Raw genomic sequence first — 144,179 nt, 5'->3', positions numbered from 1 at the left:
AACTCCTGGGTTCAAAGGATTCTCCTGCCTCAGGCTCCCAAAGTGCTGGGATTACAGGCATGAGCCACCATGCCGGGCTAAGATACATTTCTTTTTTTTTTTTTTTTTTGAGACGGAGTCTGGCTCTGTCGCCCAGGCTGGAGTGCAGTGGCGTGATCTTGGCTCACTGCAAGCTCCTCCTCCCGGGTTCACGCCATTCTCCTGCCTCAGCCTCCCAAATAGCTGGGACTACAGACACCTGCCACCACGCCCGGCTAATTTTTTGTATTTTTTAGTAGACACGGGATTTCACTGTGTTAGCCAGGATGGTCTTGATCTCCTGACCTTGTGATCCACCCACCTTGGCCTCCCAAAGTGCTGGTATTACAGGCATGAGCCACCATACCTGGCCAAGATACACTTCTTAGAAGGTATTGTCATCTTTATTTAAGGCTCAGAGAGATCGTCACTTGCCCAAGGTTACATAGAACCAAGATTCACAGTTTTGTTGGACTTCTTCAACATGGAAACATGTTTTGAGCTCCAGCCAACAACCAATGGTTAGAACCCACCTCATTGCATAATTTGCGACTACCCTAATCTTAAACCTCATTGACAATGATTGGCTTCTTTTGACTCTAGAAATGACTCTCCTGTGTCTCCTGAGTCCTATTTGCCTATCCAGTGGTTAAGATCTGCTTTGGTCTAAATAGAGTTAAGGCCAGGCGTGGTGGTTTCTGCCTATAATACAGGGCTTTTGGAAGCCAAGATGGAAGGATCGTTTGAGCCCAGGAGTTCAAGACCAGCCTGGGCAGCATTGCCAAATCTGGCCTCTATAAAGGAAAAAAAAAAAAAATAGCTGGGCATGAGGAGTACCTGTAGTTCAAGCTACTCGGGAGGCTGAGGCAGGAGGAGCCCTTGAATTCACGAGTCGGAGGCTGCAGTGAGGTTTGACTGAATTACTGCACTCCAGCCTGGAAAACACAGTAAGACCCTGTCTCTAAATAAAATAAAATAAAACAAAATAAAATAAAATAAAATAAAAAATAGCCAGGCGCAGTGGCTTACGTCTGTAATCCCAGCACTTTGGGAGGCCAAGGTAGGCGGATCATAAGGTCAGGAGTTTGAGACCAGCCTGGCCAATATGGTGAAACCCTGTCTCTACTAAAAATACAAAAAATTAGCCAGGTGTCGTGGCACATGCCTGTAATCCCAGCTACTTGAGAGGCTGAGGCAGAATTGCTTGAACCAAGGAGGCAGAGGTTGCAGTGAGCTGAGATCGTGCCACTGTACTCCTACCTGGGAGACAGAGTGAGACTCTGTCTCAAACAACAGCAACAACAACAACAACAACAACAATAAGAGTTAGCTATGATATGATGCATTCTTATCCCCTACCCCTCATGATCTCCTGAATCTTTCCCGCTCTTTCCTCCCATCCGTCTGTCCTTCTCTTTCTTTCATTTGTTACAAGACTGGTGTGGTCTTGTCTTCTCTCATGATATAACATCTTCATCTTCTGCCCACCTGGGCATCAAACAAATGATTTTATGAAAGAAATCAAGACGAGACTGGGCTTGGTGGCTCAAGCCTGTAATCCCAGCAGTTTGGGAGGCTGAGGTGGGTGGATCACCTGAGATCAAGAGTTCAAGACCAGCCTGGCCAACATGGGAAAAGCCTGGCTCTACTAAAAATAAAAAAATTAGCTGAGCATGGTGGCGCACGCCTGTAACCCAGCTACTTGAGAGGCTGAGGCACAAGAATTGCTTGAACCCAGGAGGCAGAAGTTGCAAGATGGGAGGCAAAGTCGGTGATTCTCAGTGATTTTCCCTGCAGCCCACTTCGCCCACTTCTGCCCTCATTCATCTCATACCCCAATCTTTCCTACCTCTTCCTTCACCTTCTTACTTCCTGCCTCTCCGCAGCTAGGGAGGTTTTCCCATAGCTGGAGATTTTCCCTAAAGGGACGAAGCCTGGGGAAGGACGATAAAGGCATAGAATAGACCCAGTGTGGAAGAGGCATGAGGGTGAGAGACACTTGGGCAAGGTGCATGGATGGAAATGAAGGAGAGGAAAGGTCTTCCCATCTACACAGGGCTGAGGACACACAGCTCCAGGGTGACCACGAGGAAGCCGAGGAAAGAGCATCGGGGAGGGAAGGAGACAGACATGAAAGGCAGGAGGGGGCCTGCAGAGAGGCAGAGCCACGGAGCGCACAACACAAGGCTGAGGCAGGTGACAACACAGACATTCTGGAGAACAGAAGGGCATTCAGGGAGGAGAGCCAAGGCCACATAGGGTTGACTTTTTTTTTTTTTAAGGATTAAGAATGAATCACTGTTTTCATAAGCATCAGTGCACATGCCATATGTTAGGTGTTGCTGGAGTAGAAAACCCCAGGACACGACATAGAACAGGCCCAGCAGCCTCACGCTCTGCCCTGACGGGGCCCTGTGGGAGAGCTCCTGGGCTTAGCTCTCCCCAGAGATGAGGTAATGCTCCTCAGGCATCTCTGGGGACGTGATCCTCACCCCCCTCCCCCGCCCAAAGTGAGCTCCAAACCAATATAAACCCTGTAAACCTTCCTTGACGGCTCCAAGGTTAGAAGAGAAGTGGAAGTTAGCCATATCACTAATGACAGATCCCCTGGTGAATCCTCAGTAAACACTCGCTAATTAATAACAGAGAAAAGAGGAACAGGATAGTAATTTGGATCATAGACTCCTTTGAAAATCTGATGAAATCTATGGACTCTCTCCCCAGAAAAAAGCACATGTACATATACACACCAGATTCAATAAAATAGTGTCTGGATGTTTGTTAAAATCCTGAGGCCAAGGCCAAGGCGGGGTCATGGAGCCCTGAATAAGAAGCCCTGACTTAGAGTATATAAAACAGTTTTGTATCTGTGATCTGTTTTATCCGACCAAGTCCCTGGAGATAAGGCAGATGCTGCCTGCACGGGACAAGCGAAGAGACCTGGGCACAGAGGAGGACTGACTTGCCCCTGCCTGTGCGAGGAGGTAGCATGGAGCTAAATTTAGAACTCCTACCTCCCTGGCCAGTCTTGTCTTATCACCTACTGTAAATTTGGAACCTGCTGTTAGAAAGACAAACTTTTCATTTTTTCTTACATTTTTAAGTAGTTAATTGGGGTTTTTAGAAAAGGAGAGAAATTAAAGGCCAGGCGTGATGGCTCACACATGTAATCTCAGCACTTAGGGAGGCTGAGGAGGAAGGATCGCTCAAGCCCAGGAGTTTGAGAACAGCCTGGGCAACATAGTGAGACCCAGTCTCTACCAAAAAAAATAAATAAATAATAATAATAATAAATAGCCAGGCATGGTGGTGCGTGCCTGTAGTCCCAGCTACTTGGGAGGCTGAGATGGGAGGATAGCTTGAGCCCAGGAGTTGGAGGATAGCTTGAGCCCAGGAGTTCAAGGCTGCAGTGAGCTGTGATGGTGCCACTGCACTCCCGTCTGGGCAACAGAGCAAGACCCTGTCTCAAAAACAAAACAAAACAAAAAAACAAAAAAAAGAGGAGAAAAGACTATATTTTCAGGGTTTCAGGGATCATTTCTACAGTTGCTTACTAGACAAGTTTTTCTGAACACATAAAGCACCAAAATCAGGCCAGGTGCGATGGCTCACGCCTGTAATCCCAGCACTTTGGGAGGCCTAGGTAGGAGAATCACTTGAGGCCAGGAGTGTCAGACCAGCCTGGGCAACATGGTGAAACCCTGTCTCTACTAAGAATACAAGAATTCGCTGGGCATGATGTCGCTCGCCTGTAATCCCAGTTACTTGAGAGGCTGAGGCAGAAGAATCACTTGAACCCAGGAGGCAGAGGTTGCAGTGAGCCGAGATCGAGCCATTGCACTACAGCCTGGGCGACAACAGCGAAAATCCGTCTCACACACACACACACAAAAAAAGAACTCCATCCAGTCATCACTGGAAGTGAGCTGACTGGAGCTAAACCTCAGAACTGTGTGAGCTGAGCAGTTACAAGACACTAGGCAGCTAAAAAAAAAAACTGGTGGATGAAGGTATTAAGAGTATGAAACCCCAAATCAACAGCCACCACGTTTTCAAAGCAGATTTGTAAAAATTGTATTTGTTACACTCTACAGAAACTTTTTTTTTTTTTTGAGATGGAGTTTCACTCTTGTTGCCTAGGCTGGAGTGCAGTGGTGCGATCTCAGCTCACTGCAATCTCTACCTCCTGGGTTCAAGTGATACTCCTGCCTCAACCTCATGAGTAGCTGGGACTACAAGTGCCCACCACCACACCGGCTATTTTTTTTTTTTTTTTTTGAGATGGAGTTTTGCTCTTGTTACCCAGGCTGGAGTGCAATGGCACCATCTCGGCTCACTGCAACGTCTGCCTCCCGGGTCCAAGCGATTCTCCTGCCTCAGCTCCCAAGTAGCTGGGATTACAGGCATGCGCCACCACACCTGGCTAATTTTGTATTTTAGTAGAGGTGGGGTTTTACCATGTTGATCAGGCTGGTCTCGAACTCCTGACCTCAGGTGATCTGCCCACCTCTGCCTCCCAAAGTGCTGGGATTACAGGTGTGAGTCCCTGCGCCTGACCAGAGATTCATTATACTAAATAAATATCAAACTACATTCTTAAAAAGGAAAAGAGTGGGGGAGAAATTAGATTGTGCTTCTTCTTTACCCTTTTGTGACATCAACACACATTCTCACAGCTTATTCTTCCTTCTACACTCAGAATAGAGGATGAGGGGAAATCTACTGGGTTTGAGACCCAGTAAGAAAGAAAGTGCCTCCTAATAGAAGGCAATAGGAATAACAGCCATCCATATTACAACCGCTGCCTCTTTCCCACTGTCAGAAAAATGGGGTCCATTTATGACTGGATGACAAATCCTACAGGGCGCAGAGTTAATAGAAACCCTGCAATGCAGTCAGGATGTGCTGACTTCTTGTGCAGTCTTTTAACAGGCGCAGGGATCAGGCAACCTTCCAGCCACTTGACAGTCTGAAAACTCTTCTTGCCTAGTAAGCCCTCTGTTTTGTTTAGTGTTTAATAATGGAATAATGTGTGCTTGTAACAGGTAAGTCATGGAAAATGAGCGTGATACTGCATGAGGGGATGAACTGGTGTGAGCTTATGTTTTGTTTTGTTGGGATTTTATTTTGTTGCCATTTTAATAGTTTCTTTCTTTTTATTTTTTTGTCTTTGGAATATCCCCTACTATAATAATTTGTACAACTCTGAATGCTCAATGTGCATGAAAACCATCCAGGGTGCTTGTCCAAAACTCCCAAGCCCCAAATGCTAGACTAAAAACATGATTCCAGAGGTCTAGCACAGGGCTGGGAGTCTGCAGTTTACAAAGTTCCAGGAGTGACTTTGAAAAAATTCTAAAATGAAGGAGTTTTGATTGTGTTTATTTTAATGCTTATGGTAATACACTGCTTCCTACTCTCATCTTACTTTCTGGGTATCCCCCTTCTTGAAGTAAGACATTTTTTGCTGTTTTGGACAACAGCAACAGTATGTAAACACATACTTTGAATATGCTAAGTGCTGAGACAGATCAAAGAATAAAGGATTTGGTTCCTGCCCTCCAAGAGATTAGGATAGAAATAGGATGTGCACAACCCATGGATATCTACAAAAGAAGGCATGAGAAGGCCAGTGCTGGGAAGGGGAAGGGGACTTGGTATCCAGGTTGCCTGTTGGTAGAACGGGCTAGAAAAGGATGTTCTAGGTTTGTGTAAAAGCAGGATTGTGAGTTTGTAAACAGTTGTTCATTTTTTGCCATAAGATTGTTTTTCCTTTTAGTGGTAACAGCACCTCATTTCCTCCTTGGAGAACTTCCCACCTTTGCCACATGTTGTCTAAGTGGTATTGGCCTCTTTTGCGCCAAGGACTGGGCATCCACTTAGACAAAGCAGACTCAGTTTCCCTGGAATTTGGAATTTGAACTCTGACCTTCCTTCCTTCCTTCCTTCCTTCCTTCCTTCCTTCCTCTCTCTCTCTGTCTCTCCCTCTCTCCCTCTCTCTCTTTCTTTTTTTTTTTTGGAGAAAGGGTTTCATTCTTTCCTCCAGGTTGGAGTGGAATGGTGTGATCATACTTCACTGAGGCTTCGAACTCGGGGCTCAAGCAATGCTGCTGTCTTAGCCTCCCTAGTAGCTGGGACTACAGGCACATGCCACCATGCCCAGCTAATTAAAAAAAAAAAAAAATTTGTAGGGACCAAGTCTGGTATCAAACTCCAGAGCTCAAGCGATCCTCCTGCGTCAGCCTCCCAAAGTGCTGGGATTACTGCTGTGAGCCACTGCACCTGGCCTGAACTCTGAGTTTCTTTTCTTTTCTTTTTGTTTTTGAGATGGGTTTTACTTTGTCACCCCGGCTGGAGTGTATTGGTGTGCTGATTTCAGCTTGCTGCAACCTCTACCTCCCAGATTCAAGGGATCTTGAATCCCTTGATCACCTCACCCCTCAAGTAGCTGGGACTACAGTTGTGCACCACCACGCCTGCCTAATTTTTATATTTTTTGTGCAGACAGGGTTTCACCATGTTGCTCAGGCTGGTCTCGAACTCCTCAGCTAAAGCCATCAACCCACCTCGGTCTCCCAAAATGTTGAGATTACAGGCATGAGCTATGGTGCCCGGCCTGAACGCCTTCCTGCCTGCCTGCCTTCCTTCCTTCCTTCCTTCCTTCCTTCCTCTCTCTCTCTCTCTCTCTTTCTCTCTCTTTCTTTCTTCTTTTTTTTTGAGGTGGTGTCTTGCTCTGTCACCAGGTTGGAGTGCAGTGGCATGATCTCGGCTCACTGCAACCTCTGTCTTCCAGGTTCAAGTGATTCTTCTGCCTCAGCCTCCTGAGTAGCTGGGATTACAGACACCTGCCACCCTTCCCAGCTAATTTTTATATTTTTTAGTAGAGAAGGGGGTTTCAGCATGTTGGCCAGGTGGGTCTCACACTCCTGACTGCAAGCGATCCACTTGTCTTGGGCTCCCAAAGTGCTGGAGTTACAGGTGTGAGCCACTGCACCCCGCCAAAGTCGAAGTTTCTAAGAGAGAATCACTAGATCCGATTTATCCTGATGGCAGGGGTCTAAATACACTGTTCTTTTTCTCCTGCAGTCTGCATCCAGTACTTACTTTTCCTAGGACCTGACTCTTCACCTTTTCTTTCAGTTCTTCCCAGTAAATTTCTCCTCACTCTCTCTTTTTTTTTTTTGCCCCTAGTAAATTTCTTAATTGTTTTAGGTAACCACAGTTGAAATCTGTTGGTTGAAGCCAATCCCCCCACTTTGTTTTTAAATTTAAATTTTGTTTCTAAGAAACAGGGTCATGCTATATTGGCCAGGCTTGTCTTGAACTCCTGGATTCAAGTGATCCTCCAGCCTTGGCTTCCCAAAATGCTGGGTTTACAGGTGAGCCACGTTGCCCGACCACCAAAAACCTCAACAGATATAGTGAACGAGGAAGCATGAGTTTTATTCAAGATACACCAGGAACCTGTGTTTGGTTGAAGAGCAATGTTCTGGTACAAAAAAGATGGAGATGAGATGAGACATCAGGAACTTAAGTGCTTTGGGAGGTAATTAGTTACTAGAAAGGTTCTTGTCTTGATTGCATGACCACTTGGTAGGATGTTAAAAGGATGAAATGACCTCAAAGTTCGTTTCAACCTAAGATTCTAAAACTCTTGTCAAGGCATTTGTGGTCAGTGTCTGAGCCCAGTAAAGTATTCCTCGGCAACTCGAGACAATCACAGCTCAGAGTGGCGAAGAATACACAGAGTTGAGTTGTCACAGGATCGGCTGTAGTTCCTTTCCCAGGCACCTCAGCTGTTACAGAATCTCAACTCTAAACGTGTAAACCAGCCCAGAGGATTTGGGCAAGCCTGCATTCTACTTGGAGAAAGATAATTTGTTTTTCCTGCAAGGGGCAATCATTTGTAAGCCATCTGAGTTATGCTTGACTCTTAAAGCAGCAGTTACTTTAATAAAAAATTCAACTTATGGGAAATTTCAACTACCTCTCTGCATAGTTCTTTCATTCCCAGTGGGATTTAGCTTGGGCCTTAAAAAAGGAGAAAATTTTCGTAGTGCTACTCATTTCAAACCACGCTGCTAAAGTATAGTTGTGAATGATGCTGGGGTGAGAAGCTGAAAAAAAAAGATGAATTTATGATTTATTTCAGTCCTCTAAATCCTCAAAGTGTTTTTACATTTTTTTTTTTTCCTGGGGATCGAGCTACCTACTCACAAAGCTTGTATGCTCCGGGACTGGGAAAGAAAAGCATTATGAGGGTTTGTTTTGAACCATCTTGCCTCCTAAGGATGGGTTACAAATCAGCCTTCACATTGAGCCCCTGCTATTTACAAGCAGCTGCCAAAGATCAGGAGCAGGCCATTTTTTCGTTTCAGCACATCTCTGAGGGTATCCTTAATAATATAATGTCTTATGTTTCTGTGGCAAGATGGCCTTTTTTTTTTTTTTTTTTTTTTGAGGGAGTTTCGCTCTTGTAGCCCAGGCTGGAGTGCAATGGTGCGATCTCGGCTCACCGCAACCTCCGCCTCCTGCGTTCAAGTGATTCTCCTGCCTCAGCCTCATGAGTAGCTAGGATTACAGGCATGCGCCACCATGCCTGGCTAATTTTTTATTTTTAATATAGATGGTGTTTCTCCATGTTGGTTACGCTGCTCTTGAACTCCCGACCTCAGGTGATCTGCCCGCCTCGGCCGCCCAAAGTGCTGGGATTACAGGCATGAGCCACCGCGCCCGTTCTTTTTTTTTTTTAGACGGAGTCTCACTCTGTGGCCCAGGCTGGAGTGCAATGGGGCCATCTCGGCTCACTGCAAGCTCCACCTCCCGCCTCCATTCTCCTGCCTCAGCCTCCAGGCATCCGCCGCCCACCACCGCTACCACGCCACCACGCCTGGCTAATTATTTTATTTTATTTGTATTTTTAGTAGAGACGGGGTTTCACCATGTTAGCCAGGATGGTCTCGATCTCCTGACCTCGTGATCTGCCTGCCTCTGCCTCCCAAAGCGTTGGGATTACAGGCGTGAGCCACCGCGCCCAGCGGCAGGATGGCTTTTCATTCAGCAAGCACGTAGGTGTCATAGAAATGACAAAGAGCATACAGTGCCAGTATTCACTGAATGAGCATTTATTGAGCACATATTATGTTCTGGACAATGAAAAAACATAATCTTTTTCCACTGTTGAACAACTCAGTCCTACAGGAGAAATATATATATACAGTTTGCTTGTCTTGTTTTTTGACACAAGGCCTCACTCTGTTGCCCAAGCTGGAGTGCAGTGGCACAATCACGGCTCACTGTAACCTCCCGGGCTCAAGTGATCCTTCAACTTCAGGCTCCTGACTAGCTGGGACTGTCAGCATGCGCCACTATGCCTGGCTAATTTTCATAATTATTATTTTTTTGTAGAGACAGGGTCTTATAATGTTGCCCAGACTGGTCTCCAACTCCTGTGCTCAAGCAATCCTCTCTCCTCAGCGAGCCTGATGTGGAAGGATCATTTGAGCCTGGGAGGCTTCAGTGAGCCGTGATTGTGCCACTGCACTCCAGCTTGGACAACAGAGGAAGACCTTGTTGCTCAAAAATATATATTTTGAGACAGGGTCTCGCACTGCTGTCTAGGCTAGAGGTAGTGGTGTGACCACAGCTCATTGCAGCCTCCAACTCCAGGGCTCAATCTTTCTCTTTCTTTCTCTCTTTCTTTTTCTTTCTTTTCTTTTTTTTTTTTTTTTTGTTTTTTTTTTTTGAGACGGAGTCTCGCTCTGTGGCCCGGGCTGGAGTGCAGTGGCCGGATCTCAGCTCACTGCAAGCTCCGCCTCCCGGGTTCACGCCATTCTCCTGCCTCAGCCTCCCGAGTAGCTGGGACTACAGGCGCCCGCCTCCACGCCCGGCTAGTTTTTTGTATTTTTTTTTTAGTGGAGACGGGGTTTCACCATGTTAGCCAGGATGGTCTGGATCTCCTGACCTCGTGATCCGCCCGCCTCAGCCTCCCAAAGTGCTGGGATTACAGGCTTGAGCCACCTTGCCCGGCCTTCTTTCTCTTCTCTTCTCCTCTCTCCTCTCCCCTCCTCTCCCCTCCCCTCCCCTCCCCTCCCTTCCCCTCCCCTCCCCCCCTCCCCTCCCCTCCCCTCCCCTCCCCTCTCTTGACAGAGTCTCACATTGTTGCCAGGCTGCAGTGCACTGGCGTGATCTTGGCTCACTGTAACCTCATCTCCTGGGTTCAAGTGATTCTCTGCTTCAGCTTCCCGAGTAGCTGGGACTACAGGTGCCTGCCACCACACCCAGCTAATTTTTTGTATTTTTAGAAGAGACTGGGTTTCACCATGTTGGCCAGGATGGTCTCGATCTCCTGACCTCGTGATCTGTATGCCTCAGCCTTCCAAAGTGCTGGGATTACAAGTGTGAGCCATGGCGCCTGGCTCATACTGGCTAATTTTTAAAATTTTATGTAGAGATGGGGGCTCACTGTGTAGCCCAGGCTCCAGTCCATATTCATAACTACAGTAATTACAATTCGAGGTAATTAGGAATGCTTAGGTAAAGCCCAGGTAAGCAAGCTATTCTTTTCATTCAGTGCTAAAATGGGTGCTCTGATGATTTCCATGTAGGAACTGAAATAATGTAGAATTCATAGAGAGAAGATGGGGAAGGATATTGTAAGGAGAAGGAATAGCACGAGCCAAGCTTCGGAGATGTGACCATGTGTGACCTCTTTAGGTGATGATGGGTAATTTACAGTCTTGCTTCTCAAAGCATAGTCCCCAGACAAGCAGCAGTCTCATCACCTTGAGATTTTGTTAAGAGGCAGATCCTGATTTAGTAGGTCTGGGGAGGGGCCCAAGATTCTGCATTCCTCACAAGTTCCTGGATAAATGTTGATGCTGACAGTTCATGGACCACAGTCATTCCTGCCATTCTAGGAGCATGCAGCCAATCTGAGAGGCAATGTCTGTAGGGTAAGTCCACCCCGTCTGGTTTTACCTATGCAATTCTCTCACCTTATCCATAGACATACTTTCATAGGACTGTTAATTATCGCCACTCATCTTGAATTTCCTAGCTAATAAGTTATTATTGAATGGCTGTAAATATGCTGGGGCTTGGGAGGTTCAGGGGAGCAAGGAGAAATGACCAAAACAAACACTCCGTGGTGTGAAGATACAAAGCAGATGGCCTGTGTCTTAGCACACTTGACATAGTGCCTCAAAACCTGCTGGGACAATTGTTCATGCATTTATTCACTCAATCCTTCAACCCTATGCCTAGTTCTGTATGTTCAGAACTGGGGGCCTGGGGAAGGGGTTGATGTGGGATGGTGAAGAGGGAAAAGGGACTATTTTGACCTGGATTTGAACCCAAACTTGGAAAGCAGTTTTCCTTAGCTAGATAATTCTGAGGCAGAACGAAAGCAAAAGTGGGATCTGCGTTCTCTGTGGGATCTGAATAGCTGTGGGATAGGCGCCCAATATAGAGGACTGATGAGGTGTCACTAAATTGTGGAGAGATGACGTACACGCTTGTGGGATAAACCACAGTCTAAATGCGTACTTTCTGAGTATTTTTCCAAGCACTACAAGAGGTCATCTAGTTAAGATCCAATGTGATCAAGAGATGGCCCAGCACTCCATCGTAGAAGAATGACAGAATTTTATTGTGACTCGAACTTGGCCCAATTTACCATCTTAGAAGAATTAATGGTATCTAGGTGAGTAAGGTTTTTAAAAAATTATTATTATCATTTAGCTTTCAGCCTCACTAAAATGGAAAGGACCTGAAAGTTCGCCAGAAAATGTATTGCTAACTGATGGGAAGAGAAGTATAAAAGGGTTTGGGGGCCGGGCACGGTGGCTCACGCCTGTAATCCCAGCACTTTGGGAGGCCAAGGCGGGCGGATCACGAGGTCAGGAGATCGAGACCATCCTGGCTAACACGGTGAAACCCCATCTCTACTAAAAATACAAAAAACTAGCTGGGCGTGGTGGCGGGTGCCTGTAGTCCCAGCTACTCGAGAGGCTGAGGCGGGAGAATGGCGTGAACCCGGGAGGCGGAGCTTGCAGTGAGCCGAGATCGCGCCACTGCCCTCCAGCCTGGGCGACACAGCCAGAATCCGTCTCAAAAAAAAAAAAAAAAAAAAAAAGAGTTTGGGATTCCCTCTACTCATCACTCCACTCAGACAAAGTAAAACTGAGTGTGACAGGCAATAAAGACAAACTAGGCCGGGCGCGGTGGCTCAAGCCTGCAATCCCAGCACTTTGGGAGGCCGAGACGGGCAAATCACGAGGTCAGGAGATCGAGACCATCCTGGCTAATACGGTGAAACCCCGTCTCTACTTAAAAATACAAAAAACTAGCCGGGCGACGAGGCGGGCGCCTGTAGTCCCAGCTACTCGGGAGGCTGAGGCAGGAGAATGGCGTAAACCCGGGAGGCGGAGCTTGCAGTGAGCTGAGATCCGGCCACTGCACTCCAGCCTGGGCAACAGAGCGAGACTCCGTCTCAAAAAAAAAAAAAAGACAAACTAGGCTGGGCGTGGTGGCTCATGCCTGCAATCCCAGCACTTTGGGAGGCTGAGGCAAGAGCATCGGTTGAGCCCAGGAATTCGAGATCAGCCTGGGCAATATAGTAAGACCTTTTCTCTATGAAAAATTTTAAAAATTAGCCAGGCATGTGGTTGGCACTTGTCCCAGCTACTCGTGAGGCTGAGGTGGGAAGATCACTTGAGCCCAGGAGGTGCAGATTGTCGTCAGCCGAGATGACACCACAGTGCTCCAGCCTGGGTGACAGAGTGAGACCCTGTCTCAAAACGAAACAAAACAAAAAACACCAAAATCATTTACCTTGCAAGATATATCCTATGCATTTGTTTATTGAATAGCAACTTTAGGCCAGGTACATTTCATAGGATATTCCACTTAATCCTCTAGCAGTCTTACAGTCATCTATCATTACTAACATCTTACAGTTAAATTGAGACTTAGAAAAGTAAAGTAGCTTGTGGCCGGGCATGGTGGCTCAACCCTGTAATCCCAGAACTTTGGGAGGTCAAGGTAGGTGGATCACTTGAGGCCAGGGGTTCCAGACTAGCCTTGCCAACATAGTGAAACTCCGTCTCTACTAAAAATACAAAAATTAGGCCAGGTGTGGTGGCTCACATTTGTAATTCCAACACTTTGGGAGGCCAAGGAGGGTGGATCACTTGAGGTCAGGAGTTCAAGACCAGTCTGGCCAACGTGGTGAAACCCTGTCTCTACTAAAAATACAAAAATTAGCCGGTCATGGTGGCCTGTGCCTGTAGTCCAAGCTACTCTGGAGGTGAGGCAGGAGGATCACTTCAGCCTGGGAGGTGGAGGTTGCAGTGAGCCAAGATTCTGCCACTGTACTCTAGCCTGGACAATAGAGTGAGACTCTGTCTCAAAAAAATAAATAAACAAACTAAAGAAACAGTTAAAAAAATACAGTAAAGTGGCTTGCTTAAGGTATTACAGCTTGTAAGTTGCAGCCCAATATGAACAAGATTTTTCTGGCTACTTGTACTACCTGCCTTATGGTACAATGGCTGTCTGTGCCACAAACACTTCAATTTGTCATGAAAGACATATGACCCAAACCTAATTTAGGAGCAAGTCAAGGTCCCTCTGCTAGTGGACCTAATGAAGCCAACTGTCTCAGGAATGAAGTAAAGCCTTGGTGAATTTCCCAGAAAGTTTTATTTTTTGGATGGGATCTTGCTTTGTCTGTTGCCCAGGTTGGAGTGCAGTGGTGTGACCATAGCTCAATGTAGCCTTGACCTCCTGGGCTCAAGCGATCCTTCTGTCTCAGCCTCCAGAATAGCTGGGACTACAGGCACGTGCCATGACATCGAATAATTTTAAGACATTTTTTATAAAGTTGGGGTTTCACTTTGTTGCTCAGGCGGGTCTCAAACTCCTGGATTCAAGTGATCCTCCTGCCTTGGCATCCCAAAGTACTAGGATTACAGGTGTGAGCCACCATGCCCAGCCAAAAAGAGGTCTTTATCCCTCTACGAAAGAGTAAGGCTTTGCAGTGTCCACAACATCTTAAGCCCTGTCCCTGTCCCTCCAAAAGTTTACATGGTGGGAATTTAATGTTCAGTGCAACAAAGTCTGAAAGTGGGACCAAATAAGCAAGCAGCAACTGCCCTGTGAGCACTCTGCCCTCGTGAACAGAGTAATGTCATCGCAGGAGCTGGTTAGTTATGGCTAGAGTGACTTGTAAAGCAAGTCCAGTCCCTGGTGCCTTTCTCTTTCATCCTCTTCTGCCCTTCTGCCGTGGTATGACGCAGCAAGAAGGACTTCACCAGATGCCAGCCCTTCATAATGGACTTCCTAGCCTCCAGAACCATAAGTTAAACCCTAAATTTCTTATGAAGTTTATTTAACTTATGGTTCTGGAGGCTAAATTCATGTAAATTACAAGGTATGTGGTTTTCTGCTTTAGCAACAGAGAACAAAGTGAGGCAAATCCCAAGGAAGCTATATTCAGCCCTCCAGGAAATATTTGTTGGAGAAACTTTTCTTTCCTTTTTTTTTGAGATGGAGTCGCACTCTGTCACCCAGGCTGGAGTCCTATGGTGTGATCTTGGCTCACTGCAACCTCCGCCTCCTGGGTTCAAGCGATTGTCCTGCCTCACCCTCCCAACTAGCTGGGACTACAGGCATGTGCCGCCATGCCTGACTATTTTTTGTATTTTTAGTAGAGATGGGGTTTCACCATGTTGGCCAGGCTGGTCTCGAACTCCTGACCTCAAGTGATCCACCCACCTTGGCTTCCCAAAGTGCTGGGATTACAGGTGTGAGCCACTGTGCCCAGCCTTGGAGAAGCTTCTCCAGAAGAATTGGAGATGGCTCATAAACCGACCGTTAGAAATCTGCAAAGTTGGGCCAAGCACAGTGGCTTACAGCTATAATCCCAGCACTCTGGGAGGCTGAGGCAGGAGGACCACTTGAGCCTGGGAGTTTGAGACCAGCCTGGGCAAGATGGGGAGATCTTTTGTCTAAAAAAAAAAAAAAAAAATTTGTAAAATTAAGTTGTGTCAGGATGAGGCATATTCTTGAACTTAGAATACATTAGACTATGGTCTTCCCTATTTTGGAATGCTCCAAATGGATATTAAGGGAAGGATACATTAAGCCCCTGCTGCAGAGGATTCTATTGATGTTGAGAAAGGTATGATGGTTCACTGGGAAGTGGAACCTGAAGTAGGTGGATGAAGTGGGTTATCTGTGGACCTGAGAGAAGACTCAGAAATTTTCTGACCTGGTAGAGACAAACAAATGGTATAATAAAACCAGCCGCTATGGAGCGAATGAGCCTGAGTTGAATTTTCAGTTCAACCACTTTATACCAAGAGCTTGAAGAATTTGTTTAAATTCATTGAGAATTAATTTCCCCAGCTATAAAATAAGACTAATAATACCTGCCTTTCATGGGGAGTAAGTTAGGTGATGTACATGTGAGAAGCCAAGTATGATGTCTAATACATAGTGAATGCTCAGAACATGGTAGTACAGTCCAAGATTATCACACCTATAATCTCAGCACTTTGGGAGGCTGAGGCGGGCAGATCACGAGGTCAGGAGTTCGAGAACAGCCTGGCCAACATGATGAAACCCTGTCTCTACTAAAGATTCAAAAAGTTGGCCGGGCGCAGTGGCTCACGCCTGTAATCCCAGCACTTTGGGAGGCCGAGGCAGGTGGATCACGAGGTCAGGAGATCGAGACCATCCTGGCTAACCCAGTGAAATCCCATCTCTATTGAAAATACAAAAAAATAGCCAGGCGCAGTGGTGGGCGCTTGTAGTCCCAGCTACTCCAGAGGCTGAGGCAGGAGAATGGCATGAACCCGGGAGGCGGAGCTTGCAGTGAGCCGAGATCACGCCACTGCACTCCAGCCTGGGCTACAGAACGAGACTCGGTCTCAAAAAAAAAGAAAAGAAAAGAAAAGAAAAAAGATAAAAGGAAGCTTGGATCCAACTCAGACCTACTAAATTAGTATTTGCATTTTAACAAGAGACCCAGGTGATTCATGCACACATTATAGCTGGGAAGCACTGACGTGAGAGGCCTGGAAGCCTACGCACTCCTAAAAACTGACCTACTTCAGACCTTCACAGACTCTGCTGAAAGACTTACTGTCAAGTCTTTTGAAGTTGGTGAGAAGGCAGGCACTTTCACTTCCTGTGGGCTTGCACTGCTCTGTCAGAGGTCTTGCCACCACTGGGAACCTGGGTGGGCAGGTCTCTGCCATTCCTAAAGGACCAGTCAGTATCCATTTTCTGCCCCCTGAGACCCAGTCACATCCTGGAACCTTGGAACCAACACTTTCCTCCCCATCACTATTACTGTTCTTTTTCTTCTTCTTTTTTTTTTTTGTTTGAGACAGAGTCTTGCTCTGTCACCAGGCTGGAGTGCAGTGGTGTGATCTTGGCTCACTGCAACCTCCGCCTCCCGGGTTCAAGTGATTCTCCTACCTTAGCCTCCCAGAGTAGCTGGGACTACAGGCGTGCACCACCACGCCCAGCTAATTTTTGTATTTTTAGTAGAGACGGTGTTTCACTATGGCGGCCAGGATGGTCTTGACCTCTTGACCTCATGATCCACCACCCTCGGCCTCCCAAAGTGCTGGGATTACAGGCGTGAGCCACCGTACCTGGCCCACTATGACTGTTCTTAAGGAGGTAGGGAGGGAGGGCTAGGACAGGAGCTGCACAGGCTCATTCTCCAGCAATCTAGATGCAGGACACACTTTGTTTTCTGCCTAGTTCTCTGAAATGGGTATCAGGTCTGGCTAGCCAGTGACTCCTCTCAAGTGGAAAGACCCTAAGTTCCAGAAATGAAGCAGATGCAATGGCTGGCAGCTTCTTTACAACACGAGGAACTACGAGACGAAGGAAGTCCAGATTCAAGTTCAGGCTGGACCAGAGAGACTAGGGGCTTGACTGTGTTTTCATCTTGTGAAATAATCCAGGCATGAGTGGGCCACTATGACTCTTTCTCCAGACCTGAGCAGTGACTGCATTTCCTACACTAACATCGAGACGTGCAAATCTAACATGAGGTTTCAGGGACACTTAGATTTCACCTCCCAACCCCATGCCCTGGAAGAAACACAACTAACAATTTCCAGAATATTTCAATTATTTATTATAAAATGGCAACAGAAAATTTAAAATTAGGCCAGGTATGGTGGCTAGTGCCTACAATCCCAGAACTTTGGGAGGCAGATGTGGGTGGATCACTTGAGCCCAGGAATTCAAGACCAGCCTGGGCAACATGGGCAAAACTTCACTGATACAGGAAAAAAAAAAAAAAAAAAATATAGCCGGTTGTGGTGGCGCATGCCTGTAGTTCCAGCTCCTCAGGAGGCTGAGATGGGAGGATCACCTGAGGCCAGGGAGGTTGAGGCTGCAGTGAGCTGTGATCACGCCACTGCACTCCAGCCTAGGATTTTTTTTTCTGTCTCCGAAAAAGAAAAAAAAAATTTTTAAATAATTGCAATAAAGGCTGATTCAGGAAATTCAAAATCTGAGCCCATTTTATGGCAGGTAATTGATATTTTGGGAAAAATGATTTGATTAGAACCCCGATCCACTATAATTATAATAGAAAATAACAAAACAGATGCTGTCACTGTAGTGTTTAACTGATTAGACGTTTGAGGATTCATTTAACATTTTAACAGAAAATAAAAAATATTACTACAAAAAACTTACCGTGAAGTAAGTTTCATGATAAATATTCATTAGGTTCTAGGTTTTGTTTTTTGCAAGTAAATGGTGAGTTTTAAATATCAACTTGTGCCAAATCTCAGGTGAATTATGCCCGGATTGCCCTGGTCTAATCTCTACTGACCGTTTGTTCCTATAATCAGAATCACTACCCACATCACTGTAAGTTAAGGAGACCTAATATTTAGATAAATCTGTTTTAAAATTGCTATTAAATTGAGTGAAATTGAGTTCTCAGGTGAGCCCACAAGTCTTCAGACCCAAGGTGAAGGCTCTGTTTCTCATTTAAACATTGCCAAACTAAGAAGAATGATTTGATTGCTTGTGGATTTTGCATTTGTCAGCATAGCAGAAGCTTAGTCATGCAAATCTCTATTGCTTAGCATGGCCATAACCCAGAAACACAGAGCTGTTTCCATATTTTATCTGTGTTTGTAGTTGAAAGCATGCCTTCTATTGTGCTTTTTTTTTTTTTTTTTTTTTTTTGACAGATTCTCGCTCTGTTGCCCAGGCTGGAACACAGTGGTGCGATCTTGGCCCACTGCAACCTCTGCTTCCTGGGTTCAAGCGATTCTCCTGCCTCAGCCTCCTTGGTAGCTGGGACTACAGGCCCATGCCACCACACCCAGCTGATTTTTGTGTTTTTTTAGACGGGGTTTCAGCATGTTGGCCAGGCTGGTTTTGAACTCCTGACCTCAAATGATCCGCCCACCTCAGCCTCCCAAAGTGCGGGAATTACAGGGGTGAGCCACTGCTCCAGGCCTATTGTGCTTTTAAATAACAGATGTCAGGACAATGTTTAAAGCACATAACACAAATATTGAAAAATGTTTTTCTGCTTTTAAAAGAAAAAATAAACCCCCACAATAATGAATTCAGCCTGCCAGTTTGTATTTTCAAGGAATATTTTAACTCTCGAGGGATTTCCAGCACCTACCTTTTAAATATCCCCCTCCTACTGTGAATGAAGGTCAAAGCCATTTTGGAGTAACAGTTTCTAGTGTAGACGCACCAAGGCAGCAATATATAAGTCAGTTTTTCAAGGATTGAGACTCCCTTAGAACTGCAGGGCTCTGTGTTAGTTTTCATTTACTGAGCAAACAACACACAAGGGAGGTAACAGATACATTTAGTATCTGTTTAGGCCTAAGTGTTAGCTCAGGCCTAAGCTCTTGGTTTCAGCTCCAAACATGAGCTTACTGCCTCCATAATGTTCCTCCCAAACCTGACCCCCATTCACTAACCAGATAAATAGGAAAGCAAAGGATGAACCTCACAGAAGAGGATGAACCAGAGGCAAGTTAGTGCTTTGGAAACAATCAGATGTAGGGGCATAGGGGGTTGGAGGAGAGATGAAGGTGGAGGACGCAGCATCTCTCTGGGAGAAATGGCAGGTGAATAGGCAGAAACTGACGGAGTGATGGGAGGAGCAGATGGTCCAGGGTTAGGAACCAAGTGAGATTCTGGGAGGGTGGTGACCAAGGACACCCCACAAGAGACGTGGTGGAGGACTGCATGCGGCGGGAGTGGGGAGAGAAACCATGGGCGTCTTTGCCCATATCTGGCAACCATCTGCAGCGCTGATCTGAACCTAACTCATGGTAAGATTGGAACAGTGAGTCCCCAGCAAGTGGAGGTAGGTTCCTCCCCTTATTTCATAAGGCAGAGTTTATGGTGGGAATGAAGGTAACAGGCAAGGGAGCCACAGTGAAAAGAATGGAGCTGAAGTAGACTTTTGCAATTGACTAGAGCAGTTCCCTCTTTGGGAAGGGAGGCACTAAAGCCTAGTTTGAAAGGTAGGTTATTTAATATCTCAGGGTCTCAGGTTCTCTCACCTGTAAAGTAGAAGGGTTGCCTTAGAAGGTTGCGATACTTCTTAAATCATGATTATAGAATGCCACCTATTTATTTCTTTATCTTAGCTGACAAGTAAAACTTGTGTATATTTATAGCATTTAACATGATGCTTCTTTTGTTGTTGTTTTGTTTTTGTTTGTTTTATCGATAGGATTGTTTAAAACATAGGGTCCATGGGAGGAGGGTCAAATTCAAAGGGGCTCTCAGGGATTCATTACATGAAATAACCAGAATTTGTTATGTGGGGTAGTTGAAGGCATTAGAGACAAAATCCTGGTTTTCTAATTTGAGAAATTAAAAAATAAATATAGCTTGCAGACCACTACCTTTGTCACCTCCTGGGAATCAGGAAGCCCAGGTGAGGATCCATTGTATTAGGAGAGTGTCACATGATGCTTTGAGATGTGTTTACCTAGTGGAATGGATACTTTAGGCTATTTAATATATGTAAATTGTCATGTGTCTAATGCAGCATCAGGATCTGGAGTCACACCCAGCGCTCTCCACTATCTACCCCGCACTCCACCATGCCCAGATTTTATCACTCCTAGAACTGCTTTGCAAATTAGCACTCATCCATGATAGAGGCCTGGAAGACAGACAAGACATCTGATGATGCTGTGAAGAAGTAACGTGGACTGAGGGTGGTGGCTCACGTCTATAATCTCAGCATTTTGGGAGGCCGAGGCAGGAGGATCACTTGAGCCTAGGAATTTCAGACCAGCTTGGGCAATACAGGGAGACCCCATCTTTATAAAAAAACTTAAACAGGCCGGGCGCGGTGGCTCAAGCCTGTAATTCCAGCACTTTGGGAGGCCGAGACGGGTGGATCACGAGGTCAGGAGATCGAGACCATCCTGGCTAACACGGTGAAACCCCATCTCTACTAAAAATACAAAAAACTAGCCGGGCGTGGTGGTGGGCGCCTGTAGTCCCAGCTGCTCGGGAGGCTGAGGCAGGAGAATGGCGTGAATCCGGGAGGTGGAGCTTGCAGTGAGCTGAGATCCGGCCACTGCACTCCAGCCTGGGCGACAGAGCGAGACTCTGTCTCAAAAAAAAAAAAAAAAAAACGTAAACAAAACAAAACAAAACAAAAAACCAAAAAAAATTTAGCTGGGTGTGGTGGAACATGCGTGGGAGGCTGAGGCGGGGGCATTGCTTGAGCCCTGGAGGTCAAGGGTGCAGTGAGTGGAGATCGCACCAGTGCACTCCAGCCTGGGCAACGGAGTGAGATCCTGTCTTAAAACCCCCCACCAAACCAAAAAGCACACAAGCAACATGATGCTATGATGAAACAAGAGGTTAATAATTAAACAAACAAACAAATATACACAACACTTTGCTTTCCTATTTATCTGGTTAGTGAATGGGGGTCAAGTTTTGGAGGAACATTATGGAGGGAGTAAGCTCACGTTTGGAGCCGAAATCAAGAGCTTGGGCCTAAGCTCTTATTTTTTGACAAGCAACACTGTGGGATGCCCATGAGAATATGATTATGGCATCCTCTCCATAAAAACAAAGTGGCAAGATCTTCAGGCGCTTCTCACCCTTATTCATGAATAGCCCCTTTTTCTTTCTGTTGACATGGAGTCAAGCAAGTGATTTCAGGGACATCTCAATGAATCACTGACCGGGTAGAGACTTGTTTCAGGTTCAGGCTTCCTAGGGGCAGGATGTGTGCAGGGCGGGTAGGAAAGGAATGGGCAATGAGAACTGCATCTGATCAGTGGCACAACCATCTTTTTCTTCTGTTGCTTCTCTTTAGAGTGTTTGCTCACTCAGCAAGAAAGTAGAGAACAACTGCTACATCTTCAGTGCTTCCTGGCTATGCTGCAACGTGACTGGGGTCATTCAAAATGGGTCCCTGCCCTTAAGAAACTTATGCTCTACACCGAATCCCAGACATGTTTCAAGGATTTGAGAAATAATTACAAGGTAACTCACAATGTCTCTTCCTTTGAAGATAAGATCAAAAGGGCTGTAGTACAATGAATCATCATGTTGGTGCCTGTTTGGATTGCCTAAGTGCTCCAGGGAGGCATTTGGACTGGAGGTGAACAGGAGCCAGGACTGGATTTGAGAGGCTCTTGACTTTCCCACTCCCTGCCCTGGATCTGATTCCTCCCCAGGAGCCTGGGAATTACAGTGTTGGTTCTCTGACTCACCAGGATGTCATAAAGATGGTGAGACATTGTCTGTCCTGCTCCTTCCGCCCTTTGACAGAAAGGCACCTCTAGAGCTGAACACAGGGTGTTAATGCTGATGATAGCAGTTTCGATTTGCATTTCCATACACTAGACGACCTAATCCACTCTGTCTAAACATGGAAATCCCATAACTCTGCCCAACTCATCACTCCATTAATCCACTTAACCCCAGGCCAATACATAATCTAAATATTTAATCGTGTCTATTTGTTATCTGTGTTTATTCCATGTTCATTCATGGTCTGAGTCTCCTCTCTGTTTATCCATCTCAGTAGAATCTAGTCTAAACCAGGAGAATCCCAAGGAAAGGAGGGAGAGTGTCTTATTCATTTTATTCTTTTCTGGCACATAGTACTGAACTTGGCACATAGTAGGTGTTTGATGTTAACCGGTAACAATCTCTCAGAGTAATTTTTTTTTTTTTCATCTTCAGAGAGATATTTTATTATCACTCTCGGAGAATCTTACTGTTTCCAATGCCCACCACAAGGCCTGGCACATACTGTTTAATGAGAAGTTGGATAATTAATCTTGAGTCATACAATGGGAGCAGGAGAATGTGAAAAAGCAGAACTGGTCTGGAAGGGAGAAGACTTAGAATCTGTTTTTGGTTCTGCAATAAGCTAGCATATGAGGTTGGTCAAGTCTTTTGAAGCCTCTGGGCCCTGGCTTTCTTGTTTGTCGTATGGATAGACAGGATTAGAACTCCAATCTGCTTTGGTTCCAATATTTTGCCTAGATCTGAGGGCTATGGTATAGAAAAAGGCACAAGGAGGCGGGGGGTCATCAAATGTCAGAATAGCATTTCTTCCCACCATTACCACTGCCACTCAAGGACCAGGAAAATGGGCTGGAAACCAGGGCATCTGTTTCCTTCTACGCCTCTTCTTCACCCTCACTGGCTGTCCCTCACAGCCTGGGGTGGGGGGACTGCAGACATCTGCTCATTCCATCTGCATCAGCTAATATTTATGCAGTGCCCCTGGATGCACGGGCCTGGAGTCACCTGGGGGAGGGCGTGCATGTGTGCAGAGGGCGGGAGGTGGGTCCTGATCTCGCCAAAGCCTCCATATGGACTGTATTTTTCCCCATGCAAAACCCGAGTATGTGGGAGGTAGAAGGAGAGTGAAGGAGATCCTAATTTATTGCTCAGTCATGTTTATTTTCACTCTTGGCTGGTTTAGGGCATTTTTCTTAATGTATTAGGGTCACAATTTTATTGACTTCAAGGATGCCTGAAAGCTCCATGTGTGTGTGTGTGTGTGGTGTGTGTGTGTGTGTGTGTGTGTGGTGTGTGTGTGTGTGAGAGAGAGAGAGAGAGAGAGAGAGAGAGAGAGAAAGAGAGATAGAGACAGAGACAGAGACTGTGTTAAGATGACTTACGTTTCTCTTTTTTTGAAAAATTTTCCACTAAACACTGAATTTGAACCTAAAGCATTAGCCATCCCTTCAAAAATATGATTTCCTTCTCACAGACTACTCACTATATCTATCACCATCCTGTCATGATCACTTTAATTGGCTTAGATAAAAAAATCAAGATCGGACTCAGCTATTCTCTTTTTTTTTTTTTTTAAGAGATGATGATCTCACTATGTTGCCCTGGCTGGTCTCAAACTCCTGGGCTCAAGTGATCCTCCTACCTCAGCCTCCCAAAGTGCTGGGATTAGAGACATGAGCTATGAGCCATCACACCCAGCCATTTTTTTTTTTTTTCTTGAGATGGAGTCTTGCTCTGTCACCCAGGCTGGAGTGCAGTGGTGTGATCTCAGCTCACTGTAACCTTCGCCTCCTGGGTTCAAGCAATTGTCCTGCCTCAGCCTCCCGAGTAGCCGGGACTACAGGCACACACCAGTACGCTCGCCTAATTTTTGTATTTTTAGTAGAGATAGAGTTCCGCCATGTTGACCAGACTGGTCTTGAACTCCCGACCTCAGGTGATCTGCCTGCCTCGACCTCCCAAAGTGCTGGGATTACAGGCATTAGCGACTGCACCTGGCCTCCAGCCATTGTTTTTTACTGATGTTTAACAGATGTACATATTTGTGAGGTACATGTGATGTTTTGATACAGTTATATAATGTGTAATAATCAAATTAGAGTAATTGAACTACCTATCACCTCATACCTTTATCTTTTGTTTATACTGGGCACATGTGAAATATTCCCTGCTAGCTATTTAAAAATATACAATAGGGCCGGGCGCGGTGGCTCAAGCCTGTAATCCCAGCACTTTGGGAGGCCGAGACGGGCGGATCACAAGGTCAGGAGATCGAGACCATCCTGGCGAATACAGTGAAACCCCGTCTCTACTAAAAATACAAAAAACTAGCCGGGCGTCGAGGCGGGCGCCTGTAGTCCCAGCTACTCGGGAGGCTGAGGCAGGAGAATGGCGTAAAACCCGGGAGGCGGAGCTTGCAGTGAGCTGAGATCCGGCCACTGCACTCCAGCCTGGGCGGCAGAGCAAGACTCTGTCTCAGAAAAAAAAATAAAAATAAAAATAAAAAATAGCTAAGTCAGTAGATAGAAGAAATAAGATCTAGTGTTTGATAAATTAGTAGAGTGACTACAATAAATCTATTGTATATTTTTATTTTTATTTATTTATTTATTTTTTGAGGCGGAGTCTTGCTCTGTCGCCCAGGCTGGAGTGCAGTGGCCGGATCTCAGCTCACTGCAAGCTCCGCCTCCCGGGTTCCGCCATTCTCCTGCCTCAGCCTCCCAAGTAGTTGGGACTACAGGCGCCCGCCACCTCGCCCGGCTAGTTTTTTGTATTTTTAGTAGAGACGGGGTTTCACTGTGTTCGCCAGGATGGTCTCGATCTCCTGACCTTGTGATCTGCCCGTCTCGGCCTCCCAAAGTGCTGGGATTACAGGCTTGAGCCACCGCGCCTGGCCAGCTATTTATTTTTTTATTTTTATTTTTTTTGAGGAGTCTCACTCTGTTGTCCAGGCTGGAGTGTAGTGGTACCATTTCAGCTCACTGCAACCTCTGCCTCCTGGGTTCAAGAGATTCTCCTGCCACAGCCTCTTGAGTAGCTGGAATTACAAGCATTCATCACCACATGTGGCTACTTTTTGTATTTTTAGTAGAGATAGGGTTTTATCATGTTGGCCAGGGTGGTCTCAAACTCCTGACCTCAAGTGATCTGCCTGCCTCAGCCTCCCAAAGTGCTGGGATTACAGGCATGAGCCACCATGCTTGACCTGATTTAGCTATTTCTAAAAGAGGCTTCTTCGACTTCTCTTTTCCTTCATCCATCTGTATTGCTGGGATTCCTTTGTGGTCTTTAATTATAATAGTACTAGCTGCTACTTATTAAGTACTGTTAGGCCCTATGTCAAGTAGTTTACATAACTTGATGTTGGAAAGAAATATTACCCTCATTTTACAGATGAGGAAATTACGGTTCAGAGGGGTTAACTGAAATTGAAACACAAGTATCTGTTCCTTCCCTGCAAATGAAGTTCTGAGAAAACAGGATTTTGTTTTGGTGAGCAAACATCACAGTGCAGGCGGGCCTCAGTGGACTCTGGGCCCAATAAGGGGCCCAGGCAAAATTAGGGCTCTGCATTCTTAGAGGAAAAGCAGCAAAAACGAGGAGGTAGTGTTGAATGCAAAGAAAGGATTCGAATGTTCCAGTGTTTTTCCCAGGGCTAATCCTTACTGATCAACAGAGGCAAGTTCAGGTCTTGGGAAACAGCTGTGATGGCTATTGTTGTCCTGATAGATCTTTTAGCATTGGGGAAGCTCATCTTCCAGCAGGTAAAACTTTTGATGGTGCTTTAATTCATTCATCCAGTGTTAGGCCCTGTGTTAGGCACAGTGGTTGCAAGGATGGGTAAGATCTTGCTGTAGGGGCAAGCAGGGAACACTTCTTTGTCCTCTGAAGGGTTGCTGAAAACTCAACTCACAAAAGGCCAATTTATAGGAGAAAAGGCATACTAATTTATTTAATCATAGTTCTTCATGACACAGGAGCCTTCAGAATGAAGAACCAAAGACACAGGGGAAAGTGCCTTTTTTTTTTTTTTTTTTTTAGACGGAGTCTTGCAATTGCCTACACTGGAGTGCAGTGGCATGATCTCGGCTCACTGCAACCTTTGCTTCCCAAGTTCAAGTGATTCTCCTACCTCAGCCTCCTAAGTACCTGGGATTACAGGCACCCACCATCATGCCCGGCTAATTCACCATGTTGGCCAGGCTGATCTTGAACTCCTGACCTCAGGTGATCCACCCACCTCGACCTCTCAAACTGCTAGGATTACAGACATGAGTCACTGCGCCCCGCCGAAACTGTCTATTTTTATGCTTGGGCTCAACAAAGTAGGCACAGCCATGTCGAAATAATGATTGGCCAGAAATCAGTATAATTCATCTGCTGCTAATAGACTGAGTGGGGAAGCCCAGCAGGGCCTGTTTAGATTCTTCTTGGGTTCTCTGTGCAGCGTTCCTTCCTTGTGGGAATGGGGCCTGGCTGTCTCTGCAATGGGGGTCTTATGACCTACAGTCAAACAAGATAGGTCAGATAATTTCTTTTGTTTTCTGTCTTTCTTTTCTTTTTTCTGAGACAGAGTTTTGCTCTTGTTGCCCAGGCTGGAGTGCAATGGCACAATCTCAGCTCACTGCAACCTCCGCCTCCAGGGTTCAAGGGATTCTCCTGCCTCAGCCTCCCAAGTAGCTGGGATTACAGGCACGCACCACCACACCCCGCTAATTTTTTGTATTTTTAGTAGAGACAGGGTTTCACCATGTTGGCCAGGCTGGTCTCAAACTCCTGACCTCATGTGATCTGCCTGCCTTGGCCTCCCAAAGTGCTAGGATCACAGGCATGAACCACTGCGCCCAGCCCAGATAATTTCTTTATGACCAGTTTTTACACAGAAAGGCAGGGGAAAATTAGAGTAATATTTGTAGGTTTTATGGCTGGTTTGGGGAAAAAGGGGTTCTGGTGTCTATGACTCACTTTGAGGAAGAGAGATTCTAGTTTCTGTGGCTAGCTCAGGGGGATAATGAGCGGCTAGAGACAGGAAGGCAGGAGAAGCTAAGAGAAACTCTTTTGAGGCCTTCATTTGGGGTATTGCTTTCTGAGCCCCAATATTGCCCTCAAGGGGCTCATAGTTTAACTCAGGATTCCTCAGCACCCAGCTGGATTGGGAACATGGTATCTACTCAGGGGCTGTGTGGTCCCCACGGTCCTAAGACAACCTCAGTTTGCACAAAGCTATGACCCTAGTTCTCTTTCCAAGCACAGAGTTTTGCCATGGCAGCTAGCCTGTGATTTCAAATATACACAAATGTGAGCCCCCTCCATGGCCCTGTTCAGTGGCCACTCAGTATTAACTTGTTCTGACACCCTATGACAAAGTTTTTCTTTCTTTCTTCTTTTGTTTTTTGTTTTTTATTTTTTTATGTTTAAAAAAATTTTTTTTGCTTATATTTATTTTTTGAGACAGGGTCTTACTCTATTGCTCAGGCTGGAGTGTAGTGACATGATCTTGCCTCAGTGCAGACTCAACCTCCCCTGGCTCAAGTGATCTTACCACCTCAGCCTTCCAAGCAGTTGGGACTACAGGCACATGCCACCATGCCCGGCTAATTTTTTTTTTGTCTCCTTTTTTTATTTTTTGAGATGGAATTTTTGCCCTTATTGCCCAGGCTGGAGTACAATGGCGCAATCTCGGTTCACCACAACCTCTGCCTTCCAGGTTCAAGTGATTCTCCTGCCTCAGCCTCCGGAGTAGCTGGGATTACAGGCATGTGCCACCATGCCCAGCTAATTTTGTATTTTTAGTAGAGACAGGGTTTTTTCACGTTGGTCAGGCTGGTCTCGAACTCCCAACCTCAGGTCTTCTGCCCGCCTCGGCCTCCCAAAGTGCTGGGATTATAGCCATGAGCCACTACACCTGGCCTTTTTGTATTCTTTGTTAGAGATGGGGTTTTGCCATGTAGCCCAGGCTGGTCTCGAACTCCTGGGCTCAAGGGATCCTCCCAAGGCACCTCAGCCTACCAAAGTGCTGGGATTATAGACATGAGCCACCGTGCGCGGCCTGACAATGTTTTCTGTATTAAATTTATGCTCTTATGGGAAGGATAATATCTTCCAAATGATCAAGGTATTGCCAGGGTGGTACTTTTTTTTTTTTTTTTTTGAGACAGGGTCTCTGTGTTGTCCAGGCTGGAGTGCAGTGGTGTGATCTTGGTTCACTGCAACCTCCATCTTACGTGTTCAGGCAATTCTCATGCCTCAGCCTCCTGAGTAGCTTGGATTAAAGGTGCCCGCCACCATTTCTGGCTAATTTTTGTATTTTTAGTAGAGACAGGGTCTCACTATGTTGCCCAGGCTAGTCTCAAACTCCTGAGCTCAAGTGCTCAGCCTGCCTCGGCCTCCCAAAGTACTGGGATTACAGGCGTGAGTCACTGTGCCCAGCCCTGATACTTTTTTTTTTTTTGAGACACAGTCTCACTCTGTCACCCAGGCTGGAGTGCAGTGGCCAGATCTCAGCTCACTGCAAGCTCCGTCTCCCGGGTTTATGCCATTTTCCTGCCTCAGCCTCCCGAGTAGCCGGGACTACAGGTGCCCGCCACCTCGCCCGGCTAGTTTTTTTGTATTTTTTAGTAGAGACGGAGTTTCACCATGTTAGCCAGGATGGTCTCGATCTCCTGACCTCGTGATCTGCCCGTCTCGGCCTCCCAAAGTGCTGGGATTACAGGCTTGAGCCACCACGCCTGGCCGTCCAGCCCTGATACTTTTAAAAATCACTTTTTGGAGTGGGCGCAGTGGCTCACACCTGTAAATCCCAGCACTTTGGGAGGTCGAGGCGGGCAGATCACCTGAGGTCAGGAGTTTGAGACCAGCCTGGTCAGCATGTGGCCCAGGAATGCTTTGAACGGGCCTCAACACAAATTTGTAAACATGTTAAGATTATGGGGTTTTTTTGAGATTTTTTTTTAAAAGCTCTTAAGCTATTGTTAGTGTTAATGTATTAAAGTAAATTAAATTAAGTCATTAATTAATTTTTTTTTTTTGAGATGGAGCTCTGTTGCCTAGGCTGGAGTGCAGTGGCGTGATCTTGGTTCACTGCAACCTCCACCTCCTGGGTTCAAGCAATTCTCCGGCCTCAGCATCCCAAGTAGCTGCGATTACAGGTGCCCACCACCACACCGGCTAATTTTATATTTTTAGTAGAGATGGGAGTTGCATCATGTTGGCCAGGCTGGTCTCGAACTCCTGACCTTAAGTGATCCTCCCACCTCAGCCTCTGAAAGTGCTGGGATTATAGATGTGAGCCACTGCACCCAGCCATTAGTGTATTTTATGTGTGGCCCAAGATAATTATTCTTCCAGTGTGGCCCAAGGAAGTAAAAAGATTGGACACCCCTGAGTAGAGAATAAGTCCCTATGGATGATGTTAAAAACTAGTTCTAAGACATTGGATGGGACATTTATTGGGGCTATATTTAGAGGTTTATTTTAGTTTTTTGTATATGTAGATAGTTCTGAGGAAAACTTGGTCAGAGAAAACTGACTCATATTTCTTTTGGTATAGGACATGCTAAGAAACCATGCAGACACTCCTCCACTACAAGAGTGGGGCTTGGCCAGGCATAGTGGCAGGTGCCTGTAATCCCAGCTACTTGGGAGGCTGAGGCAGGAGAATGGCATGAACCCGGGAGGCGGAGCATGCAGTGAGCCGAGATCATGCCACTGTACTCCAGCCTGGGTGGCAGAGTGAGACTCCGTCTCAAAAATAAATAAATAAAATAAAGAAATTAATTAATTAATTAAAATAAAATAAAAAGGTTAAGCCAGGCATGGTCTCTCATGCCTGTAATCCCAGCACTTTGGGAGGCCAAAGTGGGCAGATCACTTGAGATTAGGAGGCAGAGGTTGCAGTGAGCTGAGATAGTGCCATTGTACTCCAGCCTGGGCAACAGAGCCAGACCTTGTCTCAAAAAAAAAATAAAACAAAAATCCAGAAAAGGTTAAATACACATATGCATATGATTGTATTGTTAAAGAATGCATATTCTTGGCCGGGCGCGGTGGCTCACGCCTGTAATCCCAGCACTTTGGGAGGCTGAAGGGGGCGGATCATAAGGTCAGGAGATGGAGACCATCCTGGCTAACACGGTGAAACCCCGTCTCTACTAAAAATACAAAAATTAGCCGGTGTTGTGGCGGGCACCTGTAGTCCCAGCTACTTGGGAGGCTGAGGCAGGAGAATGGCGTGAACCCGGGAGGCAGAGCTTGCAGTGAGCCAAGATCGCGTCACTGCACTCCAGCCTGGGCGACAAAGCGAGACTCCGTCTCAAAAAAAAAAAAAAAATGAAAGAAAGAATGCATATTCTTGCATAGGAAGAAAAAGACTGTAAGTATCTGTGGCAAAATACTAATGGCTATCTTTGGTTGGTGAGGTTATGAACAAAATTGTCTTGTTTTTGAATGCTTATAATGATTACATCTTTCTTTCTGAGGCTGAGGTGGGAGGATCACTGGAGCCCAAGAGTTAGAGGTTACAGTGAACTGTGATAGCACCAATGCACTCCAACGTGGGCAACAGAGTGAGACTCTGTCTCTTAAATAATGAATACAAAACCAAAAAACAAACAAACCAAAAAAACCACAAAACATTGCATAGAAAATCATCATATGAGAAGCTTCTTTTGGTTGGAAGCTGGATCTATAGCAACCTCCAGTAACCCAACTTGCTTTTAACTTGAATGGTAATAACATAAGTTGAGGGAAGATGTTTGACCTCAGGACCTCTATATGTTCTAAAATTCAGAGTTTTGTGTTAATATTTTAAAAATATATTACTTAGATACAGTTTTTTTTTGTGTGTTTGTTTGTTTGTTTGCTTCTGTACAACTCTGAGAAGCACCCAGGGATGAACTCTATTACAATGAGGCAGGCAAAGGGTCATGTCCATGACCTTGGTGGGCATAGCAAGTGCAAGCAGGGTGTAGGTAATAAGACAAATGGTAATGATGAGGGATACGAGGATGCTTTTGTTAGAACGAATGTGCTATTTTATTTCTTTTGTTTGCAAGATATGAGATGGCAACCCTGGTAAGAACTAAGCAGTGAGTTTTTTGAGTCTATCATACGATTCTGATGGTGGGTTTTTATGAAAAAATATTTGAGCACATGTTAACTGCTAAGCCAGCATTAAGGGATTTATGGTGAAGACCGATCTTTTGTACAAGCTCTTTTGTGGGGAGCGACTTTTTGTCTCTCTCAATGGGGCACCCTGATGATAAGAGGGGTACAGAGGCTGACAGACATTTCCAGTAGGATTGGGGGTATATCCCCTGCTGCCCACACCTCACCCTAGTTAAGGTTAGTTCTAGTTCTTGACTAGCTGGCTAGACTGTAATCCCAAAGTGCTGGGATTACAGGTGTGAGCCACCATGCTCACACATGGGCCAGCCCAGGCTTTCTTTTAAAATTTTCATAGTACAAGGTCTCACTATGTTGCCCAGGCTGCCCTTGAACTCCTGGCCTCAAGCAATCCTCCTGCCTCAGCCTTCTAATATTCTCTCTAATAGAGAATATTTCCACAGCATCTTTGCTTCTGCTTGCATTATTACATTCAATCCTCTTTGCAGGCTTGTGATTATTATTATTTAGAAATGAGGAAAACAAGTTAACCCAATATGGAGGTCTGTGAGTGACACAGCTGAGGTTTGAACCCACATCTCTGACATCAGATCTTATTCTTTTCTATAATTTTCTGCTGGTTGATGTCTCAGGGACAAAATACTATGTGCTATTTGGCCAGCAATTTTCTAGCTTAAGTTGACATGATTAGCTTTTATAGGTCGAAAAATAATAAAATATATCTTTTATATGGTATGTTTTAAATAAATATTTTAGTTCTTTTTCAAATGTTTATTTTACATCATCTACAAAATTTTACATTGTGATATAACATAAACCTGATAATATAAACATACTTTGTGTTTATAGCATCCCTAAAAAATTGCAAACATTCTCAATGGAGTGAATTTTTAATCCATTTTTGCATCTTGAGAATCTGATACTTGGCCTGGCGCGGTGGCTCAAGCCTGTAATCCCAGCACTTTGGGAGGCCGAGGTGGGTGGATCACGAGGTCAGGAGATCGAGACCATCCTGGCTAACACGGTGAAACCCCATCTCTACTAAAAATACAAAAGAATTAGCCGGCCTGGTGGCAGGCGCCTGTAGTCTCAGCTCCTCGGGAGGCTGAGGCAGGAGAATGGCTTGAACCTGGGAGGCGGAGCTTGCAGGCAGCCGAGATCGTGCCACTGCACTCCAGTCTGGGCGACAGAGCGAGACTCCACCTCAAAAAAAAAAAAAAAAAAAAAGAATCTGAGACTGAACAAGAAGATAAAATTCTGATGACAGACATGGAAATAGAAGACATAAATCTTGGCCAGGCGCAGTGGCTCACGCCTGTAATCCCAGCACTTTGGGAGGTCGAGGCAGGCGGATCACGTGAGGTCAGCAGTTCGAGACCAGCCTTGTCAACGTGGCAAAACTCCATCTCTACTAAAAATACAAAAATTAGCTGGATGTGGTGGCAGGGGCCTGTAATCCCAGCTACTCAGGAGGCTGAGGCAGGAGAATAGCTTGAACCTGGGAGGTGGAGGTTGTGGTGAGCCGAGATTGCACCATTGCACTCCAGCCTGGGCAACAAGAGCAAAACTTGGCCTCAAAAAAAAAAAAAAAAACAGAAAGACACCATAAATCTTGAGAACCTAATTCCATGTGAGAAATTATCCATTTAGTTGGCTTGCAATAGCTTTTCTGTGATTAGAAAATCAGTTTGGATACATATTTAGCAAGTGATGTGTTAATTGGAGTGGTGGGCTGTAATTGGAGCTCTTGAGAAAACTCAACATCATTAAGGTAACATTCTTTTTTGAAAGGAATGTCTCTAGGGAATGGGCACATATTATCCCACTGCTCCTAAAATGACCTTTGTGTACCCCTTACTGCCATCATTGGGACTGATGATGGTGTTAAGGGGAAACTGAGGCCTTGCATTGAGAAGTGAGGTGGACTGGGTCCAGTGCCTGTAATCCCAGCACTTTGGGAGGCTGAGATGGGAGGATGGCTTGAGCCTGGAAGTTTGAGACTAACCTGGGCAATATAGTGAGACCCCTGTCTCTATTTTTTGTAAAAAAAAAAAAATTAACCAAAAAACAAAAGAGAAGCGAGGTGTCTGAGGCACCCTGGAGAGTGAAGGCTCCTGATCACATACTCTGAGTGAGGATGTATAGGACCTAGATGGGAGATAACTTAAGCACTCAAGCCTTAAGAGTCAAAGACAGACTAGAGTAATGGCCTCAAACTTTACGAGGGTGAGGACCCCTTGTTAATATCAAAGAGTTTAATGAGCCTCATGTGATAGTCGTTATATTTTTAATTATCTTATTGCTATAGAAACTACTGAGTATGTATTTGCAACCTCATTGCAATTAACCCGTAGGGATCTGTGTCCTACAGGGTAGGAACCAATGGCAAGGAGCAAGGGGCCCTGGATTTTTGGTACCCAGCCTGAATACTAACATCTCCAATTCCTTTACTTTCAACTGCCTCTCCTTGGTTTTCCTATCCTATTTGCTTTGAGCATCTAAAATCAGGATTATGTGAGTGAGCTCTCTGGGGGAACCTTCCATTTTGTACATGTGGATATAACCTCCAGGAAAACTCCAGTGGAGTCCATCGCACTAGACACAATTGGTCTTAGTAAGTTCATAGGGAGATAGTTTGGGCTGATTAATTTTTGTTCTTTGTATGAATGAACTTTTTAGTAATCATCAAAAAGCTGGATCTTGTTAACTTATCTTTTGAAATAAAATTATGCAGAAATATATATTGGTTTCCTTACCTGGAAACATATTCGCCTCCATCTGTGTTTATTATTATTATTATTTGGAGAAAGGGTCTCTCTGTTGCCCAGGCTGGGGTGTGATGGCACCATTATAGCTCACTGTTACCTTGAATTCCTGGGCTCAAGTATCCTGTTGTCTCAGCCTCCCGAGCAGCTAGGACTATAGCAGATGCATGCCACAATGCCTGGCTAATTTTTTAAAAAATTTATTTATTTAGGCCAGGCGCGGTGGCTCAAGCCTGTAATCCCAGCACTTTGGGAGGCCGAGGCGGGTGGATCACGAGGTCAGGAGATCGAGACCCTCCTGGCTAACCCGGTGAAACCCCGTCTCTACTAAAAATACAAAAAACTAGCCGGGCGAGGTGGCAGGCGCCTGTAGTCCCAGCTACTCAGAGGCTGAGGCGGGAGAATGGCAGGAACCCGGGAGGTGGAGCTTGCAGTGAGCCGAGATTGCGCCACTGCACTCCAGCCTGGGCGACAGAGCGAGACTCTGTCTCAAAAAATAAAAGAAAAAAAAATGTATTTATTTATTTATTTATTTATTTGAGACAGGGTTTGGCTGTGTCACCCAGGCTGGAGTGCAGTGGTGTGATCTGTTCAGTGCAACTTCTGCCTCCCAAGCTCAACCCAACCTCCCACCTCAGCCTCCCTAGTAGCTGGGGCTACAGGTACACACCACATACCTAGCTAATTCTTATATTTTTTCTAGGGATGGGGTCTTACTATGTTGCTCAGGCTGGTCTCAAACTCCTGAGCTCAACTGATCTGCCCGCTTTGACCTCCCAAAGTGCTGGGATGACAGGCATGAGCTACCATGTTCGGCCCTGGCTAACTTTAAAATTTTTTTCTAGTACGAGGTCACACTATGTTGCACACACTGTTCTTGAACTCCTGGCCTCAAGCAATCCTCCTGCCTCAGCCTTCAGAAGTGTTGGGATTATAGGCATGCACCACTGTGTCTGCCTCCCATCTGGGTTTTCTAAATTTTCCATCATCATGTGTATTTATTTGAGTAATGCAATGAATTTAAAAGCATACCAGCTTTAATTTCTGTACTTGGGACTCTGTGGATTCGTTCTCCCCTGCCATTCTTCTTATTCTCTACTGACACTAATGGAAGCAAGCATACTACTAATCATGATGTTGGTCTAAGACCACAGTGGCCTGGTAAAGGACTGTGCACCCTCGGGGTATGCTTGGATCTCAGGGGGTAGGGCTAGAGACCATGTTCGTGGGTGGGTGGATGTTTTGGAAACTGTCTACTGAATGATCTGTATTGTGTATAAAAACAATAATTTTCCAGGCAGGGCTTTTTGTTGTTGTTATTGGTATTGTCTGTCAAGCTCAGTAGTGGCTCAGCGTGAGCTTGGCGATGACAGGAGCAGTTGACAATTGGGACGGAATAGGGAACCGCTCACCTCTGAAACGCCGGCTCGATGGGAGGCTGGGCGTTTGTGTAGCAGTGACATGATAATCAGAAGTGCAATGTCGCCCCAGCAATATAGATACTGTACCCAGGCCTGGCTGGGTCTTCTCTCTTTGAAGGATAAATTAAGCTGTTTACTCCTGTGCTGTTTATTAACTGCCTGACCTGATTTCCATTACCCAGCATCTGGAAACTTGGTGTCTTAAGTTCTCCGGCTGAGGCGTCACCATGTCCTGAAATAAACATGATCTCACACGAGTCTTTATTCTATAGGGAAATAACATGACACAGGGAGCTCCTTCTTCTTATTTTTTAATTCGTGGCACTTCAGAACAGAGCACAGAGGGAGATAGAAATACTTTTTAGGCCAAATTCCATCTATCCTGGTCTTTTCCAGACAAGTCTTGGATTTCATTGTCCAGGTGTTCAGTTTTCTAGGAGAAAAACTTTTAGTATCAAGAGAGGCAAGCACAGGCCAGGGGCGGTAGCTCACGCCTGTAATCCCAGCACTTTGGGAGGCTGAAGCAGGCAGATCACCTGAGGTTGGGAGTTTGAGACCAGCCTGGCCAATGTGGTGAAACCCCGTCTTTACTAAAAATACAAAAGTTAGCCAGATATGGTGGTGTGCGCTTGTAATCCCAGCTACTCGGGAGGCTGAGGCAGGAGAATCGCTTGAACCTGGGAGGTGGAGGTTGCAGTGAGCAGAGATCGCACCACTGCACTCCAGCCTGGGCAACAACAGTGAAGCTCCATCTAAAAAAAAAGAGAGAGAGACTAGCACCAAGTTTTCAACACTACGATCTAGCCTAAGCTGCAATTGGTGTCCGTTCACCTGACTAAACTGAGCATCTGTGACTCTCGCTGGCTGGTGGTAACAACAGTAAATTCTGCCAGTGCAGTCACTCTGCCTTGCCTCACGGCCATTCCTCTTGGATATTCTCTGTCCTTCTTTTCCTTGGTGAGTCCCTTGCCTGTAACCCCTGCTGGCACCTGTTCCTTGCCATCAGCATCTCTAGTGATACTGCCTTGTTTGCTTATTATCTTGCTTGCTGCTATTGCTTGGACCATGCTAGGGCCTGCGATGTGTTCCTGCCACGTTGGGCTGGTCTTCTAGGGCCACCAGCATTTCCTTGGTGGGCTGCCCTCAGGTGTCGTTATGGCACACCATTGCCCCGACCCCTTGACGCACTGTGTGTGCTGCTCCTGGTGCTGTTGTGTTGACGGATTCTCTCTCTCCTCATGCACCTCTGCTCCTTCTAAATGTTGACACTGTACCTGCCATGTGCCAGGAAGTGGTATTGTAATTGTAATAGGTTTGTTACCCAAAGCACACAGCAAGTCAACATGCTGAGACACCCAGCTGCAGCAGAGAAAGAAGGTTAATGGTAGGGCCGCCAAGTGGAAATAGAGGAAACCATCTACCCAAGGAGTCTGGGGCAAGGGTTTTGGAGTGGGCCAAAGTGTGGAGATGGTTGATTGATGGGAGTGTGCAGTGTAAAATCAAGGAATAGGGAGAGGAAGAAGCTGTATTCTCATGCTGATCCCATTCCTCTGTGGGGGTCTTCGAACTGGTTGCTGGAATTCTGGGTCTGAAAAACATCTTAAGTCATCCTTAAACAAAAGCCGTATGACCCTAATATCAGAGATCTGTCTCTAGGAGCAAGGGGGATGCAAATGGTCACTACCTAGTGCTACGTGAGTTTTAGCAGCAAGGAAGTGGGCCACAGTGCAGCCTGATGAATGCTTCATAATAACTCTACTTCTTTTTTTTTTTTTTTTTTTGAGACAGAGTCTCACTGCGACACCCAGGCTGGAATGCAGTGGTGCAACCTCGGCTCACTGCAACCTCTGCCTCCTGGGTTGAAGCGATTCTCCTGTCTCAGCCTCCCAAGTAGCTGGGACTACAGGCATGAACCACCATGCCCAGCTAATTTTTGTATTTTTATTAGAGACGGAGTTTCATCATATTGGCCATTCTGGTCTCAAACTCCTGACCTCAAGTGATCTGCCTGCATCGGTCTCCCAAAGGTCTAGGATTACAGGCGTGAGCCACCGTGCCCGGCCTATAACTCTATTATAGGTCTGTCCAGACCTGGCATGCAATTCTTCCCAACTCTGTGGGGACAGTTTCAGCACCCTGATGTTCCTTTGGGCCATCACCATCCCTCTTCCTCCTCAGCCTCGGGAGTATGTCTGGAGAATGTGGCACACTCAGGGCAAGACAATAGCAGGGTGGTTAGTGGTCAGGGCTCTGGAGCTACTGCCTGCCTGGGTTTTAATCTCAGCTCTGTCATATTTTATTTTATTTTATTTTGAGATGGAGTTTCGCTTTGTCACCCAGGCTGGAGTGCAGGGGTGCGACCTCAGCTCACTGCAACCTCTGCCTCCTGGAACCTCTGCCCCCTGGGACCAAGCAATTCTCCTGCCTCAGCCTCCTGGGTAGCTGGGATTACAGGTGCCACCACCATGCCTGGCTAATTTTTTGTATTTTTAGTAGAGATGGGATTTCATCACATTGGCCAGGCTGGTCTAGAACTCCTGACCTCAAGTGATCCGCCCACCTTGCCTCCCAAAATGCTGGGATTACAGGCGTGAGCCACTGTGAGACCCCAGCTCTGCCATTTACTATCTGTGTGTCTTTGTGCAGTTTACTCCCGCTCTCTGTGCTTGTCTCCTCATCTGTAAAATGAGGCTAGCACCAGCGAATCTCCTCCACAGGGCTGTGAGAAAGAATAGTACTTGGTACACGGTCAATTTTTTTTTTCTTTTCTGAGATAAGGTGTGGCTGGCTCTACCGCCCAGGCTGGAGTGCAGTGGCACAATCTTGGCTTACTGCAACCTCCACTTCCTGGGCTCAAGTGATCCTCCCACCTCAGCCTTCCTGGTAGCTGGGACTACAGGCATGCGCCACCATGCCCAGCTAATTATTGTATTTTTTGAAGAGATGGGGATTTTACCATGTTGCCCAGGCTGGTCTTCAACTCCTGAGCTCAAGAGATCTGCTTGCCTCGGCCTCCCAAGGTGCTGGGATTATAGGTGAGGCACTGTGCCCAACCATGGTAAATTTTTAAAACACAATTAACTATTGTTATTATCCTGCTCTTCACGTTATCGAACACGTTTTCCTGTAGTTCTAGGTTTCCAGTGATTCTTTTGGTCTCACAAATAGAAACATGACCTTCCCTTTCCTTTTGTTGTATTTTTTGAAAGGGCTCCCCCAGCAGACAGACCAGGGCTCCAATGATGCTGCAGTTTTCATTTTTTCTCCACAGATCATTTTTTCCTCTAGAGTAGCACTGTCCAGTTCAGTAGCCACATGTGACTGGTGGCTACTGAGCCCTTGCAATGTAGCTAGTCATATTTGAGATGTGCTGTTAGTGTAAAATACACACTGGAATTCGAAGACATAGTATGAGAAAAAGAATGTGTATATGTGTGTATATGTGGAGATATATATATGTATATATTTGAGACAGGGTCTTGCTGTGTTGCCCTGGCTGGAGTGCAGTGGCACAATCATAGCTCACTACAGCCTCAACCTCCTGGGCTCAAGCGATTCTCCCACCTTAGCCTCACAAGTAGCTGGGACCACAGGCGCGCATGACCATGCTTGGCTAATTTTTGTATTTTTTGTACATATGGGGTTTTGCAGTGTTGTCTAGGCTGGTCTTGAACTCCTGGGCTGAAGTGATCCACCTGCCTTGAACTCCCAAAGTGCTGGGATTATAGGTGTGATTCACTGCACCTGACCAAAATATATGTATTTAAAAATTTTTTATTTTAATAGAGACAGGGTCTGGCTATGTTGCCCAGTCTAGAGTGCAGTTGCTACTCCCACTACTAATCAGCATAGGAGTTTTGGCCTGCTCCACTTCTGACCTGGGCTGGTTCACCCCTCCTTAGGCAACCTGGAGGCTACTACAGTGATGCTGAACTTAGTGCAGACGCCCCATTGGCATTGTGTGTGACAGATCAGAACTCATAGGCTCAAGTGGTTCTCCCGCCTCAGCCTCCCAGGTAACTGGGACTACAGGCATGTGATTTTCAATAATAACAATATCAATAATAGTATTGATTGCATGTTCAAATGATGTTTTGAATATGTTGGGCCAAGGGAGATATATTATTAACATGAATTACCCCCATTTGTAATAGTTTTTTTTTCTTTTGAGACAGAGTCTTGCTCTGTCGCTTAGGCTGGAATGCAGTGGTGCAGCCTTGGCTCACTGCAATCTCCGCCTCCAGAGTTCAAGTGATTCTCCTACTTCAGCCTCTGAGTAGCTGAGATTACAGGTGTGCGCCATCATGCCCAGCTAATTTTTTTTTTCTTTGTATTTTTAGTAGAGACGGGTTTCACCATGTTGGTCAGGCTGGTCTGAAACTCCTGACCGCAAATGATCTGCCTACCTCGGCCTGCCAAAGTGCTGGGATTATAAGTGTGAGCCACCATGCCCAGCCCGTTTGTAATTATTCCTAATGTGGCCACTAAAACAATTTTTAAAATTATGGTAAAATATATATAATATAAAGTTTGCCATTTTAGTCCGTGTGTGGTGGCTCACGCCTGTAATCCCAGTACTTTGGGAGGCTGAGGCAGGGCGGATCACCTGAGGTCAGGAGTTCAAGACCAGCCTGGCCAATACGGTGAGACCCCCGCCTCTACTAACAATACAAAAAAATTAGTTGGGCATGGTGGCGCATGTCTGTAATCCCAGCTACTGGGGAGGCTGAGACGTGCGTATCACTTGAACCTGGAGGCAGTATTACTTTGGGCTAAGGTTCTTTGACTTCTGGAAATGTTTCATAGCCCACTTTGGTCACAATTAAACGTGGTCAGAACTACATGGGGAGCCCAATATTAGTTCTAATTGTTGTGTGAATGAGGGCTGAAATCATGGCCCAGCCTGACAAATCCTCTTTGGTTTCAGGGACTTTAACAAATCTTTATAGATAAATGTGTGTGGCGCGCTCTCTCTCTCTCTCTCTCTCTCTTTTTCTTTTTTCTTTTTTTCTTTTTTTTGGAGAGATGAAGATCTAGCAATGTGCCCAGGCTGGTCTCGAACTCCTGGCCTCAGGTGATCTGCCTGCCTCAGCCTCCCAAAGTGCTGAGATTATAGATATAAGCCACTATGCCTGGCCCTGGCTCAATAACATTTGTTCTTCCTTCCTTCCTTTCTCTCTCTCTCTTTCTGTCTGTCTGTCTTTCTTTCCTTTTTGAGACAGGGGCCTAGCTCTGTCACCAGGCTGGAGTATAGTGGTGTAATCATATCTCACTGTAGCCTCAACCTCATGGGCTGAAGCAGTCCTCCTACCTCAGCCTCTTGAGTAGCTGGGACTTACAGGTGCGCACTCTGCACTCAGCTAATTTTTGTATTTTTAGTAGACACGGGGTTTCATCATGTTGCCCAGGCTGGTCTCAAACTACTGACCTCAGGTGATCTACCTGCCTCGGCTGTCCAAAGTGCTGGGATTATAGACATGAACCACTGAGCCCAAAAACATTTCTAATATGAAGAAGTAGAGTCTAACCTAATACACACCTGTCTTTCACTATGAAAATATTTCTCATTTCGCCGGGCGCGGTGGCTCAAGCCTGTAATCCCAGCACTTTGGGAGGCCGAGACGGGCGGATCACGAGATCAGGAGTTCGAGACCATCCTGGCTAACACGGTGAAACCCCGTCTCTACTAAAAAATACAAAAAAGCTAGCCGGGCGAGGTGGCGGCGCCTGTAGTCCCAGCTACACGGGAGGCTGAGGCAGGAGAATGGCGTAAACCCGGGAGGCGGAGCTTGCAGTGAGATCCGGCCACTGCACTCCAGCCTGGGTGACAGCGAGACTCCGTCTCAAAAAAAAAAAAAAAAAAAAAAAGAAAAATTTTTTTTAACTCTTCAAATGTTTTTGCTTGCCCTGTATACTTACTAGTTTTACTCTCAAATTGTATAACACATTACTAAAATTAATGTAATTTTTTTTTACAGAATAAAATAGAATACAGTAAATAAAATAGAGGTCTAACTATGCCCTTTGTGGGTCTCCATGGGTCATCTTGCACAGTCTGGGGTTTAGGAATCCTAATTTGGAGACTACTGCATCATGCTTCTTCCATTGGAAAGATGCAAATTCCCCAGAATGGAATTTGTTCTTCTCTTATTAGTGGTAGGATAGAATTGTTATTACAGTCAAAACTGTCCATCTCCTTACGCCAAAACCTACAATAAAGTTTTGGCAATACTGTAATATTGTATGAGAATGATCTACAGCTGGGGCTTTTCATCCCAGATGAGCAGGACACTGGCACAGGGACAAGATGTTGACGACATAGAGTGTTTTCATTGTGTTTTTCTGTATAAACTTATTTACTATCATTAGTAATTATCACTGTATGAGAACTTCCAGGCTGGCAATGTTACAGACAGTAAGGCACGGAAGACTTTCTCTCAGGCTCTGTTTGATGGAAAACACACAAACCCTGGGCCAAAATGGCAGGATCTGCTGGGCACAGTGGCTCACGACTGTAATCCCAGCACTTTGGAAGGTCGGGTTGGGCAGATCGCTTGAGTTTAGGAGTTTGAGACCATCCTGGCTAACATGGTGAAACCCCGTCTCTACTAAAAATACAAAAATTAGCCAGGCATGGTGGCAGGTGCCTGTAATCCCAGCTACTCAGGAAGCTGAGGCATGAGAATCACTTGAACCCAGGAGGTGGAGGTTGCAGTGAGCCAAGATCACGCCATTGCACTCTGGCCCAGACAGCAGAGCAACACTCCATCTCAAAAAAACAAAACAAAAAAATCCGGGCTCAGTGGCTCACGCATGTAATGCCAGCTCTTTGGGAGGCCGAGGCGGGTGGATCATGAGGTCAGAAGTCGAGACCATCCTGTCTAACATGGTGAAACCTGTCTCTACTAAAAAACAAAAAAAAAAAAAAAAAAAAATTAGCTGAGCGTGGTGGCAGGAGCCTGTAGTCCCAGCTACTCGGGAGGCTGAGGCAGGAGAATGGCGTGAATCCAGGAGGCGGAGCTTGCAGTGAGCCTAGACTGCGCCACTGCACTCCAGCCTGGGCAAGAGAGCGAGACTCCGTCTCAACACAAAACGAAAATAAAAAAAACAAAATGGCAGGATCGAGGTATATGTGGTTACTAGCAAGACACTGAATACATAATCCCCACACAGAAGAATATACTGAAACCTCTGTGTATTATGCCTGACATTAATTACTTGTGCTTTAAAAATATGTGTGTGTATGTGTACATTATATATATGTGTGTGTGTGTGTGTATGTGTGTATATATGACTCACCTAGGAATGTCAGATTTTGGAAGTTTCTAGATGCAACCTTCAGCAGGGAGACCTCCCCAGACCAGGACAGGATGTGCTTAGATGGCGAGTTACACGACTGGAGGTGGCCTCTCTCTGCTGCTCCCTGTGTGTTGCAAGGATTAGTGTAATTAGAGCCTGTGCTTGTGCAGCATTTGACATTCTCAGACAAAAAGTGCTAGATGAGCGCAAAATTTTATAACTGTAATGGAATCCAAGCAAATAGCGTTGTAATAAATGGGTCTTGCTGCTGATACTGCATTTAAGAGTCCTCTCTTTATTACTGCATGTTTACTCTATGTGATGAACCGAGGTGATTAATAACAATGATAATAATTACTCCTACAGCATTTTATGCTTTCAAAGGGCTTTACAACTTGTTTATTATGTAATCTTTAATCTTCCCAGTTGCTGCTCTGCTAAGTCAGTGTTGTTTTTGTTTTTAAAATTTTCATAGAAATGGAGAAATCAGAGGACTAGAGAGCAGGGCTGAGGTTTTCAAGTTCCCACAGCAAGTCAGTGCGAGGAGCTGCTGGATTTTGATTTGGAAAAGAGAGATGTTGAATGGGCTGGAAGAGAGGCTGAGATGGGTTGGGGAGAAGACAGGTGGAGCTCACAGTGGTCACCTTGCAGCGTTCGGTGGCAGATTGCTATGATCTGGGTGTGAGGAACCAAAGCTAGGGTGCTTGGCGAGTCTAAAGCAAAGGCAACTTGATGCAGATGCATAGGTGGAGGTTCCTCAACACCCGCTCTGTTTAGGCCGGGATGCTCCAGTGGCATTTGTGCTATCGCCTGTGTTCATTCAGCTGGTACTTAACACCTGGTCAAGGTTGATCAAGGGGAGTAGGGCTTTGTGTCGCAGCTAATTGGGTGCTATAAGGAAAAGACCCCCAAACTGTAGTGTCAGCAACTGTGCATTGCATAATCAGCTGCTTCGAATACCCACTGGGGGATTAGACTAGGATAAGCAAGTGCTGTAGGGATCTGTGAGACAAGCAGTGTGTCAATTACAGTGTGGATGGCCAGATTTATGTGCTTTTTGGCAGTGCTGCTGAACTATTAATCATGTCTCATGAACAGGTCCCATGTAAACCAATAGCAAATGGTATATCTTAAGGAGCATCCCAGCAAAAAATGTCCCATTTCCCCTATATCTTCTGCTGATGTCTAAGGTGCTGAAAATGAGAATGGATACACAGAGCCATCAAGCAATAATCAAGAGCCAAGCTACCCCTTCCCCGTTTCCTTTCCTTCCTTCCTTTCCTTTCTTCCTTCCCTCCCTCCCTCCCTCTCTCCCTCTCTCCCTCCCTCCCTCCCTTCCTTCCTTCCCTCCCTCCCTCCCTTCCTTCCTTCCCTCCCTCCCTTCCTTCCTCCCTCCCTCTCTTCCTTCCTTCCCTCCTTCCCTCCTTCCTCCTTCCTTCCTCGCTTCCTTTCTTTTTAAACATAAAAACCTAATCATGTTTTCTGAGCCAGCAAGACCAGATTTCCAATCAGCATATGGAAATGGCATATTTCACATAAAAACGCACCCGTTAAACATTTTCTTTTAATGACAAAGTGAGGATTTCATGACTTTCCTCTATTTTTATTTCACGGTGGTTTAAATGGGCCATCTATATAGATTTCTTATTCCTTGCTGAGTTACATATCTCCTGAAGTGCGATACATCTAATATCATAATTAAATGTCGTCAAGCTAATGTGTATGAGTGTTTTGAGCGTTATCACTAATTGCTGTGTTAGCATGAATTAGACAGTAAAGTAATTAGAGGCCCAAATGCAGCTGTGTCCTATGTGGTGCAGTGGGTTGGGCTGTGTGTTTGTGTTCATGTGAGTGAGGGTGCATTTGTGTGAACCAGCTCTATACTCTTCCCCTTATACCTGGATTGTCTCAAGGTGCTTGCTAATCTCTCTTGTTTGTGTGCAAGTCTCTAAAATGATGTCCGGAATGGAAGGCATTGTCTGCAAGAGAGATTCCAGGTTTCTTTAAATAAGCAATTTTCTGTAATCAGTCAGCAGGGAAAGCTTCACTCTCCAAACCAGCATTAATGGAAGACAGGTTTTAGAGTTTAAAGAAAGCATGTTTATCTTCAAGACAGATTAGTTGGGGTGGGGGTGTGTAAGTGTGTGGGGCGAGAGGGGCTGGGAATTTTGTAAAGAAAATGGGAAGACATTTGTTTTTAGCCCGAGATCTTTTCTAATCTTCCCACATTTGTCAAACCCATAAGGACTCGTTCTGCTGATTGTGTGATGACTGCACTGGACTCTTTCTCCACCTCCTCTCCCCGGTTCCCCGCCCCAGCTCCTCCTCGCTTTAGTACTAAACAGGAGTCAGAAGAGAGGCCAGCAAAACTCATGTTGTGGCTTCTGGCTGTCACAGCCCTCCCCAGGAAGCTAAAGGCACATGACCAAGTCTTCATCACGGTGGCCTTGGGTCCAAGGGAGCCCCCATGACCCTCCCCTGGCCTCTCCCCACCCCAGGGTTCTCTGGGCATTCCCCTAGTCATCCACACCTCTTCTTTTTAGGGTGTAACTGTATCCACGATGCAGCTGAGATTAATCTCTACGGGTTTCTGCATTACGGAGCTGAGGAAGACAGCGTAACTGCCTCAGAAAAAAGTCTGTCCTCGGATAACTTATCTGACAGAGAGGCGATTACCACCTGCTTGATTTCTCAGGCAATTTTAATTCACTGCTGGTTGGTGATAGGGTTTTGAAAGAGAGAGAGAGAGAGGGAGAGTGAGAATCCTTCACTCTATTGAGTTAGACCATAAGCTGTTCCCACAGCTCCAAGATACACTGTGTGCCCGGCCTGTGTCTGTTTTATTCATCCAGATTTAAAAAATAGATGTGATGGATTTATGTGTGTGCCCTGCTAATGTCTGAGCAGCTTTCACGGTAGTTTTAGCTCTTGTCCTTGAAGGACTGGCATGGCCCCTGGAGTTGCTCCTCTCCTGTGGTAGAAATAGGAAAATGAGAAAGACTCTGCTTCTGTCTGGCGATTTTGACAAGCCTGGTCAAATTCCCATTCCCGGAGGTGCGTAGTGCCCATTAGGAAGCTGATTGCTTACGGGAGAGTCTCTTGGATTCCAACAGAGACAAGATCAAGGCCTAATGTACCACATGCACGTGGGTCTCCCTTTCCTTGACCAACAGATTTTGACAGAATGGCTTGTCAACAAATAGGCCTGGGGTAAGAAGATAAAGAGTTGTCATTTAGAAATAAACACCATCATTTTTCTTCACAATTTGCAACTGCTTTTTCAACTTTTTTCCTTCCATCCTCCCTCCTCCTCCTGAATCAGTACATTTTGCACACCAGCAAAATGCTTGCACAGCCTCATCTGGAAGCCTCATGCACTGGTTCCCGCTCTCGGCGGGAGCCTCTGGCTTTTTACCTTCCAAAACATCTCCCTCGTGCTTTTAAAAAAATCTGGTTGGGTGTGGTGGCTCACACCTGTAATCTCAGCACTTTGGGAGGCTGAGACGGGAGGATCACTTGAAGTCAGAAGTTCAAGACCAGTTTGGCCAATATGGTGAAACCCTGTCTCTACTAAAAATACAAAAATTAGGCCGGGTGCGGTGGCTCAAGCCTGTAATCCCAGCACTTTGGGAGGCCGAGACGGGCGGATCATGAGGTCAGGAGATCGAGACCATCCTGACTAACACGGTGAAACCCCGTCTCTACTAAAAATACAAAAAACTAGCCGGGCGAGGTGGCGGGCGCCTGTAGTCCCAGCTACTCCGGTGGCTGAGGCAGGAGAATGGCGTAAACCCGGGAGGCGGAGCTTGCAGTGAGCTGAGATCCGGCCACTGCACTCCAGCCCGGGCGACAGAGCAAGACTCTGTCTCAAAAAAACAAAACAAAACAAAACAAAACAAAAATTAGCTGGGTGTGGTGGCAGGTGCCTGAGTCCCAGCCACTTGGGAGGCTGAGGCAGGAGAATCACTTGAATCTGGGAGGCGGAGGTGCAATAAACCCAGATTGGGCCACTGCACTCCAGCCTGGGTGACAGAGCAAGACTCCATCTCAAAAAAAAAAAAAAAACAAACAAAAAACAAAAAAAATTCCTAAGCATGTCAGAGGCAAATCAAATGATGCGTATCTCTAGAATGGGTGAGAGTTACCTTTAATTCCTCCCTGTTTTTGCTTGACTGATTATGTTCACCATTCCTTGTATGTTTGGTAATTTTCCATTTAAATCAGTTATATTTAATACAATTTTATGAAGTCTTCACTTGGCTCTTCATCTTTCTTTTTTTTTGTTTTTGTTTGTTTTGAGACGGAGTCTCGCTCTGTCGCCCGGCTGGAGTGCAGTGGCCGGATCTCAGCTCACTGCAAGCTCCGCCTCCCGGGTTCACGCCATTCTCCTGCCTCAGCTCCCAAGTAGCTGGGACTACAGGCGCCCGCCACCTCGCCCGGCTAGTTTTTTGTATTTTTAGTAGAGACGGGGTTTCACCGTGTTAGCCAGGATGGTCTTGATCTCCTGACCTCGTGATCCGCCCGTCTTGGCCTCCCAAAGTGCTGGGATTACAGGCTTGAGCCACCGCGCCCGGCCTGGCTCTTCATCTTTCAGGTCTCAGCGTTGTTTCTATATGCTCTTATATTATTCTGTACTCCTCCAATTTGGGTACTTACCACTTTGTGCTGTTATTGACTGTTTTCTTATCTATATCCTTCATACTATTACAAGTTTCACAAGGGCAGGGATGTGCCTATCTTCTTCATCATTGCATGCCATTCTCTAGCATCAGCCTTGGTGCAAAAAAGATGCGCAATAAATATTTGTTGAATGAATGCATGAAGGAATGTATAGTTTGCTATGCATGTGATACTAGGCCAAGTTACTGCAAGACTGACTCTGGGCCAGGCGTAGTGGCTCACACCTGTAATCTCAGCACTTTGGGAGGCCGAGGCAGGTGGATCACAAGGTCAGGAGTTTGAGACCAACCTGGCCACCATGGTGAAACCCCATCTCTACTAAAGACACAACAAAAGCTGGGCGCGGTGGCTCAAGCCTGTAATCCCAGCACTTTGGGAGGCCGAGACGGGTGGATCACGAGGTCAGGAGATCGAGACCATCCTGGCTAACACGGTGAAACCCCGTCTCTACTAAAAATACAAAAAACTAGCCGGGCGAGATGGCGAGCGCCTGTAGTCCCAGCTACTCCGGAGGCTGAGGCAGGAGAATGGCGTAAACCCGGGAGGGGGAGCTTGCAGTGAGCTGAGATCCGGCCACTGCACTCCAGCCCGGGCGACAGAGCAAGACTCCGTCTCAAAAAAAAAAAAAAAAAAAAAGACACAACAAAAAAAGAAAAAAATTTAGCAGGGCATGGTGGTGCATACCTGTAATCCCAGCTACTTGAGAGGCTGAGGCAGGAGAATCACTTGAATGTGGGAGACGGAGGTTGCAGTGAGCTGAGATCACGTCATTGCACTCTAGCCTGGGCGACAGGACGAGACTCTGTCTCAAAAAAAAAAAAAAAAAAGGACTGACTCTGATCTTTAAAAAGTTATTATGTGGTAGGGTCATTGAGACCCAGAGTCACAAATCCTGAAAGTCAATCGCAGAGTGTACTGATTAATATTAGGTGTGTTATATTCATACTGGATTGAGGGATTCCTAGATGGCTGGTCACGTGTCATTCCTGCATGTGTCTGTGAGGGTGTTGCCAGAGGAGACCGATACTTAAGTCAGGGGACTGGGAGAGGAAGACCCACCCTCAATGTTGCAGACAGGGCACCATCTGATGGGCTGCCAGCACAGCTAGAACAAAGCAGGCAGAAGAAGGGGGATTAGCTTGCTTGTTGATTCTTCTAGCTCTTTCTCTCTTCCAGTGCCAGACACTTGCTTCTGCTCCTACTACCTGTGGACATCAGATTCCAGGCTTCTTGGTACTGACTCAGACTCTGAGAGCCTCCTGAGGGCTCTCAGGCTTTCAGGCTCAGACTGAGAGCTGCACTGGTGACTTTTCTAGTTTTGAGACTTTTGGACTTGGACTGAGCCACATTACCAGCTTCTCTCTTCCCCCAGCTTGCAGATGTCCTATTGTGGTGACTTTGCCTTGTAATCATGCGAGCCAATTCTCCCTAATATAAGCTCCCTTATATATACCTCCTATTGGTTCTGTCTCTCTGGAGAACCCTGACTAATACACAGAGTGAGAGAATTGCCATATGAGATAATACAACAAATTACTCTGGTGGTGGTGGTGAAGAGGAAGGAGGGGATTTGGACAAATTCTTTGGAAGAGGCCTGAGTTTAGATTTGGCCTTGAGAGGATGGGCGGAGTCTTGATAGATCAAGATGGAGCAGAATGGAGGCTTGGGAGAGAAAGAAAATGTGGTGGGCATTTATTACTTTGGGACATCCAGATCCATTCACCCCACTTTTAGTAAGAGCTCTCGATTTCTTTTGGAAGCCCACCCCAATGCTCACCTTGGGTCCAAAGGACCTGAAATGAAGACTTGGAGGTGGCCAGGGACCAGGGCTTGCCTATGGGACTCAGGACTAAATATTAAAGAAGAGTTGGACAGGCATTTCACAAAAGAAGGCGTAACAATGGGAAATAAGTACATAAAAATACGCTGGATTGATTACAGACTGGAAGCCAGGGCCTTAGCTCTCTCTCACATCTTGCAAGAAAAAGATGAGAAGCCCAATACTAAGGAGATGAAACCTGAAGGCAAGAAGGTTGATGCAGGGGGCAAGGTGAAAAAGGGTAACCTGACTCTAAGGCTGAAAAACTCAACCAGAGGAAGCCCCACCGCAGACGAAATCCTGTCCTCAGCAGAGGAATTGGCAGATATTCCTAATCTGCTGTGTATTCCAGAAAGACCATGTACAAGAGGAGGTACTCAACTGCTAAATCCAGGGTTGAAAAGCAAGAGGATTGTTCTTGTCACTGTTCATAAACCAGTTGCTGGTGACAAGAATGATGGTACCTGGGTGGTTAAGATTTGCAAAATGCCTAGGTACTGTCCTGTTGATGATAAGCCTGGGGAGGTGTTGAACCAGGGCACAAGCCCCTCCAGCCAGCACGTGAGAAAACCGGGCCAGCCATCTCTCCCAGGACCACTCTGCTCATCCTCACTGGGCACCGCAGAGGCAAGACAGTGGTTTTCCCGAAGCGACTGGGCACTGGCTTGTTACTTGTAACTGAACCTCTCATTCTCAATTGAGTTCCTCTGGGAAGAGCACACCAGAAATTTGTTGTTGCCACCTCCTCAAGAATTGATATCAGCAACGTGAAAATCCCAAAACAGCTCACTGATGCTTCAAAAAGAAGCAGCTGTGGAAGCCCAGACACCAGGAAGGTGCGATCTTCAACACAGAAAACGAGAAATGTGAGATTACAGAGCAGAGCAAGCCCTGGTACCTGGCCACTTCCAAGAAAGCTGTGGACTCAAACATTTTGGCCAGTCATGGTGGCTCACACCTGTAATTCCAGCACTTTAGGAGGCCAAGGGCAGGAGTTCAAGACCAATCTGGCCAACATACAGAAACATTGTCTCTACTTAAAAAAAAAAAAAATTCAGCCAGGCGTGGTGGCAGGTGCCTGTAGTCCCAGTTCCTTGGGAGGCTGAGGCGCAAGAATCTCTTGAACCTGGGAGGTGGAGGGTGCAGTGAGCCAAGATCATGCCACTGCACTCCAGCTGGGGTGACAGAAGGAAACTTCTGACCTCAAATAATCCACCTGCCTCGGCCTCCCAAAGTGTTGCAGTGAGCTGAGATTGCACCATTGTACTCCAGCCCGTGTGATAGAGATCTTGTCTCAAAAAAAAAAAAAAAAAAGAGCGAGGTGCTATGACACCCCCATTAGAACAGCAAAAATTTCAAAGGCAACAATACCAAATGCTGGAGAGTATGTGGAACAGCTGGAAGTCTCGTAGTCATACTTTGCTGATTGTGGTACAAAATGGTACAACCAGTTTGGAAAATTGTTGGCAGTTTCATTCATATATATTTGTAAAATAATCTAGGATTTCCCCTTTTATTTACTCAAAAGAAATATATAAATATATATATGTATATCTCTCTACAAGAATGTTCATTGCAGCTTTATTCCCATGGCAAAACATTGGAAGCAACCCAAATGAAATGATGGTTTTAATAAACAAAATGTGTGGTGTCCATACAATGCAATACTACTCAATAATAAAAAGAAATTCAACAACTTGGATGAATCATAAAAACATTCTGAGTGAAAGAAGCCACACACAAAAGATTACACACTTGATTCCATTTATATAAAGTTCAAGAACAGACAAAACTAACGTAAGGAGATAGAAATAAGAATAATGGTTGCCTGTGTGCTCAGAAGTGGATCAATAAGAAAGGGGCCTTAGAGAATTTGATTTGGGATATTGTTGTACATATTTGTTAAAAGTCATTGTACACTTAAGATCTGTGCACTTTTCTGTATATAAATAATACCTCAATTTTAAAAACCAGAAAATTTAGAAAAAGTTAAAAAGGCGTGATGGCGAACACCTGTAATTCCAGTACTTTGGGAGGCCGAGGCAGGTGGATTACCTGAGGTCAGGAGTTTGAGACCAGCCTGACCAGCATGGTGAAACGCCATCTCTACTAAAAATACAAAAATTAGCCAGACACGGTGGCAGATGCCTGTAATCCCAGCTACTCTGGAGGCTGAGACAGTAGAATCACTTGAACCTGGGAGGCGGAGGTTGCAGTGAGCTGAGATCGTGCCACTGCACTCCAGCCTGGGTGACAGAGCAAGACTTCACCTCAAAAAATAAAAAAGAAAGAAAGGAAGGAAGGAAGGAAAGAAAGGAAAGAAAGGAAAGAAAGAAAGAAAGAAGAAAGAAAGAAAGAAGAAAGAAAGAAAAAGAAAGAAAGAAAGAAAAAGAAAGAAAGAAAGAGAAAGAAGAAAAAGTTAAAAGAAGAAAAGCTCTCCCACTTAAAGAAAATCACTCTTGATGTTTTGGCATAGTTCCCTGTTGTATTTTTATTTTATGTTTGCTGATTTTAAAAAGTAGAGATGTAATCATCCTTATATTTAATGTTTTGTCCCTTTTCAGTTAATATTATATTATAGGCATTTCCCATGCTATAATGTGGATTATAGAAAACATTGTTTTTAATGGCTGTGTATTCATCTGAGTGGCTGTACCATGGCTCACTTTGTCACCATCTGCTCTTGCCTGTGGCAGTGTCCTGACAATAATGTCCAGGTTTCTAGCTTAAGCCACTGAATTATTGCCTTAGGAAAAATCTCCAGATATACAATGAATGGGGCTGGGCACGGTGGCTTATGCTGTAATCCCAGCACGTTGGGAAGCTGAGGCGGGTTGATCATGAGGTCAGGGGTTCGAGACCATTCTGGCCAAGGTGGTGAAACCCTGTCTCTGCTAAAAACACAAGAAAAATTAGCCAGGCGTGATGGCATATGCCTGTAACCCCAGCTACTTGGGAGGCTGAGGCAGGAGAATTGCTTGAACCCGGGAGGTGGAGGTTGCAGTGAGCTGAGATAACACCATTGCACTCCAGCCTGGGTGACAGAGTGAGACTCTGTCTTAAAAAAAAAAAAAAGAATGAATGGGTCAAATAAAATGAGCCCCTTTATGTTTCTTGATACATATGCAGTATAAACAGTATAAACATTGGTTTTAGTGACTTAGAAAGAGGCAGGCACATATGTATAAAGTGGTAACAGCAAATGCCAGCTCATTCTGTAGTTATAAAAGTGCGTACTGTATATTACCCATAAGCCCAAATTCAATTCTGGGGTCCCCGAGCTCTAGTTTGCTGTGTGTTTTCTACTGGAGTCAAAGGGACATACACCTCCAATGGAGCAAATTATTCATTGCCACCTGTGGGGACAACACGAATGTTCTCACAAATGGTGTCAATCTCCTTTTAATTTTTTTTCTTTTGAGAAAGGGTATTGCTTTGTTGTCCAGACTGGAGTACAGTGGTGTGATCATGGCTCACTGCAGACTCAAACTTCTGGGCTCAAGTGATCCTCCTATCTCAGCCTCCTGGGTAGCTGGGATTACAGGCATATGACACCACACCTGGTTAATTTTTTACTTTTTGTAAAGATGGGTCTTGCTATGTTGCCCAGGCTGGTCTTGACCTCCTGAGCTAAGCCATCCTCCCACCTCAGCCTCCCAAAGCACTGGGATTACAGGCATGAGCCACCACTCCTGGCCCTACTTTTAATTTGTGGAATTTAAAAAAAATTTTATATGTCAAAATTGTTAGATTTACATTCACAAGTCCACATTTGTCTAAGATCTGCAGGCTTAGTAGCTTATTGTTTAGCTCAGTTCTGCTCTTCCTGGAGTGTTTTACCTCCAGTTACCGACTCATTCCAGGAAAAGACTGTGACCTTGAAACGGACTCTTTCTTGTCTAGGATTCTTTTTTTTTTTTTTAATGTTCTTTTTTTATTAATTAATTTTCTAAATTTTTTTTAAAATTAATTAATTTTTTTTTTTTTTTTTTTTGAGACAGAGTCTTCCTCTGTTGCCCAGGCTGGAATGCAGTGGTGGCATCTCGGCTCACTGCAACCTCCACCTCCTGGGTCAAGCAATTCTCCTGCCTCTGCCTCCCAAGTAGCTGGGATTACAGGCACAGGCCACCATACCAGCTAAGTTTTGTATTTTTAGTAGAGATGGGGTTTCACCATGTTGGACAGGCTAGTCTCGAATTCCTGACCTCAAAAGATCCACCCATCTTGGCCTCCCAAAGTGCTGGGATTGCAGGCGTGAGCCATCTAGACCTTGTCTAGGTTTCTTTGCCTGCTTGTCCTCTCAGCACAGGTTTTTCCACCTCTTGGGACTCCTCACTCGGTATCATCTATGGAGAAGGCTATGAACAAGGCCAGGAAGGGAAGGAGGTGACTGGCCTGTGTCAAACACTTTACGTATATTTTCTCATTTAATTATCACAACTGTCCTCTGACGTGGATATTGTTATTCCTATCTCTTTTTTTTTTTTGGAGATGAAGTATTGGAGATGGAGATGGAGTATTGCTCTGTTGCCCAGGCTGAAGTGCAATGGTTCGATCTCGGCTCACTGCAACCTCCACCTCCTGGGTCAAGCGATTCTCCTGCCTCAGCCTCCCGAGTACTTGGGGTTACAGGCACATGCCGCCACACCTGGCTAATTTTTGTATTTTTAGTAGAGATGGAGTTTCACCATGTTGGCCAGGCTGGTCTTGAACTCCTGACCTCAGGTAATCCACCCACCTTGGCTTCCCAAAGGGCTGGGATTACAGGAGTGAGCCACTGTACCTGGCTGTTATTCCTGTCTTACAGAAGAGGAAACTGAGGCTTAGAGAGTTAGGGTAACCTGGTTATCATAGAAATGGTTGCTTAAATAATAGGTGTTTGTGGTCTGAAGACAAAATAGCAAGTTAGTTCTTGTGCTTACTCCCCAGAATAGCAGCCTCTCCCTGGAAAGTCCCTGGGGCTCCATGCAGATGGAGATAAGGATGCCACAGCTTCCAGGAAGGGGCTGAGGCATACTTGCATGCATCAGCAACAGCAATGTCAAATGCCGGTTGTCTAGTAGGTCAGTGCTGAAGAATAAAATATTGGTAGGGCGGCTGAGAATTAGGTCATGTCTACACGAGTCACTCCAGTGCACACATCGTTTTACCCTTCAGCCAAACTGTGGTTCCATCAGGATGGTTGGAGTCGAACTAAATGAAAATTCACTTTAAACGAAAAAATAAAATGACTGACTCTCATACTGCAAATGCTGCCATATTTCTTCCTTTGAGCTGCACCTTCATTTCTAAGTGATAGATATGTTTTTTTCTAACCAGGAATTTAGAATGGTAGAGGGCTTTAGAGAGTCGAGGCCCACTCTAGGAGGGGAAGGAACATACAGGGAGTTTAGTGACAGTTCCAGGTCTAGATTTTTGGACTCTTTTTTTTTTTTTTTTGAGATGGAGTCCCGCTCTGTTGCCCAGGCTGGAGTGCAATGGCATGATCTTGGCTCATTGCATCCTCTGCCTCCTGGGTTCAAGAGATTCCCCTGCTTCAGCCTCCTGAGTAGCTGGGATTACAGGCACACAACATCAGGCCCGGCTAATTTTTGTGTTTTAATAGAGATGGGGTTTCACCATATTGGCCTGGCTGGTCTTGAACTCCTGACCTCATGATTCGCCTGCCTCAGCCTCCCAAAGTGTGCCACTGTGCCCGGCCTGGACTCTTTTTTTTTTTTTTTTTTTTTAATTTTTCCATTTGAGACATAGTCTCGCTCTGTTGCCCAGGCTGGATTGCTATGGCACGATCTTGGCTCACTGCACCTCCGCCTCCAAGTTTCAAGCGATTCTTTTTTTTTTTTTTTTTTTTTTTGAGACGGAGTCTGCTCTGTCGCCCAGGCTGGAGTGCAGTGGCCGGATCTCAGCTCACTGCAGCTCCCGCCTCCCGGGTTTATGCCATTCTCTCGCCTCAGCCTCCCGAGTAGCTGGGACTACAGGCGCCCGCCACATCGCCCGGCTAATTTTTTGTATTTTTTTTTTAGTAGAGACGGGGTTTCACCGTGTTAGCCAGATGTCTCGATCTCCTGACCTCGTGATCCACCCGTCTCGGCCTCCCAAAGTGCTGGGATTGGCTGAGCCACCGCGCCCGGCCTCAAGCGATTCTTGTACCTCAGCCTCCCAAGTAGCTGGGATTACAGGCGTGTCCTACCACACCTGGCTAATTTTTTGTGTCCTGACTTCAAGTGATCTGCCCGCCTCAGCCTCCCAAAGTGCTGGGATTACAGGTGTGGGCCACCATGCCCGGCCAATTTTTGGACTCTTCTATGCCATATTTCTCCTAGAGGAGAAACGTATGTGAACACCTTGGGTCTTCTGGGGAGTGTTTCAAGGGATACCTCTGCCACATGGCTTTTCTGCCCAGCGTTTGCCTCCCAGCTGGAGACAGAGCTTCCTAATTGTTCTCCCAGGAAGGTCCATATAGGGGTGATAATATTGGTAAGGGCTGCTGTTGGCTGGAGGTGACAGACCAGGAACTGAGGTCACCCCAGCTCTGGCTGCCCTGATGTCTGAAGGGATCAGTGTCCTCACCAGGACCCATGATCTTGGCACACTGGTTTGGAAACTCTGGCTAAAGTACCAGCAGAGACATGAAAATACTACTTTAGCCTTAGAGTAAATGTTTTCAGTACAAATCTCAAGGGTAAATTCTTGAGGTTAAGGAATATGTCTTTGTAATTTCTCTCCCTCTTTCTCTTGGCCTCTCTCTTTACCTAGTACATTAAATAGAAAAAAAAAATCTTGGGTTTACAATCTCATCTTTACATTGATGAGGATACTATGAAGTCATGGCGGGGCTCACGGGGAAGGGATGGAGAAAGACAGAAACAGAAAGAGGAAGACAGATGGAGAGAGAAATTGCATTTCACTAGTAATATTCAGAATCACTCATCCATGGATCGTAAACCATTGAAAAATTTACCTGAAACTTAAATAATGTTAGCCTTAAATAATGTCCAGCCTTAAATAATGTTCTGGGTACTCTTAATACAATTCTAGTATCTAAATTCACTACGAAATTAGGTAACAACATGAAACAATATATAAAGCAGGGTTTTTGGAGTCAATGAGATGTGGATATGAATCCCAGCTTTGCCGATTGTTGGTTCTGTGACGTTGGGGGTTGTCGAAGCTTTCTGTACAATGGGAATAAAAATATCAACCTTATGATGCCATCCTATTAATTGAGTGAGATAAGGCTTGTGAAAGTATGAAGTGCACACATTTAATTGGCTGCTCAACCCATTTTAATTCTCTGCACGGTAGCTTTGTTCCAATATTGTCTCATGCTGTGGCACCAACTCACAGTGAATTTATCTGAGCACTTTGGTAATTGCCATAGTCCTTAAAATGGTGTCCAGAACAGATCCATCTCACCATGAATTTTATGGTTTAACAATCAGTGTTTAATAAAGTTCAATTTGATAGTGTAAGAGGCTAGGAGGTAAAGGTGTTTTATTGTAAATGTGGGCAAAACATGCATCTGTTCATTTAGTGTGTTCATACAGTAAGCCCTGAAAGGGCTCTCCAGGAGTTATTGACTCTCACGATAGTCCTGTGAAGTGGGTACCCTTAGTTCCATGTTACAGAAAGAGAAACTGAGGCTGGAGATTAAAGTGTCCAAAGTGACTCTGCTAGTAAGCTAGGATTACAGATCAGTTTTTTTTTTTTTTTTTTTTTTGAGATGTAGTTTCACTCTTGTTGTCCAGGCTAGAGTGCAATGGCGTGATCTCGGCTCACTGCAACCTCCACCTCCTGGGTTCAAGCGATTCTCCTGCCTCAGCCTCCCAAGTAATTGGGATTACAGGTGCCTGCCACCACGCCCGGCTAATTTTTTTTGTATCTTTAGTAGAGATGGGGTTTCATTATGTTGGCTGGGTTGGCCTTGAACTCCTGACCTCAGGTGTTCCCCCTTCTTGGCCTCTCAAAGTGTTGAGATTACAGGTGTGAGCCACTGTGCCCAGCCACAAATCAATTCTTTCTGACTCCAGCCCTCCCCATCCCCATTTCTCAGGTTTATGGACACACAGTTTGAATACAACGAAATAATGAGATGATCCTTGCATTTTATTGTAAATGTGAATGATAGTATCTGGGAGTCAGGCTATGTCTTACCCCACGCAGGCTCTTTGGATATGATCCATACTTAGCCTGAAAGTTGGGCATCCAACGCAATGTTTTGGTGTGAGTTAAAATGGAGCTCTAGTGCAATAAGGAAGGAGAATAAGGTTAACATCAGTCAGCCATCACCACGATTCATGTTTTGGTTCATACAGGTTTTTTTTTTTTTTAAAAAAAAAAAAGAATTAGGGGAGTTCTTACTATGTTGCTTAGGCTTGGCCCTCGAACTCCTGCGTTCAAACGATCCTCCCACTCCAGTCTCCTGCATATACGTTTTCATTTTTCAAAAATTTGTTTCCAGGCCGGGCACGGTGGATCATGCCCATAATCCCAGCACTTTGGGTGGCTGAGGCAGGCAGATTGCCTGAGCTCAGGAGTTTGAGACCAGCCTGGGCAACATGGCAAAACTCCATCTCTACAAAAAATACACAAAATTAGTTGTGCATGGTGGCTCACGCCTGTAGTCCCAGCTACCTGAGGGGCTGAGGCGGGAGGATAGCCTGAGCTGGGGAGGTCAAGGCTGCAGTGCAGTGAGTCGAGATTGTGCCACTGCACAGAGTGAGACCCCATCTCAAAAAAAAAAAAAGCCATTGTTTCATAGAGAGTAGAAATGATAGACACTAGAGGTGGGAAGGTATAAAGGGGATGGGGAATATGAGAGAATTTGGTTGGTTAATGAGTACATACGGTTAGAAGGAATAAGATCTAATGTTTGATAGCAGAATGGTGCGACTATCAATAACAACAACTATTTTATATTTCTTTTTTTTTTTTTTTTTTGAGACGGAGTCTCGCTCTGTCACCCAGGCTGGAGTGCAGTGGCCAGATCTCGGCTCACTGCAAGCTCCGCCTCCCGGTTCACGCCATTCTCCTGCCTCAGCCTCCCGGGTAGCTGGGACTACAGGCGCCGCCACGTCGCCGGCTAGTTTTTTGTAGTTTTTAGTAGAGACGGGGTTCACCGTGTTATCCAGGATGGTCTCGATCTCCTGACCTCGTGATCCGCCCGTCTCGGCCTCCCAAAGTGCTGGAATTACAGGCTTGAGCCACCGCGCCCGGCCCATATTTTATATTTCAAAATAGCTAGAAGAGAGGACTCACAACGTTCTCAACATGTAGAAATGATAAATATACCAGGTAATGGATATCTTAAATACTATGACTTGATCATTATACATCCTATGCATGTAACAAAATATTATACGTACCTCATAATATGTACAAATATTATACGTCAGTAAAATAATTAATAATTTGCTTTGTTTTGAGAGGTAATTTTACTGTTCATTACTGTAGGGGTTGAAAACATACTTTTCTCACTTATTACTAGGTTCATGGCTGAGATCCTTATAATAAAAGACAGATTAAGAAAATAAAAGCATACAAATTTATTTCTATTTTTTATTTTATTAGATGGAGTTTCACTCTTTGTTGCCCAGGCTGGAGTGCAATGGCACAATCTTGACTCACTGCAACCTCCGCCTCCCAGATTCAAGCTATTCTCCTGTCTCTGCCTCCCCAGTAGCTGGGATTACAGGTGCCCACCATCATGTCCGGCTAATTGCTGTATTTTTAGCAGAGATGGGGTTTCACCATGTTGGCCAGGCTGGTCTTGAACTCCTGACCTCAGGTGATCCATCCGCCTCGGCCTCCCAAAGTGCTGGGATTACAGGCGTGAGCCACCGCACCCGGCCACAAATTCATTCATTCATTCATTCATTCATTCATTCTGGAGACAGGGTCATTGGGTGTGGTGGCTCACACCTGTAATCCCAGCACTTTGGGAGGCCGAGGCAGGCAGATCACCTGAGGTCAGGAGTTCGAGACCAGCCTGGCCAATATGGTGAAACCCTGTCTCTACTAAAAATATACAAATTAGCCAGGCATAGTGGTGCATGCCTGTAGTTCCAGCTACTCAGGAGGCTGAGGCAGGAGAATCGCTTGAACCCGGGAGGTAGAGGTTGCAGTGAACCAAAATTGTGCCACTGTACTCCAGCCTAGGTGACAGAGTGAGACTCCATCTCAGAAAAAAAAAAAAGAGAGAGAGAGACAGGGTCTCATTTTTTCACCTGGCTGGAGTGCAGTGGTGAGGTCATAGCTCACTGGAGTCCTGAATGTCTGTGCTCAAGCAGTTCTCTCACCTGAGCCTCCCAAATAGCTAGGACCACAGGCATGCACCACCGTGCCTGGCTAATTTTTAATTTTTTTTTTTTTGTAGCAATGGGGGTCTTGCCATATTGCCTAGGCTGGTCTTGAACTCCTGGCCTCAAGTGATTCTCCTGCCTTGGCCTCCTGGCATGCTGGGATTATGGGCATGGGTCATTGTGCCTGGCCCCACAAGCTTATTTAATGTAAGTTTTATGAAACACAGTAGCTTTCAGAAATGAAAACCCAAAGAAACAGAGAAACCTGTGTATTTGTGTGCTTAGGTTTGATGAAGAGTGGATGGTTGTGGAGAAATGTGATTGAACGATGTGGGTAGAATCTAATGGTGACAAACTGGGGGCGTCTAGCAGATCCTGTTTGTTCAGATTCTTCTCTGTGCTCCTACATTGATAAGGAAGCTCCTTTCCTCCAGGTGTAGGGAGAGCACCTCTGGAGTGAAGGTCTTATGATCTGCTTCAGCAGGGAGGGCAAGGGGAAAGAGAGAGTGACGTTTCTGCCTCTGCTGTGCCAAGGTGCCATCTTTTGTGATAGCGTGTCCTGAACCCCATCATTACCAAGGAGAAGTGGGACAATATGTATGCCAGAATCTTACGAGGTTCTTCCTTCTTGAACCATGGCTGGTTTTCAATCTATAGTGATTGAAAATCTTCCTAATGCTCTCTTTTACTTCACCAAACCTCCAACCTCCAACTCCTCTGACTTCTCCTTCTGTCCAGCTGCCCCTGACATATGCTCCTCTTCCCCACATAGGCAGCAATTTGTGGGCTTCATTCACAACAGATTCTCCTTCCCTGGCATCCCTGAGGACCTAAAGGCTGGAATTCCAACCTGCCCAGGAATCATTTCCTGTGGACATTTCCTAGGAATTTTGTCTTTTGTAAGCCGGAAGCATACAATATATTTTAGGAAAATTCCATTTTGGCAGGGTGTGATGGCTCACGCCTATAATCCCAGCACTTTGGGACACCGAGGTGGGCAGATCACCTGAGGTCGGGCGTTCGAGACCAGCCTGACCAACATGGAGAAACCCCGTCTCTACTAAAAGTAGAAAACTAGCTGGGTGTGGTGGCGCACTCCTGTAATCCCAGCTACTCAGGAGGCTGAGGCAAGAAAATCACTTGAACCTGGGAAGTGGAGGTTGCAGTGAGCCGAGATCGTGCCATTGCACTCCAACCTGGGCAACAAGAGCAAAACTCTGTCTAAAAAAAAAAAGATCCATTTCAAATGAATTAGAAATTTTAAAAGAACACTTCTCTAGGCTGGGCACAATGGCTCATGACAGTAATCCCAGCACTTTGGGAGGCCAAGGTGGGCAGATCACCTGAGGTCAGAAGTTCAAGACCAGCCTGACCAACATGGCGAAACTCCCATCTCTACTAAAAATACAAAAATTAGCTGGGCATGGTGGTGTGCACCTGTAATCCCAGCTACTCAGAAGACTGAGGCAGGAGAATCGCTTGAACCCGGGAGGCAGAAGTTGCAGTGAGCCGAGATCGCGCCACTACACTCTAGCTTGGGAGACACAGCAAAACTCAGTCTAAAAAAAAAAAAAAAGAACACTTCTCTATCATAGGCTGGGACATATTAGGCATGTTCCTTAACTTGTCTATTCCTCTAGTTTTAAAGTGAGACAACAATATGGATCTCACAGGGTTATTGAAGGATTAAATGAGGTGGTTACCATAGAGCTCTTTTTGTAGCATCAGGCCCCAGAAACTGTTCAAAAAACAGTATTTTACTATGTATTTATTTTTGAGATAGGGTCTCCCTCTTTCACCCATGCTGGAGTGCAGTGGCACGACCACAGGTCACTGTAGCCTTTGACTTCTTGGACTCAAGTGATCCTCCTGCCTCAACCTTCCAAGTAGCTGGGATGACAGGTGTGCACCACCATGCCCGGTTAATTTTGTCTATTTTTTGTAGAGACAGGGTCTTACTGTGTTGCCCAGGCTGATCTCAAATTCCTGGGCTCAGGTGATCCTCCCACCTCAGCCTTCTGAAGTGCTGGGATTACATGTGTGAGCCACTGTGCCTGGCCAGAACACAGTATTTGTTATTAGCCAAGTAATACTTAATTATAGCTGGGCTTGGTGGCAGGTGCCTGTAATCCCAGCTACTTGGGAGGCTGAGGCAGGAGAATTGCTTGAACCTGGGAGGTGGAGGTTGCAGTGAGCCGAGATCGTGCCACTGCACTGCAGCCTGGGCAACAAGAGTGACATTCCATCTCAAAAACAAAAACAACGAAACAAACAAAAAAATCTTAATCAGAGAAAGTAATTCAGAAGAGGACACTGGACGTTTTCTCTTGCTACAAAATACTTGGATCTAAGTATCTGAAATGATAATTATTCATTATGTAGCTCTCCCTGGAGTCTAGCTGTAAGTGTCTTAAATTTGTGCTGAAGAAAGGACATGGAAGAGTTAAACAGATACAATTTTTACCCTGTTTTGGAGGTTTTCCTCTTTGTTTAACATCAAAGTAGTCTGCAGTCCCTTTTGCCAGTTTATACATATTGTTGTACTCAAAGAAAGGCTGAAGGAGCTGAGTGGGCTGCTTGATTAGCTGTGACTCCCTTCCAGCCTGGCTTAAGAGACCAAATGGATTCTACCCCTTTAAGGTTTTAATGATAAGGAGGGGAATAAGAGGCTCCCTCTCTTTTTGAAAGCAACTTTTTCGAGGCCCCGATAATAAATCATTTGTTCCCTCTAAATGCACTCTGGCATTCACACAGGCACACACTCAAATGGTTCCCACTTGAAATTGCTCATCAAGTGCAAATAGCTCCCAGCCTGGATGGCTGAGCTGCTCTCCAGCCTCCTCTCTCTGGAGTAAGAAGGTTTCAGCTTGTGACCAGCCCTGGGGACTTGTGGGTGTACAAAGCCTGTGCCCCGGGAAAGAAAGTCAGCGGCTCACTCTGTCCCTACCCCCACCCTATGCTGTCTCCCTCCTACTAAATGCTGAATCTCAGGAGAGAAGAAAACCAGCCACATAAAGGATTTGAAAGCTCAACTTGCTTTCCCACTCTGTCATCCCTGGAATTGGCTTGGATTCACCCTGAAGCCTTCCACCTCCCAGGGAAAGTTGCTTCACGTTGCAGCTCAGCAGGTTTGTCCAGCTACATAGGCTCCAGAAAACAAGAGGCAAGACTGAAAAGCTGGGGATGATTGCACGCCCTCGCGTGAATCTTACGCGGTCCTCCTTCCACCTGGCCGGTGCAGAGCCATGGGTGCCACGTGGCCACTTCTGGGTTGGGTTCCCCTTGGCCTGCCGCCCTGTCCCTTCTGCTTTCCCACTTTGCCAGCCAGAGTCAATTTGAGCTCGCCAAGTTCTCCTCTCCATACAGGTGTGCAGCTGGGATAACCAATGATTAATGCGTGTGTCTGGCAGGGCCTTCAGGGTAATTTGATTTGTTTGATATCTAGAGTGATCACCCCTCGTTCCATTCTCCTCCCTTTCTTTTCCTGAGTTTGTGGCAGTGTTTACCTTAGTTGGCGGTTTAAGTTGATGAATGACACTTGTTTCTAGTGTTCGTTTCTGCCTAAGTTTTAATTAAATTTTGCAAGAGGCTTCTGCAATTATGGCTCTAGATCTCTTTCTCCCTCATCTTACCTCTGAAAAGTTATTGAGCATTCAGAACTTTTCCCACTTTTCCTTTCTCTCCTCCTCACCATCAAACCCCAGTGCTGATGGGCCGGCAGGAGGCCCCCATCACTGCAGCCATTACTCCTGGATTTTATGGCCCATGATGGCAAAAGCCACATCCTGCCCCTGACAGAATCCATTAGGCTGAGGAGGGAACAGACTCCCAGAAAGCGGAGCTTTTGTGCTGGAGGAGAGCTGTATTATGCCCTTGCTAATGGGACATTTGCAAAATAACCTTTCTAAGTAGATCCTGCAGGCACTCTCAAGGGACTCGGTTTCTATAAGGGAAGAGATGGAAGCTGTGTTTGCTTGCTTTTCTCTTTCTTGCGTTTTTGCTTTCTTGCTTTTTCTCAGTTTCTTGCTTTCTTGCTTTTTCTCTCATTCTTGCTTTGTTGCTTTTGAGCTTTTGGAGGAGAAAGCAGCCTCTGTATGTTCCAACTGAAAGAATGCCCACACGGCTGAGACAGCAAGAGCAATGGATTAATGGACTAGGAAATAGATGAACTAAACCAACCCTGGGTTACAATCTGCCTGCAAAGTTGAGATAACATTAGAGCAAGTGTATCTGGTTCAATTTATGGTGGGACCACACTTAGGTCCAAGAAATAAATGGAGCATGCTTATGAGGTTGCAAAAACTGAATTGGCTAAGTTTCTTCAAGTATATTACCCACCTCCTTTTGTTTTGGTTTGCTTAACGTACTTTTAGAAAAATCATAAGAAAGGTATTCTGTATTAAAAGGGGAGAAAAATGTTTTATTCTTAAGAAAAATTTCGGCAGGGCATGGTGGCTCACACCTGTAATACCAACACTTTGGGAGGTCAAGGCGGGCAGATCGCCTGAGATCAGGAGTTTGAAACCAGCCTGGCCAACATGGCAAAGCCCCGTCTCTAATAAAAATACAAAAAATTAACTGGATGTGGTGGTGGGCACCTGTAGTCCCAGCTACTTGGGAGGCTGGGGCAGGGAGAATCGCTTGAACCCAGGAAATGGAGGTTGCAGTGAGATGAGATCGTGCCATTGCACGCCAGCCTGGGGACAAGAGCGAGACTCCATCTCAAAAAAAAAAAAAGAGAAAAAGAAAAAAAAAATTCAAGGCTGGGTGCAGTGGCTCATGCCTGGAATCCCAGCACTTTGGGAGGCTGAGGCTGGCGGATCACTTGAGGCCAGGAGTTCGAGACCAGCCTGGCCAACATGGTGAAACCCTGTCTCTACTTAAAATACAAAAATTAGTCCAGTGTGATGGTGTGCGCCTGTAGTCCCAGCTACCTGGGAGGCTGAGACATGAGAATCTCTTGAACCCCAGAGGCAGGGGTTGCAGTGAGCTGAGATCATGCCACTGGACTTCAGAGTGAGACTCTCTTTCAAAAAAAAAAAAGAAAAGAAAAAAAGAAAAAGAAAAGTGTCAGTTCCTAGTGTCCTAGTGGGTAAAGGAATGAACTAGAAACATTTTTATGGTTTCAACATAGATTTACTAAGACATTGCTGGATGTTGTCAGGATACAAGTGACTTGAGACATAGTCCTTGCCTGCCCTGATATAGCTCCAAAACTCTGCCAGGGACAAGACTAACACATTTAAAATAGCTGAATAGAGGCAACCTGGTGTTAAGGAAAGAGAATAGAGTAGAAATGGGTTTGTGGCTTCTGTTCCTTCCTCTGCCATTAATGAGTGCTGGGACCTTGGGTCAGTAATCGCTCAGGCCTGGTTTCCTCGCTTCAAATTAAGGGTGTTGAACAAGATAATCTCTTAAAGTTCCTTAGAGCTTTAATCTTCGGAATCTAATTAACAACATAGGTAGATCTGTTGTGTAACCAAGCAATAAAGGGACTGGTGCAGAGGATGAATGCTGTGAGACAGGGTTCAGAAAGGACATGCATCCCTGTGAATGGGAATGGCTTCACAGAGGAGCATGGAGGAGTGGGGGCTCAGGTTGGACTTTGAAAGATGAGCAAGAGATCTAATAAAGAGTAATTGCGAGGTATCTTTGGAGAACGGGAAATTGGCTAAACTGTTGGAGTAGTTGGTAGAGGGGCTAGAGAGAGGGAAATCAGAAAGTTAGACTGAGGCCTAATTGGAGGGGTCTTGAATTCTATCCTGAGGAGTTAGAACTTGAGCTTGTTTATTGTCTCTAGGAATTGGCTAATCCTGGGAGGAGTAGTCCCTTCAGAGTCAGCAAGACCCCAGATCTCAAAGCATCAAAATACAGAAAGTAAAACACATGGTTAGTACAGTAATATCTCTGGTCCCACGTTGCCAGAACCTTGCTACTCCCTCATCAAGAGTTCAGCCAGGTGCAGTGGCTCACATCTGCAGTCCCAGCACTTTGGGAGGCTGAGGCAGTTGGATCGCCTGAGGTCAGGAGTTCGAGACCAGCCTGGATGACATGGTGAAACCCCGTCTCTACTAAAAAATCACAAAAATTAGCCAGGCGCGAGGACGGGTGCCTATAATCCCAGCTACTCAGCAGTCTGAGGCAGGAGAATGGTTTGAACCAGGAATTGGAGGTTGCAGTGAGCCGAGATCATGCCACTGTACTCTAGCTTAGGCAACAGAGTGAGACGCTGTCTGAAAAAAAAAAAAAAAAAGGGAGTTGGAGTTTATTTCTTCTTACTGTGAACTTGGGAGGACCTTTGTGACTTCCTTGATGAATAGATAGTAGAGGAAGTAACACCAGGTGGTTTCTGAGGCCAGGTCATAAAAGGTGATATGGCTTGTACTTGGCTCTTTTTCTGTTCAGACATTTGCCGTTGGAGCTCAGCCATCATGTCGTGAGACAGTCCAGGATACACGAAGAGGCTGTGTGTCTGTCTTCTGACCAGAAGCCCCAGCTAAGGTCTCAACTGATAGCCTGCATCAGGCGCCAGCATGTGAGTGAATATGGCTTTAGATCCATCTCCCAGCCTTTGAGCCACTTGGGCTGATACGATCTAGAGCAAAGAAAAGTCATTCTCACAGAGCCTGCCCAAACTGTTGATTCTTGAGCAAAATAAATGGTATTGTTGTTTTAAGCCACTACTCTTGGGGTGGTCTGTTACATAGCAGTAGATAACCAGGACACAGTATGATAAGATGATGCTGGCAGCAAGATGGAGCTGTGGGGGTGGGTGGAGGAGTAGCACAGGATGTTTTGGGTACATGTGGGAACATGGGGGATAGTGATATGTTTGGAGACAGGTCAGAAACGCCATCCCAGATATAATAAAAGCCCAATTTTAAGAGCTTACTTTGTGCCCAGGCAGTGTTGTAAGCACTTTATGTGTATTCACTCACTGAATTCTCACAACCATCCTACAATGTGCATACTATTCCTACTCAAGATGAGGAAACGAAGCTCAGAGGTGCTCAGAAACACAGAGAGTATAGAACTGGGATTGAAGTCAGGCAGCCTGACTTCTGAGCTCATGCTTTTAACTGCTAAATGGTGCTGGTTTATTTATTTATTTATTTATTTAGAGACGGAGTTTCGCTCTTGTTGCTCAGCCTGGAGTGCAATGGTGCGATCTTGGCTTTCTGCAACCTCTGCCTCCCAGGTTCAAGCCATTCTCCTGTCTCAACCTCCCAAGTAGCTGGGATTACAGGCACCTGCCACCACACCTTGCTAATTTTTGTATTTTTAGTAGAGACGGGGTTTCGTCATATTGGTCAGGCTGGTCTTGAACTCCTGACCTCAGGTGATCTGCCCACCTCGGCCTCCCAAAGTGCTGCGATTACAGGCATGAGCCACCGCGCCCAGCTATTTTTTTTATTTTATTATTTTATTTTATTTTTGAGACAGAGTCTTGCTCTGTCACCAGGCTGGAGTGCAGTGACGTGATCTCGGCTCACTGCAACCTCCAACTCCCTGGTTCAAGCAATTCTCCTGCCTCAGTCTCCTGAGTATCTGGGATTACAGGCACATGCCACCATGCCCAGCTAATTTTTTATTTTTAGTACAGACGGGGTTTCACCATGTTGGCTGGGATAGTCTTGATCTCTTGACCCCGTGGTCTACCTGTCTCAGCCTCCCAAAGTGCTGGGATTACAGGCATGAGCCACTGTGCCCAGCCTTTGCTGCTTTATTAATTCTTTATCCCATAAATAACAGGGACCAATCATTTGCCCATTCATCCAACATTTATTTTTTATTTATTTTATTATTTATTATTTTATTTAATTGAGTGCCTATTTGGTGTTGAGCCATGATGAGCAAGCTGACTTTGAAGAATGAGGAAGGTCTAGAAGGTATACATGAGAATGATAATGTTCTCAGAAAAGAGAGAAAGACACAAGAGACCTGGCACATTTTAATAATAATAATAATAATTTTTTTTTTTGAGACGAGGTCTTTCTCTCACCAGGCTGAGTGCAGTGGCATGATCCCAGCTCACTGCAGCCTCGACTTCAACCTGTAATTCACAAGTAGCTGGGACTACAGGCACGTACCACCACACGTGACTAATTTTTGTATTTTCTGTAGAGACAGAGTTTTGCCATGTTGCCCAGACTGATTTTGAACTTCTGGGCTCGGGTGATCTGCCCACCTCAGCCTCCCAAAGTGCTGGGATTGCAGACTTGGGCCACCACAACCAGCCAATCGTTTTATTTTGAAATAATGGTAGAGTCATAGGAAGTTGTAAAAATATATATGTACAGGGAGGTGCTGGGCACCCATCAGCTCTCCTCTCCCATTGTGGCATCTTGCATAACTATGTTACAACATCAATACCATGAAACACACATTGGTAACTACCACTGCAGTCAGGGTGCAGAACTGTTGGTCACCACATGCGTGGCACATCGAGTGTGACTGCAACATGGAGTTGGTGGAGTAATGATGAACTGGCAGGAGAAGCAAACTGGAGTGCCTTATTTCTTTCTTTTTTCTTTTTTTTAAGAGACGGAGTCTCGCTCTGTCTGTCACCCAGGCTGGAGTGCAGTGGCACGATCTCGGTCACTGCAATCTCCGCCTCCCGGGTTCAAGCAATTCTCCTGCCTCAGCCTCCTGAGGAGTTGGGACTACAGTCGCACGTCCAGCTAATTTTTTTTTTTTTGTATTTTAGTAGAGACGGTGCTTCACTGTATTGTTCAGGCTGCTCTCAAACTCCAGAGTTCAGGCAGTCTGTCCGGCTCGGTCTCCCAGAGTGCTAGGATTACAGGCATGAGCCACCGTGCCCGGCTGGGAGCGCTTTCTTACATTAGGGGGCTTGAATTTTTTTTTTTTTTAAGATACGGTCTTGCTTTGTTCCCCAGGTCAGTGGCATGATCACAACTCACTGCAGCCTTGAACTCCTGGGCTCAAGCAATCCTTCCGCCTTGGCCTCCCAATGTGCTGTTGGTATTGCAGATATGAGCCACCGTGCTTGGCCAGAGGGCTTGAATTTTGAATTTTGTACTAAAGGTTTTAAATAAGGCTTGTCCAATCCACAGCCCACAGGCTGCATGTGGCCCAGGATGGCTTCGAATGTGGCCCAACACAAATTCGTAAATTTTCTTAAAACATTATGAGATTTTGTTGCAATTTATTTTTAAGCTCATCAGCTATCATTAGTGTATTTTATGTGTGGCCCAAGACAATTCTTCTTCCAATGTAGCCCAGGGAAGTCAAAAGATTGGAGACATCTGTATTTAAACAGTGATAATGGTTAAAATGGAAATACCTCTAGAGAGAGGCAGTGGAGTGTCTTACACCCATTTTGAGGCTTAAATGACTGCTGTCAAAATCTTTCCTAAGAGTTGGATGGGCGTGGTGGCTCACATCTATAATCCCAGCACTTTGGGAGGCTGACGTGGTTGGATAACTTTAGTTCAGGAGTTCAAGACCAGCCTGGCCAACATGGCAAAACCCCGTCTCTACGAAAAATATAAAAATTAGCTGGGCGTGGTGGTGCATGCCTGTAATCCCAGCTACTCAGGAGGCTGAGGCAGGAGAATTGCTTGAAACCAGGAGGCAGAGGTTGCAGGGAGCCGAGATAGCGCCATTGCACTCCAGCCTGGGGGATAGAGTGAGACTCTGTCTCTAAATAAAGAAATAAATAAAAGTAGAATCTTTCGGCCTGCACAGTGGCTCATGCCTGTAACCCCAGCGCTTTGGGAGGCTGAGACGGGCAGGTCACCTGAGGCCGGGAGTTCGAGACCAGCCTGACCAACATGGAGAAACCCCATCTCTACTAAAAATACAAAATTAGCCAGGTGTGGTGGCGCATGCCTGTAATCCCAGCTACTTGGGAGGCTCAGGCAGAATCACTTGAACCTGGGAGGTGGAGGTTGCAGTGAGCCGAGATTTTGCCATTACACTCTAGCCTGGGTAACAAGAGTGAAACTCCATCTCAAAAGGAAAATAAATAAAAATAAATAATAAAAATAGAACCTTTCCTAAGAGGAGGCGCTGAGAGGGAAGAGAGTGGACAGTGGGTGTCTGTGTGTGGACATAGGTGGTGTGAGGGTAGGGTGATGGCCACCCTGACCTATGACTGGCCCTTTGTCCAGCTCCCCCTGCCCCTTGTGCTTGGTAACTCTCTCTGGAGCCGTCCTCTGGTCACCAACTTGCTGGCTTTGCCAGTTCCTTCACTCCATAACCCTCTGGCCCATCTGACATCAGGAACAACTACAAAGCATTATTGTGTTTTGGGTTTTTACATAAACATGGAATGAAATATGGAGACCTTTACAGTTTGTCTAATTTCTTTCCTGTCGCCAAAGCAAAGTGTTATGAACAGTAAGTCATTTTGCAGTTGCTGCAGCTGCTACTGAATATAGATTGGAAAAATGATTTGCTTGAGCAAAGTGGTGATCAGATAAATCCCATAAATTCATCTCTTAAAAAACTGTGTTTGTGGCCAGGCGTGGTGGCTCCTGCCTGTAATTGCAGCACTCATGAAGCTGAGGGTAGAGAATCGCTTGAGACCAGGAGTTCAAGACCAGCCTAGGCAACATGATGAGACCCCCATTGGTTAAAAAAAATAAAAAATTAAAAAATTAAAACTAAAAATTAGCCAGGCGTGGTGGTGCATGCCTGTGGTCTTCACTATTTGGGAGGGTGAGGTGGGAGAATTGCTTGAGCACAGACATTCAAGGCTGCAGTGAGCTATGATCACACCACTGCACTTGAGGCCAGACTTTCAAGACAAGCCTAAGCGGCATGGCAAGACCATGTCTCTATCTAAACAAATAAATAAATAAGTTAGAGAAAGAGAGGGCTGCTGCCTTGTTCTTTGAGGTCGTGAAGTCAGGAGACTATGGCTTCATTTGGAAGGAGCTTGTCAGTTTCTAATCACCAACTGAAGAGAACCGTTGGAATAATAAGAATTTTGAAGGTGTTCAGTTCTTTAGCATCTGATAAAACCCCTCCCCTTCCCATGATCTCACTTAATCCTCGCACACAGCACTGTGGGGTGCGTAGGGGTTATGTATCTTCAGTAGGGGTTATGATATCTTCAGTTAATAAATAAAGAGAACAGGAGATAACCTACAACTGTACAGCTGATAAGATGAGGGCATATCTTGCAATTTCTAAATCTACACAGAAGCCTATGCTTTTTGGATGAGTATATGTGGTCCAACTGAATTTTAGGTGAGTCACTACTTTGAACAAAAGCAAGGGAGGCTGGGCTTGGTGGCTAACACCTGTAATCCTAGTACTTTGGGAGACCAAGACGGGAGAATTGCTTGAGCCCAGAAGTTTGAGATCAGCTTGGGCAACAAAGTGAGACTTCATCTCTACAAAAAAATGCAAAAATGAACTGCTTGTGGTGGTGCATGCTTGTGGTCCTAGATACTTGGAAGGCTGAGATGGGGAGGAGCTTAGGAGGTGAAGCCTCAGGTGATCTGCCGGTCTCAGCCTCCCAAAGTGCTGGGATTACAGACATGAGCCACCGGGCCTGCCGAAAGATTCTATTTTTATTTATTTCTTTATTTAGAGACAGTCTCACTCTGTCCCCCAGGCTGGAATGCAATGGCGCGATCTCAGCTCGCTGCAACCTCTGCCTCCTGGTTTCAAGCGATTCTCCTGCCTCAGCCTCCTGAGTTGCTGGGAGCTTGGGAGGTGAAGGCCGCAGTGAGCCATGTTTGCACCACTCCACTCCAGCCTGGGTGACAAAGCAAGACCCTGTCTACCAAAAAAAAAGGCAGGGAAAGACAGTTGCCATTTATTTTGTGTTCATTTTGTGTCAGGACAGGGTGGGGTGGCTTACATTTGTTATCTCATTTAAACAAGACTTAAGAACACCAGGACCCAAAACAAACAAGAAAAGCATTCTCCAGAGCTGGCTTTTAACAAAACACTAAACGAGCACAGTTGGTTCTGGTGGCCTGGGGTTCCCTTTGACTAAATCTTCCTCCTCTCTCTGGGCTGTCTCCCGCTTGCTCCCGGGAGGTGAATGCTCCATTCTTTCATTTTTTTTTTTTGAGATGGAGTCTCACTCTGTTGCCCAGGCTGGAGTGCTGTGGCATGATCTAGGTTCACTTCAACCTCGACCCCCTGGGTTCAAGCAATTCTTCTGCCTCCCCAGTAGCTGGGATTACAGGCATGCACTACCACGCCCAGCTAATTTTTGTATTTTGAGTGGAGACAGGGATTTCACCATGTTGGCCAGGCTGGTCTTGAACTCCTGACCTCAAGTGATCCACTTGCCTCGGCCTCCCAAAGTGCTGAGATTACAGGCGTGAGCCACTGTGCTCGGTCAGATGCTCCATTCTTGCTGCAGTTATTGGGTCAGGGCTGGGGCAAGGATCTAAGTCAGTCATTGCACATGCCCTGCAGACTGTGTCTGTCTCCCAGGCTTTTGTAGCCCGGCGGACTACACTGTCCGGCTGTTCCTGCAGCCACTCAAATGTCATGGGCCATTGTCCTCGCAGGTTCACCGGGACCACTGGTCCCCTGAGCAATCTCCACTAGGTATTTCTTTTTCCTTTTTTTTTTTTTTAAGATGGTTTTGCTCTTGTTGACAGGCTGGAGTGCAGTGGTGTAATCTCGGTTCACTGCAACCTCCGCCTTCTGGGTTTAAGCGATTCTCCTGCCTCAGCCTCCCGAGTAGCTGGGATTACAAGCATGTGCCACCACGCCAGGCTAATTTTGTATTTTTAGTAGAGATGGGGTTTCTCCATGTTGGTCAGGCTCATCTCGAACTCCCGACCTCAGGTAATCCACCTGCCTCGGCCTCCCAAAGTGCTGGGATTACAGGCGTGAGCCACCACACCTGGTCCTCCTTTAGGTATTTCTAAGAAGGCTGATTCTTGTCCTCCAGGCACCACCCACAAGCCTGTCTTTACTCAGTGACAGCTCTGCCTTGTCGCCAGTGAGGTGCCAAGGCCCCGGGTGTCCACGCTTTGCCGCTGTCTGTGGAGAAGGTGGAGGTAGGTACCTCGCCTCCTTCACACTCTATCCTGTTGGGCAGCTAGTGCCAATCTGGGCAGCTAGTGCTCCTGTGTTTCTTAGAATTTCAGCAAAATACCTTTCTCGACTTCTTACAGAACTCCTGGTCTCCTTAGGGCACGCTTACAAGTGCTGAGTTCTTGCGAGGATGAACTCGAGATACAAAATACGCTTCGCACACGCACTCCTGAGCGGCCACAGGCACACGCAGGAGTCAAACCCACCCGCCTCTCTGACAGTCATGGGCCAAGCTCAAAGTCCTGGCTGCTTCTCTGCTCAAGGTGTGTTCTTTCACTATAACAGCCCATGAAGGGAGTGCCTGTTATTTATCACCCCACTTCCCCCCACTTCTATACTAAAATGTGAGTGACTGATAAAAAGAAGTCAGCAATTGTTGATTATCAACATTATGTCAGCCACTGTGCTGGAAGCTCAATGTATGTTATCTCCTTTTAAGCCCAGGACAACTCTGACACAGCACAATTTAAGTCCGTGGGGTCGGAGGTCAGTAGGAAACAGAGTGCATATTGCCCAGTGTAAGTGACTTTACCTTTCTGCGCTTGAGTCCCTCATTTATAAAATGAGGCAGTTAGATCGGATGTTTTGATTCCTTTCTGACTCTAAAATTCATTTCTGTTGCCTTTCTTACAAATATTTGCATCCTAACAAAATTCAAAATGTCAAGCCCCAAAAAGATGGAGCACTGATTATAGAAATACATACAGATTTATATCTCTAGCTCAGCAGGTTAGTATTCTGAGGCAGAAGTTGTTTAAAACGATCAGTGAAGGTTGCTTTTATTTTTTATTTTTATTTTTGGAGACAGAGTCTTGCTCTATCCCCCAGGCTGGAGTGCAGCGGTACTATCTGGGCTCACTGCAACCTCCGCCTCCCGGGTTCGAGCGATTGTCCTTCCTCAGCCTCCCGAGTAGCTGGGATTACAGGCACCTGCCACCATGCCCGGCTTTTTTTGTTTGTTTGTTTTTTGTTTTGTCTTTTTGAGACACAGTCTCGCTCTGTCACTCAGGCTGGAGTGCAGTGACGCGATCTCGGCTCCCTGCAACCTCTACCTCCTGGGGTCAAGCAATTCTCCTGCCTCAGCCTCCTGAGTAGCTGGGATTACAGGCATCTAGCACCATGCCTGGCTAATTTTTGTATTTTCAATAGAGACAGGGTTTCACCATGTTGGCCAGGCTGGTCTTGAACTCCTGACCTCTGGTGATCCACCCGCCTCAGCTTTCTGAAGTGCTGACATTACAGGCATGAGCCACCACGCCTGGCAGGTTGTTTTTTAAATTTCAAGTAGGCTCACGCCTGTAACCCCAGCATTTTGGGAGGCTGAGGTGGGAAGATCACTTGAGCCCAGGAGTTCTAGAGCAGCCTGGGCAACATGGTGAAACCTCGTCTCTACAAAAAATTCAAAAATTATCCAGGTGTGATGGCACGCACCTGTTGTCCCAGCTACCCAGGAGGCTGAAACAGGAGGATCACTTGGGCCTGGGAGGTCGAGGGTACTAGTGAGCAGAGATAGTACCATGCACTCCAGCCTGAGTGACAGAGCAAGACCCTGTCTCAAAATAAATAAAATAAAAAATTAAATTTCAAGTAACAGAATCTCACTTCAGTCTGGCTTAGAGAATTAAGGGTCATTACTGGTTCCTTTCTGACAGGTCCACAGCTGACTGTGGGCTTCAGGCAGGGCTCTGTGTGTCTACAGTTTGCAGATTGCCCCCACCCCCCTTCACCGCCTGTGATTCACCTTTGTTTTCAGCAAGCTTCCTTCCTCTGTGAGATTGTCGCCTGCAGCAACCGGGTCTTACCCTGAAAGGAGAGAAAGCGCTGCTCTCCATAATCATCCAACAGTTTGTACTTTGACACTGATTGGCTCATCCCTGAACTACTCTAAGCAAATACTACGAGTTAATTGGTTTGGGTCTAGATTATTATCCATACATCAACCAATTACTGTGGCAGAGGAGGAGGTAACTTTAAATTGATTGATATATGCCAATTAGGGTCTATCCCTCAGAGCTAGGATAGATTTATTCCTACTCAAGGCTTAATGAGGGGTCAGGCACAGTGGCTCATGCATGTAATACAGCACTTTGGGAGGCCCGAGGTGGGTGGGTCATTTGAGGTCAGGAGTTCGAGACCAGCCTGGCCAACATGACAAAACCCCATCTCTACTAAAAATACAAAAATTAGCTGGGCATAGTGGCATGCCCCTGTAGTCCCAGCTACTTGAGAGGCTGAGGCAGGAGAATCGCTTGAACCGAGGAGGCGGAGGTTGCAATAAGCTGAGATCATGCCACTGCACTCTAGCCTGGGTGACAGGGTCTCAACAAACAAAAAGAGACTGAATGAAGAAATTCTGGGTAGTGTATCCATCAGGACAGAATAGGTTATGCTGCAGTAATAAACAAATTCAGCATCTCAGTAGTTTAAAACCGTATAGACACTTTTAGCTCATCTTTGATGCAGATCAACAGGAAAGCTCAGTTCATGGTGTCACTCCGAGCACCAGGCAGCCAGAGGTTCCATCTCAATATAAGCTTTCACTATTACTGCACAGCAGGGGAAGAAAGCTGGAGAGGCCAGCAGTCAAATGTTTCTACCTGGAAATGACACACGTGAGTTCTGCCCACATTTCATTGGTGCAAGCAAGTGAGATGCCATGCCCAACTTTAAGCAGAGCAGAAAATCAGACCTCCTGCATGCCTGGAAGGAGAGGGGAGCTGTATCAGTGACCAGCAATGATGTCTGACACAGCAAGAATGGCTGCCAATCAGCAAATACTCATGGCTATGCTTCTGAAATCATTACAAGAGAATGGAGTGGCTCTGGTGAACTGGAAAGACCACTGTCTCTGAGTCAGAACATCTAGGGTGGAGTGTGATTGAAATTTACTAGCTATGAATCTCTAGGCAAGGAATCTTTTAAAAAAAAGATTTTTTTTTTTTTTTTTTTTTTTTTTGCGATGGTGTCTCACTATGTTGCCCAGGTTGGATTCGAACTCCTGTGTTCAAGTGATCTTCCCCTACCTCCAGGGTAAGTGCTGGGTCCTCTGCCCTCCCGGACAACCTGAGGATGCCTCTGTCTCTTAGCAGCTCTGGCCCTGTGTGCCGTTTTCCCTTATGGTTTTGCTGGAGAAGGGCTTTTGCTAAGCCTCACTGGGATGTGATGAGGGCTAATTAGATAATGCCTGGGAAGCCCTTGGAGCTCCTTCGAGATGGACTCTCTCTCTATGTATTATTCATAGTGGTAGAGCACAGTGTTTCCAAACCGAGGACTGTGTGGGGAAAGAAGGGCAGAATAGGGCTGCAGAGGAGACGTGGCCAAAGGAGTCCATTTTTGGAGAAGGCTGTCAGCCTTCAGTCTCATCCTGTGATCTAGGAGGCTGGGGTAAAGGACAGGGACTGCCATTAAGAAGTGGAAACGTGGGTGTCCCCTGCACAGACAGTACGTGCATGAGCAACATGAGTGGGCAAAGGACAGTTCCTGCTAAACCTGTCTGTGGCACTGATGTGGGAGCCGAGAAGAGACATCAGCTAGGCTGAGTCCCAGCTGGGCTGTGCCCTCCCAGGCTTTTTCCAATCAGGGGAACTGTGCTGGCTTTTAGGACTACTTCCTGGCCTGGCCAGCATTACCCCCAAGAGAACTCTCTGCTAACTAGCCAGCTTTTGTTTTCTAAGGGAGGAGGGCAAATGACCACCCTGACTAACCCTCTCCACCTGTGTGAAGGTTGTTTGAGAAGTGCCTTATGCAGATTTCAGTATCAAATGGCCAAGTCATTAGAGGACTAATTTGGGGATGTCTAATCCTGTGGGAACAGTTGGGTCTCTCCTCCCATTGTCTCCTGTCACTGGAGGATGTAGCTGGTAGACCTGGCACCTCTGTCCCTGTTGACTGCCCTGTATCTCCTTGGGTGGGTAGGTGGCTGTTATGAACCAAATGTTTGCATCCCTCCAAAATTCCTATATTGAAGCCTTAACCCCCAGGGTGATGTTATTTGGAGGTGGGGCCTTTGGGAGATAATGAGGCTTAGATGAGGTCATAAGGGTGGGGCCCTCATGCTGGGAGCAGTGCCCTTGCTTTTGGTTATTTTTTTATTTTTTTTTTTTTTGAGACAGAGTCTCGCTCTGTCGCCCAGGCTGGAGTGCAGTGGCCGGATCTCAGCTCACTGCAAGCTCTGCCTCCCAGGTTTATGCCATTCTCCTGCCTCAGGCTCCTGAGTAGCTGGGACTACAGGTGCCCGCCACCTCGCCCGGCTAGTTTTTTGTATTTTTTAGTAGAGACGGGGTTTCACCACGTTAGCCAGGATGGTCTCGATCTCCTGACCTCGTGATCCGCCCGTCTCGGCCTCCCAAAGTGCCGGGATGACAGGCTTGAGCCACCGCGCCCGGCCACTTTTTGTTGTGTTTTGAGATGGAGTCTTACTCTGTCACCCAGGCTGGAATGCAGTGGTAAGATCTCAGCTCATTGTAAACTCCTCCTCCGGGGTCCAAGTGATTCTCCTGCCGCAGCCTCCTGAGTAGCTGGGATTACAGGTGACTGCCACCACGCCCGGCTAATTTTTACATTTTTAGTAGAGATGGGATTTCACCATGTTGGCCAGGCTGCTCTTGAACTCCTGACCTCAGGTAATCCTTCCACCTCGGCCTCCCAAGGTGCTGGGATTACAGGTGTGAGCCACTGTGCCGAGCCAGAGCAGTGCCCTTATAAGAAGAGATGTTTGAGTACTCTCTCTCATGCTTTCTTGCTCTCTCTGAAATTGACCCTGCTGACACCTTGATCTTGGGCTTCCCAGCCTCCAGAACCGTGAGAAAACAAACTTCTGTTGTTTAAACCACCTAGCCTATGGTATTTTGTTATGGCAGCTTGAGCAAACTAAGACATAGTCTTGACCCCCAGTAACTCAGAATGTGACCTTGTTTGGAACTAGGGTTGTTGCAGATGTAATTAGGTAAGATGAAGTCATACTAATGTGGATGGGTCCCCTCGTCCAATGCAACTGGTGTCCTTATAAGAAGAGACATGGGAAGGGATGGGCACAGAGGGAAGACAATGTGAAGACACACAGGGAGAAGGCTATGTGACAACAGAGACAGAGCTGGGAGCCACGTGTCAAAAGTGAGGCACAGTGAAGGATGACCAGCAGTACCAGGAGGCAAGGGAAAGGCATGGAGCAGCCACTCCCCTACAGCAGGGGTCCCCAAGCCCTGGTCCATGGCCTATTAGGAACCGGGCCACACAGCAGGAGGTGAGTGGCGGACAGTGGAGCGAAGCTTCATCTGTATTTACAGCCGCTCCCCATGGCCCATGTTACCACCTGAGCTCTGCCTCCTGTCAGATCAGCGGCAGCATTGGATACTCTATGAGTGTGAACCCTATTGTGAATGGTGCATGCGAGGGGTGTCTGTTGCGCATTCCTTGTGAGAATCTCATGTCTGATGACCTGTCACTGTCTCTCATCACCCCTAGATGGGACCATCTAGTTGCAGGAAAACAAGCTCAGGGCTCCCACTGATTCTACATTATGGTGAGTCATATAATTATTTCATTATACATTATATTACAATGTAATAATAATAGAAATAACGTGCACAATAAATGTAATGTGCTTGAATCATCCTGAAACCACCCCCACCTTCCATCCGTGGAAAAATTGTCTTCCACAAAACTGGTCGCTGGTGCCAAAAAGGTTGGGGACCGCTGGCTCAGAGCCTTCAGAATGCGAGGAGCCCTGCCGACACCTTGATTTTTGACTTCTTGTCTTCAGAACTGTAATAGAATGATTTCCTATGGCTTTAAAGCACCCAGTTTTGGTACTTTGTTACAGCAGCCCTAGGAAGCTGGCACTCCGGGGTCTGAGGCTTTTTCATTGCCCTTTCGATCAGCCTGCAAACACCTCCATTGATGTAGAAAACCAGCCAAGCCGTGTAGGCCTCGGCTCTCTTTGTTTCTCTGTTTCGGGAAGTCTGTGCACTTGGGCTCCCAGGTTCTCCCATTGAAGCCAGGCCTTCTGCTGCCAAGTTCTCAGACAAAAATGTTCAAAGACACAAAAGAGCTTAGAAACCCGGCGGCTCCAGAGCCGTAGGAAAGCACAGCCATCTTCCTGTTTCGGGAAAGGATAAGTGTTTCTGAATATCAAAAATCACGAGTTGTTATTTTCCCTCGTATATCATCAGGTGACATTTTATTATGGGACACCCAAACTCATCACAGGTTAGTCCCATAAATCAGCATGGGGACATGGGCAGGTTTGGTATGAGTTAGTGAAAATCTCAACACACTGGATGACCTGGCAGGCTCTGGCATGAAAACATCTTTGCTGTGCCTGTCAGCCACCCTCAGGCCTTGAAAAGATGGACATTAGAAAGTCACTAGTGTCCCCCTGCCCCTGTCCCCCAATAATTCCAAATCACAGGGCCTAAAGTAGGTATATTTTAGGCACATAAACCTCAGCTTCTCTTTGTCATGTGTATGAACAAACCCAATAAAATATATCATGTTACCAAAGCCAGTGTACCATGTTATTTAAACTAGTAATTAAGAGTCTTAAAGCTGGCTTTTCTGCAGTTACTGAACCATCAGCGTCCCCTGGCCGGTTCCAGGCAGAGAAAGCACAGTGAGGAAATGTGGACCACAGACACCTGGCGCTTATCTTAGGTTAGTTAGATCATCTTTCAGAATAAGCAGAAACTTTCAGTGACCTCAAGTCCAGACTCAGCCTCTAGAAGGCCTGCTCAAAATAGTGCCTGAGGCTTTGCCTGTGGGGAATTCCCTCCCCTGTGGGAAGGCATCTTCTATGCCTATAAGAATGGCATCTTCTCATTGCTGGGAGGGGCTGGTACCATTAACCCAGGAAATAAAGCTTTCTTTGTCAGCGAGCTGCCCAGTTGACTCAGACCAACCAAGGGTTTCTGCTTCCCTGTGTACTTACATTGAAAAGATGTATAGAGATTGGGTGCGGTAGCTCATGCCTGTAATCCTAGCACTTTGGGAGGCTGAGGTGGGCAGATCACCTGAGGTCAAGAGTTCGAGACCAGCCTGGCCAATATGGTGAAACCTCGCCTCCACTAAAAACACAAAAATCAGCCAGGCATGGTGGTGCGTGCCTGTAATCATAGCTACTCTGGAGGCTGAGGCAGGAGAATTGCTGGAACCTGGGAGGCAGAGGCTGCAGTGAGCTGAGATCATGCCACTGTACTCTAGCCTAGGCAACAGAGTGAGACTCCATCTCAAAAAAAAAAAAAGGAAAAAGAAAAGAGATAAAAACTTGTGTGTGAGTAACTAATGTTTCAATTTGGGTTACTTCTGAAGGCAAAATGGTGCCAAAGATATGGCTTCTGGCTATTAAAAATGTTCTCAGGGGCTGGGCACGGTGGCTTATGCCTGTAATCCTCCTAGCACTCTGGGAGGCCAACCCAAACCAGGAGAATTACCCAGTTGGCCGGGGGATGAAATTATGAACTTGACTTTGGGTAGCCTGCTTTGGGACATTGTGTTTTTTTTTTTTTTTTTTCATGAGTTATCTCAGTTAAGCCTCACAAGAATCCTAGACTCCAGGATTATTTCTTACGGTTCATATGAAACAGCTTATGTGTGACCTTTCTAGGGAGACTTCCTGTCACCAGTGTGCCACCAAGGTCTGGGAATAAGTCTTACTCGTAGAAATTAAGACACTGCGTATGTCAGGAAACTTGCATGATTCCCATCACAATTGTACTGTGGTTGGTGACTGGGTCTGGTTGTATTTTTTCCCCCAGAGACACTCAGTGCCAAGGTACACAATTTGTTCTCGCTACTTTCCTTCTGATTTACCATTTGCAGCTCTGTGGGATTGAACACATTAGGTTCTTTCCAGACAGCAGAGCGTGAAAAGCTGAGAGGAAAATTGGGGGAGGCCAGGAAATACCAAGTCGGATGGATGGTGTGTTGGTGGGAGCGGACAGGTGGGAAAATGTCCCATCAGTCAAGGAAAAGGGCCCAGGATAGGGATATAAGACCACCTTCCCTCCAACATCCCCACAGTGAACAGGGCTGGCCCTGTGGCCATAATGTCAGTGTGTGGAATGTACCCAGGGCCCTGTTCAACAGAAGAAGGAGTGCAGAGAGAGATGAGCATGTTTCTTCTGGAGCCTTCTATGAGTGCAGCAGGGTCACCCTCCCCTGCTGAGTGTGCTTTGGGACAGTTCAGCACTTGGTCTGTTTGAGCTGAAGTTTTGCGTATCTGCCCTAGAGTGCTATGGCTGTCCAGAAGGGCGAGGAAAGGTGCATGGAGGTGGAAGGACTGGGAAAGTATGTTGCACCCAAAGGGCCACATCTAGAAATGCTGCCTGGGCTTTGCACAGAAAGTCTGTATTTGCATGTGTGCATGTGTGTGTGTGAAAAAAGGAGTACTTGTCAACCACTTGTCCTGATTAGAAGGGGCAGAAGCAGGGACTACTGAATGCTTATTAAACTAAAGATCCAGTTTCCTTCATATATAAAAAGAAACAACATGCTTTGTCAAGACTTCAACCATAACACACACAAAGTAGATAGTAAAGTCCCAGCTCGTCTCCTCTACCCAAGGAGAGTCACTAAACTTACTTTGAAGTGGGGAGTGAGTACTTTGCCTCTTGCATTCTGTGATTTCAGGTAACTTATGAGGAGTCCTCTGAATGTAATAAAAACAAATGCCCATGCAATGGAATTAAATTTGGTGTAGTGGAAAGGGTGCTGGACTGAGTAAGATCTCAGTGCTTAATTAGATTCTGCCACTAACATGCTGTGTCACATGGTCTTCCATTTAGGACCCCAGCCTGGGCCCATTAGGACGGGGTGAAATTGCCATGTGGGAGCCTGGTGACTGGGAGATCCACCCTGGCCCATTCCTGCTCCACCTTCAAGGTATCTGCTACCAGCCCTGTCTAACTAGCCTTTTGTTCTGGCTTTGACATTTTTCTGCCTCTAGGATCTTGGTCCTTGTGTCATCAGCCTTCCTGATTCAATGACCTGACTTTTGCCCTGGTCCTCTCTCTGGTTTGATGCATTTAGACTAACCCACAGACCATTCAGAGGAAGTCTATGTTAACTTGGGCAAATAATATATAACGTGAGTAGTTAGATAATCAGAGTGCCCATTGATTAAGCACTTATATGATGCAGGCATTATGCTAAGCACTTCATATCAAATGTATTCCTCCCAACATACCTAAGAGATAGGACTTAAAGAGCCTAAAAGTGAGGTTGTTTTTGGCTACAAGTAATGGAAAACCCAACTCAAATTGGCTTAAATGAGAAAGACATTTATTGGCTCACATAGCTCACAGGAAATCCAAAGGCAGAATAGGCTTTAAAGTTGGTGGATGGTTGGTCTGTAAGAAGGACTTCAGGCTCTTTCCATCTTTCTGCTCTGCCATAGGCAGTGTGGACTGCATCCTGAGCCTAGGTCACCTCATGGTTGAGGAGTGGCTGTCAACAGTAGTCAAGGTTTTTTGCTTTCTTTTCCGTGGTAAGCCTAAGAGAGGGAATTACTTCTGGAAATTCTTGTAGAGGAACTGTCCTAGAGACTCTTGGGAAAATCCTCCTGTGTGTGTCTTCCTGGACTGATACGTTTCAATAACTGAAAAGGAGGATAAGCCTGCTTTGATTGGTTTAGATAAATCAAGACTCATTCCTGGCACCAGAGAAATAGTTAGCTTTCTCTAGCGGCATGGAGAATGAAATCAGGGCTCCACTAGGAGAGAGGAAGGAGGGATATGAATATTGGGTAGGCCACTGTATTAGTCCCTTCTCACACTGCTAAAAAAAAATACCTGAGACTGGGTTATGTATAAAGAAAAGAGGTTTAATTGGCTCATGGTGCCACAGGCTGTACAGAAAGCATGACTGGGGAGACCTCAGGAAACTTACAATCACAATCATGGCAGAAGGGGAAAGGGAAGCAGGCACATCTTCACATGGCCAGAATGGGAGGAAGAGAGAGGCTGGAGGTGCTACACACTTTTGAACAACCAGATCTCACGAGAACTCACTCACTATCGCAAGAGCAGCAAGGGGGAAATCCATGCCCCCACGATCCAGTCACCTCCCACCAGACCTCTCCTCCAACATTGAGGATTACAATTTGACATGAGATTTGGGTGGCAACACAGACCCAAATCATATCAGCACCAACAAGACCTACGAAAATGAAGTTAAGATAGAACTTGGGCAAGTTAACCTTGTTCTTAACTGCTGTACCTCATTGCCTGATATCCCTTCTATCTCAGATATTCCATGTGTCTAATCAATTAGAAACATTTCAACCAGTATAAGAATATATATAAACCGGCCGGGCGCGGTGGCTCAAGCCTGTAATCCCAGCACTTTGGGAGGCCGAGACGGGCAAATCACGAGGTCAGGAGATCGAGACCATCCTGGCTAACACGGTGAAACCCCGTCTCTACTAAAAATACAAAAACTAGCCGGGCGAGGTGGCGGCGCCTGTAGTCCCAGCTACTCAGGAGGCTGAGGCAGGAGAATGGCGTAAACCTGGGAGACGGAGCTTGCAGTGAGCTGAGATCCGGCCACTGCACTCCAGTCCGGGCGACAGAGCGAGACTCCGCCTCAAAAAAAAAAAAAAAAAAAAAAAAAGAATATATATAAACCGGGCGAGGTGGCGGCGCCTGTAGTCCCAGCTACCCGGGAGGCTGAGGCAGGAGAATGGCGTGAACCCGGGAGGCGGAGCTTGCAGTGAGCTGAGATCCGGCCACTGCACCCCAGCCTGGGCTCCAGAGCAAGACTCTGTCTCAAAAAAAAAAAAAAAAAAGAAAGAAAGAATATATATAAACCAGTATAAGAGTATAAATAAATGCTGTCTTAATCGCTAGACACATTCAGCTTCTCTATATAGCCTTTTTCAAAGGGTATTTTGTAAGTGCCAATTAATATTGAAGAAGATTTTGGTCTAAGATATCCGATTATCAGTTTATGAGTGAAGCATTTCAGTTTCAAAGCTCCAGATCTCTTTCTGACTCCCTAATATGCAAGTGTACAAGATTTCATTCGCAACAAATAATTAAATTAAAATAGTTTATCCACAATAAAATCTGGGAAAATCAAACAATGTTTATCTTCTCCTGGGTTTATTTATTAAGACAAACTCCTCTAAGGAAGGTGGAGCAAGATGGCCAAATAGATCCCTCCAGCAATCACCCCCTCCTTGCAGGAACACCAAATTGCACAACTATCCACACAAGAAAGCACCATCATAAGAATTAAAAATCAGGTATCCTCCCCACCCCACCATCACTACCGCTGTGGCATGGTCAAAACCAAAACCAAAGCCAAGGCCGGGCATGGTGGGTCACACCTGTAATCCCAGCACTCTTTGAGAGACCAAGGTGGGCAGATTGCTTGAGGCCAAGAGTTCAAGACCAACCTGGCCAAAATGGTGAAACCTCATCTCTTCTAAAAATACAAAAATTAGGTGGGCATGATGGTGCATGCCTGCAATCCCAGCTACTCGGGGGGCTGAAGCAGGAGAATCGCTTGAACCCAGGAGGTAGAGGTTGCAGTGAGCTGAGATCGTGCTACTTGCACTCCAGCCTGGGCAAAAAAAAAAGAAGAAGAAGAAAAAACCAAGTGTAATTTTATGAGGCAGATCTCAATAATGGAACTTACAGCTCACCAGGGTAGAGACACAACTCGGCACAGTAAAACAGAACCCCTGGCTCCGTCTCCGGCATTTCCTGAGGCTATCAGGAATGGGACCAACCCTAAGTAAACGCCAACTGTCTCCAATGCTCCAGAAATCTAACTGAACCCAGAGATTTTTTTTGGTAGTGTTACCGTGAATTTTATTTTCTTTTTCTTTTATTTATTTATTTATTTATTTATTTTTTTATTATACTTTAAGTTCTAGGGTACATGTGCATGACGTTTATATCATGTATAACTCCCCAATGCAATCCCTCCCTCCTCCCCCCTCCCCATGATAGGCCCCAGTGTGTGATGTTCCCCTTCCCGAGTCCAAGTGATCTCATTGTTCAGTTCCCACCTATGAGTGAGAACATGCGGTGTTTGGTTTTCTCTTCTTGTGATAGTTTGCTAAGAATGATGGTTTCCAGCTGCATCCATGTCCCTACAAAGGACGCAAACTCATCCTTTTTGATGGCTGCATAGTATTCCATGGTGTATATTCACTACACAGTTTTTGTTATATTCTGATAGTTGCTAGACTTATGTATTCACTGTTATATCATAATAAGACTCTTCATGCATGTATGATTTTTCACAAATACCTTTTATTAATAAAATTTCCTAATTTCGCATGGTTAAAAGTGAAAGTGGCAGATCTTTATTCTCATGATCCTCTGCTATGATTTATCAGTGAACCGCAAAAGTTAAAGTAATTTAAAGTAGGCTCAACAAGGAGGTATTGCACTATTAGAATCCATATTTGCAATGTGGCCTCAAGTATATATATTGACATTTGAAATGAAATATATTAAACTTAAAAAAAAAGAGACAAACTCCTTTAATTCACTTTAAGTTGGGAAGAAGAATCCGAACCAATGTATCAGTTAGGCAGCTTTCAGTTTTAACAACAGCTCAAATTGATTTACACAATAAATGGAACATAACCGGGCACAGTGGTTCACGCCTGTAATTCCAGCACTTTGGGAGGCCAAAGCGGGCATATTGCCTGAGGCCAAGAGTTTGAGACCAGCCTGACCAACATGGTGAAACCCCATCTCTACTAAAAATACAAAAATTAGCTAGGTGTGGTGGTGCACGCCTGTAGTCCCAGCTACTGGGGTGGCTGAGGTTGGAGAATTGCTTGAACCCAGGAGGTGGAGGCTGCAGTGAGCCAACATCACTGCATTCCAGCCTGGGTGACAGAACAAGACTTCATCTCTAAATAAAGAAATGAATGAGCTGGGTGCGGTGGCTCACTCCTGTAATCCCAGCACTTTGGGAGGCCGAGGCGGGTGGATCATGAGGTGAGGAACTGAGACCGTCCTGGCTAACACAGTGAATCCCCGTCTCTATTAAAAATACAAAAAAATTAGCCTGGCGTGGTGGCACTCGCCTGTAATCCCAGCTACTCAGGAGGCTGAGGCAGGAGAATCGCTTGAACCCGGGAGGCAGAGCTTGCAGTGAGCCGAGATCGCACCACTGCACTCAAACCTGGGCAACAGAGCGAGACTCTTTCTCTAAATAAAGAAATAAATGAATGAATGAATGGATGGATGAATGAATGGATGAATGAATGAATGGAATATATTGACTTGCATCTACTGGAAAACCCAGAGCTAGGGCAGGCTTCTTGTAGCTCAGGGATGTCTCCAAAGATCCTGTTTCTCTCATTCTCTCCTCTCTGCCTTTGGTGGCTCTGCTCCATCCCTGCTCATCTCAGGGTCACAAGATGGCTGCCGGTAAGTCCTGGACTACATGCTCCCCTACTCATATGTGTTGTCGAAGGGGTCACTCAAAGACTAGGAAACTTCCTTCCTAAAGTGCCCAGCAATGTCTGCTTGTTGACCTAACCCAGTCTCTGGCGAGGCAAAAGGAATAGGCTGATCGGCTTACTCTGTATCATATACCTCAGCCCCGGCGTTGACCCTCGATGACCAACAGAGACCAGGGCCTGCAGGAAAGGGAAGGGGAAATGACGCTGGGAACGGACTGCATTCAAAGTTTAACTGCAGTAGCTTACAGGTTCTTCATGGTGGATTCCTCACAGACTTCCCAGAAACAGTGTGCATGGTGGTAAAGAGAAAAGGGTCAGTGAGAGGGGAACGGAGAGAAAGAGAACAGGAATCACACTGTAGGCACACGTTGTCAGGATTTAGCAATAATTCTCTAACCAACCCAAAGTGTCCGTGGGTGGAAAGTTGAAAATCATGTCCTGACAAAGCTGTCTGAGTCATCCCTAACCTCCAAGGCCTTCTTCCCCCTCCCTATTTATAGGACACTCTTCCAAGCTACTGAAAACTTCACACTCTATTTAATTTTTCTTATGTTTATCTGACACTCTGGCCAAGGGCTAGTAGCTCCTCACACAGTGAGGGGTGGATTCTCCCAGAAAAACCTCCTTTTGAAGACCACCATTGCACTTAGTTCTCAACAGTGAGGGAATTGGCCTGGGATGATCTTTAAGCAGTCTCAGCCTCATTTATTCGACTTCATTTATTCATTCACTCACTCACTCATTTTGCAAGTATTTATTGAGTGCCTATCACATGCCAAGCATTATTCTATGCACTGGGTTGACAGAATTAAATACAACTCTCAAAGTCTCCATCAAGGGGAGCTTTCATAATAGAGGCAAAGATAGGAATCAAAAAAATATATTTACACTCTAAAGTTAGGAAATGATCAATGCTATGAAGAAAAATAAAGCAGGATCGGGAGCAGAGAATGTGGGCAAGGGGTTATTGACGGTGTTAAGGTGGTAAGGGAGGTTCTTACTGAGGAAGAACTAGCACACACAACCTCACAGTGACAGAGAAGAATTTCTGTATAATTAATTTGTTAACTGATTGGGTAGATCCAGAGTTGGGGGCTCCCTCAGCCCTTTTCCCAGAAGAAGGCCTGTTTAGTTCAGTCCAGATTACGTATAAACTCTTTGGTCTCCAAAAGAGGGATGAAACAAGCCATTCTACCTTAAAACTGAAAGGGCAAAAATGCAGAGGAGTAAGTATATAAATACTAGCTTGCCTTTAAATTCTTTGCACATTTGCAGAGAGCTTTATGAGTGGAGAGGTGGTCCTTAGAGTAAATCTGCCTTTTGGCAAATGAGCATTTTCTCCAAATGGGCCCAGATGGACTATCTTCCCCTCACTCGAGGGCTGGTTAGTGACGCCCATGTGGATACAGGGGATGAAAGCACCAATTTGACCCAGGCATTCTTTGACCTACATGTTTATGTGGGGATTAGGAGTAGAATGAGTTGTCACTGAAAATATGTGCTTTGTGTATTTAGAAGATAAGTATTTTTTTATTGCTAATTAGTGTTGGGCTCACACACATTTGTCATGTTGCTATGTCAGATTCATTTGTTCTTTCAAACCCAACTGCCTTAATTAATCTTCCTCCATCCACTCTCTGTTACAGTCTGGCTATAACTCAGACTGCTGGGCTCTACAGTAATGGGATTTCTACTCAGGAAACCTTGAATGTTAAACCTAAATCTGGTGTTTAAATCCTGTTCAAGAACATCTCATTGGGTGCATCCAAGCCCTAGCATCACCTTGCCTTAGTGAACTCCTGAAATGGGGAGATAGGTGAATTGTCTTGCTCACGTTTTCTAAGACTTGGCCTTGGTGTAATTTTTTTCCATGAAGCATTTCGTAAATCCACCCAAGAATTGCACAACCCTACTTTCTTGGCACTCACATAAGAAGCACCTTTACATGTAAGTTTCAAAGTCTCTGATTTAGTTGGAATTTTATTGCAAATGCTTGTGATATGGTTTGGCTTTGTGTCCTCACCCAAATCTCATCTTGAATTGAAAACCCACGTGTGGAGGGAGGGACCTGGTGGGAGGTGATTGGATCATGGGGGAGATCACCCCCATGGTGTTCTTGTGACAGTTGATAGTGAGTGGGTTCACGCCTGGCCGAGTACTTAATTTTTATCAAATCTCATCCAACTCATATGTTTGTTAAAAGACAAGTGGAATCCAACCCCAATAGAAAAACCTAACTGATGGTAAATCTAGGAAATTCTGGTAAATCTGGTAAATGCTGGTAAATCTTAGAAAATTCTGTCATTGATTTTATTTTTTCCTGAAAAGTGGAAAAAAGACTCTCATTGCTCAATTTTAACAGCAGAGTATCTTTTGAAACATTAATGTAATAATAAATTTGCAGCTGGGTGTGCTGGCTCATGCCTGGAATCCCAGCAGTTTGGGAGGCCGAGATGGGAGAATTGCTTGAACCCAGGAGTTTGAGACCAGCCTGGGCAACACAGGGAGACCCTGTCTCTGTATTGGAAAAAATTTTTATTTTAAATATTAAAAAAAAAAAAAAAAAAAAAAAAAAAGTAAGGGCTGGGCACGGTGGCTCATGCCAGTAATCCCAGGACTTTGGGAGGCTGAGGTGGGCGGATTGCCTGAGCGCAGGAGTTCAAGACCAGCCTGGGCAACACGGTGAGACTCTGTCTCCACTAAAAACACAAACTAATTAGCCAGATGTGGCAGCCCAGCTACTCGAGAGGCTGAAGCAGAAGAATCGCTTGAACCTAGGAAGTGAAGGCTGCAGTGAACCTGGATTGCGCCACTGCACTCCAGCCTGGGCGACTGAGTGTGATTCTTCTTCCAAAAAAAGGAAGAAAAAAAAGAAAGTATATTTGAGAAGTATTACCCTAACAAATAAATATTCCAGTATAAGTAATATTCTGACCTTAAAAAAAAATCTCTTCTCTATATGGACTCATAAAAAATAAAAATATTATGACATTTGTATATCATCTTACTACTTACCTGGGACTACCATATCCATTCTATTATTTGACCCTGAAAAGTAATGTCAGAAGCAATGATTATAATTATAACCATTTAAATGATGAGGCAAGTGAGAATGAGTTAGATTGTTCCCAGGCAAGCATCTTATTGGTAGAAGAGTTGGTGGACAGGCCCAGATCTGCCTTCCAAAACCCCACATGTAGGCTGGGTGTGGTGACTTATGCCTGTAATCCCCCCACTTTGGGAAGCTGAGGTCACTTAAGCCCAGGAGTTCAAGGCTGCATGAGCTATTATTGCAGCACTGCATTCCAGTCTGGGTGACTGAGTGAATGAGATCCTGTCTCTAAAAAGGGGAGGTGTGTGCATGCATGCGTGTGTGTATGCATGTGTATGTGTGTTGAGACAGGGTTTCACTCATGCTGCCCAGGCTGGAGTGCAATGGCACCATCTGGACTCACTGCACCCTCTGACTCTGAGGCTCAATGGATCCTCTCACCTCAGCCTTCCAAGTAGCTGCGACTACAGGCTCATGCCACTGTACCTGGCTAATTTTTGTATTTTTCATGGTGATGGAGTTTTGCCACGTTGCCCATGCCGGTCTCAAATTCCTAAGCTCAAGTGATCCACCTGCCTCTGCCTCCCAAAGTGCTGGGATTACAAGCATGAGCCACCACACCCGGCAAGCTTCAATAGTGCTTCCAGCGCTCTTAAAGTATCTGTAGACCCAAGATGTCTGGGGGTCGACATGTGTGAGGCAGGGCCAGGAGGTGGCACCTCTGATGGGCCGTGGTGGTAAGACTGAGACTGGGGGAGGAATTAGGCCACATGCTAGCCTCTGGTCTCTGGCTGACTTTTCTTGTTTCATTTGCCTACGACTGGTTATCCCAACTGCCTCTGACAAAGATTTTTCAGTGACCATGATCAGGCTGATCCCACAAATGAGCTCAAGCTAAGAATAAATGCAGCTCTGGGGAACATGAACATGAACATTAAAAACAGGATCATAGTCACCACTGGCCCATAGTTCCATATCTGAAATCCTTGGAGCCACACGGGTTTCAGGACTCAGGGTGTTACCTACCGCCCCTGGTGGACTCTTCTGCAGTATTGTGCAATCAAGCATCTTACTATTTCTGAAGCCAAAGGATAGATATGCACATGGAATGAGACAATGTCTATAAATAGGCTCATGTCAGTTCAGGCCAGGTCAGGCCTTGACATGCAATGAGTTACATAATAAGTTATGTAATAAGTGGTTTGGGGAGCTTCTTGAATTTCAGCGTTGTGGATACGGAATAATAGACCCTTATCCTCGTAATGCCATAGTCACCCCATTTTCTCCTCATTACTCATCTCAAAGACAAAACATCTTGCTGGAGTTCACAATCACTAGTGTTCAATTCCTTAGAAGGACATGTGATGTCATCATTCTTGGGATGCCTCTGAATATGGGAAGGCCCAGTTTTTGACCCTGAAGAATTACCTTTAGATGTTCAACTTATGGAAGTATGGCAAATGGGCAAGTTTCCAAGAATGGTTGGAATTTTGTAGGCTGAGGGGCCTAGAGGGGAGAGTCCCTCCATGTGACAGCTGTGGCAGGAGTGAGTGTTCACTCTCTATAAGGGACAGATCGGGGAGACAGATGGACTGCAGCACAAACTTTGTACCAGGAAGTCATGATTTGAGCTGGGTGACAGACCACCAGGATTATAAAATGAAGGGTTTGGGTTACACGTCTTAAACAATGAAAAATCGCTGAAAGTTTTTGGGCAGAGACTGACAGAATAAAAATGGGTCCTAAGCTGGGCGTGGTGGCTCATGTCTGTAATCCCAATAATTTGGAAGGCTGAGGTGGGAGGATCTTGAGTCCAAGAGTTTCAGAAAGACTGGGCAACATAGTGAGACCCCATCTCTACAAAAAATAACACGATGTGGTGGTGCCTGCCTGTGGTCCCAGCTACTCAGGAGGCCAAGGTGGGAGGATCTCTTGCGCCTGGGAAGTTGAGGCTACAGTGAGCCACCACTTCACTTAGCCTGGGAAACAGAATAACACTCTATCTCAAAAAAAAAAAAAAAAAAAAGGTGACCAGGTGCAGTGGCTCGTGCCTGTAATCCCAGCAATTTGGGAGGCCGAGGTGGGCAGATCACCTGAGGTCAGGAGTTGGAGACCAGCCTGGCCAACATGGCAAAACCCCATCTCTACTAAAAATACAAAAATGAACCAGGCATGGTGGCACTTGCCTGTAATCCCAGCTACTCAGGAGGCTGAGGCATGAGAATTGCTTGAACCGGGATGTGGAGGTTGCAGTGAACTGAGATTGAGCCATTGCACTCTAGCCTGGGTGACAGAGTGAGACTCTGTCTGAAAAAAAAAAAAAAAAACAACTCACTGTTTGCTGAATTTAGCAACCTGGTCCAGCATTGGAAACTCTGTTCTGCTTTGTCCTTTGCCTGAAATGCCCTTCCCAGGCTCCCTCCCGGGTGTGCTCCCACTCATCTTTTAGGACTCAGCTCAAATGTCACCTGCTTTGTGGAAGCTCTCCCTGGCCCCCCTGGGGAGCACTCACTGCTTCTTTTTCTGTGCCTTTGTAGGCACCTGAGGGCACTTCTCTCATTTCACTGTGGCTTCCTCCAGGGCAGGCTCTAAGTCTCTTGTTTTTTTGACTGGCACGTGGCACAATGCTTGGCCCCCAAGAGTGCTAAGTAATTGTTAGCTGAATAAATGCTGCTGATATGTCTTCTATCATCTCTTAATATTTTCTCAGTTCCCTGTTTTTTGTTTGTGGTTTTTTTTTTTTTTTGAGACGGAGTCTCGCTCTGTTGCCCAGGCTGGAGTGCAGTGGCCGGATCTCAGCTCACTGCAAGCTCCGCCTCCCAGGTTTACACCATTCTCCTGCCTCAGCTTCCCGAGTAGCTGGGACTACAGGCGCCCGCCACCTCGCCCGGCTAGATTTTTGTATTTTTTAGTAGAGACGGGGTTTCACCGTGTTAGCCAGGACGGTCTCGATCTCCTGACCTCGTGATCCGCCCGTCTCGGCCTCCCAAAGTGCTGGGATTACAGGCTTGAGCCACCGTGCCCGGCCTTGTTTGTGTTTTAAAATGGATCATAGCTATGTAATGGGAATGGTAAATCTCATGTGGGTTAAATTTTGGGATATAAGAGTTATCAGATTCCAATAAAGAATCACAGATGGCTGGGCTTGGTGGCTCACACCTGTAATCACAGCATTCTGGTAGGCTGAAGTGGGTGGATCACTTGAGGTCAGGAGTTTGGGACAGTCTTGCCAACATGGCAAAATCCCGTCTCTAGGAAAAATAGAAAAATTAGCTGGGCGTGGTGGTGGGCACCTGTAATCCCAGCTACTCTGGAGGCTGAGGCAGGAGAATCGCTTGAACCTGGGAGGCAGAGGTTGCAGTGAGCCGAGATCACACCACTGCACTCCAGCCTGGGTGACAGAGTGAGACTCCATCTCAAAAAAAAAAAGAGAGAGAGAGACAGAAGACAAAAGGACACGTAAATAAGAATACAATGTGACCACAAAGGCAGGGATTGGAGTGAGGCAGCTACAAGCCAAAACACCGATTGCCAATAGCCACGAGAAGTCAGGAGACAGGCATGGAATGGATTCTCTATCAAAGCCTCCAGAAGAAACCAACCCTCCTGTCACCTTAATTTTGGACTTCCTGGCCTCCTGAACTATGGGAATAGATTTAAATTTGAGGTAAGTTCTGTGATAACCCTAGGACTTTTTTTTTTTTTTTTTTAAACGAAATTTTTTTGCTCTTTGCCCAGGCTGGAGTGCAATAGTGCAGTCTTGGTTCACTGCAACCTCCGTCTCCCAGGTTCAAGCGATTTTCCTGCCTCAGCCTCCTGAGTAGCTGGGATTACAGGCGTGCACCACCACACTCAGCTAATTTTTTGTATTTTTAGTAGAGACAGGGTATCATCATGTTGACCAGGCTCGTCTCGAACTCCCAACCTCAGGTGATCCACCTGCCTCGGCCTCCCAAAGTGCAGGGATTACAGGCGTGAGCCACCGTGCCTGGCTAACCTTAGGAAATTAACACAAATGCCATTGGTCTTATTTTATTTTATTTATTTATTTATTTATTTATTTGAGACAGAATATCACTATGTCATCCAGGCTGGAGTGCACTGGTGCAGTCTCGGCTCACTGCAACCTCTATCTCCTGGTTTCAAGCAATTCTCCCTGCCTCAGCCTCCCGAGTAGCTGAGACTACAGGAGCCCACCACCACACTGGGCTAATTTTTGTATTTTTAGTAGAAACAGAGTTTCACCATGTTGGCCAGGCTGGCCTTGAACTCCTGACCTCAGGTGATTCTCCTGCCTCGGCATCCGAAAGTGCTGGGATTACAGATGTGAGCCACAGTGCTTGACCATCACTTTTATTTCAAGCAGTGCCATTTAATGGCCCATGGGGATATCAAGAAGTGGTGTAGCATAAAGGTTAGGGGCTCAGGGCTGGAGTCAGATAGTCTGGATGCAATTTCAGCTCTATTCTCTGAACCTGGATTTTCTCATCTGAAGGATGGGGTGATGTAATATTAGTAGCTACCTGCTATAGAATGACTGTTTTTGTCCTTACCAAAATTCATATGTTGAAATCATAACCCCTAATGTAATGATATTAGGAAATGGAGCTTTGGTAGCTGATTAGGCTACAAGACAGAGCTCTCATGAATAAGATTAATGCCTGCTATGGTTTGAATATTTGTGGCCCCCCTCACCCAAATTTGTATGTTAAAACCTAATCTCCAATGCAGTAATAAGAGGTAGAGCTTTGGGATGTGACTTGGTCATAAAGGTGGAGCCCTCATGAATGAGATTAGTGCCCTTATAAAAGAAACCCGAGGGAGCGTCTTCATTCCTTCTGCCATATGAAGACACAGCAGGAGACTCCATCTATGTACCTGTAAGAAGGTCCTCTCCAGACATCGAATCTGCTGGTACCTTGATCTTAGACTTCCCAGCCTTCAGAGTTGAGAGCAATACATTTGTTTTGTTTCTAAGTTACCCAGTCTAAGGTCTTCTGTGATAGCAGCAGAACGGACTAAGACATTGTCCATATAAAGTAGACCCTCTGTGGGAGGGGGTCAAAGATTGAAAAGCTACCTATTGGGTACCATGTTCACTATCTGTGTAATGGATCCTCTAGAAGCTCAACACCTACCAGAACACAGTATTGCAATATACCCATGTAGCAAATGTGCACACGTATCCCCTGAATCTACAGTATTTTTTAAAAAGGAAACACCCTGGAGAACACCTTGCTCCTTCTGCTATTTGAGATTTTAGCAAGAAGATGGCAATCTACGAACCAAAAACAAGTCCTCACCAGATACTGAATCTAGTGGCACCTTATCTTGTACTTCCAGCCTTCAGAACTGTGAGGGGGCGGCGGGGAGAATGTTATTTGAACCACCCAGTCTATAGTATTTTTGTCATAGCAGCCTGAACAGACTAAGATACCAACATGTAAGGCTCTAGCAGGGGTCGGCGGAAATTGAGACAATCGCTGAAAAGTATTTAGTATGCATACAGGAGACACTCGATAAATGTTATTAGTCAATTATTAGGTGGAGGCAAGAGTTTACTGGCCTGCAGATGCTAGCATCACCACAAGGGCAATATATTTGAAAGGGGTATTTAACCCTCAAGCTGCTCCAAACTTAAAGCAGCTATTTTTCTTTTTAACTTCTTTCTGTGTGTAAAGCCTGTTTCCTTTAGGTCATATATTTGTACTGATTTGCAGGCATCTGTGAAGTTATCAGAATAATTGAATTTTAGAGCTTATCAGTCACCCAGTAGAGTGTTTTCCAGCTGGGATACCCAGAGGGCTCAGCCTCCCTGAATATAGTAATGGGAGTCCTCAGGCTTTTTTCAATAGGGCACACTTCCTTTTATTGCGCTTCGTCTCAGTGCATTGTTTTGCAGATCTCTCTCTCTTTTTTTTTTAAACAAATTGAAGATTCATGGCAACCCTGCTTCAAGAAAGTCTATCTGTGCCATTTTTCCAACAGCATCTGCTTATTTCCTGACTCTGGGTCACATTTTGGTAATTCTTGGAATATTTCAGACTGTTTCATTATTATTATGTCTGTTACGATGATCTATGGTCAGTGATCTTCTTTTAGTTTGTTTGCTTGTTTTTTTTTTTGTTGTTGTTGTTTGTTTGTTTTGATGGAGTCTCACTCTGCAGCCCAAGCTGGAGTGCAACTGCATGATCTCTGCTCACTGCAACCTCTGCCTCCCCAGTTCAAGCGATTCTCCTGCCTCAGCCTCCTGAGTAGCTGGGATTACAGGCATGCACCATCATGCCTGGCTAATTTTGTATGCTTTTTTGGAGAGACAGGGTCTCATCATGTTGGTCAGGCTGGTCTCGAACTCCTGAACTTAGGTGATCCACCCACCTCAGCCTCCCAAAGTGCTGGGATTACAGGCATGAGCCCCTGCACCCAGCCTATTTGCTTGTTTTTGAGACTGGGTTTCACTCTGTGCTCAGGCTGGAGGCAGTGGCATGATCTTGGTACACTGCAGCCTTGACCTCCTGGGTCAAGCAGTCCTCCTGCCTCAGCCTCCCATTTGGCTGGGACTACAGGTGTGTGCCACCATGTCCATCTAATTTTTGTATTTTTGTATTTTTGTAGAGATGGTGGTCTCACCATGTTGCCCAGGTTGGTCTCAATTTTCTGACCTCAAGCAATCCTTCCACCTTGGCCTCCCAAAGTGCTGGCATAACAGGTATGAGCCACTGTGCCAAGTCCATTTGTTTGGCTTATTTCTCTTACTAATATTCCCAAATTGGTGATCTTTGGTGTCACTATTGTAGTTGTTTTGGGACACCATAAACTATGCCCATATAAGATAGTATACTTAATTGATAAATGTGTATGGGCTGACTGTTTCACCAACTGGCCATTCTCCCATCTCTCTCCCTCTCCTTGGGCCGTCCTATTCTCTGAGACACAATAATTTGAAATTAGGCCAATAAATAACCCTACAATGGCCGTAAATGTTCAAGTAAAAGGAAAAGTCATATGTCTCACTTTAATCAAAAGCTAGAAATGATTAGGTGAGAAAGGCATGTCAAAAGTTGAGGTAGGCCCAAAGCTAGGCCTCTTGTGCCAAGTAGTTAGCAAAGTTGTGAATGTGAAGGAAAAGTTCTGGAAAGAAATTAAAAGTGCTACTCCAGTAAACACACAAATGATAAGAAAGTGAAGCAGCCTTATTGCTGATACGGAGAAGGTTTTAGTGATCTAGGCAGAAGATTGACGTAGCCACAATACTCCCTAGATTCAAAGCCTAATCCAATGAAAAGCCCTAACTCTTTTCAATTTTACAAAGACTGAGAGAGGTGAGGAAGCTGTAGAAGCAAAGTTTGAAATTAGCAAAATTTGGTTCACAAAATTTAAAGAAGCTGTCTCCGTAACGGAAAAGTGCAAAGTGAAATTTAATAGCAAGTGCCGATGAGGAAGCTGCAGTAAGTTATCTAGAAAATCTAAGATAACTGATGAAGGTGGCTACACTAAACAAAAGGGTTTTTTTGTTCTTTTTCTTTTTTTCTTTTTTCTTTTTTTTTTTTTTTGAGACGGAGTCTTGCTCTGCCACCCAGGCTGGAGTGCAGTGGCCGGATCTCAGCTCACTGCAAGCTCCGCCTCCCGGGTTTACGCCATTCTCCTGCCTCAGCCTCCCGAGTAGCTGGGACTACAGGCGCCCGCCACCTCGCCCGGCTAGTTTTTTTTTGTATTTTTTAGTAGAGACGGGGTTTCACCGTGTTATCCAGGATGGTCTCGATCTCCTGACCTCGTGATCCACCCGTCTCGGCCTCCCAAAGTGCTGGGATTACAGGCTTGAGCCACTGTTTTCTTTTTTTTTGAGACAGAGTTTCCTTCTTGTTGCCCGGGCTGGAGTGCAATAGTGCAGTTTTGGCTCACTGCAACCTCCGCCTCCTGGGTTCAAGTGATTCTCCTGCCTTAGCCTCCTGAGTAGCTGGGTTTACAGGCATGTGCCACCATGCCTGGCTAATTTTGTGTTTTTAGTAGAGTCAGGGTTTCACCATGTTGGTCGGGCTGGTCTTTTTTTTTTTTCGTCACTCTTGTTGCCCACGCTGAAGTGCAATGGCATGGTCTAGGTTCACCCCAACCTCCGCCTCCCGGGTTCAAGCGATTCTCCTGCCTCAGCCTCCTGAGTAGCTGGGATTATAGGCATGCGCCAGTACGCCCGGCTAATTTTCTTATTTTATTTTTAGTAGAGATGGGATTTCTCCATGTTGGTCAGGCTGGTCTCGAACTCCCAACCTCAGGTGATCTGCCCGCCTCCGCCTCCCGAAGTGCTGGGATTACAGGCATGAGCCACTGCGCCTGGCCTGGTCAGACTGGTCTTGAACTCCTGACCTCAGGTGATCTGCCTGCCTTGGCCTCCCAAAGTGCTGGGATTGCAGGTGTGAGCCGCCTCGCCCAGCCAATAGCAAGTTTTCAGTGTAGGCACAATAGCCTTATATTAGAAGAAGATAAAAAAATAAAAAAGTAAAATATTGGCTATCACTAAAAATAAATAAATACGCTGGGCACGGTGGCTCACACCTGTAATCCCAGCACTTTGGGAGGCCAATGTGGGTGGATCACGAGGTCAGGAGTTCAAGACCATCCTGGCCAAGATGGTGAAACCCCGTCTGTACTAAAAATAAAAAAAAAAAAAAATTAGCTGGGTGTGGTGGCGGGCATCTATAATCCCAGCTACTCAGGAGGCTGAGGCAGGAGAATCGCTTGAACCTGGGAGGTGGAGGTTACAGTGAGCTGAGATCACGCCACTGCACTCCAGCCTGGGCGACAGAGTGGGACTCCGTCTCAAAAAAATAAAGAAAGAAAAGAAAAGGAAAATAAATAAATAAATAAAAATAAATAAAGTAAAATAAAGGACCGGGCATGGTGGCTCATGTGTGTAATCCCGGCACTTTGGGAGGCTGAGGCAGGCAGATCAGTTGAGGTCAGGAGTTGAAGACCAGCCTGGCCAACATAGTGAAACCCCATCTCTACTAAAAATACAAAAATTTGCCAGGTGTGTAGCTGCATGTAATCCCAGCTACTCAAGAGGCTGAGACAGGAGAATCACTTGAATCCGGGAGGCAGAGGTTGCAGTGAGCTGAGATCGCGCCACTGCACTCCAGCCTGGGTAATAGAGTGAGACTCCATCTCAAAAAAAAAAAAAAAAAAAAGGAAGAGAAAAAGAGGAAAATCCCATTTTTTTTCTCATCCTTAAAATCAACTTCTGAGTCTCAAAAAAAGAAGAAGAAGAAGAGGAAGAGGAAGAAGGAGGAGGAGAGGAGGAGGAGGAGGAAGAAGAAGAAGAAGAAGAAGAAGAAGAGAGAAGAAGAAGAAGAAGAGAAGAAGAAGAGAAGAAGAAGAAGCCATCTAAGACTTTCTTAGCTAGAAAGCAGTGCCTAACTTCAAAGCTTCAAAGGATGGGCTGACTCTCTTGTTAGAGGCTGATGCAGCTGGTGACTTTACGTTTAAACCTGCTACTCATTTACCATTCCAAAAATCCTAGGGCACTTAAGAATTATGTTGAAGCTACTCTGCCTGTGCTGTATAAATGAAACAACACAGCCTGGATGACAGTACATCTGTTTATGGCATGGTTTACTGAATATTTTAAGCCCACTGTTGAGACGTACTGCTCAGAAAAAAAAAAAAAAAATCAAAATATTACTGTTTATTGATGATGCACTTGGTCATCCAAGAGGTCTGAGGTCTGAGGGAGACGTACAAGGAGATTCATGTCATTTTTGTGCCTGCTAATACAGCATCCATTCTGCAGACCGTGGATCAAGGAGTAATTTCAACTTTCAAGTCTTATGATTTAAAAAATACATTTTGTAAGGGTATGGCTATAAAATCATAGATAATGATTCCTCTCATTATCTATGAGGAAAGGATAAGGAAAGGATTCACCATTCTAGATGCCAATTAAGAACATTCATGATTCATGGGAAGAGGTCAAAATATTAACATTAATAGGAGTTTGAAAGAGGTTGATTCCAACCCTCATGGATGACTTTGAAGGGTTCAAGATTTTAGTGGAGGAAGGAACTGCAGATGTAGTAGAAACAGTATGAGAAGGCTGGGTGTGATGGCTTACGCCTGTAATCCCACTGGGAGGCTGAGGTAGGTGGATCACCTGAGGTCAGGGGTTTGAGACCAGCCTGGCCAACATGGTGAGACCCCTGTCTTTACTAAAAATACAAAAAATTAGCCAGGCATTGTGGTACATGCCTTGGGAAGCTGAGGCAGGAGAATGGCTAGAATCGGGAGGCGGAGGTTGCAGCGAGCCAAGATCGTGCCATTGTACTCCAGCCTGGACAACAAGAGTAAAACTCTGTCTCAAAAAAAGAAAAGAAACAGCAAGAAAAATAGAAGTGGAGACTGAAGATGTGACTGAATTGCTGCCATTTCATCAAACTTGAATGGATGAGGAGTTGACTTTTAAGGATGAGAAAAAAAATGAGATTTTCCTTTTTTTTTTTTCTGTTCTTTTTTTTTTTTTTTTGAGACTGAGTCTCACTCTGTCACGCAGGCTGGAGTGCAACGGCGCGATCTCAGCTCACTGCAACCTCCACCTCCCAGGTTCAAGTGATTCTACTGCCCCAGCTTCCCAAGTAGCTGGGACTACAGGCACCCACCATCATGCCCAGCTAATTTTTGTATTTTTGTAGAGACGGGGCTTCACCATGTTGGCCAGGCTGGTCTTGAACACTTGACCTCAGATGATCTGCCTGCCTCAGCCTCCCAAAGTGCTGGGATTACAGTTGTCAGCCACCGTGCCTGGCCAAGAATGGAATTTTTTTTTTTTTTTAAGATGGAGTCTTGCTCTTGTTGCCCAGGCTGGAGTGCAATGGCACAATCTCGGCTCACTGCAACCTCTGCCTTCTGGGTTCAAGTGATTCTTCTGCCTCAGCCTCCTGAGCAGCTGGGATTACAGGCGTCCACTACCATGCCCAGCTAATTTTTATGTTTTTAGTAGAGACAGGGTTGTGCCATGTTGGCCAGGGTGGTCTCGAACTCCTAACCTTGTGATCCATCCGCCTCCACCTCTCAAAGTGTTGGGATTACAGGCATGAGCCACCGTGTCTGGCCAAGAATGGAATTTTCTTGAGGTGAAATCTTCTCCTGGTGAAGATGATGTGAACATTGTTGGAATGATAACAAACAAACGACTTACAATACTACATAAACTTAATTGATAAAGCAGCAGCAGAATTTGAGAAGATTGACTCGAATTTTGAAAGAAGTTCTGTGGGTAAAATGCTATCAAACAGCATCTCATGGTATAGATAAATCTTACGTAAAATGAAGAGTAAATTGGTGCTGTAAACTTCATTGATGTCTATTTTTAGAAATTGCCACACCCTCCCTAAACTTCAGCAGCCACAACCCTGATGAGTTAGCAGCCATCAGCATCAAGATGAGACTCTTCCCCAGCAAAAACATTATGGTTTGCTGAAGGCTTAGATCATAGTAGCATTTTTAAGCAATAAGGTGTTTTAAAATTAAGGTATGTACATTATTTATTTATACATAATGCCATCTTACACTTAATAGACTACAGTATAGTGAAAACATAACTTTTATATACACTGAGAAACCAAAATCTTCATGTGACTTGCTTACTGCAGTGGTTTGGAACTGAACTCACAATATATCTGAGGTATGCCTGTATTTCAGGAAGTCTAACAAAAACTGTACATCATTTGCCTGTGGGAAGACGGTATAGTATAATTGAAATGCCAGGGTTTTTCAATGTTTTGCTTTTATGGGAATAATAGTTGCTAGGTGTGGTAACACTGGTTATTTAATGAAAAAATGAATTAACATATACAATTTGTTTCAGATAAAAGATTTACAAAGTATAGGGAACGTACGTGAAATAATAAAAGTGTCTTTGTATTGTGTTCCAACCATTTAGTGTTATGTCATGCTGTTATGTGATGTTATGGTCTCTCCAGGACCAAATAGAGGCTCTAAGAGGTTCAATAAATTGTCTATGGTCACAGTTATTTAGTGATAGGGCCAGAATTATTACACAGGACTTTGACTTCCAATCCAGGACTCTTTCCCAACAATATTTTCCATGAGTTGTGAGGATTCTGAGATCTTTGTTGTGTGTGTGTATATATATATACACACACATATATATACACACACATATATACATATACACGCACATATATACATATATACACACATATATATACACACATATATATACATATATATACACACACATATACATATACACGCACATATACATATATATACACATATATACACACACACACATATATATACATATATATACACACATATATATACACATATATATATACACACATATATATACACATATATATATATGACTTTTTTTTTTTGAGATGGAGTTTCACTCTTGACACCCAGGCTGGAGTGCAATGGTGTGATCTTGGCTCACTGCAACCTCTGCCTCCCGGGTTCAAGTGATTTTCCTGCCTCTGCCTCCCAAATAGCTGGAACTACAGGTGCCTGCCACCACATCCAGATGATTTTTGTAATTTTGGTAGAGACAGGGTTTCACGATGTTGGCCAGGCTGGTCTCACACTCCTGAGCTCAGGTGATCCACCCGCCTCAGCCTCCCAAAGTGCTGGGATTACAGGTGTGAGCCACCATGCCTGCCAGGCCTATATTGTTCATCCGTTTGTTCAACATACAGATATGACCTGTCCAGACAGTGCCACTATATTCACAGAACTCGCAGCCCTGATAGAAACATAGTCACAGGACTCCTTGGCCACCAAGTAGCAGAAGCCCAGCTTTAGCAAGAGTGTGGATATATGGCAAGCATCTTGGAGCTCCTTGCAACACAAGAACGAGGGACACCTATCGTCAGAGCATGCTTGATCCTTTGCTTCTGAACTTTTCCATGCATTGGCTTCCTTCTATTCGCTCTCTTTCTTTCAATCTCCCTCTCCCTTCAAAAATCAACTTCCCTCAGCTCCTGGCTCCACATGGTGAAACATATAGCCGATGTCTCCTCCAAGGCCACCTAAAAAAGGTGAGCACTTTTTTGATGGGGGATACACAACATGCTATTTAGAGCACTGGAAAAGGGCGTTTCACATTTGTGCTGAGACCTGAATGATGTGTCAGCAGGAGGGGAGGTGGAAGACAGGGGTAGGGAGAGGGCGGGTATTTCTTTTTTTTTTTTTTTTTTTTTTTTTTTTTTTGAGGCGGAGTCTCGCTCTGTCGCCCAGACTGGAGTGCAGTGGCCGGATCCCAGCTCACTGCAAGCTCCGCCTCCCGGGTTTACGCCATTCTCCTTCCTCAGCCTCCCGAGTAGCTGGGACTACAGGCGCCCGCCACCTCGCCCGGCTAGTTTTTGTATTTTTAGTAGAGACGGGGTTTCACCGTGTTAGCCAGGAGGGCGGGTATTTCAGGGACGGCATTTGTGAAGGTCCAGACACAAGACAGGAACTGCAAGTGGGCCAGTAGGATGAGAGGGGGTGTATAATGGGGTGGGGCCGGGCAGGTGGTGAACTGAGGGCTGAGGCTGGAGAGGTGAACAGGGGCAGGAACACTGGAGCCCTATGGGCTGTTTTAAGTTAAGTAAGGACCAGATATAATCAGATTTGGCTAATTTTCATCTGCTGAAAAAAGTTTATAAGAGAAACTATGGGTGTAAGGAATGATCAAAACAAACTATGTAAAATAAGTTCTGTTTTCTTTTTTCTTTTTTTTTTTTTGAGACGGAGTCTCGCTCTGTCGCCCAGGCTGGAGTACAGTGGCCGGATCTCAGCTCACTGCAAGCTCCGCCTCCCGGGTTTACGCCACTCTCCTGCCTCAGCCTCCCGAGTAGCTGGGACTACAGGCGCCAGCCACCTTGCCCGGCTAGTTTTTTGTATTTTTTAGTAGAGACGGGGTTTCACTGTGTTAGCCAGGATGGTCTCGAACTCCTGACCTCGTGATCCGCCCGTCTCGGCCTCCCAAAGTGCTGGGATTAGAGGCTTGAGCCACCGTGCCCGGCCTTCTGTTTTCTTATTTGTTTACACCATGTATTTTGTATTCAATGTCCCATGGAAGAAAATATTAGGCCACATCCAGTTACAACTCAGACCTTGCAGTGTGCCTGCCACTTTTCCAGGATGTCAGCTGTCACCAGATTCCTGCTGCACCGCGTGACGGCTAATTTAATCTGTCTAATTTATTGGTTTGGTTCTTTTTTTTTTTTTTTTTTTGAGACAGGAAGTCTCGCTCTGTTGCCCAGGCTGGAGTTCAATTGCATGATCTTGGCTCACTGCAACCTCTGTCTCCTGGGTTTAAGCGATTCTCCTCCCTCAGCCTCCTGAGTAGCTGGGCTTACAGACATGCACCAGCAGGCCCGGCTAATTTTCATGTTTTTAGTAGAGACAGGGTTTCACCATGTTGTCCAGGCTGGTCTTGAACTCCTGACCTCAGGTGACCCACCCGCCTCAGCCTCCCAAAGTGCTGGGATTACAGGCGTGAGCCACCATGCCCAGCTGGTTCTTCATTTCTGGACAAAAGTTGTGTTCCTGGTGGATTTGGTGATTCCTTCTTTTCCTGATCTATTACACTATTTCATCAAATCAGTCAACAATATGTTGTCCTTTTAAGTAACTCCAGTTGACTTGTAATACTGATAGCAGTCCTGTGGCATCGCATTTCCTTCTAGGGTAGCAAATTGAAAAGTATATTTCAATTTTCTAATTATGAGAAATATTTTTCAAAGCCATTTATTTATTAAAATCATAAGTGCATAGTAAGGCTATGTTTTAATGTGATTTTATGGTTTTAAAGAGCATTTTAAGACCTGTTTTGTTTTTTTTTGTTTTTTTTTGTTTTTTTGAGGCGGAGTCTCGCTCTGTCGCCCGGACTGGACTGCAGTGGCCGGATCTCAGCTCACTGCAAGCTCCGCCTCCCGGGTTTACGCCATTCTCCTGCCTCAGCCTCCCGAGTAGCTGGGACTACAGGCGCCCGCCACCTCACCCGGCTAGTTTTTGTATTTTTAGTAGAGACGGGGTTTCACCGTGTTAGCCAGGATGGTCTCGATCTCCTGATCTCGTGATCCGCCCGTCTCGGCCTCCCAAAGTGCTGGGATTACAGGCTTGAGCCACCGCGCCCGGCCTAAGACCTGTTTTGTTAAAAAAAATTCTTATTCTGGCCACTGGCCAAAATGCCCATGTTAGTCTTGTTTTCTTTTTAGCCATTGAAGGCCACCAGGAATTAGCTGGGCCTTGTGGCATGCACCTGCGGTCCCAGCTACTCTGGAGGCTGAGGTGGGAGGATTGGTTGAATCTGGGAGGTCAAGACTGCAGTAAGCTATGATGGTGCCACTGCACTCCACACTCCAGGCTGGGTGACAGAGCAAGACCCTGTCTTAAAAACAATCAATTGCCGGGCGCGGTGGCTCACGCCTGTAATCCCAGCACTTTGGGAGGCCGAATTGGGTGGATCACCTGAGGTCAGGAGTTCGAGACCAGACTCAGCATGGAGAAACCCTGTCTCTACTAAAAATACAAAATTAGCCGAGCATAGTGGTGCATGCCTGTAATCCCAGCTACTCAGGAGGCTGAGGCAGGAGAATTGCTTGAACCTGGGAGGCAGAGGTTACGGTGAGCCAAGATGGCACCATTGCATTCCAACCTGGGCAAGAAGAGTGAAACTCCTGTAATCCCAGCACTTTGGGAGGCGAAGGTGGGCGGATTCCTTGAGGTCAGAAATTCGAGACCAGCCTGGCCAACATGGTGAAACCCCATCTCTTTAAAAATAGAAACATTAGCTGGACGTGGTGGCGGGCACCTGTAATCCCAGCTACTTGGGATTGGTATTGGGAGGCTGAGGCAGGAGAATCACTTGAACCCAGGAGGTGGAGGTTGCAGTGAGCCAAGATTGCGCCATTGCACTCTAGCCTGGGCAACAGAGCGAGACTGTCTGAAAAACAAAACAAGAAAGGCCACTAGGATTAAAATGCAATTTATGTCTCAGAAGAAATAAGAATAATCCATCCCATCCCCTGGCATTCTCTTTTCATCAGATCAAATCTAGTGATCGGTCTGGTCCATATCCCCTCGAGCAGCCTAGTTAACCCCTGATTGCAGGCACTCCTTCATCTCTAGCTGGCCCTAGAATCACAGGCTTCCCTTTTTCCTAGACCTTTCCCCTTGCTCCCTGAGGTGAGAAGGCCAAGGGGAAGAAAAGAACCTGCTCTATCATTTAGTAAGCTTGCACTGGTAGCCGAAGCCAGGAACACAGGCTTCTAGCAGCCTGTCCTTCAGACGTTCACCCAGGTCCTCAGTAGACTAGCCCTCATCGCAGTGCAGGCTTCAGAACAACAGGCTCCTGGAGAAGTTGGCTTGTGAAAGGCAAGTGTCAGGAAGAAGGAAGCTGGTCTGAAGTCACAGAGCATCTTTGGATGAGAGAGGAGGGTGCAGAGGCTTGGGCAGATCTGACATTCTTCACATCTGACTTCTCACATAGTTGGTGTTGTAATTGTGACTTCAAAAGGCCATTCCACCGTTCTATCAATCCAGCTGCTTCAGGATGATGGGGAACATGGTAAGACCAGTGAATTCCATGAGCATGAGCCCACTGCCACTTCTTTCTTTCTTTTTTTTTTGAGTCGAAGTCTTGCTCTGTCACCCAGGCTGGAGTGCAGTGGCGTGGTCTCGGCTCACTGCAAGCTCCGCCTCCTGGGTTCATGCCATTCTCCTGCCTCAGCCTCCCGAGTAGCTGGGACTACAGGCGCCCGCCACCACGCCTGGCTAATTTTTTGTATTTTTAGTAGAGATGGGGTTTCACCGTGTTAGCCAAGATGGTCTCGATCTCCTGACCTCATGATCCGCCTACCTCGGCCTCCCAAAGTGCTGGGATTACAGGCACGAGCCACCGCGCCTGGCCTGCACTGCCACTTCTTTACCCATAAAGCGAGTACCTGGGTCAGAGGCAATGCTGTGTGGAATTCCGTGATGGTACATAAGGCATTCTGTGAGTCCACGGATGGTAGTCTTGGCAGAAGCGTTGCGAGCAGGACAGGCAAACCCATATCTTGGCCTGCATGAGCCCTGCATCCACTCACACTTACATTCTTCCTATACATCCTTTCCTCATGCTGGAATCCATGCTGGGGCTTACCTTTGGAACTCTACATGGTTGTACACCACACGGATGAGAGGTGACCTCAGGGGCTGGTGCACCCCGTCACCCTGGGCATACATTATTCTACAAGCAGTGGATGAGGTTTCACCATCCCCTTCTCTCTAGGCCCGTCCCTTCTCCACTCCAGCTTCTCTACATCATGTTTTACACGATAATCCCTTGAAGGTTCAACACTGATTTTTTTTTTTTTTAAGCCTGAAGAAAAACACATTTTCTCTCCTCTTTCATTTTTAGTTATCAAAACACTGAAGCATTTGATTTGAAAGCAAAACAAAAAGCAAACACATGAGGCCAAATTATGCCTTCCATGGACAGGAACTGTGCGTGCAGATTAGAACTGAGTTGGTTCCCAGGAAGAAAATGACACAGATTTTTAAGAACAGAGAGAGGAGAAAAGTAGTTCAAATTTTTCAACTTTCAACCCTGTCATTGTCCTTTTAAAACTCTTACTGTCAGTATTTGGTGAAGTCTGCAAGGCCGTGAATACTGAACTCACGCTCTGGGTAAAATAAGGAGCTTAGCATTTGAGAAAGTGTGGCTGAACTTTGTCTCCCTAAAGACAAGGTAGAGAGAGTCAATTACTTTTATTTCTTATTTCAAATCAAGGCTAATGGATCACCAAGTAACACTGCCATTTTGATGGGTGGAATCATTCAAATTTGATCATAAGAAACTAAGGTTTAGAAAAGTATTTTTTGCTTTCTTTTTTTTTTTTTTTTGACGGAGTCTGGCTCTGTCGCCCAGGCTGGAGTGCAGTGGCCGGATCTCAGCTCACTGCAAGCTCCGCCTCCTGGGCTTACGCCATTCTCCTGCCTCAGCCTCCCGAGTAGCTGGGATTACAGGCGCCTGCCACCTCGCCCAGCTAGTTTTTTGTATTTTTTAGTAGAGACGGGGTTTCACCATGTTAGCCAGGACGGTCTCGATCTCCTGACCTCGTGATCCGCCCGTCTCGGCCTCCCAAAGTGCTGGGATTACAGGCTTGAGCCACCGCACCCGGCCTTTTTTGCTTTCTTAAACATTTTTTTTTTTTTTAAAGACAGGGTCTTGGCCGGGCGCGGTGGCTTGACACCTGTAATCTCAGCACTTTGGGAGGCTGAGGTGGGCGGATCACCTGAGGTTGGGAGTTTGAGACCAGCCTGACCCACACAGAGAAACCCAGTCTCTCCTAAAAATACAAAATTAGCTGGGCTTGGTGGCGCATGCCTATAATCCCAGCTACTCAGGAGGCTGAGGCAGGAGAATCGCTTGAACCTGGGAGGTAGAGGTTGTGGTGAGCCATGATCACACCATTGCATTCCAGCCTGGGCAACAAGAGTGAAACTCCCTCTGGAAAAAAAAAAAAAGAAAAAAAAGACAGGATCTTGTTTTGTTGCCTAGGCTAGAGTGCAATGGAGTGGTCACAGCTCATTGCATCCTCTGCGCTCAAGTGATCCTCCTGCCTCAGCCTCCCAAGTAGCTGGGACCATAGGCACACACCACCACACCACCTAATCGAAAAATATTTTAATGAGACATTCTTTCTTTCTGAATCAAAACTAGAAGAACTAAGGACACAGTCGTTTAAGCAATTTTTTTTCCTCCCACCAGTATTGACCAAGTGCCTACTATGTCTGTATTCGTTTTCTGTATGTGCCCTAACAAACGACCACAAACTTGGTGACTTAAAACAACAGAAATTTATTTTCTCACAGTTCGGGAGGTCAGAAGTCCAAAATCAAGGTGTTAGTGGGGCCACCCTCTATCAGAAGAGTCCTTCCTGGCCTCTCCCAGCTTTTGGTGCCTCCATTGGCTTTGGCTGGGGGCTGCATCATGCCACACTCTGCCTCCATCTTCACATGGCCTTCTCCTCTGTCCGTGCACCTCTCTTCTTTTGTCTCTTACAAGGACGCTTGTCATTGGGTTTAGGGCCCATCCAGATAATCCAGGACGATCCCATCTTAATTATAGCTGCCAAGGCCCTTTTCCCAACTAAGATCATCTTCACAGATGTTGGGGTGTGGGAAAATCTTTTTGGGGCTACTGTAATATATAAACCACCACAGTGTTGAAACACTGCACCTGCTACTGTGCAGCGAAGGCAGCTGTGTTCTCAGGGTCACAGCTGAGAGTGTGTGTTGGCGTCAGAAACAGATGTAAGCGTGTCTACATTCAGAGTGGGGGATGCATTCTGGAGGGGCTTCTCTCAACAGTTTATAGATGGGACACCACCTGATCTGGGCCTTTGGTAGGATTTTTGTTTTATTTTTCAAAAATATATGTTCAATGCAGACATTTAGAAGTTACAGACAAGCAAAACACGAAGCAGAATGCAGTCATTTATATTTCTACCACTTAGAGATAAGTTCTATAAAATCAAAATACTTGTTATACCAGGGAGCCAAATTTGAGGCGAAGTTCCCTGCGCTCCTTCACAAGCATATTGAAGAACCTCTAGGTTCTTCTAGGCTGGGACGTGGCAGGCCCTCTGAAATGTAGAAGTGTGGATGAATTCCTGGTGGCTTCTTGGAATTATCTGCCCAGGACAGGAGACCAGTTAGGAAGAGCTAACATAAACCAGCCAAGTTGTAACACGAGCCTGAAATAGGGAGAGAGAGTGGAAATGAAAAAGAGGCAGGCGATAATAAAAATGATAGTGCACGTTTATTGAGTGCTTTTGATGCACCAGGGTCTGTTCTCAGCACTTGACATGTATAGTAAAACCAAGTGATAAATCAATATCCCATAAAACACGATTGGCTATTGGTAATTATCTCCCGGCCTCTGCCTGCTCTCATTCTCATATGGGAGCTGAAAAAATTCCTGTTCTTTTCAAGGAAGGCCCTTTATAATCCACAGTTCTGAGGTTAACCTTGATCCTAGCCCCTCCCTTTCCCACTTCTTACCAACTTTTTTTTTTTTTTTTGAGATGAAGTTGCGTTCTTGTCACCCAGGTTAGAATGCAATGGTGCAATCTTGGCTCACAACAACCTCTACCTCCCTGAGTTCAAGTGATTCTCCTGCCTCAGCCTCCCAAGTAGGGATTACAGGGGCCCCCTACCACATCAGGCTAATTTTTGTGTTTTCAGTAGAGAGGGGGTTTCACCATGTTGGCTAGGCTTGTCTTGAACTCCTGACCTCAGGTAATCCACCTGCCTTGGCCTTCCAAAGTGCTGGGATTACAGGTGTGAGCCACTGCACCCGGCCTCCCACCAACTTTCAAATTTAATTTCCAGAGGCTGTGCTCTCCTGCTCTGCCCACCGGTGTCACTGCTTCCTCCCACTCCTGTCCCTTCCCCGCAGCTGAGGGTAGAGGAACAGGAGAGAGATGGTGAGGGCATTGTTTCTCATCAGTTGCACACAGTGTAGGTTTATCTTTACTTTTGTGCTTTTTATGACAAAATAGACTGACCAAAAATCCTGTTTTTCATTAACCTTGCCTTAACACAAACCCACCTTTTATGCCACTGAATTTTTTAGGTCATGCTTATCACTGATGTGTTAGGAAAGGGTTATAGTGTATTATAGGGTAGAAACTACTGTTTCCTCTCGTTTTATAGGCGAGTTAACTGAGACAAAGAGATCTCAAGTAATCAGTTCAAGGGTCCACAGCTGATAGTGGCATAACCAGAATTCAAACCAGGCAGCCTGATTCTATAGTTTGTAAAGTTGAGACCGATACCGCAGAGAGGACAAATTGCCCCTTGTCATACCTCCCAGAGATAACCTCTAATTATGCTCATGTATACAGATGTCCCTGACTTATGATGGTTGGACTTACGACTTTACAGTGGTGTGAAAGCCATATGCATTCACTATTTTCCTTGACTTACGATGGGGTTACCTCTGGAGAAGCCCATTGTAAATTGAAAATATCCCAAGTTGAAAACAGACTTTCAACTTAAATTTTCAATTTAAGATGGCCTTATCAGGTTGCAGCCCCATCCTACATTTGGAGACATGTTATTCTTTTTTTATTCCTAACTTCACTTTATCACTGTTCTTCCCAACACACTTATTTTTTGATCAAGAGATGACTTATATTTCTTGGCCCACTTAAGTTTCTCCCAATCTCTTAGCATCTTTCTTGTTCTATTTCCTTTGCCTACACAGCCTAGATTGCATGTTTTATCATCTCTACCTTTCCCAGGTATTAGTTTTTTTGTTTGTTTGTTTTTTCAAGACAGAGTCTTGCTCTGTCACACACGCTGGAGTACAGTAGTGCTATCTCGGCTCACTGCAACTTCTGCCTCCTGGGTTCAAGTGATTTTCCTGCCCATCTCCCAAGTAGCTGGGATTACGGTTGGGCACTACAACGCCCAGCTAATTTTTGTGTTTTTAGTACAGATCAGGGTTTCACCATGTTGGCCAAACTGGCCTCAAACTCCTGACCTCAAATGATCCACCCACCTCATCCTCTCAAAGTGCTGGGATTACAGGTGTGAGCCACCGCACCCAGCCTCCCAGGTATTAGTTTTTTTTTTTTTTTTTTTTGAGATGGAGTCTCGCTCTGTTGCCCGGGCTGGAGTGCTGTGGCTGGATCTCAGCTCACTGCAAGCTCTGCCTCCCGGGTTTATGCCATTCTCCTGCCTCAGCCTCTCGAGTAGCTGGGACTACAGGCGCCCGCCACCTCGCCCAGCTAGTTTTTTGTATTTTTTAGTAGAGACGGGGTTTCACCATGTTAGCCAGGATGGTCTCGATCTCCTGACCTCGTGATCCGCCCGTCTCGGCCTCCCAAAGTGCTGGGATTACAGGCTTGAGCCACCGCGCCTGGCCGGTATTAGTTTTTAAGCTGGGATACCAATTGCAGCTTAGGCTAGATCACGGTGTTGAAAACTTGAAAGCATTCTCTGGTGCTAGCCTCCTTTTTTTCGAGACGGAGTTTCACTCTTGTCACCTAGGCTGGAGTGCAATGTCATGATCTCTGCTCACTGCAACCTCTGCCTCCCACGTTCAAGTGATTCTCCTGCCCCAGCCTTCTGAGTAGCTGGGATTACAGGGGCCCACAACCACGCCTGGCTAATTTTTGTATTTTTAGTAGAGATGGGGTTTCACCACGTTGGTCAGGCTGGTCTCAAACTCCCGATCTCAGTTGATCCACTCACCTTGGCCTCCCAAAGTGTTGGGATTACAGGCGTGAGCTACTGTGCCCAGCCTCAAGCTAGAGGTTTCTAAAACCCACCATCATCAGACTTTTGCCCATATCCATATATAACCTATATTATTATTTACTATTATTTACCTAATGTTTTCTTCTTTCAATCATCTCACATTTTTAAAGTGAATTTATTTAACAAAATACCACCTTCCTAATTGAACATGGGTTAGACAGCATGAGCATTTATCTTAATATGTGTGATAATGGATAATGATTTTGTGGAAGAATATTATTGTTTTCTGAAATTGCATGTTAAGGTATTTCAGGAGAAAAGTGTCACAATGTCTGTAATTTAGTTTTAAGTTGTTGGACAAAAAACAAATTATAGATGAAATTGTAAAGAATGGTTGAATCTCTGTGGTGAGGACATGGTTATTATTGTACTATTCTTCCTGTTTTTTGTTTTGAAAAATTTTAAGATTAAAAAATAAAAGGACCCTTCTTTTTGCCAATATAAATGGAAATGTTCTATCACTTGCTATACGGAGAAGATAACTCTAAAAAGAAACATGTTGAAAAACAGTGTCTTTACATTCTAGCTAGATAACATTGCCTGATCAAAGGCACTGCACCTATTCTTTTTGCAAATAAAAGGATTTTTTTTTTTCCCTCCCAGGCCTGGTGGCTCACGCCTGTAATCTCAGCACTTTGGGAGGCTGAGGAAGGCAGATCACTTGAGGTCAGGAGTTTGAGACTAGCCTGACCAACATGGTGAAACCCCATCTCTACTAAAAATACAAAAATTAGCTGGGCCTGGTGGTGAGCTCCTATAATCCCAGCTACTTGAGAGACTGAGGGAGGACAATCGTTTGAAGGCACAGGCTGCAGTGAACCCCGAGTGCGCCATTGCACTCCAGGCTGGGTGGCAGAGTGAGACTTTGTCTGTTTTGTTTGTTTGTTTGTTTTTGATTGTTTTTTGAGATGGAGTGTCGCTCTGTCGCCCAGCTGGAGTGCAGTGGTGTGATCTTGGCTCGCTGAAACCTCCACCTCCCGGGTTCAAGCGATTCTTCTGCCTCAGCCTCCGGAGTAGCTGGGATTACAGGTGCTTACCACCACACCTGACTAATTTTTATATTTTCAGTAGAGACGGGGTTTCACTATATTGGCCAGGCTGGTCTCAAACTCCTGACCTCATGATCTGCCTGCCTCTGCCTTCCAAAGTGCTAGGATTACAGGTGTGAGCCACTGGACCCTGCCTATACTTTATAATTTTTAGCCTTCAATCCCTTCATCCAAATTCAGCCACAAAAACCTGAAGACATTAAATAACAGATAAAGCTGGGCATTGTGATGAGCCTGTAGTCCCAGCTACTCTGGAGGCTGAGGCAGGATGATCCCCTGAGCCCAAGAGTTCAAGGTCAGCCTGGGCAACATAGCAAGACCTTGTCACAAAACAGAACCAAACCAAACCCCCCCAGAAAAAAAAAAAAAAAAACCCACAGAAGCCGGCCGTGGTGGCTCATGTCTCTAATCCCAACACTTTGGGAGGCTGAGGAGGACGGATTACTTGAGGACAGGAGTTGGAGACCAGCCTGGTCAACATGGCAAAATCCTGTCTCTACAAAAAATACAAAAATTAGCCAGGCGTGGTGGTGTGCACCAGTAGTCCCAGCTACTCGGGAAGCTGAGGCAGGACAATTGTTTGAGCCTAGGATGCAGAGGTTGCAGTGAGCTGAGATCACACCATTGCACTCCAGGCTGGGCCACAACTTTCCCATTTCCTAGCTTTGTTCTTTTTCCTTTGTAGTTTGCCATGCCCTAGAAGGGAGTGGATTTCCTGAGGAAGTGATTGAAGTCTTCATCTCCTTTCCTCCTTACACTATTGATTGTTGCCATCTGGCAGTGGAGGAAAGTCAAATAGACAGTGATTTCAGTGCCTATCCACTCCTCAGATACTCCATTTGAGGTTTTTCTTTGTCTCATCAGTGGTAGGGTACACAATGTGGTAAGTTGTATTTTGTAAAAATACGTTCTTTTTTTGTTTTTTCCTTTTTCTTTTTCTTTCTTTCTTTCTTTCTTTTTTTTTTTTTTGATGCAGTTTCACTCTTGTTGAGTGAAACAAGCCTGGAGTGCAGTGGTGCCATCTCGGTTCACTGCAACCTCTGCCTCCTGGGTTCAAGCGATTCTCCCGCCTCAGCCTCCAGAGTAGCTGGGGTTACAGGCATGTGCCACCATGTCCGGCTAACTTTGTATTTTTAGTAGAGATGGGGTTTCACCATGTCAGTCAGGCTGGTCTTGAGCTCCTGATCTCAGGTGATCCACTCACCTTGACTTGCCAAAGTGCTGGGATTGCAGGTGTGAGCCACTGTGCCTGGCCACGTTCTTTCCTCTTTATACTTATTAACCCTTGATGATTACATGGTAATGTTGCACTGAGTTATATCTTTGGTATCTGTTTATATGATACCTAATCCCTGTAGTTAAAGTTAATAATGATATGAAAAAATAGTCCTGCCGGGCAAGGTGGCTCATGCCTGTAATCTCAGCACTTTGGGAAGCTGAGGCAGGAGGATCACTTGAGCTCAGGGCTTCAAGACCAGCTTGGGCAACAAAGTGAGACCCTTGTCTCTACAAAAAATTAGCCAGGCATGGTGGTGCGTGCCTATGATCCCAGCCACTTGGGAAACTGAGGTGGGAGGACAGTTTGAGCCTGGGAGTTTGAGGCTGCAGTGAGCCATGATGGCACCACTGCATTCCAGCCTGGGTGACAGAGCGAGACCCTGTCTCAAAAAGAAAAGAAAAAAAAATTTTTTAGGAGCTTGATGACCCACGTCTTGCAAAAGGGTACTGCTATCAAGATGACAATTTTACACAATCAGATTCTGCCTGTACTTCCTCTCATGCCAACCACCAAAAATAGAAAACAAAATAATTGAGATAAAGAACATTATCATTCCTTATTACAGTTAATGGCTAGAAGGCTATAGAACCAGCACAGAGTGCACCCTGAAATCTAGGCCCGTGGAAGAAAAGGTTAGTTTCTGTAAACGAGGCTCAGAAAATGGATAGAAGTAGCTGTAACTCATCCTCCTCTGTGATTTGGAGATAGCTTACTTTTAAAATTAAAGTGCCAGGAAGCAACAACCCTAAAATGTAACTAATGTCAGATAAGATGTAATCTAGGAAATTGTAATATGCCCATCATGAGGTAATGTTGTAATGGCAGTAGCCTTTGGTGGCTGATAAGGAATATTGGAAAAGGTGCCGGAGTGAGAGAGTGACAGTCTCCAGTTTCTCCAGCAGCGACCAGGGCAGGCATACCCTGACTGTCCAGTTACGTGTTCTCTTCTGGTTGGCAGCTGGACGGCTGCGTGGTGGAGGATGGAGAATCGGGCACTCACAGCCAGAAGCTATTCCCAAAGACCTCCTGGCTCCTTGTAAACTGGGCCTGTACTCTGCCAGCGGTGGGATTGTCTTAATTGGATTTCCTAAGCTAATTTTCCTGCTGGGAGCAGAAAGTGCACAGCAGCTTGGAAGGCAGAAGCAGGTGTGAAAACAGGGTGGTCAGAATCTTGGCCCTACCGACTACAGAATTTGGGGGCAGTTGGCTTCAGTCACCACTCCCAGTGGGCTTCCTCATTTGTAAAATTCAATGACAATATTTCCCTCATGGGGTAATACCTGCGAAATATGCGCCAGGTAATGTAATTGGAAAGCTCAGTGCTCCCCAACTCCACATACCTGGGGATTCCAGTCATTCCGGCATTTCTTTTTCTATGTTAATGAACAAATTTGCACTCTGGTTTTGCTCATTCATTCTTTTTCTCCTTACTCAAATCTGTTTATGCAACAGATGTTTTTTTTTTTTTTTTTTTTTTTTTGAGACGGAGTCTTGCTCTGTCACCCGGGCTGGAGTGCAGTGGCCGGATCTCAGCTCACTGCAAGCTCCGCCTCCCGGGTTCACGCCATTCTCCTGCCTCAGCCTCCTGAGTAGCTGGTACTACAGGCGCCCACCACCTCGCCAGGCTAGTTTTTTGTATTTTTAGTAGAGACGGGGTTTCACTGGGTTAGCCAGGATGGTCTTGATCTCCTGACCTCGTGATCTGCCCGTCTCGGCCTCCCAAAGTGCTGGGATTACAGGCTTGAGCCACCGCGCCCAGCCTATGCAACAGATGTTTATAAAGTGAACCTGGGCCACTCCTGTAATCCCAGCAGTTTGGGAGGCTAAGACAGGAGGATCGCTTGAGCCCAGAAGTTCAAGACCAATCTGCGCAACATAGTGAGACCCCCATCTCTACAAAAAATACAAAAATTAGCCGAGCACAGTGGAACGCACCAGCAATCCCAGCTTCTCGAGAGGTTGAGGTGGGAGGCTTGAGCCTGGGAGGTCAAGGCTGCAGTGAATGGTGATTGAACTGCTCTCCAGCCTGGGTGGCAGAATGAGACCCTGTCTCAAAATAAATAAATAAAAATAAAGATAATGTGAACCTGAAGTGAATTTGTGTGGAGGGACTTGAACCCTTGGGGACAGCTCCCTTTCTGGAGGCGAGGAGCCACCGTGTAACTTGAGTCAAACTTGACCATGCTCAAATGAGATGAAGGCCTTTGGTCACTGTCAGGCATCAGAGGGTACAGATTCCTCAGGCCTGACTTCCTTCTGGAAGACTTTTTGAACATCTTGGCCCTTACTCTGTGATTTCCGTGAACTCTGCACACTTCCAGCAGAGGCAGGACAGGGTAGGGATGGAGAATGTGGATTCTGTTGCCTGCGTTTGAATTGTCGCCACTGACTGGCAGCCACTTCCTCAGCCTTGTCTGTAAAACGGACATAATCATGTACCCTCCTCATGGAGTTGTTATATAAATGAGGTGATTTTGTGTGTGGAGAGATTAGAACCTTGCCTGAGCCAGGCATGGCAGCATGCACCTGTAGTCCCAGCTACTCCAGAGGCTGAGGTAAGAGGATCATTTGAGTCCAGGAGGTGGAGGCTGCACTGAGCTATGATCGTGCCACTGCACTCCAGCCTGGGCAATGCAGTGAGACCCTTTCTTTAAAAAAGAAAAAAGAAAAAAAAGGCCGGGCACAGTGGCTCAAGCCTGTAATCCCAGCACTTTGGGAGGCCAAGATGGGCAGATCACGAGGTCAGGAGATCGAGACCATCCTGGATAACACGGTGAAACCCCGTCTCTACTAAAAAATGCAAAAAAACTAGCCGGGCGAGGTGGCGGGCGCCTGTAGTCCCAGCTACTCCGGAGGCTGAGGCAGGAGAATGGCGTAAACCCGGGAGGCGGAGCTTGCAGTGAGCTGAGATCCGGCCACTGCACTCCAGCCTGGGCGACAGAGCGAGACTCCGTTTCAAAAAAAAAAAAAAAAAAAGGGAAAAAAAAAGAATTTTGCTGGCACATAGGATATGCTACGTAATGTAAGAGTCAGTGACTGCTGGACTGCATGAAAGTTTTGTTTTTGTAGGCAAAAATGATCTGATGCTGGCAGCTTCGCTTGGTTGAACCTGGTATTTACTGCACTGTGCTGCAACTCTTTGCTTCAGGAAGGCTCACCTCCCTGAGTTGGGGTTGCTGGGAGAGTCTGCTGGCAGTATCTGTGTGTTTCTGCCTTACCCAAGTGACTTCTGTGATTTTGACTTTGGCCCGTTTGGCGATAGAGCAAGCAACGGTGTCATTACTATGTCATGCCCAGCATAATCTCATGCGCAGGGTGGTGGTAGGAGCAAGCAGGCCAGTTTAGGAGGGTCTGGCAGATCCTGCTGCTGTGGGGGAGAATGCCCTGGGTCATTTAGCCGACAGGGAGGTTGGCCCTGGCAGGAGGCCAGGTCACCACGCCAGGCTGTCCCTCGAGTACATAATCCCCGCTCTGTGCTCCCTGTCAGCTGCCTGATGGTTGCTCACCAAGGGCAGACTCTTATCTGGAAGCAGTCATCCTGACCTTGCAGTTTGTCACCTCAAGCCTCATGACCAGCGATGTGAAAATGTCACTCTGAGTCGGATATCCAGTACAGGCGTTCCTCTGACTCATTGCGCTGCAGTCCAGGCCTATACCTCTTGGGCCAGGCAAACTGATGGACAGTCATTAAAAAAAAGAAAAAGGAAAAAAGGAAAAAATAGAGTTTATTTTTATATTTATTTATTTATCTTTATTTTTATTTTTTTTTGAGATAGAGTCTCGTTCTGTCCCCCGGGCCAGAGTGTAGTGGCGCGATCTTGGCTCACTGCAACCTCTGACTCCCGGGTTCCAGCAATTCTACCACCTTTTATTTATTTATTTATTTATTTATTTGAGGCAGAGTTTTGCTTTTGTTGCCCAGGCTGGAGTGCAATAGCGCTATCTCAGCTCACAGCAACCGCCACCTCCCAGGTTCAAGCGATTCTCCTGCCTCAGTCTCCCGAGTAGCTGGGATTCCAGGCACATGCCACTGTGCCTGGCTAATTTGAATTTTTAGTAGAGACAGGGTTTGTCCATGTTGGTCAGGCTGATCTTGAACTCCCAACCTCAGGTGATCCGCCTGCCTTGGCCTCCCAAAGTGCTGGGATTACAGGCGTGAGCAAATGTGCCTGGCCTCTACCACCATTTAAAGGATGATTTTTAATTTTATTTTTACTTTTAATTTTTGGAGACAGTGTCTCATTCTGTTGCCCAGGCTGGAGTGCAGTGGCATGATCATGGTTCACTGTAGCCTCGACCTGCTGGGCTCGAGAGATCCTCTCACTTCAGCCTCCCGTGTAGCTGGGACCACAGGTATGCATCACTACACCTGGCTAAATTCTAGTTTTAAATTTTTTTGTAGAGATAGGTTCTTCCTGTGTTGCCCAGGCTGGTCTCGAACTCCTGCGCTCAAACGACCCACCCAACCTGGCCTCCTAAAGTGTTGGGATTACAGGCGTGAGCCATCACAGCTGGCAAAATAGAGTTTAAATGGAAAACTTTTTGTTTTGCTCAAGGGAACACACACTGGATAGGCCTTTACTTACAGACACTGAGGAACTGCCAGTCATGACGTGAGCTTGTCAGGGCTAAGGAGAAGCCTGACGCAGTAGTGCAGTGGGCTCTGCAACTCTGCTTGGCACCCACATATTCATCCCTAGAGAGCAAGAGCATCTTATTCATCTTTTGCATCTGCAGTGCCAAGTACTGTATTTGGTGTAAAACACGTAATTAATAAATATTTACTGACTGACCCAAGAGCAGGTACTCAGTAATTACTTGTTGGTTGTCACCTGTGACCTCTGGCATCATTACCTTCTTCTCCCTTGACCTGGACCCTGGCAATTCTTGGGTGTGTGGCCATGGGAACCGAAGGGTAGCTGGGTTGTACTTTCTCTCAATTCGTGGACCAACATTCTCCAAGCATGTGACGCTCAGAGACTTGACTTGGGGCTTCATGTCTCCTCTCCTGAGGCCACTATGGCAGCGGTACAGAGTTTCGATCCTTGGCTGTCAGGAAGGTAGGGGACTGGGAAAAATGAGAGAAGGGCCCATCTCAGCCTGGCCTCCACTCGCTGACGCCCTTCTCCTAACATACTCCTTCCAATTCCATGTTTATAAGGAATGGAACCATTCATTCTTCCAGCAGGTGTTTATTGAGCTGCTCATATGTGTGCCTGACTCTATATGGAGTTAAACAGAAATGCCCTGTGCTGGCTTGTGGCGGCCAAGCGTTCATAGCAACCTTGCTTTTTGATGCTTCAATGGTGGCTCTTCCTAGTTGTAAAAGAAAGAAAAAAAAGAAAGAAATGCCCTCTGTTCTTAGAGCACTTTTAGCCTAGAATGAATGAACTTTGGTTTTGAGAAGTTAAAGGAGCCCATATAGAGTAATGGGGATGGGTGTGGAGAGGTAGTGGAACAAAGCAAATAAAAACTGTCCCCAACAACCCCTGACAAGGAGAAGAGCAGCACATGCATTAATCATTCTGTGCTTATCATCCTCAACTTCAATATTTCTAAACTTGTCTGTTTCTAGATTTTAGCTCTGGTAGATATTTGAAATAGTCATTTTTTTGTTTGTTTAATAGTCAATATTTTTAGTTAAAAGTACTTTGTGTCTTTTCTTAAAAAAGTAGAGATGCGGCTGGGCGCGGTGGCTCAAGCTTGTAATCCCAGCACTTTGGGAGGCCGAGGCGGGCGGATCACGAGGTCAGGAGATCGAGACCATCTTGGCTAACACGGTGAAATCCCGTCTCTACTAAAAATACAAAAACTAGCCGGGCGAGGTGGCGGGCGCCTGTAGTCCCAGCTACTCGGGAGGCTGAGGCAGGAGAATGGCGTAAACCCGGGAGGCGGAGCTTGCAGTGAGCTGAGATCCGGCCACTGCACTCCAGTCCGGGCGACAGAGTGAGACTCCGCCTCAAAAAAAAAAAAAAAAAGGTAGAGATGCACCAACATGGCACAAGTATACATATGTAACAAACCTGCACATTATGCACATGTACCCTAGAACTTAAAGTATAATAATAATAATAAAAAAGAAAAAAATTAGCAGAATAATAATTGGAGGCATTTAAGAATGTATTCTTCTTCCCCGTAACAATATATAATCCTGATGTGACAATGAGGCTACTATTAACCTAAACAATAATTAAAAAGAGAAATTATCAGGAAAAAAAAAAAAGTAGAGATGGTCTGGTGCAGTGGCTCACACCTATATTCCCAACATTTTATGGGGCCAAGGTGGGCGGATCACTTGAGGTCAGGAGTTCGAGACCAGCCTGGCCAACATGATGAAACCCTGTCTCTACTGAAAATACAAAAATTAGCCGGGCATGGTGGTGGGTGCCTGTAATCCCAGATATTCAGGAGGCTGAGGCAAGAGAATCTCTTGAACCTAGGAGGCGGATGTTACAGTGAGCCGAGATTGTGCCACTACACTCCAGCCTAGGTGACAGAGTAAGACTCCATCTAAAAAAAATAAATAAAAGGAGAGACAGTGTTTCGCTATGTTTGCCTAGGCTGGTCTTGAAGTCCTGAGCTCAAGCAATCCACCCACGTGGGCCTCCCAAAGTGCTGGGATTATAGGCGTGAACCACTGCATTCAACCTGAAAGTGATACAGGGGTTAAGAAGTTAGTGAAGGTACAGCAGTCCTTGGTAAGGTTTCCCTTTTTAATGAAAAGCAGCCCCCAGATCATTTTCTAACAAACATCAGCCTATAAAAATCAAGCTGCAGACACAGATGCTGGTAGTTGTGCCAATCATGCTCCAAATGATGGCCCCATCTTCCCTTCTGTCTCTGCCAGTCTTGTGTACAGTAAGGAGCAGACGAGATGGCGCTGGTCAAGTGGAAAGTTAATTTGCATAATAAGATTAGGGTGGGGCGGCCAGGCTTCCCTGTGCTATGTAAACGTCACACCTGATCCAACCAATCTGTGGGCCCTAAGGAAATCAGACACCTCCTCCTCAAGCCTGCCTATAAAATCTGGGGCATCTACAACTAGCTGGTCTTTCCCTTTCAGAAGCCCTTCTCTTTCACTAGAGAGAAAGCTGTTCTCCTTTCTCTTTATTTTGCCTATTAAACCTCCACTCCTAAACTCCTAAAGTGTGTTCACGTCCTAAATTTTCTTGGTGCAAGATGACAAACCCTGGGTATTTACACCAGAAAATGAAGCCACTTCAAAAGCACTTTGGGCCGGGTGCAGTGGGCCATACCTGTAATCCCAGCACTTTGTGGGGCTGAGGTGGGCGGAACACCTGAGGTCAAGAGTTCCAGACCAACCTGGCCAACATGGTGAAACCCCGTCTCTACTAAAAATACAAAACATTAGCCGGGCGTGGTGGCACATGCCTGTAGTCCCAGCTACTTGGAAGACTGAGGCAGAATCGCTTGAACCCAGGAGGTGGAGGTTGCAGTGAGCCAAGATTGCGCCACTGCACTTTGGAGCATATTTACCCCTCTACCAAAATTCATACATTGAAACTCTAGCTCTCAATGTGACTGTGTTTGGAGATAGCACCTTTAAGGAGGTAGTTAAGGTTAAATGAGATCACAAGGGTGTGTTCTTAATCTGATAGGACTGATTGGTGTCCTTGTGCGCTGGAAGAGAGGGTGCGCTGGCATATGCCTGTAATCCCAGCACTTTGAAAGGCCAGGGTGAGAAGGCTAACTTGAGCCCACGAGGTGGAGAACAGCCTGGGCAACATAGCAAGATCTCCATCTTTACAAAAAATTCGAAAGAAAAATTAGCCTAGTTAATTTTTCTCACAGCTACTTGCGAGACTGATTGAGGTGAGAGGATCGCTAGAGTTTAGGAGGTTGAGGCAGCAGTGAGCTATGATTGTGCCATTGCACTCCAGCCTGTGTGACAGAGACCTTGTCTCCAAAACAAAAAGAAGAGGCAGGGATACCAGGAATTCCTGTGTACACAGGAAGGACCACGTGAAGACGTAGAGCGAAGGCCCCCATCTTGCAAACCAGGAACAGGAGAGCTGGAAGAAAATACATTTCCGCTGTTTACACCACCCATGCTGTGGTGTGTTCTTATGGGAGCCAGAGCTGACTAATAAAAAATAGCTTTAATTTTTCCTTCAGTTAAGATCCAGAAATAAATAAATTCATAGGTGTCTTCTTCTGTACAAAATTTGTTGAGTTTCAAAAGGTATTTATTAATATCTTTAAGGCCACTCACTCAGCCTAAGTATTCAAGCAGCAGATGCAATTCGAAACCTTCCTAAGAAATGCTAACATTTTCCCCTGGTTTCCCCAATCTCTGAGTCTTTCATAACAAATATGTTTGGAAGTAAAGATGCAATTCCTGCATCTTATATGTATTTGCAGTGGTAATTCATGCTGATCTAATGCATGAGCACAGATTTTATGTATCCACCGTGCTATGGGATCGGGGACGGACACAGGGGAGTTCTAGGTGAATAATGCCCCAGTACTCAAATAGCATCTGTTCCCCAAAGTCAGGCAGCCCAACCCTGCTGCAGGAATTGAGGGGGGCTCCCACACACTGCCTGGTTCTGACTAGCTTCTCTTAATTTAGTTCTCATAGGTGTTGATACATATTTATATAATACTATGTATATTCAATCAGTATTTGTTGAATGGAATTATGTAAATGTGTGCTCACTCATAGTATAAAAATGATGCTGCCGCAAACGGCTCTGCAGTCACACTGTAGGTCTTATCAACACCCTTCTAAGGAACAGGAAGCTATGAAGTATCTGTAGAATCACAGCTTTCATTTGTTGCTGGGGGAAAATATTTATAAGCAGAGATGTAGAATTTCATTTGTTTTGACACGTTGTGGGAGGTGTTCTCAGATAGGTGTTTTGAAAAAGTGTAATGTCATCTCCCATGGATCTTATTTTGGGATCCCCAGAATGTGCAGGGAAAATGAACAGACTGTCTTTAACGACCTCTTTAGCGGCTGGTGGAGCTTCCCTTGCTGCACAGAAAATGTTCAATCGTGTTCTTTCTCTCTCCCTTCTCGCTTTTCCTTATCTTCTTTCTTTTCATCTCCTCTTCCTCTTTCTTCTTCTTCTCCTTTTCTTCTCTTTTGAACACTTTTTGACTTTTCTTTTGTAAAATAAAATAAAATAACCAAACTAGGTGAGTTGTTGGCCAAGTTCAAGGGCAAATGTGTAGTTGACATGAGAGAGTCACCTGTTTAATGATAACTGTTGGGGAAAACTGCCTCTCACTAGGTAAGCTACAAATTGGGAGAAACAATGACTGACAAATGGAAGCATGCGTCTACACAACTTTCCCCTGAACTTTTTTTTTTTTTTTTTTGAGACAGAGTCTTGCTCTGTCCCCGAGGCTGGAGTGCAGTGGCACGATCTCGGCTCACTGCAAGCTCCGCCTCCTGGGTTCATGCCATTCTCCTGCCTCAGCCTCCCGAGTAGCTGAGACTACAGGCGCCCACTACCATGCCCAGCTAATTTTTCTATTTTTAGTAGAGACGGGGTCTCACCGTGTTAGTCAGGATGGTCTCAATCTCCTGACCTCGTGATCCGCCCACCTCAGCCTCCCAAACCACTGGGATTACAGGCGTGAGCCACCGCGCATCCAGCCTTTCCCCTGAACTTTTAGGGGAAGATTTTGTTCCTTCTGTTGGCCTGGCTGGCCTTCAGGCTGATGAGTAGAGCCTTGGCTGATTTAACCTAGCAAGGGGATAAACAACTTAAGCAGGAGAAAGGAGTAGCTCCAGGGACAAGTCCTGGGGCACAGAACTGGGAGTGAAATCACCTCTGCAAAATTATGGCTGAGACAATGAAAGAGATCTAACTTAATCGATTCCATCTTGCTTCTAACCTCCAAACTGTCCATGTTCATTCCTGGGCATAGGCTGAACAAACTTTGGAAGAAACTTAGTTTATAGCTTATAGTGTTTTTTGTTTGTTTTTTTGAGACAGAGTCTCACTCTGTCACCCAGGCTGGAGTGCAGTGGTATGATCTCAGCTCACTGCAACCTCCGTCTCCCGGGTTCAAGCGATTCTCCTGCCTCAGCCTCTCGGGTAGCTGAGACTACAGGTGACTGCCACCATGCCCGGCTAACTTTTGTATTTTTAGTAGAGATGGGGTTTTACCATGTTAGCCAGGCTGGTCTCAAACTCCTTGACCTCAGGTGATCCACCCGCCTTGACCTCCCAAATTGTTGGGATTACAGGCGTGAGCCACCCCACCCAGCCTATAGTTTATAGTTTTTTAAAACAAAGACAGGCCAGGCGCGGTGGCTCACACCTGTAATCCCAGCACTTGGGAGGCCAAGTCAGGCGTCACGAGGTCAAGAGATCAAGACCATCCTGCTAACAAGGTGAAACCCCATCTCTACTAAAAATACAAAAAATTAGCCGGGTGTGGTGGCAGGCACCTGTGGTCCAAGCTACTCGGGAGACTGAGGCAGCAGGAGAATGGCGTGAACCTGGGAGACAGCTTGCAGTGAGCCGAGATCTCGCCACTGCACTCCAGCCTGGGCGACAGAGTGAGACTCCGTCTCAAACGAACAAACAAACAAAGACAATAATAGCCCTTTCCCAAAGCAGACCTCCTTCTTGCCTGGGGACTACATTGCCTTTGTGGGACTCACAGTAGCCACAAGATTAGAAATTATGGTTTAGGAGTCTTGCGGCTGGAGGCTACAAGATTCTGACCCTTCCTAAACTGCTCCTAAGATCAGTGCTTGAGATATTTTGCAGACCCTGCACTTGATGGATCAGCTGGCCCCACCCAGATCAATAAACTGGCTCATCTGATCTTGTGGCCCCACCCAGGAACCAACTCAGTGCAAGAGGACAGCTTCAATTCCCTCTGATTCCATCTCTGACCAATCAGCACTCTTGGCTCACTAACTTCCCCCAGCTCACCAAGTTGTCCTTAAAATGCTCAGGGAGACTGTTTTGAGTAATAATAAAACTCCAGTCTCCCACACTGCTGACTCTGAATGAATTACTCTTTCTCTATTGCAGTTCCCCTGACTTGATAAATTGGCTCTTCTAGGCAGTGGGGAAGGTGAACCCACTGAGCAGTTACAGGAGGGAAGGGGAATGATTATTTTATTTTATTTCATTTCATTTCATTTTTTTTGAGACAAGGTCTTGCTCTGTTGCCCTGGCTGGAGTGCAGTGGCACAATTATAGCTTACTGTAGCCTCAACCTCCCAGGCTCAAGTGATCCTCCCACCTCAGCCTCCTGAGTAGCTGGGCCCACAGGTGTGTGCTGCCACACTCAGCTAATGTTTAAAATTTTTTGTAGGAACTGTCACCTCACCATGTTGCCCAGGCTGGTCTCCAACGCCTGGGCTGCAGTGATCTGCCTTCTTTGACCTCCCAAAGTGCTGGGATGACAGGTGTGAACCACCGCGCATGGTGCAAATGAGGGTCTGGATGGTCTTTGCTCTGTTTCTCTTCAATGTTTTCATTTCTTTTCTTTTTTAAGGAATTTGGGAGGTCAGAATGGAATTTCTCCTGATGAAGCTGTGTTTAGATACTCAGTGGAAATATGAAAGGATTTTTTCCCCTCAATTCAGCTATGGTGCCTTATGCTATGCAAAATAAATGTAAATATACTTAATAGGGTGCCTTGGTCAATAAGGGCCTCAAGAGTTTTCAAGCCTCTGTGTTTACAGATGGATTCAGACTTCTATTGAAGTGGTGACAGCAGTGTATTTTTGCTGCAGGGAGGCCCCATGGTCCCGACTCCCTCAATATCAGGATCTCACAGACCTGCTAATGTCAAGGTAAAGCAAAGAGATTTGGGCTATGTGGAAATTGGAGGCGTGTAGCTCAACTTCTCTACACACAAATTGAACAGGACTCTCTTCTTGGTGGGCAGAGTTGCATGTTTGAGATTAAGTTTCCATTTAAGGCCGGGCGCGATGACTCAAGCCTGTAATCTCAGCACTTTGAGAGGCCGAGGCGGGCGGATCACGAGGTCAGGAGATCGAGACCATCCTGGTGAACACGGTGAAACCCCGTCTCTACTAAAAAAAATACAAAAAACTAGCTGGGCGAGGTGGCGGGCACCTGTAGTCCCAGCTACTCTGGAGGCTGAGGCAGGAGAATGGCGTAAACCCGGGAGGCGGAGTTTGCAGTGAGCTGAGATCTGGCCACTGCACTCCAGCCTGGGCGACAGAGCAAGACTCTGTCTCCAAAAAAAAAAAAAAGTTTCCATTTAAAGCAAAACAAACAAATCAGGACACTTTTCTTTTTTTCTTCTCTGTGGGCCTCAAATGATATTGCGGCCTGGACCCTTCATGGTTTCTTTTTAGAGAGGCAGTCCCTGAAACAGGATGGTGAGCCAAGACTCTGAAACACGTTCAGAATTTTCTGGGCTTAGCTTCTTCCGTTATCCCCAAGGCTTCCAAAGGCCAAGTGATGAATGTGAAGGCCTGGCCTCAGGCAGCACTGTGTGGGAAGGAGGGAGGCCTTGGCCCACTCTTGGGGCTGGTGGAGGTGGCCACCGTGGAGCTGGTCTGAAGATGCCTATCATGGGTCTGAAGGGCAATGGACTTGAGCCAGATGCTGGTTTGTGGCAAGTTATAGCCAAGGCAGATTTATAGAGCTTCTCTACACTCCCCAAGGTTCCTAGATGCTGGGAGAGGGGAACTTGGTAAATAATTGGACCTTGCATGGCCAAACAAGTTAGTTGGGTATGTGAAAGGAAGATAAAATCTTGGGACCCCAGACTCACTATGCCAAAGGGAAAGTTAAGCTTGGGAACTGAGTCATGCAAAAACTCACCTTCCTTTTTGTTCCCAAACAGTTATCTAGCTGCAATGATAGAAGGCCACCTATCTGCCTCCCATGAGGCCTTCCTCACAAATTGCTCAAAAGGAAATTCCTTGTGGACACCCAAATCTCTCAGAATGCATATTCCCCCAGTAAACTAACCCTGAAACAGAGTTCTGTTGAATCTCATCCTGACAATGTAAATAAATTAATAGCCTGTCTTCATGGGTATGGGACAGAAACAAGACTAGAAACCATCCCTCCACCTATCCCGAGACAAATGTATATTTGATTTCTCCCTCTACTCTATGCTTACTTTGTTATTTATTTATTTATTTATTTATTTTTTGTTGTTGTTGTTGTTTTGAGACAGAGCCTTGCTCTCTCCCCCAGGCTGGAGTGCAATGGCCGGATCTCAGCTCACTGCAAGCTCCGCCTCCTGGGTTTACGCCATTCTCCTGCCTCAGCCTCCCGAGTAGCTGGGACTACAGGCGCTCGCCACCTCGCCTGGCTAGTTTTTTGTATTTTTAGTAGAGACGGGGTTTCACCGTGTTCGCCAGGATGGTCTCGATCTCCTGACCTCGTGATCCGCCCATCTTGGCCTCCCAAAGTGCTGGAATTACAGGCTTGAGTTATTATTTGTTTTGAAACAAGGTCTCACTCTGTTGCCCAGGCTGGAGTACAGTGGTGTGATCATGGCTCACTGCAGCCTCAACTTCCTGGGCTTGAGTGATCCTCCCATCTCAGTCTCCAAAGAAGCTGGTCTACAGGTGTGTGTACTACACCTGGCTAATTTTTTTTTTTTTTCATAGAGTCGGGGTTTTGCCATGTTGCCCAGGCTGATATGCTTACTTTAGCTTATGTAAAATGAAGCATGACATGAATGCATAATTGACTCTCCTCACTCTTCTTTTTTTTTTTCACATGTAAAATGTGGATTTTGAGAGCACCAATCAAAGCCTCACAAGATATAACCACCTCACCTCCAGCCCTCCCCACTTTCTTTTTTCCCCTTTATTTTCCTCCTTCCCCTTCTGTCCACTCTTTCCCCTTTAAATACTGAAGTTCTAAAAACTCTTTTTGGAAAAAGCACAGGCCTCATGTCCTACCATAACTTGCTTTTTTCCCCAGGCACATCCTCAGCGCTGGCAAAATAAACCTCTAAATGGATTGAGATCTGTCTCAGACACTTTTTGGTTTATAGGCAGTAGAGGGAAGTGGCATCCCGAAGGACTGAGAAATCTGAGACCTCCTGGTTATGAGAATGATCATCAGAGTAACCAGACTTCCCATCTAATAAATGCTTACTATGTGTCTGGTACTTAATTGTGTCCAAATTAACTCATTTAATCCTTACAACCATGTTGTGAGGTATCATTTCCACTTTAGAGACGAGAACACTGAAGGTCAGAGAGATTGGGTAAATTGCTCAAAGTCATGCAGATAGGAAATGCTGGAGCCAGAATGTGGATTCCATTGGTTTGATTCTGGAGCCCACAGTCTTGGCCATACCATCATGACTGCCAGCCCAGTGAGTACAGGAGCCCCAGGAAACCAGCACTCACTGAGGGCAGGAATCCCATCTGCTGGCATCTTGCCTTTGATTCTTGCACAGTTCCAAGCACATAGGAGGAGCTTAATACATGTTTGTCGACTCTATCCCTTTGCTTCGGGGGGTTTATATTCTTGTTATGAGATAGAAAGCCCCTAAGGGAAAAATTCTAAACATACATGCATGTGACCACCCCCCGGGCTTACACAAACAACTTATCTAGAAAACCCCTAGCCGTTTGAGGTTGCAACATACATGCATGTGACCACCCCCCGGGCTCACACAAACAACTGGAAAACCCCCAGCCGTTTGAGGTTGCGAAAAAGCGGGAACCAACCAGAAACTGCCGAATGTTCAACTTTAAATGTTAACCAATAATAAGCTTGTAACTACTGTTTCTCTGTGACTTGTTTGTACCTTGCTATAAAAGAAACCCTAAAACAGCAGCCGGGGCCTCTCTCTTTACCTGCCATTGTATAAAGCAGAGAGGTCCGGGTTCGAACTCGTAATAAAGCGACCCCGGCTATTTGGCTTTGACTGTGGACTCTGGTGGTCACTTACTGGGGTCTCGCGACTTCGGGCACAACATTTGGGGGCTCGTCCGGGATTCTCCTAAGCCCACCAGACCCCAGGTCAACGGGTCGTCGCTGTGAGCAGATTCAGTAAGTCGGCCGGCTTGAGTCTCTGTGTTGTCTGTAGTCTCTGTGTCGTCTGGAAAAATCCCGCGGGGTCTGTATCGGTGGTCGGCATAGTCTTGGCGGATGCACTATAAGACAGCCACCAGGGGCCGGTGGGAGACGTCCCCCGGCACCCGTCTGGGGCTCTGTATTTATTAGCCCATCTGGTTCTGATCGGGAGCTAAACCCGAGATGCACTGGCGACTATTGTTATGTTAATTACTTAACTTACTTTCATTTTTCAGGACCTACTTGGCAAGGAAAAAAAAAAAAAGGAGTACAATACTTCCGGTTTTACTCTTTTCTCTATCTCTCTTTTCTATATCTCTCTTTTCTCTATCTCTAGGATTCTACTACCATGGGTAATAGCCAGAGTACTCCACTCTCCATTCTTATAAATAACTTTTAAGATGTTAAGGCAAGGGGCCATGACCTTAGCATAGAACTCAGAAAAGGGAAATTGGTAACTTTCTGCCACTCGGAATGGCCCACCTTCGGTGTAGGGTGGCCTGCTGTGGGGACCTTCTGTCTCCCCATTATCATTAGGGTAAAATCAAAAATTTTCCTGCCGGGGTGGTCAGGACATCCTGATCAGATTCCTTACATCCTGGTGTGGCAAGACCTTGTGGAAAACCCACCCCCTTGGCTAACTCCTTTTGTGCTGACGCCAGAGCCATGTAGGGCTCTGGTCGTACAGTCGACAGAACACCCCCGTAGGCCAAAAACACCGTCCGCTCCCCCACCCCCTGTGTCAGAAGACAGTCAGGATCCCCTGCTTTTAGAACCCCCGCCTTATCATCCCCCTCCTGGCCCTCAGCCCCCAGCCCCCCCAGGAGACCTCGAAGAGCGGGAAGCAGCAGCTGCTGCTGTAGCCGGGGCCGTCGAAAGTGAAAGTAACTCTGGGGGGCCGGTGGGGTGGACGTGCGGACGCGCTCAACGGGAAATAAGCTCGCGCCCCCTGATTCCACTGTGGCTCTCCCCCTGAGGGAAATAGGACCCCCCGATGACACGGGCAACCCTAGACTCCAGTACTGGCCATTCTCCACTAGTGACCTGTACAACTGGAAAACCCAGAATGCTCGGTTTTCTGATAACCCTAAAGATTTAACAGCTCTTTTAGAGGGTGTTATGTTTACCCATCAACCAACCTGGGATGATTGTCAATAACTCCTCAGAATTTTGTTCACAACAGAGGAACGAGAAAGAATACAGGTAGAGGCCAGAAAACTGGTTCCGGGAGATGATGGCCAACCTACCGCCAACTCTGACCTCATTAATGCTGCCTTTCCCTTGACCAGACCTGCATGGGACTACAACACGGCAGAAGGTAGGGGAAGGCTACTCGTTTATCGCCAGACTCTAATGGCGGGTCTCCGGGCTGCCGCTCGCAAGCCCACCAATTTGGCCAAGGTATATTCCATGTTACAGGGAAAAACAGAAAGCCCAGCTACCTATCTAGAAAGACTGATGGAAGCCTTTAGACAGTTTACCCCCATGGACCCGGAGGCACCCGAAAACCAGGCAGCTGTTGTCATGTCTTTTGTAAATCAGGCAGCTCTGGACATTAAAAAGAAACTACAAAAATTAGAAGATCTAGAGGGAAAACAAGTCCAGGACCTCCTCCGAATCGCCCAAAAAGTATACAATAATAGAGATCTCCCAGAAGAGAGACAGATTAGGGCCACTGAAAAAATGACCAAAGTCTTAGCCGCAGTAGTTCAGAAAGAACAGTTACAGTCAGAGGGCGCCCAACCCAAGCGTACTCCTAGACACAACTTAAAGAAAGATCAATGTGCATACTGCAAGGAAAGGGTCACTGGGTAAAAGATTGCCCCAAGAAAAAACAGCGCCAACTGGGCCAAGAACAATGGCAGCCCAAGGCCTCATCAATATTAGTAACCCAAGATGACTAGGGAAGACGGGGTTCGGACCCCCTCCCCGAACCTAGGGTAACTCTACAAGTGGAGGGGTCCCCGGTTCAGTTTCTGGTCAATACCGGGGCACATAATTCAGTCTTGGTCAAGCCTTATGGGAAATTATCTAATAACTTATCCTGGATACAAGGGGCCACAGGAGTTAAAAGATACCCTTGGAGAACTCAAAGAACTGTAAATCTGGGAACCGGAGAGGTAACCCACTCCTTCCTGGTTATTCCCGAGAGCCCTTGTCCCCTATTAGGGAGAGATCTGCTGACAAAAATGGGAGCCCAAATCCATTTCCAACCCAGGGGCCCCAAAGTAACCGATTCTCAAGACAAGCCAATATCTGTCCTCACAATTGCCCTAGAAAATGAGTATAGACTCCATCAGGAACGGCACCTCCTGACCAGAATATCGGCCCCTGACTACAGCGCTTCCCAGAGGCCTGGGCAGAAACAGGAGGTTTGGGACTGGCAAAACACCGTCCTGCCATATTTGTTGAAGTTAAATCTGGGACGGATCCTGTTTGGGTACGGCAGTACCCGATGCCCCTAGAAGCCAGAGAAGGTATTACACCACACATCTGCCGGCTCCTAGATCAGGGAGTTCTACGCGCCTGCCACTCAGCATGGAACACCCTGTTGCTGCCGGTACGCAAACCTAACAGTAAAGATTATAGGCCAGTACAAGACCTAAGAGAAGTCAACAAAAGAGTCATGGACATTCACCCCACTGTGCCAAACCCATGCACCCTCTTAAGCACCTTAAGCCCTGAAAAACAGTGGTACACCGTCCTGGATTTAAAAGATGCCTTTTTCAGCCTGCCTTTAGCCCCTAAGTGTCAGGAACTTTTTGCATTCGAATGGACAGATCCCGAGAGGGGCATAAATGGCCAGCTAACGTGGACCAGGCTACCACAGGGATTCAAAAACTCCCCAACTCTGTTCGATGAGGCCCTCCACGAAGATCTGGGTGAGTACCGGCGACAGCACCCTGAGATCACTCTTTTACAGTATGTTGATGATCTTTTAATAGCAGCTGAATCCCCAGAGGCCTGCCTACAAGGAACCGAAAGCCTCCTAAAGGCTTTGGGAGATCTAGGCTACCGAGCCTCGGCAAAGAAGGCTCAGATCTGCAAATCAGAGGTAACCCACCTAGGATACCTGTTAAAAGTGGGGCAACGCTGGTTGACGGATGCCCGAAAAGAGACTGTTCTACGTATCCCTAGACCCCAATCAACACGACAAGTAAGAGAGTTCTTGGGGTCGGCAGGGTTCTGTAGACTCTGGATACCGGGCTTTGCTGAATTGGCTAAACCACTATACCAGGCAACAAAAGAGCAGCAGCCCTTTAATTGGACAGAAGAGGCTGAGCTGGCTTTCCAACAAATCAAAACTGCTCTGCTATCAGCCCCTGCGTTGGGACTCCCTGATGTCTCCAAGCCATTCCACCTATACGTGGACGAAAGCCGGGGTGTAGCCAAAGCAGTATTGACTCAGTATTTAGGTCCTTGGCGGAGACCGGTTGCATATTTGTCAAAGAAACTGGACTTAGTGGCTGCTGGGTGGCCTCCTTGCCTCCGGGTAATCGCGGCCACTGCCTTAATGGTCAAAGACGCTGATAAACTGACCATGGGCCAAGTATTGCAGGTCACTACCCCACATGCCATTGAAGGCGTACTCAGACAGCCACCTGATCGGTGGCTTAGCAATGCCCGGCTCACCCACTACCAGGGACTGCTACTAAACCCCCTCAGAATAACTTTCATGCCCCCAACGGCCCTAAACCCCGCGTCCCTACTGCCAAATCCGGACTTGGAGAGCCCACTCCACGACTGCTCCGAGATATTGGCCCAGGTACACGGAGTCAGAGAAGACCTACAGGACCGGCCACTGCCAGACACTGACCTCGTCTGGTTCACCGATGGAAGCAGTTTCGTCCACCAAGGACAAAGGTACGCGGGAGCAGCGGTAACCTCAGAAACCAAAGTCATTTGGGCAGAACCCTTACTGGGGTCTCGCGACTTCGGGCACAACAGTTAGAGGGAAAATACTATCATGCCTGAGAGAGAAAACAATTTAGAACAAAATACCCAATGCCAAAAACCATGGGGGGGCGTGATAAGGGAGGAAAACACAATCATATAGCTGACTGGATACTGTTAGCACCTTCTCTTCCAGCGAGGAAACCATCAAAAATCAAATTAAGATCAGAAGGTTGCTTGATTAGTTTAGGACTCTGGGCAACGGAAATTGGATTTCCTAGAGGGTATATTTTTATCACATGGTGGCTGTCCCTGTGAAACATCCTCCTTCAGTGAGGAGTTTGTTTGCCCAGTGGACTGGATGTTTATGTTGGCCAGCCGTATTCTGCTCTGGTCAGTGCTGGAAAACACCCAGTGCTTTGCCCTCCAGCTTTCCAGACTCCATGGAAACTCCCCGCTCTCTGTTTGTGCTTGTCTTTACAACATCCCTGGCTTTCACACTCTCCTCACATTATAATTTCCATGTCTCCAGTTTATTTTACATGGGTTAGAGTGCCTGCTCCTCAGGACCATGGGGCCGCTTGTCACCTGATCACATTTTAGGGTTGCCTCCTCCAATGAATGTGTACATGGTAGCCTTAAGGGTAGCCCATCTGTGCCTGCATTTTCGCCTTTTCCTAGAGCTCATATTAGGGCCTTTCTTTGAAACTTTGGCTGTCCGAATAGCTTAAGGTGCATTCCTCCTATTTACCTGTTTATCTATCTTTCTCTTTTATTTATTTATTTATTCATTTTTGAGACAGGGTCTCACTCTGTCACCCAGGCTGGAATACAGTGATGTGACCATAATTCACTGCAGCCACAAATTTCTGGGCTCAAGTGATCCTCCTGCCTCAGCCTCCCAAGTAACTGGGACTACAGGCATGCGCCCCCACACTCAGCTAATTTTTAATTTTTTGCAGAGATGGAGTCTCACTATATTGCCCAGGCTGATCTGGAACTCCTGGGCTCCAGCAATCCTCCTGCCTTGGCCACCCAAAGTTCTGGGATTACAGGTACAAGCCACCACACCTGGCTTTATCTGTCTTTCTATCTAAAAAAAATATATATATATATAAAATTAAATTTTTTATTTTGAGATCATTATAGATTCACATGGAGTTGTAAGAAATAAGACAGAGAAATCTCCTATACCTTTTGCCTAGTTTCCCTTAATAGTATACCCTGCAGGCCGGGTGCGGTGGCTCAAGCCTGTAATCCCAGCACTTTGGGAGGCCGAGACGGGTGGATCACGAGGTCAGGAGATCGAGACCATCCTGGCTAACATGGTGAAACCCCGTCTCTACTAAAAAATACAAAAAATTAGCCGGGCGAGGTGGCGGGCGCCTGTAGTCCCAGCTACTCGGGAGGCTGAGGCAGGAGAATGGCATGAACCCGGGAGGCGGAGCTTGCAGTGAGCTGAGATCCAGCCACTGCACTCCAGCCGGACGACAGAGCGAGACTCCGTCTCAAAAAAAAAACAAAAACAATAGTATACCTGCAAAACTATACTAAAATATGATAACCATGATATCAACATTACAACAGTCAAGAAAGAAAACATTTATATCTTCAGAAGATCCTTCCTGTTGCCTTTGTGTAGCCACGCCTGCTTCTCTCTTGCCCTTATATCTTCTTTAACCCCTGGCAACCACTAATCTGTTCTCCATCTCTATAATTTTGTCATTTCAAGAAGGTTATGTCAATGAAATCATACGGTATGTAATCTCTTGGGATTGACTTTTGTCACCCAGATTCTCTGGCGATCCATCCAGGGTGTTGGCTGCAGTGATAGTTCATTATTTCTATTGCTGAGTGATGTTCCATAATGTGGATCTAACAAAGCTGTTTTATAACCACTTACTTATCAAAGGACATCAGGTTATTTCCAGTTTTTGGCTATTACAAAGAAAGCTGCTGTTGCCGGGCACAGTGGCTCACACCTGTAATCCCAGCTGTTTGGGAGAATGAGGTGAGATCGTGCCACTGCACTCCAGCCTGGGCAACACAGCAAGACTCCATCTCAAAACAAAAAAAAACATGGCCAGGCATGGTGACTCATGTCTGCGATCCCAGCACTTTGGGAGGCCGAGGTAGGTGGATCATTTGAGGTCAGGAGTTCGAGACCAGTCTGTCTCTACTATGGTGAAACCCTGTCTCTACTAACAATACAAAAAATTAGCCAGGTATGGTGGCACATGCCTGTAGTTCCAGCTACTTGGGAGCCTGAGGCAGGAGAATAGCTTGAACCTGGGAGGCAGAGGTTGCAGTGAGCCGGGATCATACCATTGCACTCCAGCCTGGGTGACAGAGTGAGACTCCGTCTCAAAACAAACAAACAAACAATAGAAAAACGTACTTAGTACACCAATAACATGATTAATTATTTGGATTTTTTTTTTTTTTTTGAGACAGAGTTTTGCTCTTGTTACCCAGGCTGGAGTGCAATGGCTCATTCTCAGCTCATTGCAACCTCTGCCTCCCAGGTTCAAGCAATTTTCCTGCCTCAGCCTCCCAAGTAGCTGGGACTACAGGCGCCTGCCACCACCACACCCGGCTAATTTTTTGTATTTTTAGTAGAGATGGGGTTTCACCGTGTGAGCCAGGATGGTCTCGATCTGCTGACCTTGTGATCTGCCCACCTCGGCCTCCCAAAGTCCTGGGATTACATGTGTGAGCCACCGCGTCTAGCCTGGCGGCCCTGTAATTCTTTGTAGCGGTGGGGAGGGGGGGGCGCTACCCTGTTCATTGCAGAATGTTTAGAGGCATGCATGGTCTCCATTTCCCACCTGCAGTGCTGCCTTCCACCCCCAGCTGTGACAATCAAAAATATCTCCAGACATTGCCAAATGTCCCCTGGGGGTAAAAATTGCCCCACTGGCCTCCAGTTATGTAAACTTTTCACATTTCTTTGAAATTAATACATGCTTGTGGGGAAAGTTTGGAAAATTGTTGTAATAGAGGTAAAAATACTATTTTAAACCACGACAGCTGCTTCCCCTCAGGGAGTGGCAGAATTCCTCTCTGGAGTAAGTAACCTTTTGTCGGGTAAAATACCTTGACTGGCTACTTCTCTGGTGAAATGCAAAGGGGAGGCTCTTCCCCAGGCCTAGTGGATGGAGGCCCTGAAACACTCTGCATTATAAATGAATAGGAATTTGTGGGTGGTGATGGAGGAAGGAGGGGAGAAGTGAGGTAAAGGAGGGGTTTGAGGGAATGGGAGGGGGCTGGCCGCAGGGTGACAGGTGGCAGCCTGGGGCTGTGCAGATGTGGGTGGGTGAGAAGGGTACTAGGGCGGGGGTGGCTGGAGGAATTTTAAGTGCTGTGATGAAATGGGCACCCTTCTCTGCCCTCCATCGCCAAGTGCCACTCCTCTGCGAAGCCTGTGAAACACAAAGTCCTGTGTCAATGGTTCGTAAGAAATCGTGAAAGTGCAGGGAAAAGAACAGCTGAGGGAGGTGAGGTGTCCGTGGGACTGAGGGTGGAGCGGCAGACAGGAAATGAGAGCCTCAGATGGAGAAGCCCAAGCCTCGAAGGGGGAGGACCCTAGACTTCATTCTGGAGGTGGGAGAGGGGGTCCAAGTGAAATTTAGGTAACTCTCAAAGGAGGCAATGATTTAGGCTATTAATTCTGTATAGGAAAATTTGCAGTATTTCCTTCCATTATTTTTTTCCGTGCATATTTTTAATGCAGTTAATCTTGCTGTGTATGGCCATTTTTTTTTGTCCGCTGCATCAGTCCCCTGAGGGGCGGGAGATATTTTCGGTCCCTGCCAATATCACCATTTTGTGCAGTGCCAGGTGGAGACAAAGTCGCTGGAATTACAGCCGCCTGGTACCTCTGGAGCAGCTGGGTCCCTGGAGGGCAAAGCTGTCTTGAACTGCTTGCAAAGGAGTGAGGGAAAGTGTGTGTGTGTTTTGTGTGTGTGTGGCAGGCACATGGGAGTGGGTGGGGAAGTGGATAGTGTAACTTCTCCTACCTTTATTATTTCATTATTTTTATTTTTATTTTTCTGAGACGGAGTTTTGCTCTTGTTGCCCAGGCTGGAGTACAATGGCACGATCTTGGCTCACTGTAACCTCTGCCTCCCAGGTTCAAGCGATTCTCCTGCCTCAGCCTCCCGAGTAGCTGGGACCACGCCCAGCTAATTTTTTAAAAATATATTTTTAAGGCCGGGCGCAGTGGCTCACGCCTGTAATCCCAGCACTTTGGGAGGCCGAGGCAGGTGGATCACCTGAGGTCGGGGGTTCGAGACCAGCCTGACCAACATGGAGAAACCCGTCTCTACTAAAAATACAAAATTAGCTGGGCCTGGGGGCACATGCCTGTAATCCCAGCTACTAGGGAGGCTGAGGCAGGAGAATTGCTTGAACCTGGGAGGCGGAGGTGCGGTGAGCTGAGATTGTGCCGTTGCACTCCAGCCTGGGCAACAAGAGTGAAACTCTGCCACAAAAAATAAGAAAAAAATTTTTTAGTAGAGACCGGGTTTCACCATGTTGGCCAGGCTGGTTTTGAACTCCTGACTTCTGATTCATCTGCCTTGGCGTCCCAAAGTGCTGTCATTACAGGCGTGAGCCACCACGCCCGGCCATTCTCCTTCCTTTATGATACTCTCTTTCGCAAACAGGGCTCTCAAAGGTCCCTTAGAGATTTAGTAAACAGGCCTTTTGGTTTTTCACTCTGACTTTTCTGCTTGTAACTTAGACTAGAGTCCTTGCAAATTAAGTCCAAGGTTTATCTGCAAGTAGGGCACCCTGAGTTTTTGTCCTAAGATGAAGTTCTCTCTTAGGATTAGTTCGCTCCCAGGGGCCTCTGCCAACTCTCCTGCAACTCACTTGCGGGGCTGCCTCCCAGCCCCTCCGGATGGATTGAAGCCTAGGAAGTACCCACGTGAAATGCAGGGTTATGTTCAAGCCACAATGTTACCGGAAAGGGGTCCTCATTCAGACCCCAAGAGAGGGTTCTTGGACCTCGCACAAGAAAGAATTCGGGGAGTATCCATAGAGTAACGTGAAAGCAAGCTTATTAGGAACGTAAAGGAATAAAAGAATGGCTACTCCATTGGCACAGCAGTGGCATGGGCTGCTCAACTGAGTACACTTCTAGTTATTTCTTAATTATATGCTAAACAAGGGGTGGATTATTCATGAGGTGTCCAGAAAAGGGGTGGGCAATTCCCGGAACTGAGGGTTCCTCCCCTTTTCAGACCATATAGGATAATTTCCTGATGTTACCATGACATTTGTAAACTGTCATGGCGCTGGTGGGAGTGTCTTTTAGCGTGCTAATACCTTATAATTAGCATATAATGAGCAGTGAGGATGACCAGAGGTCACTTTCGTCGCCATCTTGGTTTGGGTAGGTTGTGGCCAGCTTCTTTACCGTCACCTGTTTTATCAGCAAGGTCTTTATGACCTATATCTTGTGTCAACCTCCTATCTCATCCTGTGACTAAGAATGCCTAACTTCGGTGCGGTGGCTCACGCCTGTAATCCCAGCACTTTGGGAGGCTGAGGCGGGTGGATCACCTGAGGGCAGGAGTTGGAGACCAGCCTGGCCAACATGGTGAAACCTCGTCTCTACTAAAAATACAAAAATTAGTCAGGTATGGTGGCGGGCACCTATAATCCCAGCTACTCAGGAGGCTGAGGCAGGAGAATCACTTGAACCCGGGAGGTGGAGGTTGCAGTGAGCTGAGATCACGTCATTGCACTCCAGCGTGGGCAACAAGAGTGAGACTGTCTCAAAAAAAAAAAAAAAAAGGAAAAGAAAAAGAAAAAAAAAAGAATGCCTAATCTTCTGGGAATGCAGCCCAGTAGGTCTCAGCCCCTATTCAACATGGAGTCACTCTGGTTCGAGTGCCTGTCACAATGACGACTCTTTGTCAATCTTCTACACCACCCCCTAACTCACACAGGTCAACACAAATACTGTTAGCCAGTGGAAAAGACAGTTCTTTTAAGATGAAACCGGAGAGCTAATAAGCCTGGAGGTAGTGGTACCTCCAGGTAAAACTATGAGGGAGGATGCCACCATCTGGTTCACACAGTAGTTCATCACCCACCTGCCCCCTTCTTTCCTATTCTCTCTTCATGGACACAGCTCTGCCCATAGCTTGCCCCGTTTATTTTTCAAAGGTGTGTGTGTATAAGGGGTTTGGTTAACTGAGGACTCTTGAATACTACGATACACAGAATTCTGTCCTATTCTCCCCCACCCCAGCCCCCCATTCATAGGTTGAAGATTATAGGGGAAAAAAATTTTCTCTACCCTCTTCTATTCAGGATCTCTGGGCCTGCAAATTAAACTGACAGAAGACATATTAACAGCAGAGAAAAGGTATATGCTCACAAAAGTAGATGGTTCTTTAAATGGTTAAAGTTAGAGGCTTATACCTCTAACTTAGCAGGGGAAAGGGAGGGAGAGCAAAAGCTTTTATGTGAGGAACAAATAGGTTTCTTTAGGAAAGACAAATGGGTTTTTAGGACAGCAAATGAGAGATAAAGTTTGTGATAATGTTTGTTTATACAGGTATGAGCGATCTTTCCTTCTCCTTCAGGACCATAAAACCCCTGGAGAAGGGATTGGGGATAGCTTTTATTCGTGTTCTCCCTTCTGGGAGTAGATATGACCCGAAGAGGGGATTTACAGCAGCCTTATTTCCTAGAAGTTGCTGTTTTTAGTTCGATAAGGGAAGTTCTGAGAAGGCTTATTTCTGCATCTGTGGATTCTCAGTTGCCATATGCCAATGTGGCATATTATGGGGTAGCATATTCTGATCTCCTTCAATCTCTAGGCCCCACTGTGATTGTATTTGGAGCCGGGGCCTATAAGGAGGTAATTAAGGTTAAATGAAGTCACAAGGGTGGGGCTGTAATCTAATAGGAGTTGTATCCTTCTTTTTTCTTTTTTTTTTTTTTCTGAAACCTAGTCTTGCTCTGTCGCCCGGGCTGGAGTGTAGTGGTGCGATCTCAGGTCACTGTAACCTCTACCTCCCGGGTTCAAGTGATTCTCCTGCCTCAGTTTCCCCAGTAGCTGGGATTACAGGCTCCCACCATCATGCCCGGCTAACTTTTGTATTTTTTGTAGAGACGGGGTTTCACCATGTTGGCCTGGAACTCCTGACCTCAAGTGATCCTCCCGCCTTGGACTCCCAAAGTGGTGAGATTACAGTGTGAGCCACTGCACCCAGCCCACATTACAAAAAGGCCAACCCTGGTGAGGTACCACAATTTCTGTGCTGAGTCAAAAAAGGTAAGAGAATTTTGCAAATCGCCTATGTGCTGCTAAAAGATAAGAATTGCATCACGTGAAGTCTTACCCTCTGCTGGCCTTTCTGCTAGAAACCAGCACGACGTTGTTTGGGGTAGAGTGTTACCTGCCGGTGAGTCTGAATCTGGGACTCTAGCCTTGGAACCTCCTGTTCTCCCTTCTAGCGGGCCCTGATAGAAGAGAGGGGCTCCAGGGGCCCTAATCAGATGCATGAGATCATCTGGAAATGTTTAAAGTCCTAAGGACAGATAGAAACCATGTTGCTGATTGGTTCCTTATTTTGAGCTGGGCCTGCTTCATTGTTTAAGATTCCACTCTCATTTGTTGGGATTTTCTCTTCAGCATGGTAAAAAGCAAACTTATTCTGCCATATGAGAACAGGACCTTCTAAACTGGGCTTTGAAGTTTGCAGCTTTGTAACGAGTCAGCCATCTGAAAGCCTCTGCTTTCCAGCCGGCTCCAACCAACCCAACCCACAGCTACTGATTAGCATATCAAAGAGTGGGCATGTCCTGATGGCTCCGATAGTGGTACTAGCTCACCGGTCTTTGGTGGCCCATGTTTCGGACAGAAGGAGATCTAGTGCCTTTCCGCCCTGCGCCCTGATGCTGGGTGGTTACCATTTCACCTTTCATTCCATTTCCTCTCCTCTTCCGGCTGTGTGCTTAAAAACACATACCACACACATACATACAAAACCCAGCCCTCGTTTTGAATGATAAAAAGGAATCAGAAATGAGGAACAAGGAAAGGAAACGAAAGGAAGGCTTTTAAAGAGGGATAAACCCTATCTTCCTCTCTCATCCCTCCCTAAAATCCAAACAACTCCCACAGATAAATACACGAAGTATTCTAAAGTTATTTTAGTGTCTTGGTTTTGACTAATTGCTGGGTTAGAAAAGAACCTTCAAAAAGGTTGGCGGAAGCAATTTAGAGTAAATTTTACCATTGCCCTGGGGTGCTGATCCAAAATAATCGCAACCCTTAATAGCCAAGCTGAGCTGGAGACTGCCTGGTTATTTTTATCCTAACGAGAGACTCTGGCACTGCCAAGGAAATTGTCTCTCTGGGAGAGTACTGCTTCTGTGACTTGACCAGCAGCAGTAATAAGGTTTTGGGGCCCCCAAACGGGTGTGTAGAAACAGGTGACCTTGAATACAGATGAGGGGAAAGGAGAGAAAATGGACAGAAACCAAAGACTCCCAAGATAACACATCATGGAAATAAACAAAAGTCTACAGAAATTAAATGAGGGATAAAAGACAGAAAGACTCCTCTAATGAACTGATTTTCAAAGAATATCATTTGAATTCTTTTCATGTTAAAAGTATAAACAAGGTAGACCTGTCTTCTTGAAAACTGAATTATTTGACTTTTATTTTTAAATCCCTAGTATATGTAAGGGAGAGGATAGCAATACATTAATTTCTCCCCAAAGTTTCAACTGTTTATTGAGTTAAAAAAAAATCAGAGCCGGGCGTGGTGGCTCACGCCTATAATTCCAGCACTTTGGGAGGCCAAAGTGGGTGGATCACCTGAGGTCAGGAGTTTAAGACCAGCCTGGCCAACATGGAGAAACCCCATCTCTACTAAAAATAAAAAATTAGCCGGGTGTGGTGGCGCATGCCTGTAATCCCAGCTACTTCAGAGGCTGAGGCAGGAGGATCTCTTGAACCCGGGAGGCGAAGGTTGTAGTGAGCCGAGATCACACCACTGCACTCCAGCCTGGGTAACAAGAGCAAAACTCCGTCTCAAAAAAAAAAAAAAAAAAAAAAGTCAGAAAGGAATTGCATCAACATAGTCGATTTTTTTCCCTCTGTTTTTCTTTTTAGAGATGGGGAGTCTTGCTATGTTGCCCAGGCTGGACTCATACTCCTGGGCTTAAGCTATCCTCCTGCCTCAGCCTCCAGAGTAGCTGGGACTACAGGCTGGAGCCACCATGCCTGGCTTAATTAGTCAACATAGTAACAGTAGAAATATTTGGGTAGATTATGGATTATTTTATCTTGTTTTTTATACTTTTTGGGGTGTTTTTCAAATTTTTTTTATAATAGGGATGTATCAATTTTATATAAAAAAGTAGCCTGCTATTAATAAAGATCATGGATTACATTTAGAACTGGATGGGGGGATGGCTGTCTTCCGCTGTTACATAAATTATGGACACCATAGAATTTAAGGTAGAAAGAATTTTGGCTGATTATTTCCCTCTCTCAATTCAAAGGTGAGAGAACTGAGGAACCACTGAGGACCTTGGTTAAATCCAGGGTCACATCCCTAGCTGTCAAAGGATCAGGGTCTAGTGCTCAGTAGCCAACGGACACACACGGCTATGAAGCATTTGAAACGCGCCTGCTCCTAACCGACATGTGATGCAAGTGTAAGATACACGTTGCATTTTGAAGAATCTTTTGCTCCATGTATGAGAAAATGTAAAATATCTCAGTAATTTCCACACTGATTACATGTTGAAATGGTAGTATTTTGATATGCTGTTGCTCTTCATTCATTTTAGTGTGGCTACTAGAATATTTTAAATGACATATAGAGGCTGGGCACTGTGGCTCACGTCTGTAATCCCAGCACTTTGGGAGGCTGAGGCAGGAGGATCACCTGAGGTCAGGAGTTCGAGAAGAGCTTGGCCAACACGGTGAAACCCCATTTCTACTAAAAATACAAAAACTAGCCAGGCATGGTGGCACGGGTCTGTGATCCCAGCTACCCGGGAGGCTGAGGCAGAAAATCGCTTGAACCTGGGAGGTGGAGGTTGCACTGAGCCGAGATTGCACCATTGCACTCCAGCCTGGGCAACAACAGTTTGTTTCAAAAACAAAATGAAACAAGAAAACAGGCTGGGCGAGGTGGCTCACACTTGTAATCCCAGCACTTTGGGAGGCCGAGGTGGGTGGATCACCTGAGGTCAGGAGTTTGAGACCAGCCTGGTCAACATGATGAAACCCCGTCTCTACTAAAAATATATAAAAACTACCCGGGCGTGGTGGCAGGCACCTGTAATCCCAGCTACTTGGGAGGCTGAGGCAGGAGAATTGCTTGAACCCGGGAGACGGAGGTCACAGTGAGCCGACACGGTGCCACTGCACTCCAGCCTAGGCAACAGAGTGAGACTCCGTCTCAAAAAAAAAAAAAAAAAACAAGGGCTCTCATTCTATAAGGCTGGTGCTTAAGTGTTTTTGCACCATTACATTTCAAGGTAAAATCACAATTACTTTTGCACCAAACTAATATTTCTTTTGGACAACACTGGTGTAGAATACGGATCTGGATTCTCCATCCAGTATTCTCTTCATACACTGCTTTGAAATATAGAATGTAAAAGGTAAGGAAAAATTTGCTTCCCCTTTTCTAGAATTAGGTAGTTAACCACAGTTCAAAGCAACAATATTATTATTGATTTGATAGTTTCTTGTTCTGTTGAAGATGTGTAGTTTGTATCTGCTATAGCTAATAGAGATTTGTTTATTGCATAATCACACATAGATTTTCATGTCTAAGGTGTTTCCTTGCAGTTATTTTTGGCTGTTAGGCATCATTACCACTAGTGATCAAGCAGTTTTCCTTGTCTCCCCCTCAAAAAGACTCAGAACAATGACAAAAACCATGGACTCTAAAATCAAATTTTGAGAAGTGCCAGAAATTACTTTTTTTTTTTTTTTGAGACGGAGTCTCGTTCTGTCATCCAGGCTGGAGTGCAGTGGCACGATCTTGGCTCACTGCAAGTTCTGTCTCCCGGGCTCACGCCATTCTCCTGCCTCGGCCTCCCGAGTAGCTGGGACTACAGGTGCCCACCACCACGCCCGGCTAATTTTTTTGTATTTTTAGTAGAGACGGGGTTTCACCGTGTTAGCCAGGATGGTCTCGATCTCCTGACCTCGTGATCTGCCCGTCTCGGCCTCCCAAAGTGCTGGGATTACAGGTGTGAGTCACTGCGCCTGGCCTTTTTTTTTTTGAAGACGGAGTCACTTTGTTGCCCAGGCTGGAGTGCAGTGGTGCGATCTTGTCTCACTGCAACCTTTTCCTCCTGGGTTCAAGCAATTCTACTGTCTTAGCCTCCCGAGTAGCTGGGACTACAGGCACCCACCACCAAGCCTGACTAACTTTTTTTTTTGTATTTTTTTGTATTTTTTATTTTTTGAGACGGAGTCTTGCTCTGTCACCCAGGCTGGAGTGCAGTGGCTGGATCTCAGCTCACTGCAAGCTCCGCCTCCCGGGTTCACGCCATTCTCCTGCCTCAGCCTCCCGAGTAGCTGGGACTACAGGCGCCGCCACCTCGCCCAGCTAGTTTTTTGTAGTTTTTAGTAGAGACGGGGTTTCACCATGTTAGCCAGGCTGGTCTCGATCTCCTGACCTCGTGATCCGCCCGTCTCGGCCTCCCAAAGTGCTGGGATTACAGGCTTGAGCCACCCTGCCCGGCCTTTTTTTTGTATTTTTAGTAGAGATGGGGTTTCACCATGTTGGTCAGGCTTGTCTTGAACTCCTGACCTCAGGTGATCCGCCCACCTCGGCCTCCCAAAGTGCTGGGATTACACCATGCCTGGCCT

The 144,179-nt window shown here is 46.0% G+C and overlaps 1 long non-coding RNA gene across 2 annotated transcripts; it reads left to right on the top strand.

Moving 5' to 3' along the window:
• Positions 1 to 65,601: 65,601 nt before the first annotated feature.
• Positions 65,602 to 124,995, top strand: LOC117086755. 2 transcript variants are annotated; one of them, XR_004438564.1, is made up of 4 exons: positions 65,602 to 65,771; positions 72,352 to 72,534; positions 77,735 to 77,792; positions 124,885 to 124,995. It is a non-coding gene; the product is annotated as an uncharacterized LOC117086755 (long non-coding RNA). The 2 variants fall into 2 exon arrangements; XR_004438565.1 differs by lacking the exons at positions 77,735 to 77,792; positions 124,885 to 124,995 and adding an exon at positions 74,735 to 76,188.
• Positions 124,996 to 144,179: the final 19,184 nt, after the last annotated feature.

This window comes from Trachypithecus francoisi, unplaced genomic scaffold (genome assembly GCF_009764315.1).
Source record: "Trachypithecus francoisi isolate TF-2019V2 unplaced genomic scaffold, Tfra_2.0 Lachesis_group10, whole genome shotgun sequence".
Classification (NCBI taxonomy): Eukaryota; Metazoa; Chordata; class Mammalia; order Primates; family Cercopithecidae; genus Trachypithecus; species Trachypithecus francoisi.
Note: the sequence above shows the minus strand (reverse complement) of the source record. Positions and strands in the feature narration are given on the sequence as shown.